Here is a 144,179-nt window from a genome sequence, read left to right as displayed (position 1 = left end):
TAATTCTTTTTACTTTAGTTTGTGTTCCCCCAACACTTCACAATACCAGCGACCGCTACTGCACAAGCCAATCTCTTTCCCTACTCTCACCCACTGGGTTAAATGGGTTATGTTCCTTGTAGGGATAGAAACCACTATTTTTGATGCTCACTCTTCCTGTGGAACCATGGCAATTAAGGCCTTCTGGGTGATTTCCCATTTGAAAGACATTCTGATATCAGCTGATTGGTTTAATGTATACGTTTATCTCACTTTCTATTGTAAACCAGTTCATACTGCATCTTCTGTTGTAATTAACTTGCTTTAAACAAGCATAATAGGAGCCCCCAGTCTTGCCATAAAATGTAGATTTTCCTAGTAATTTATGAAGGAATGTCTTCATTTTATTAAAGACACAGAGGAGAGTATTATCCCAACTCAACACCTTATTAACCTTGTGTCTTTTCCACCCTAACAGTTACTACTCCTCCCATTTCTTCATCCTCATAAGAACAACCTGGATGGTCTACATTCAGCTTCCACGGATCCTTCACAAACAAAGTCCCCTTTCCTCTCCCATTCTTCCATGTCGCCTTCACTTCCACTTGGATCCAGTTTTTAGCCTTTCTTCAAGATATGATTACATTAACACTATGTGTTATAATTATGTTCTCTATTTTTCCTTTGTTCAGTACTTATTTATAACTTCTTCCTCAAGAAAAGAGGACTGTTCGTAGAAAAGATAGGTATTATAGGGGATACTGGACCATGATTGGTTATCATACCATACTACTATTTGCTTCCCATTGGCTTATTGTTGCATAGCCTCATGTAAACAGTAGTTTTTAGGTTGAGCCTGCATTGGCTGCGCACAGGCGTAGTCTCGCTCGCGGGATTTAATGTTTTTGAGGAGCTTACACTAGCGGGCTTTAAGCCCCGCCCCTCTTTCCCATTGGCCAGCGTCACCGTTTATGCTAAACGGTAGCCAGCCATTGGGAAAGAGCACTTGATGACCGAAAGTTTTCTCTCTTTGAGCCGTCCCACTTGGACGGGCTCACTTGACTTACTCCCTTCGCAAAAGGATTCTTATCTTTATGGGGCCATGTGTTTCAAACACATGGCCTCATAAAGATAACAAACCTTTTACGACGGAGGAAAGCGGACTCTGCGTCCTTCTTTTAAGTAGTTTATAGAGAACTTGGAAATAAAAGTCTCTTTCCATTTCGTGCCGTGTTAAAGACCATCCCCTATCCAATTCACCCCCTCCCTCCTCCTCGCAAGCCAACCGTTTCCAAGCTGCAGCGGCATCACAGCTGAATGTAAACACAAGTGAGGGTTAGGGGTGTAGGCTGTGCGTGTTTGCTTTCACCAGAGAGCTGCGTGTCTGTGTCTGCGCATTCCGGACGCTTTTCATCATACACAGTAGAGGAAGTTCACTGGAGACGAGGGGAGGAAAGGAGTGAGGGGAAAAAAAACCACTTTCCATAAAGGAAAGTGGTCCATACTCGGAGCTGCCACCATAACCACCTTGGACCAGCCAATCACAGAGAAGCGGCACAAACACGTATCAAATTAGGAAAGTAAACATGGAGGGGATGTGACAGAGGAGGGGCGTGGAGCGCGAGCCTTGTGAAAACATTCTCCTGCCAAGCGAGCAGCGGCGGTTTGAAGGGAGGTGAGCACCAGCGGCTCCATGCCTGCTCCTGTCAGCCACACCGAGTTATTCTCTGCAAGTCAGATGCAATGTTTACTAGTAACACTGCAGCAGGCAAAGTCCATGCAGCTCCACATACACAACACACGCGCCACGTGATTACATCGCTGCTTTTCCACGCCGGTTACCTGTGTGGTAAACAACGCCAGCCGCCCAACCTGGGCTGTAAGTTGTGGGATCCAAGTTACACAATGTGCCAGTGTTCTCCAGGGGTTTGGGAGTTTCTCCGTTGTAGCGCATTTCAAGGATGGGGTGGATATATACACAGGTAAGCCAGGACAGGCGTCCAGTGCAATGTTTATAGCTAGAGCTCCTAATATTCAAACTAAGGATCTGAAAGAAAGCAATGGTAACAGGTACACTAGACCGAGTCTCAGGCGGCCCCAAAATTATGCGGCAGTAGAGGGCTGACTGGAAAAGCCAGCAAAAAAAAAGACAAATAATGGGCATAATCCGGCACATTCTGGGAAAGCATTATTTCACGATTTTGTCTTGTTTTAAATGGTATTTAAATTGTACATAATAAAGCAACATTGACATTCTGGGGTAGGCGCCCGCAAATAGCTCACTTTGCTCCACAGTATCACATCCCTTTCGCTGTCATGTGTGAGACGAGAACTCTGGGCCAGGTGTAAGGGAGTCAAATACCACTAAAGGATGGCACACTGCCATAAGTTGTGAGGGCTGTGGGCCCTGATGTCAAGGAGTCCAGGATCGTCTAAGTGGGCCACACTGCTGGGTTGACGAGATGGGCACACAGCTTGTACGTTGTGTGTTAATGAGGACAGGGAGCCAGCGATGTCAGAAAACGAAAGAAGGGCAAACTAACTGAATTAATGCGAGTGTGTGTTTGTGTGTGGTTGGGGGGAGCATCAAGGTTTCTAGAAGGTGCGCACTGCTGAAACACGGGAGAATGTGGGGAGGCACAACTGGTGCCTGTGTGGTGGTGTGGGCAGGAGATCCGGGAGGTCGGGGTTGGGGAGGGGGAGGTGAGGACTATGCTGAACGGGAAAGCGAGCTCCATGGTGATGACATTGTCTAAATGTAGCGCGCGCCTTATCAATCTAGACCAGTGCAGTCAATCCTTGGTGCTTCTCACACATGTGGGGGCTGGTTGCTGACCCCGTCGTAGGTAGTTTAGGCTGCCTTTAGAAACAGGTGTGGGTGGGGAGGCGGAGGGTGAAAGGAGGATGCAGCTGAAATGCGGAGCAAGTGGAGGAGGGGAGGGATGCTGTACTCAGAGAGAGAGCGCAAGAGGCTGGAGAGTGAAACAGGAGAGGACACGGTGCGAGGCGCAGCAAAGGAAACCTCCCAGTGATGGATGCGCTGGGAGAGGAAATGTTGACGCCGGGTGAGCAGTAATGTTTGGCCGGGTGAGCAGTAATGTGTAGCCAGGGACCACTCTACTCCCTAATACACAATCTACTCCCTACTACACACTCTACTCCCTGCTACACACTATCCCTACTACACATTCTACACTCTACTCCCTACTACACACTCTACTCCCTACTACACCCTACTACTCCCTAATACACTCTATTCCCTACTACACACTGAACTCCCTACTACACACTGTACTCCCTACTACACACTCTACACTCTACTCCCTACTACACACTCTACACTCTAGTCCCTACTACACTCTACACTCTACTCCTCTCTATTCCCTACTACACACTCTAATCCCTACTACACACTCTACACTCTACAACACACTCTACTCCCTACTACACACTATACTCCCTACTACACACTCTACTCCCTACTACACACTCTACACTCTACTCCCTACTACACACCCCACTCCCCACACTCTACTCCCAACTACACACTCTACTCCCTACTACACAGTCTACACTATACTACTCCCTACTACACACTCTACTCCCTACTACACACTCTACACTCTACTCCCTGCTACACTCTACACCCTACTCCCTACTACACACTCTACACCCTACACTCTACTCCCTACTATACACCCTACACCCTACTCTACCTCTATCTACCTCTACCTCTCTCTACGCGCACACATATGCACATATATATATGCATAAGCAGTTATATATATGTATGTGTGTATATATAGATATATATACATACATATATATATACATTTGCATATCTATATAAGTACAAATATAAATGCATTCATACATATATTTATACATATGCATGTTATATACATGAAAGTTTGAAAAACACTAATAAAAGCAAAGCTAAAAAGACACCTAATTACAAACAGAATTGCTTTAACTTAAATGAGGGCGAGACCTGTTGCATTTTCAATGCTTTTTTTATTGTTTATTGACTGCTGCCGTTTAATAAATGCAAAATAAGAGAAGCTTAATTTTCGCCTCCGTGCCTTTAATAAAATTAAGACTTTCCTTAATAAATAACTAGCAAAAATCTACATTACTGACTTCACTGTGACCCCACCAGTGGTTTGGGACAAGAAATCCCAGACATGCTATGAAATGTCAGGCCCAAATAACAGATACCACAAGAAAGAGAATTTTTGAATTTCCTCTTTTTGATCTAACCCTGCTAACCCGAGTGTGCCTCGAGCCCTATTAACCACAGAGTTTAATTCTTGCCCTGTTAACCAATGTGTGCCTTGAGCCTTGTTAATCTCAGAGTGTGCCTCGGGCCCTGTTAACCTAAGAGTGTGCCTCTGGCCCTGTTAACCTCGGAGTGTGCCTCGAGCCCTGTTAACCTAAGAGTGTGCCTCTGGCCCTGTTAACCTCAGAGTGTGCCTCGAGCCCTGTAAACCTAAGAGTGTGCCTCGAGCCCTGTTAACCTATGAGTGTGCCACGGGCACTGTTAACCTCATTGTGTGCCTCCGGCCCTGTTAAGAAAACAAGTTACTTACCTGTAACTTTGGTTCCCCAGTATTGGTAGCTTTCATAGATTCCCATGCTTTTGTATCATTCCCCGTCGTCGGAATGGGAGTCTCTCTAACAAAAACAACATAGCAGTAGGTACAAAAGAGAAAGAAAAAGGCCTATGCCTCATTCCCTTTTATATCATATTCGCCTCTATTTGTAAAAGAGACCAAACTTAGGCATCAGCCAATCAGAAGAACCTCACCCCTTAGAACTCTCCTGAAGGAACCTCAGAGCCTCAGATTTTCGTAGCTGGTGTGAACCAGTCACCATATCTGCTGAAGGCTGAGCTTTCCTCGGGGAGGTGGGTGGGCGCATGGGAATCTATGAAAGTTACCAATACTGGACAACCAAAGTTACAGGTAAGTAACTTGTTTTCTTGCCCCAGTATTGGAACTTTCATAGATTCGCATGCTTTTGTATCAGAGTAGCAAGCAGTTAGCAATAAAAAACACATTTTGAGGCATAAATATACCTTGTAATAGCCACCAATACATGAAGATACAAAATGTGCAAATAAGGAAGGTGGGATAGAAAGGAAAGCTCACCAATTAGTGGAAGAGGTTCCTCAGGACTGCCTGGTCCACAGCCGTGTCTTCTTGTTGCAAGGATTCCAAGCAGTAATGCTTTGTAAAGGTGTGCATGCTGCTCCAAGTCGCAGCCCTGCAAATGTCTTTGATGTGCACTCCCGCGAAGAGAGCCGTTGAAGAAGCCACTGATCTTGTGGAATGCGCTCTGACTTTGCTGGTCAGTGGTTTACCCGCTGCAGCATGGCAATTTAGAATGGCACTTGTAATCCACCTCGCAATACCCTGTTTTGATAGAGGGAGGCCCTTGCAAGGACCACCAAAAGCAATGAACAATTGGGAGGATTTACGGAATCCTTTGGTGTGATCCAAATACAATTTTAAGCACCGTTGTATATCCAGAGAATGCAGTGATCTCTCCGCTGGTGTAGTAGGTTGAGGAAAGAAAGCTTTAAAATAACCGGCTCATTTAAGTGGAAGTCCGAGGGCACCTTAGGTATGAATTTCGGGTCAGTTCTCAAGATTACTGTATTCCTTTTCAACTGGAGAAACGGCTCTTGGATTGTGAGAGCCTGCAACTCCCCAATGCGTCTTGCTGATGTGAGGGCAAGAAGGAGAGCCAATTTCCAAGAAAGGAATTTCATGTCTGACCGATGTATTGGTTTAAATGGGTCCTTCATGAGTTGAGTGAGGACCAAATTCAATTGCCAAGTAGGAGGCGGAGGCCTCACCGGGGGGTAGACACGGAACAATCCTTTGAGAAATTGTTTCACTATCCTGGAAGACCAAAGAGAAGGTCCAGACTCAGAACGTCTGTACCTAGAAATTGCTGCCAGATGAACTTTTATGGAGGAATGGGCCAGCCTCATCTTAGCCAAGGACAAAAGATACGGCAGAAGTTGATGAGGTTCTGAAGAAAAAGAGTCAACCCCTTCCTTTCTGCACCAAATACAAAATCTCTTCCACTTGAGACGGTAAGTCTTGTTCGTGGAAGGGGCTCTAGCCTGGGAGAGAACTTCTTTTATTTCATTAGAGATAGGAAGATTCATAAATTCCCGCTGCTCAGGAGCCATGCTGTCATGTGCAATGAATCTGGATCCGGATGCCAAATTTGTCCTTCGAACATTATGAGAAGGTCTGGAATGGTTCTCAAGGGAAGAGGAGGAGCCAGCGACAACAGATGGAGTTCCGTGAACCAGAACTGTCTTGGCCAAGCAGGGGCTATCAAAATCATCCTGCATGGTTCTACTTTGATCTTCCTGATGAGCTTTGGGATCAGAGGAATGGGGGGAAAGGCGTAGACAAATGTCCTTGACCAGGCCATCGTAAGAGCATTCCCCAATGATCCTCGGTGGTGAAGCCTGCTTGCATAAGACCAGCATTTCTTGTTGGTCGGTGTAGCAAATAGATCTACTGCAGGTTTGCCTCACTGTTGAAAGATCTCGTCCAGAATCCCCTGGTTCAGTTCCCATTCGTGACTAATGGAGGACAATCTGCTTAGTCTGACTGCATTCTATTTTTAAATCCCTGGTAGGTGTTCTGCCTGCAGTGATATCTCGTGAAGGATCACCCATTCCCAGATTTCCTGAGCTTCCTGAGACAACAGAAGAGACCTGGTTCCTCCTTTCTTGTTGACGTAATGCATGGCCGTGGTGTTGTCCGTCCATATGAGAACCTTTGAACCTCTTAGGCGAGGGAGAAAGGCTTGAAGAGCCAGCTTGATTGCTCTGAGCTCCAAGAGATTGATGTGGAGCCGACGGTTCTGAGGAGACCAATGTCCACTGACATGCAGGTCCTGCAGCACTGCTCCCCAACCATCCAACGACGCATCCGTCGTCACCACCTGAGGAGACGGATCGCTTACGAAGGATAGACCTTGGGACAAGTTTTCCTGCTTTGTCCACCACAAGGCCGTTTTTTTCATTGCCGAGGTGATGGTCACCTTGTCGTCGAACGACCCGTGAATCTGTTTCCATTGGATGTCCAGTTTCTCCTGAAGAGGATGCATCCTCAATCTGCAGTGTGGAATTAGAGGAATGCATGAAGAAATCACCCCCAGTAGAGATTTGTAGCGGCGTACTGAAAGACACCTTCTTCTTTGTAAGTCTAGCGCCATGGTCTGCAGCTTTTCCTGCCTCTCCAAGGTTGGGAAAGCTTTCTTGAGATCAGAGTTCAGAATGGCTCCCAGGAAGCGTGCTGTCCTGGACGGGACCAGAGACGACTTCTCCTTGTTTAAAGTGAGACCTAAATTCAGAAACAGGTTGGTACATGCGTCGACCGCATCCCTCGCGGCCTCCCTGGACGGAGCCTTCAGTAACCAATCGTCCAGGTAAGGAAAGACCTAAAAGTGATTCTTCTGTAGAAACGCTGCTACTGGTGCCAGCACCTTCGTGAATATTCTCGGGGCTGAGCGAAGACCAAAGGGTAAAACCCTGAATTGAAAGTGGCTCTTGGCTACTGTAAATCGTCGGAAACTTCTGAGTGCTGGGTGAATCGGAACATGAAAGTACGCATCTTCGAGATCGAGCGTGGCCATGATTAGACATAGTATGTCTTTAAGTGAGATCATCCGGAAAGACAGGGAGATGAGATAGGTGTTGAGCTCCCTGAGATCTAAAATGGGGCGCCATTTCTCTAGTGTCTTCCTTACCAGGAAGAACCTGGAATAGAACCCCTCTCCTCTTTGGGCGGAGGGGACCGGCTCTATAGCACCCTTGAGGAGCATTTGATGAACTTCGAGCCGCAGAAGACGCAGATGTTTTGATGGAATGGCAGCAGGGGGCTTGGATGGTGGGATTTGCGTGAATTCCAAAGTATGGCCCTTTCAAATGATGTTTAGCACCCAACGGTCTGATTTTATCTTGGATCAATTCTGAAGGTATTGTGACACCCTGGCTCCTACTGGTGATCTTTCGGAGGTGGGCACAGTAGGAAGAGCCAGGAGGCCGCTACTGTCTCTTGGACGCATGACGTCCTTGGGGAGCCTGCTTTTCTCTGTTATTAGGTCTTGAGAAACTCAAGGACTGGCCCTGCCTTTGCTGATAAGGTTGGCGGTACTGTTGCGAACCTGAGCCATATGATGAATACTTTTGCTGCTGATAAGAGCCTCTATAGTTGGTGCTTTTGCCTCTGGAACCTCTAAAAGGAGCATTACGGTACTGAAGCGTACCCAGAGATCTAGCGGTCTCATTGTCATCAATCAATTTTCCAAATAAGGCTTCTCCATCAAAAGGAAGATCCAGGATCTTATTCTGAATTTCAGGTCTAAACCAAGTCGCCTTAAGCCATCCCTGGCGACGAAGGACCTCAGCCCCAGCCAAAGAACGGAATGCTGTTGTGGCAATGTCCATTGCGCAGTCAATGATTTCCATTGAAGTTGCATCCGCTTCCTGCAAAACTTTTTTAGCCTCTGCCTTTGACTCTGGAGGAAGGTGATCCAAGTACGGCGAAATATCACACCATAGTTGGCGATCGTATCTGCCCAATATCGCCAAGGCATTTGCTGCTCGCATTAGAAGACTCGCCATTGAAGAGAATCTTTTCCCGGCGTTATCTAACCTCCTGCCCTCTTTATCTGGAGGAGTTGTCAAAGGAGCTGAGGGGTTGCGTGACTTCCTCTGTGCCGCTTGAGAAATAATCGAGTCCGGTCTCGGATGTCCTGTCAGAGACGCCGGACCATCCTCAGGCGCTTTGTATTTCTTGTCCAGGCGCGGTAGCACAGGGACCACCGTCGCTGGATTTTTCATCGCTTTAAGGCCTTCATCCCAAAGATGCTGGAAAATAGGGATAGATCTTATTGTCTTCTTATAAGGCTCTTTAAAATCATATAAGAAACATTCAGTGGCTACATAGGGCATAGATAGTTTGAATCTTCCAGCCGCTCTCTCCATTAGCTTATGAAACCCTCCTATATCAGCTGGCGGGGAGTCCACCGGATCGGACATGGAGATGCTGGGTCCGGGATGACATATTCATCCCATTCTGTATCTTGATCAGTCCTGTCATCAAATTCTGATCCTCATCCGAGGAATCATCGTTGGTGTTCAATGGAATAGAAGGCTCCTTTGGAACTGGTGTCTGTGGCCGAGAGGACTCCTGGGCCGGCAATTCTGGAGCAGCCATTGCTGGAGCCGCAGGGACAGGTATGGCTTGCGTAATCGGAACAGCAGTAGGTTGTGAACACCTGGACCTGTAATCCTGTAGCATGCTGTGAAGGTCCTGTAAGAGAGACAATGGTACAGACACCATGTCTTGTCTCGAGTACTGTTGTGGCTGGGTAGAATGATGATGATACCCACATTCCTGGTTGTACTCTCTGTCAGAATCCGTCTCTTGACGTTTAACTAGAAGCTGGGATGGACTGTTTGCATAGCCATAAGATTCCTGATCATCATCTTCTGATTCATCCTCATCCTCCTCTAAAAGTAGAGCTGGAGGCAAGGGGGTACCTCTCCAAGGAGATGTCATGTCTGGTGTAATCCTGGTCTTAGAAATTGTAATTCTTTTCTCTGACGATAAAATCGTTGACGATCCCGTCGACAATGGTGCTGATAATACTGCTGTCGTAGGCCTCGTCGACGGAACAGGCGTCGTCGACGAAAGAACACTCGACGACGAGATGGGCTTCGTCGATGCCGTCGACGATGAGACCGTCGACGCTCCTGCCGTCGTCGTCGTCAATGTTGTCGTCGTCGAAACCCTCGACGACGACACTGTCGTCGTCACTACCGTCGACGAACACTTCGTCGTCGCCATCTGTGTCGTCGTCGCTATCGTTGTCGACACCCTCGTCGACGTCGCTGTTGTCGTCGGAATCTTCGTCTACGCAGCCATAACTGCCGTCGTCGTCTACGTCTTCGTCGAGGATCCCATCGGCGTCTATTACCCCGTGGAAGAGCTCGTAGACGGTACCATTTTAAGCTTAAGCTTCAATTTCTTCGTCGACGGAGCCTCCGTCGCACTACGCCTGCATCGTCAACGACTTGGAACATCTGTCAGACTTTCCAGAAGACTGAGAAGAGGGCTTTTTGAAGGCTGGAACACTCTTCATACCCAAAGAAGGCCTGAATGGTCCTACCTTCTCCTTTTCACCATGGTGAGGAGATTCGACTGGACCTTGGCTCTCAGACTCTCTGGGGGTCTTTTTAGAGGCCTTAGAAGGATGCTCCACAGAAGAAGGGGAACCCCTACCCCTTTTTGACTGACCTTCTAGCCGATGATGCTGATGAAGAGTCCTTGTCAATGGAGACTGCGTCCTTTCTGAACTTCAACTTCTGGAGCCATGTAAGAAGCCTACCCTCACGATCCCGGAGGGTCTTGGTTGAAAAGGTGCAGCAGATCTTGCAGTCCGCAGCCTTATGATCAGGATAAAGGCAGTAGATTCAACCCTTATGCTTATCCTCCACAAATAGCCTTTTCTTGCCACAGGTGGAACATGGCTTGAAAAGGGCCTTCTTCTTTTCTTTATCTGACATCCTGGAAGGATTAGCTAACAACTTGAAGAGAAATCCTGAAGAAAAGCTTCTGAAAGAGTAGAGATTGAGCAGAGCTCAAACGAGACTCCCTAAGCACAATGTGTGGTAGAAAATCTGAGGCTCTGAGGTTCCTTCAGGAGGGTTCTAAGGGGTGAGGCTCTTCTGAGTGGCTGATGCCTAAGTTTGGTCTCTTTTACAAAAAGAGGCGGATATGATACAAAAGGGAATGAGGCTTAGGCCTTTTTCTTTCTCTTTTGTACCTATTGCTGTTATTTTTGTTACAGAGACTCCCATTCCGACGACGGGGAATGATACAAAAGCATGAGAATCTATGAAAGTTCCAATACTGGGGCAACCTAAGATTGTGCCACGGGCACTGTTAACCTCATTGTGTGCCTCGGGCCCTACTAACCTAAGAGTGTGCTTCGGCTCTGTTAACCTAAGACTGGGCCTGTTAACCTAAGAGTGTGCCTCGGGCCCTGTTAACCTAAGAGTGTGCCAGGGGCACTGTTAACTTCATTGTGTGCCTCGGGCCCTGTTAACCTCAGAGTGTGCCTCGAGCCCTGTTAACCTAAGAGTGTGCCTCGGGCTCTGTTAACCTATGAGTGTGCCACGGGCACTGTTAACCTCATTGTGTGCCTCGGGCCCTGTTAACCTAAGATTGTGCCACGGGCACTGTTAACCTCATTGTGTGCCTCGGGCCCTGCTAACCTAAGGGTGTGCCTCGGGCCCTGTTAACCTAAGAGTGTGCCACGGGCACTGTTAACCTCATTGTGTGCCTCAGGCCCTGTTAACCTAAGATTGTGCCACGGGCACTGTTAACCTCATTGTGTGCCTCGGGCCATGTTAACCTAAGAGTGTGCCTCGGGCCCTGTTAACCTAAGAGTGTGACACATTCACTGTTAACCTCATTGTGTGTCTCGGGCTCTGTTAACCTAAGATTGTGCCACGGGCACTGTTAACCTCATTGTGTGCCTCGGACCCTGTTAACCTAAGACTGTGCCTCCGGCCCTGTTAACCTAAGAGTGTGCCTCGGGCCCTGTTAACCTAAGAGTGTGCCACGGGCACTGTTAACCTCATTGTGTGCCTCAGGCCCTGTTAACCTAAGATTGTGCCATGGGCACTGTTAACCTCATTGTGTGCCACAGGCACTGTTAACCTCATTGTGTGCCTCGAGCCCTGTTAACCTAAGAGTGTGCTTCTGCCCTGTTAACCTAAGAGTGTGCTTCGGCCCTATTAACCTAAGAGCGTGCTTCGGCCCTGTTAACCTAAGACTGTGCCTCCGGCCCTGTTAACCTAAGAGTGTGCCTCGAGCCCTGTTAACCTAAGAGTGTGCCACGGGCACTGTTAACGTCAGAGTGTGCCTCGGGCCCTGTTAACCTCAGAGTGTGCCTCGAGCCCTGTTAACCGAAGAGTGTGCCTCTGGCCCTGTTAACCTCAGAGTGAGCTTCGTCCCTGTTAACCTAAGACTGTGCCTCGGGCCCTGTTAACCTATGAGTGTGCCACGGGCACTGTTAACCTCATTGTGTGCCTCGGCCCTGTTAGCCTAAGATTGTGCCATGGGCACTGTTAACCTCATTGTGTGCCTCGGGCCCTGCTAACCAAAGGGTGTGCCTCCGGCCCTATTAACCTAAGAGCGTGCTTCGGCCCTGTTAACCTAAGACTGTGCCTCCGGCCCTGTTAACCTAAGAGTGTGCCTCGAGCCCTGTTAACCTAAGAGTGTGCCACGGGCACTGTTAACGTCAGAGTGTGCCTCGGGCCCTGTTAACCTCAGAGTGTGCCTCGAGCCCTGTTAACCGAAGAGTGTGCCTCTGGCCCTGTTAACCTCAGAGTGAGCTTCGTCCCTGTTAACCCAAGACTGTGCCTCGGGCCCTGTTAACCTATGAGTGTGCCACGGGCACTGTCAACCTCATTGTGTGCCTCGGCCCTGTTAGCCTAAGATTGTGCCATGGGCACTGTTAACCTCATTGTGTGCCTCGGGCCCTGCTAACCTAAGGGTGTGCCTCGGGCCCTGTTAACCTAAGAGTGTGCCACGGGCACTGTTAACCTCATTGTGTGCCTCAGGCCCTGTTAACCTAAGATTGTGCCATGGGCACTGTTAACCTCATTGTGTGCCACAGGCACTGTTAACCTCATTGTGTGCCTCGAGCCCTGTTAACCTAAGAGTGTGCTTCTGCCCTGTTAACCTAAGAGTGTGCTTCGGCCCTATTAACCTAAGAGCGTGCTTCGGCCCTGTTAACCTAAGACTGTGCCTCCGTCCCTGTTAACCTCATTGTGTGCCTCGGGCCCTGTGAACCTAAGAGTGTGCCTCGGGCCTGTTAACCTAAGAGTGTGCCTCGGGCCCTGTTAACCTAAGAGTGTGACACATTCACTGTTAACCTCATTGTGTGTCTCGGGCTCTGTTAACCTAAGATTGTGCCACGGGCACTGTTAACCTCATTGTGTGCCTCGGACCCTGTTAACCTAAGACTGTGCCTCCGGCCCTGTTAACCTAAGAGTGTGCCTCGGGCCCTGTTAACCTAAGAGTGTGCCACGGGCACTGTTAACCTCATTGTGTGCCTCAGGCCCTGTTAACCTAAGATTGTGCCATGGGCACTGTTAACCTCATTGTGTGCCACAGGCACTGTTAACCTCATTGTGTGCCTCGAGCCCTGTTAACCTAAGAGTGTGCTTCTGCCCTGTTAACCTAAGAGTGTGCTTCGGCCCTATTAACCTAAGAGCGTGCTTCGGCCCTGTTAACCTAAGACTGTGCCTCCGGCCCTGTTAACCTAAGAGTGTGCCTCGAGCCCTGTTAACCTAAGAGTGTGCCACGGGCACTGTTAACGTCAGAGTGTGCCTCGGGCCCTGTTAACCTCAGAGTGTGCCTCGAGCCCTGTTAACCGAAGAGTGTGCCTCTGGCCCTGTTAACCTCAGAGTGAGCTTCGTCCCTGTTAACCTAAGACTGTGCCTCGGGCCCTGTTAACCTATGAGTGTGCCACGGGCACTGTTAACCTCATTGTGTGCCTCGGCCCTGTTAGCCTAAGATTGTGCCATGGGCACTGTTAACCTCATTGTGTGCCTCGGGCCCTGCTAACCTAAGGGTGTGCCTCGGGCCCTGTTAACCTAAGAGTGTGCCACGGGCACTGTTAACCTCATTGTGTGCCTCAGGCCCTGTTAACCTAAGATTGTGCCATGGGCACTGTTAACCTCATTGTGTGCCACAGGCACTGTTAACCTCATTGTGTGCCTCGAGCCCTGTTAACCTAAGAGTGTGCTTCTGCCCTGTTAACCTAAGAGTGTGCTTCGGCCCTATTAACCTAAGAGCGTGCTTCGGCCCTGTTAACCTAAGACTGTGCCTCCGTCCCTGTTAACCTCATTGTGTGCCTCGGGCCCTGTGAACCTAAGAGTGTGCCTCGGGCCTGTTAACCTAAGAGTGTGCTTCGGCCCTGTTAACCTAAGACTGTGCCTCCGGCCCTGTTAACCTAAGAGTGTGCCTCGAGCCCTGTTAACCTAAGAGTGTGCCACGGGCACTGTTAACGTCAGAGTGTGCCTCGGGCCCTGTTAACCTCAGAGTGTGCCTCGAGCCCTGTTAACCGAAGAGTGTGCCTCTGGCCCTGTTAACCTCAGAGTGAGCTTCGTCCCTGTTAACCTAAGACTGTGCCTCGGGCCCTGTTAACCTATGAGTGTGCCACGGGCACTGTTAACCTCATTGTGTGCCTCGGCCCTGTTAACCTAAGATTGTGCCACGGGCACTGTTAACCTCATTGTGTGCCTCGGGCCCTGTTAACCTAAGAGTGTGCCGAGAGCGCTGCTAACCTCAGTGTGCCAAGAGTCCTGTTAACCTCAGTGTGTGCCTTGAGCCCTGTTAACCTCAGAGTGTGCATTGAGGCCTGTTAACCTCAGAATGTGCCTCTAGCCTGCTTAATCTCAGAGTGGGCCTCTACCCTGTGTAACCTCAGAAAATGCCTTGAGCCCTGTTAACCTCAGAGTGTGCCTCGAGCACTGCTAACTCGAGTGTTCCTCTAGCCCTGTTGACCTGTGTGCCTCGAGCCCTGCTAACTCGAGTGTGCTTCTAGCCCTGTTAACCTCAGAATGTGCCTTAAGCCCCGTTAACCTCCGAGTGTGCCTCTAATCGTATTAACCTCACTACCCTCTAGGCCTGCTAACCAGTGTGTGCCTTAAGCCCTGTTAACCTCAGAGTATGCCTCAAGCCCTATTAACCTCAGAGTGTGTCCCTAGTCATGTTAACTTCAGTACCCTTTAGCCCTGATAACCCGAGTGTGCCTCTAGCCCTGTTAACCTCAATGTGCCTCGAGCCCTGTGAACCTCAGTGGGCTTCTAGCCTGCTTAACCTCAAAGTATGCCTCGAGCCCTATTAACCTCAGAGTGTGTCTTGATGTCCTGCTGACCTCAGAGTGTGCCTCGGGCCTAGTTAACCTCAGAGTGTGGTTCAAGCTCTGTTAACCTCAGAGTGTGCCTCGAGTCCTGTTAATCTAAGTGTACTTCTAACCCTGTTAACCTGAGTATGCCTGTAGCACTGTTAACCCCAGAGTGTGCCTCTAGCGCCATAACCTGAGCAGACCTAAAGGCTTGCTAAGCTCAGGATGCGATTCTAGGCTAACTTATACCCAGAGTGTGTCTCTATACCCCCTTCAGAGTTTAGCTCTATGTGAATAAACCCATAATGTGCATCCAGGCTTGTCCACTCCTGGATGTGCCTTGAACACTACTGATCCCAGAGTATCATTAAACATGATGACTTCAGAGTGTGCGCCCATCACGTCTAGCCTCATCCAATGTGCATCTAGCGTTGCTTAGACATGAAGGACCTGATCACCAATCAAAAGCAAATTATATTTTAGAAGCAAACTCTAGATTGGGCCGAAATTGGGTTACGCTGGGTGCGGAAATCGCAGTTCATTGCTACTACGAATTACCGCAGGTAAAACCTTGTGTAAATTGCAGGAGCTAACAACTATTATGAGCTGTTTGCATGAGCTGGAATGGGGAATGACAATGTGTGTGCTCTTCTTAATTTTCTGTGTAACTGAGTGCAAATTGCACACCAGCTAAGCAACCTTCGGCAGTTTGAAATTTGCAGAGGTCTCCAATTTGTACTGGGTTTTTGGCTGGTGGTCGTGAACGGGTCCAAAGTGTTCTTTCAGACCTGTTAACCCCACAAAGTGGGCCTTGAGCCCCGCAAGCCCCAGAATTGCCCACTTTGGCAGTGTCTTCCTCTTTCGGTGCACTCGCCTGGCCCTAGCTCATACTCAGGCCCGTGCTTTGCATGGGCGAGCTGAGCACAGGACGCACTTATCCAAGGGGCGCATGGAGCTCTGTGCATTAAGGTTATGCCAACAGTGCCCTTCTCATCATGCTCCAGCCTTTGTCCTTTTCTGCCTGTTCGTTTCTGTCTGATTCACCAGGTTAAAGTGTTTTTAGTCCCTCATTTGTATCTGTGGGCAATTTTTTTAACACCTACTTAGCCCACTTCCATGCCCTCCCTTCACCCTCTGACCCCTGCTGGCACACATCAACAAAACCATAATTTGCTCGAGGCAGCTGAAGTATCGGTGATTTAGGTGCGTTGGGGTAGGCCCAGGGATGTTTTTGTTCAGGTGCCAGTCCCTGCTCATCCAGGTACTGACGGTGAACCAAAAGAGTCCCCCTGCTGCCTCATTTCATCCCCTACCATCAGCAAGGGCGCCAGATTTCTCTCCCCCCACGCTCAGGTGGCTTATTTTAGCAAGGCCGGCTCTGCTTATACTGCCACTACTCCTGGAGCTTGGCTGGTGATATACATTATTGGTCTGTGCAGCCGCAGTTTTCCGCTCGTGCTGAGATATTTCACGTGGCAGGGCCATCGTATAAAGACTTCAACATTTATTTTTACAGCATGATCCAAATGGGTATATTTATAGCTCTTGGCAGCAACACCATGAAAATAGACCGACCATCTCCAGAGAAGCTATGTAAATGCTGACCTCTGGTGGATATCCGTGGTACTGCGGCAGATCACTATAAGCACGTTCTACACAGTGGCAGTCGAGGCCTGCACTTGAGTGGTAATGTTTCAATCGCTTACTGATAATTCAATTACTCTTAGTCCTTTCTTCCTTGATCCAGTCATTACTACCTACTTAGACATGCACCCTCTCTAATCCCATTTCTATTCCTGAAAACAAACTCTTCCTCCATCCATCCTTTCTTAGATAAGCAGAATAAATGCAAACATCACTCACGTAGAAGACATCCTGACCACCCTAAATCCCCCCAGTGAGCTCGGCTTGGCTAGCCAACCTTTCCTAATTACTGGAGTGTGGGAGAAAGGATTTGAAGTCATGGAATTACAAGTGAGAAATAAAACCACTTCCTTGCTCCATCCATTAACACTATGATGAATACCAAAGCCAATGGCTAACACAAGATGACAAGCAGCACATTTTCTGCTGCAAATGAAAGCAACTGGATTACAAAATATTACACCACCCATGTGGAAAACTATAAATCAAACCATACTAGTATTGGGAGAGGATGTGGCCTGCGTTCGAGTCCCGGCAACGACGCTCAACATCCTGTGATTCCGGGCAAATCACTTAATCTCCTCGTGCTTAACAAATGAATGTGTCCATCTGTAGGAAACTAGTGCCCATGCAAAGCACTCTGATACCTGATATCTTCGAGTCGATTTTGCGCTATATAAAACTCTATAAAGAAAAAAATAGTATCCCCCAGAAAACATATCACAGCCGAGAGTACACCAAGGAAAAAAATCTCTGAGCCTGTCAGTTCAGAGAAGAGGTAAAAATGGGTAAAAAGAGAGGGAGCTGCCCTTGAAGTAGACTAACACCTGTAGAAGAATGCAGGCTCCACAGCTATCACCCAGGCTAGCGGCAATTGAGGACGAGGCAAAGAGGAAGCCAGTGCTTAGCTTTAGCCGGTGCTTTCCGGTGTTCAGCACCGGCACATAATTGGTTTCCGGTACCCAATTGTCAACACCATACTTAGAACAGTCTACCATATGGTGGCGCTGCTCATCTAATTTAGAGATGAGCAGACCACCGGTTGTTTAGGAATACAATATACATTTAAATTGCTAATACCTGCCTCCCCAGCCATTCCTTTAGCTTTGTGGACCTGGAATAATCTGAACTGTTGTATTTACTTACAATAGAGATGGTTAGTAGTTGTTTTGGCAGCGATGACAAGGGAAATGGGTGTTGCAAGCTGCAGTGGCCCCCTGGTCAGAGCCCTCGCACTTAATACTTTACAAATTAAGCACTGGAGGAAGCCTGTGGCTGGAGAACGTCTATCGTGCAATCTTCCTCTTTACTAGAAACAAAACAGAGGAGTCCTAGAATCTCCTTGATTTAAAAGAAAATATATAAGCTTGGAGTTCATAATTTCCCACCAAGATATCTGAACATCTTCTGGATGTGACCCTAGATCTGGGAATGTGGATCAACCGGCCACGCTGATCTGCCATCACCTTGTGTATATTACGAGGAGCTCTTAGGGAAACCAGATGTTGCCCGGTCCATGGGAAGCTCTTGGCTGCAAGCTCGAGCTAACAGCTGATGGTTGGAGAGTCATAGCCATGACTTCAGATGGACTGCATGGCATGTTGGTTTTCGCTGGAAGAACTGGAAGGTGGAAGAAATCAGCATTTTTGGGAATTTTCTTTTCTGAGGTAAAGCTTCTGAAGTTCATATTTAGAGGATGGTAAAAATATTTTCTTAAAGTTCAAAACGTGCTCTTTTTTTTTTTAAGACGTTAGTTTTCAGTCACTTAAATTTTTATCTCATAAAATACATCATAGAAGATCATAGAAGTGAGCATCCCAGAGAAAAAAAATCCCTGAACCTGTCATTCCATTGAAGAGGCAAAATGGATCAAGAATGTGCTGCCTAAGATGCAGACCTACCCCTATCTAAGTAAAAAGTAACTGACTCTAACCTATGCTCCTGCATAGGACCACCCAGCACCGCTTCTAAATTAGGAGCTTGCTCAGCACAGAAAAAGTGCTGAAAATGGCACAAGGAACCCCTCGGCCTTAAAACTGATTATTTTTTTTACAAAAAATAATAGTGCCCCCCTGCAGAATGTGAAAATGCGCCCCAAGTCGCCAATATTTAGCAAATATTCAAAGGCTGTGGGTTGAACAGGAACACAGACAGACCCCGCAGGCCTCCTGAAAGAAACAACAGACCACACCATCCTCCATAGTGTGCCTCTCTGGCCGTAAACCTGCAACAGTTGACAGAGAAATTCACAGAGAACTTCCAAAAATGTGCAATGCAGCTCGTGGCCCTCACTAAGCTGGCAACGCCAAAAAGAAAGAAAAAACGAAATAAAGCTAAAAGACAATAGTGATAGGAATAGCTCTGGGCCCCAGGGCTAAGAACCCCCACCCCACAAAACAGGCTATAAAATGGGGCCCAGATTTACTAAGCCTTTGCGTTGTGCCTGTGTAGTGCACGGCGACACAAGGCAATTAAAAGGCTCAAGTAAGATTTACAAAGCCACGAAAGGGGAAATATGCGCCATGTGTGACTTTATAAAGACATGTAACGCAATGGAGCAGCTTGCGCTGTGTTTTACATTTCGTAGTGGTAGACATTCGGGGGGGGGGTGGAGCATAGGCGTTCCCATGCACCCTACCATGGAATTTGATGCAATCCTAGATTAACTGAAATCAGTGAACCTCGGATTTTGCAAAAATGGTACATCAAACATGGGTTAAAGAGAAGAAATGTGGCTATTTCTCCTCGTTGCTTACTATACGCATTATGCATCCTTCATCACACACAGAAAGAGGAAATTGCCTCTTTTAATTTTTTTTGTGCAGGAAGCTATTCCTTCCTGCACAAAACAATCTTGTCTGTAATGCAAACGTCCTTGCACAATGTTGCAAGGATACCTGCGCTGGCAGTAGGCAGCCTCAAGTGCGTCAGCGCAAGTAGAGAGTTGAATAGACATATCTTAGTGGATATGGCACGGTTCAGCTCTCTCCCGTTGGTGCAATGCAGCGTAGCAACTTTGCTTGCTGCCCCGTGTTGTGTGAACTTTTAGTAATGAAATAAAAGTTGGTTTTATAAAGCGCGTTATTGCCCATGGGTTTCTTGGTATTAGTCTGACAACATAGAGAATATAAGATAGAAGACAGGCCTAAAAAGGAACTTTACGTTAAAAAGCCAGGTTTTAAGGTTCTTTCTGAAGGAAGACAAGGTGGACTATTCTTTAAATGGAGAGGTAAAGCGCATTCCAGCGTTTAGGTGTTCCATGAATAAAACTTCTTCCACCCCAGCAGACTCGTTTAAATTTAGGAATCGTGAGATTGAAGGCTGATGTAAATATGCCCAGGATGTCTTCAGGTGAATCACACTTTTATCCCTCTATGAGAGACTGCATGATGGGTTTGCTTTTAGAAGTAGAAGCAGGGCCAGAGAGGGACTCTGTCAGGGGATGAGGTTCTGCCACATGGCATGTAATCAAGCACTGGAGCAGGGACGTAGACACATAGGCAATTGCCCTTGTTATATAGCAGAAATTAGCTGAATAAGCATTGACAATGCAGTGGTTTAGATATTGTTTTAGTAGTCAAATCATTTTTGAACCGTACTTCACAGGCTGCACAGGCACAGCAGACAAGCTACAAAGAACAGGTACAAGGCAAGTGCCAGCAGTGCAAGGTTCCCTCACGCATGTGCAACAGATACAGCATGTGCAGGAAAGTAAGCAACATACATGGAACAGGCAACAGCAAAGCATGCTTCCTCCTGGTCTTTTTTTCTCACACAAAAAAATGTAGCAGTGTAAACTATTACTACATACACAGAACAGTAGAAGCACAGGCAGAAGCAATGTATACTTCCTCTCTTTATATTTCTCTCTGAGAGGCACACACAGAACAGGGGCATCCTTGCAGCAAACGTGCAAGCTACCTTCGCATACACACACCAGGTGCAGCAAGGGGCGCCTGACATAAGTAGACCACTAATATCACAGGCAAGAACACTGCCTACTGACACATACAGAATAGGGGCGGCATTTGCAGCAGCAGTGCAAGCTACCCTCAAATACCCACAACAGTAGAAACACAAGCAAATGTAATGTATGGTGTCACACACACACACACACACACACACAATACAGCTTGGGGCATCTGACATACGTAGACCACTAATGCTACAGGCAATAATAATGCAAGCTTATTCATACACACAGGCATACAAATTCACACACTGACGGGGGCTGCATTTGCAGCGGCAGTCCACTTTTAACCACAAGCAAAGCAGAAATAGTCCCCAGAGTAGAGAGAGTGATGCCAGGCCACTTTGTCTACAGAAGGCTTCTCTTGCACAGCAGTTTTACAGCTTCCTCCTCTGATTCAGCTGGTGGTGGTACAGCTCCCAGGCCCAGCCAGCTTCAACCACTTTGTCTACAGAAGCTCATCTTGGCCCAGAAGCTTCCTTCTCCTCTGATTCAGCTGGTGGTGGTACAGCTCCCAGGCCCAGCCAGCTTCAACCACTTTGTCTACAGGATCTCATCTTGGCCCAGCAGCTTCCTTCTACTCTGATTCAGTTGGTGAAGGTACAGCTCCCAGGACCAGTCAGCTTCAACCGGCACCCTACCCTCAGATCAGAAATATTACCTGTGTTCATTGACTGTCAAGAAGGTGACATTCAGGCACTACAAAGGACATTTGTCAGAGGACCAGAGGACTAGAGGACGAAGGTGCAGTGCTGGTGGCTCATGGGAGTTGGAGCACGAAACAGAAGCTGCTCTACGGCCAAGCCACAGGGCTCTAGTTTGAGCCCTGTTCTTTTCAACCTATATATGGCACCACTGATGAATCTGATCGCGTCATTTAGGATCAGTTCTATTTCATACGCTGACGACACCCAACTGATTTTGGTGTTGGATAGGGAGCGGCCAGGTGCTGAGGAAGACCTTAAGGACTGCCTTGCAGCAACCTTTAAATGGATGACCAACAACCATTTAAAGTGCAACGCCGGAAAAACCGAAATTCTACCTATAGGGAATCACAATCATTTCTCCCCCACAGCATGCTGGCCTTCGGATGCTGAAGTGCCCCCTAATACAATTGCATCTGCCCGCAATTTGGGCATTAAATTTGACAACCACTTATCCTTTAAACCCCAGGCTGTAGCAGTAGCAGGCATGTGCTTTCAAATTATAAAAGCACTTAGGAAATTCTTTGATCTTCTCCCACTATCGGCGAGGAAAACAGTCGCAGTGGCCTTAATAAGTTTTAGGCTGGACTATTGTAATGGACTATACGTCGGAGCGAATAAAACCGTTCTCCACAAATTACAGATGGTCCAAAATGCGGCAGCCCGTCTTTTACTGCGTCTGCCCCGTAAGTCATCAGCCTCAGCAGCCTTAAACACTCTCCATTGGCTGCCAATAGGGAAAAGAATCTTGTTCAAACTTCTCTTAATCACCTTTAGGGCATTTCACCAACGTGGCCCAACCTATCTACGAAACGGGTTTAAAAGATACTATCCAGCGCGTTGTCTGAGATCTGCAAGCAAGAACTTACTTACTCCACCTCATTTCAAACTGGCCACAAAGGGTGGCAAATCCCTCTTTGTACTGGGAACTAAAGCCTGGAACAAACTTCCTCCTTCCTTGCGGTCTTTTTCCCAAGAAGCCCTTTTCAGGAAGGCATTGAAAACTTAGATTTTCTCTTTGCCTGACGCCATGTGTAGGACATTAGTGTAATGTGTGTGCAGAAATCAGAACATCCTTTTCCCTTTTCAACTCCTCCATCTGAGTTGTGTGAGCGCCAAGATACTCCTTGGAGTGGAAGTTGCGCAGTAGAAATGTCCCTTATATTACATTACAGATAGATGGAGCATCCTCATCGATGAGTTTACTGACCCATCTAGCACTCATACCATACACTGGAGCCACTATTGTCTCCAGTTGGCCTGCCAGCATAATAATGGAGGGACTATCTTACGACAGGAGGAGGGGTTGCACAGGCGACATGAAGTGGATGAGGAAGGATGCAGTGATTCAGCTCGTTTCTGTTTCAAAAGCCCATCCTAACCTCGCTGCAACTTCTTGCACTATCTAGTAGCATAAAACATGCTTTTCCTGTTTGTTAAAAAATATTGGCGCTCTTGTGGCCACATGAAGTGAGCGCTCGCATCTTTCAGATTCCAGGGGTTCTCACAATTCTGGCACTTCTAGTCAATAAAAAGTGAGGAGGAACTTGTGTATCAGGAGGGCCATCACTTTAGCACATGGAGTTCTTGATATCACCACAAATAAACCTTAATCTATAAATAGCTTTCAGACCGCATAACACCAAACACAAATCATTGGGCAATAGCTAACTCTAATAATGTATTTTAAATGCCATGCTCAAGAAACCCTCAACACATCTAAACCACACACTTGGAAAAACTCCACAGTACTTCCCCTTCTCTAGAAACCCTCAGCAGGTTCGAAGGTGCTAGCCAACTAAGGGCCTACCTCCCTGCTACCCTATCTGGAAAAAGTCATGGACAAGATGATAAACAAGCACCTAGCCACCTACCCCAACAACAACCACCTCCTCAACACCACTGAATCTGGATTTAGGCCCAACCACAGTACAGAGATTGCCCTTATCGTTGCCACAGACGACATCTGGATGATCACGGACTGAGGTGACATCGTGGCCCTCATCCCACTGGACCTTTCCACAGGCTTCAACACCGTTTCTCACCTCATCCTTATCCAACACCTGCCTGCAGACTGCATCAAAGGACCTGCACTTTGCTGGATTAGTTCCTTCTTGACAAGCCTCACCCAGTTGGTCAGTCTGGCCCCCTTCCCCTCGGATGCTGTCAACCTCACGTGCGTAGTACCACAGTCCCCTCAACATAGCTGTCCACATTGCTCTCTGCACTATGTTTTGAGCACTCCTCTGGCTGTCACATCACACACATAAATCACCTCCCAAACCCACAGTAACCAGTTACTAGTGTTCACAGCACTAAATCAGACTCCCTCCCACACAGATATCACAGCATTACCTGCACAAGCACCTGCCATGCTGTGTGGCAATATTCCCTATGCAGTTCAACTGGAACACTTCTGCAGTCACTAACCATATGCTCCTTCCGCATAGAAGGCCACACCAAGCAACACCCTTCTCATTCACACATTCATGCTCTTTCTTGCCTCCGAGGAAGAGACAAGTGCTTTGGGGACACAATTGTGGCAGCAAGGTGCAATTAAGTGACAATGACGTTCCTTTACATCAACCTCAATGCTTCAGCTAAATCCTGTTGAGCTTTTTTAGGACCAGAAAAAGCTCCAGAATAGGAGCCAGGAAGCCAAAGCCATCGATGGGTTGTAGTAGGTTATAAGCATCATTTCCAATTTTTCAGACCCAGAAGTATTCATAAACTTGCAAAGAAGTAAACATGACCCCGAGTCCTTCACACCTTCTTTAGCACCATTAGTGATCTCACAGACCAGATGACTGCTCTCTCTGGTATTTTGATCTCAGACTTGAAATACAGGAGGCAGGATGAGCACTCCTCATGCAACTAACGACATCCATTTCTGTAATGAATGTCATTTAGTTAGATAAAGGTGCTTCTTGGACTGCTTTGGGGCTAATAAGGTGCTGTCTCGCCTGGCTGTTAACTCTCTGAGAAGTCCCTTTGGGCACAACTTCAACCTAGCAATCTGCTCTTAACAGGCCTGTGGGACAGGTGTGGTTGCATCATTGTGATGATTTGCTTTCCCTGGTCTACGCAGGTCTAAGAAAGTTCATGCCCTCTGGTATCATTCAAACTCTAGTCATTGGAGCCTGGAACTATCTAAGACAGCTCCACGGACAGCCTAGAATCAAGGAGGAGCCTGGGACGTTCAAGCCTCACCTTAACTGAGCATGGACAGGAAATAGCTTCCTATTGAAGCTTGGACTATATACATGCCTGCTTGTATCACCTATAGAGCCATTGCAACCTCCACCCCTCACTACCTAGCAAATAAACTCAAGATATCAGATGGGTCTAGATCTTCATGAAATGCTGAAAATTTACTGCTCGAGCCTCCATCTTTCAGAAGGGAAAGACTTATGGTGCAACCTTTCTTAGCTAATTCGACTAGAATTTGGAACTCGCCACCTCCAAACTTTTGCCCAACCACTTCTTTACGGATCTTCAAAACGGACCTTAAAACTCTTCTCTTCTAAAGACACTCCTTGCCAAGCTCTCAGCCACGCATATGCCTTCGCATTTAATGGTGAGACCCTGACTGCTACATGCCTATCTTGAGAGTTATAACAAACTTTCCACATTAACTCTGTAAACATGTAATATGTATTTGTGTCAGCGGCATTCAATACCATTTCACACTCCAGGGTGATTTAACGGCTCTATGAGATAGGTATCCAGGGAATAGCCCTAAACTGGTAACAAAGACAGTATGAACAACAGGACCCAAATGGGCTCTTTTGGCACCTTTCAGTCAAAGATCCCTCCTCGTGGCAAGGGGGTCCCCCAAGGATCTTCCTTGAACCCCACTCTTTTTAACATCTATGTGGCACCCCTTGCTTGATAGTCAAGTCCTGCGGTTTTCAAATACTTTCCTATGCAGACGATATCCAACTCTTTATCTCTATTAGGCATGACTTAGAAAATGTCAAATATAGATTCTTCATCTGCATGAGAAGAAATGCCACATGAATGACCTATAATGGTCTTCAGCTAAATGGAGACAAAACAGAGATCCTGCTGTTTGGAAAAGCTCAGACATATTGGTCAGATGATAGGTGGGCCTCTGAGCTAAAGTCCTGTGTCATCTCCCATCATGAAGGCTAGAAATATAGGTGTCCTTCTTCATTAAAACCGGTCTATGAAGGATCATGTTATGTCCACATGTGGTACCTGCTTTGGCCCCATGCTCCTACTCAGGAAAGTATTTCAGTGCCTCACATTAAGATCTAGGAGAACTCTTACTCAAGTTTTAAAATAAGTTGCCTTGACTATGGAAATACCTTACTAATAGCGGCCAATGAGTCCTTTCCTTCTAAAATACAGGTTGTTCAAAATATTGCTAGAACATTAGATTTACTAAAGTTTGTGTAGAGGCTTGTGATGTGTAACCCAATTTGCAATGTGCTCATGGGCCTTTATAAACAGTAGCAAAAAGGTGCTACATTTTGCATTGCAGTATGCAAGTTCTAGCACAAATCTTTAGTAAATTCACCCCTTTGCCTTCACAAATAACAGCACAATTAGGTGAGCTTACATTGAGTTCTACAAAAAGTGCAGGCTGTAGTTTCTTCCTTTGTGTCTTCGCCCTGCTTTCCCTGTGGGTGCTATCCAGTTTCTTGGAAAAGAAGTGCAGGAAGAGCTGGGAGCTGGATAGAGAGGACGGGAAGAGAGGCAGGAAGAGAGCATGCAGGAGAGTGGAGGGTCCTAAAAAGAGTGTGCAGGAGAAAGAAAGGGGTGCACTATGGTAACACCACGTGTAGGGCAGACAGACACCTCTTCTTTGTCTTTATTTAGCATTGTTGAGATATTTGTACAGATAGTGCACAGAAAACACAGGTCACAACAAGTCATGACAGATACAGGCTTTACCAATGTCTTTCCTGAAGTCATTTATTTACAATTTGTACAAAAATTACCCTTTTTAAACAGTCCACAAAGATAACAACACAAGAGACCTCCACAGCCTTATAAAAAGTACAGGGAGAGTGCATCCAGCGAAATGTTGCAAACGAAGAGCGGTGCAAACCATGGCTCTTCAGTAAAACAGCCCCACCGTGGTCAGGCCGAGCTAGGAGATGGCTGGAGAAAATCAGAACTGCAAATGTAGACAATGAGGAGACGGGTCCACAGACAGCATGAGCAGGCATGGGTGGTCATCCCATTATTCAGACTGGGAAATACAAACTGAAGGAGACATCTTTTTAAGGGGAGGGAATATCTGGGCATACAAACAGATAGGAGTGTGTCACCGGAGCCGTGTGAAGAATTGTGTGTGTGTGGGGGAATGTTTAACACTTTGTGGGGATCGGACCTGTCCTCAAAATGACAATAAACCCTGACACAATCAATCAATCAGATGTCTTGTAAAGTGCGACAACTCACCTGAAATGGTCTCAAGTTTCACATCCCACAAACAATATTGCTGTGCGGACCACAAACACTATCGCTGTGCGGAACATCATGCTTCAGGGACTGGTGCCTGTAGTGTGTTTAGGTACTTTCGAGTGCATCAAACATCTAAAAGTGAAGTTATATTTGCCTTTGTCCACTGTATAACCACACCAGTATTAAGACAGGTGTGAAGTTAGAACAGTAAACACACATACCATTAGAGTCAATGGCTGGTTCTCATATATTTAGGTACGTCATGTGTGTATGATGTGTGTGTGTGTGCGTGTGTGTGCACACGTACGTACGTGGCTTCAGTATTTGTTTGAGTGAGGCATCTGTATTGTTGAGGAACCATCTTAGTATGGGAGGGAACAACTGTATGCAGGAACAGACATTTGTGTGTCGTGTGTGTATATGCATGTAGGTCAATCGGTAAATCTGTGAGTAGGAGGAGTGAGTGTGTGTGTCCATTTGTTGGAGTGATACATCTATATTTTGGAGGATCTATCAGGGTATGGAAGGGGACATATGAGTCGTGGGCAGCGGTATTTAGGATGAGGTGTTTGACAATCTGTGGTAGTCCATCACTGTGTCTAATGGCCCATAAGTGTGTAGACGGAGCCGTCTGTGTTTGTGAAGGGCAGTGATTAGAAGATGTGTATGTATCTAAAAGGCCCAATAGTTGTTTTCTATGTTGTGATGTAATTAATGCCTGTAAAGCATGAAGTATGTTGTGTGGCTTAGGTTTTCCATAAGCACACTGGCTGTAAGACTGACTATTTACAGGCTGCTGCAACAATATTCGTTAATGCATTTCTGTACAAACTGTGAAGACACGTCATATTTACGTAGCCTGTAGAAAATGTAAAGCCATTGTTAATAAGTGCTATTTATGAGGATATATCAGTTAACGTTAGTGTGTGATTCTTCACAAACGGTTAGAAGTTCGCTTTGATAGTCGCAACCTTTCATATTGTAGAGATGCATAGTCTGTCCTCATGTGTTGACAGGTGACTGTACGCAGATTACAGAGGCATGGATGGATAACAGCATGGACTAAATGCCTCATAAAAGGTATTTAGAAACATAATGTCAAAGCACAGTTGGCACTCAGTATATACAGATATCCATGAATGGCCACAGCTTTTCCAGATATGGTCACTGGAAATGGAAGCCATGAAAGGGAAGATATTGGCATGGACAAGCACTGGGGGCCTTGGAAGTCTGCGTGTGTTGTACTTAAGTGTAAAAAAGTGTTTCTCTTGCCCCAGGTCACAGCTGATGTACATGCCTACGATATTCCAAAGAGCTTACCACAGCCATTCTGCCACAAAAACACCTGACCCTACTTTTCTGCAATTCCTGAACGGGCAAGGCTGGTGTTGCATCGCCTGTTATTTAACAGAAATGAAATCTCTTCCAACCTTGTAGAGAGCCAGGCTTGGAAACATCAAACAGATGATAAACGCTTGGAGTGCTTTGGGCTGTCTAATGTCAGCTACATGATGTTGCTCTGGTGCTCACTGTCCTCATGAACACGACCTGATAGGGAGGTTTGGGAGTGTCTGAAATCTCAGCCATGGAAAGTGACTGACTGGAAGCTGCTATCTGCCCTGTAAAGCGGATGAGGCCTGTCTGTCTGCCTTTTGGAGAAGTGCTTTGTCAAGTAGTGCTGCAGGCTTTCTCTGTTAATACTTGTCTCTGCCCTGAAGGTCTTTGTAGATGAAAAGTAAGAGAACCCTCTCAAAGGGGACAGGAGGGGAGAGGCGCTCTCGCTCTTGGAGGGCTGCACAGAAGTTCTGTCTCCCACTGTAGTCTCACCCTGGGTGGGGCACACATGTGGAGAGTGGTCTCTCACTGTAGTGGTGTGGTAGATGCAGCGCACTCTCCACTGAGAGGGGTTGGAGTCCCCTGAGTTACTCATGTCCTATCACCCTACAGGAGGTAGCGCCTCAGACAGTTTCAGGGAAGGCGCTTCCCCTCGACTATGACCATGAGTCTGGGTTCGTCCTTCTACATCATCGCTTCCTCCTCCATTGATGAGTGCGAGCTCTCAGGCGGCCTCTCTGCCTTCTCTTCGTCCTTTTCCGCCATCCTGCTGGGTAGGTCACTGGGCACCGTCCCCAGCACTTTGGCGCTGTGCTCCTGGGCCTTGGCCCGCAGGGCGGCGATGCTGTGCTCCCTCATCTCCTCCTTGGAGATGGGAGCTGTGGTGTTGGGCGTCCTCTCCTCCTGCTCGTCTTTGTTGGGTTTGGTGAGGGAGGGGTGCTCGGTCTCGGGTTTTCTTCCCGTCTCCACTGCCGCCTCCAGAGACTTTTTGTGCATCCCTGAAAAGAATTGTTGGTATTCTGGTTTAGAAAAGCGCCTGGTCATTGGAAAGCCATCCTGAACTGAAAATAGCAAAGATAAAGAGAGGCCGGCATTAAGGGAGAGCAGAAACACTCACACAGCTGTCAGAGCGAGAGGAGAGCTGGATAGCAAGGATTCAGAGAAGGAGCAAAACAGAGAAAGGACACAGAGTAGAGGCAGTTCAAGCCTAAGCTAAACTTTGCACACAACATGGAGTCAGGGAAGGAGCAAAACACAGAAAGGACACAGAGAAGAGGCAGTTCAAGCCTAGGCTGAACTTTATACACAACATGGGAGCCAGGGAAGGAGCAAAACAGAGAAAGGACATAGAGAAGAGGCAGTTCACGCCTAGGCTGAACTTTACACACAACATGAAGTTGGGGAAGGAGCAAAATAGAGAAAGGACACTGAGAAGAGGCAGTTCAAGCCCAGGCTGAACTTTACACACAACATGGAGTCGGGAAGTAGCAAAACAGAGAAAGGGCACAGAGAAGAGGCAGTTCAAGCCTAGGCTGAACTTTACACACAACATGGAGTCAGGGAAAGAGCAAAACAGAGAAAGGGCACAGAGAAGAGGCAGGTCAAGCCTAGGCTGAACTTTACACACAACATGGAGTCAGGGAAGGAGCAAAACAGAGAAAGGGCACAGAGAAGAGGCAGTTCAAGCCTAGGCTGAACTTTACACACAACATGGAGTCAGGGAAAGAGCAAAACAGAGAAAGGGCACAGAGAAGAGGCAGGTCAAGCCTAGGCTGAACTTTACACACAACATGGAGTCAGGGAAGGAGCAAAACAGAGAAAGGGCACAGAGAAGAGGCAGTTCAAGCCTAGGCTGAACTTTACACACAACATGGAGTCAGGGAAAGAGCAAAACAGAGAAAGGGCACAGAGAAGAGGCAGGTCAAGCCTAGGCTGAACTTTACACACAACATGAAGTTGGGGAAGTAGCAAAACAGAGAAAGGGCACAGAGAAGAGGCAGTTCAAGCCTAGGCTGAACTTTACACACAACATGGAGTCAGGGAAAGAGCAAAACAGAGAAAGGGCACAGAGAAGAGGCAGGTCAAGCTTAGGCTGAACTTTACATACAACATGGAGTCAGAGAAGGAACGAAACATAGATAGGACACTAAAAGAGAGGAGAAAGTTTAAAGGTACGCTGAACTTTACGCACAGGATGGAGTCAGAGAAGGCACGAAAGAGAGAAAGGACACTGAGAGAAGAGGCAGTTCAAGACGGAGTTAAACTTTGCACACAGCATGGAGATAGAGAATGCGCGAAAGAGATAAAGGACACTGAAAGAAGAGGCAGTTGAAACCTAGGCTACACTTTGCACACCCCTTGGAGTTCAAGAAGGTGCGAAACACAGAAAGGGCAATGAGAAAATAGGCTGTTTGAAGCTAGTATAAACTTTGTACACAACATTTTACCAGAGAAGGTACGAAAAAGAGAAAGGACACTGAGAGAAGAGACAATTCAAACCTATGCTAAACTTTACACACAACATGGGGTCAGAGAAGGCGCAACATAGAGAAAGGACACACAAATGCATATCAAATTCAAACCTAGGCAAATCATCACATACAGCATGGAGTCAGAGAATGCACAAAACAGAGAAAGGACTTTGAGATAAGAGGCGCTTCCAACCTAGGCTAAACTTTACACAGCGTGGAGTGGAAAGGAATTAGAGTGCAGACATAATATACAGAACAGAGCAACATAAAGGGGTGAGAGAACTAAGGAGTGTGGACAAGAAGAGAAATACGGAAAGAAGAGATGATATGGCAGATAAATAAGAGTTCAGATAAATATAAAAGGAGACAAATACAGAAAGGGGGTAAGGGGCAATGTAAATGCAGAGATGGGTGGCAAAACCGTGGGAAAGGGCACACATATAAAGGGAAGAGTCAAAATTGGGAAAAGGGGAGAGCAGGAAAATAGAGAGAAATCTAGGTGGGCATCTGGAAAAGTGGATCATTTGGAGAGGTAGTGAGGTTTATAGTGCCGGAGCATGTGGAGAGGTGGAGCAGTCTGAAAAGATGGTGAGATTTGGAGAGGTAACAATGTTTGAAAAGGCAGGGCATGGGAGAAATCGGTTATTTGAGATGTAGACATTTAGGGAGGGAGGCTATTTGGAGTGGTAGATTAACTGGAGAGGTGAGATATTTGGAGCAGTAAGGTATTCAGTGAGAAATGACATTTGTAGAGGCAGAGCTTTGGATAAGTGGGGTGTTTTGGAATGGTAGCTATGTTTAGGGGGCTGAGGCATTTGTCAGAGGTAGGCTATCTGTGAGAGGAACATTTAGAGACGTGAGGCAATTGGAGATGTTGCTATTTAGGGAGGTGGGGCAGTTGCAGAATTAGGGTATTTGTAAAGGTGCTATTGCTTAGGGAGGTGAGGCATTTGCATAAAGTAGGCTGCTTGTAAGGTGGACATCTGGTGACATGGGACATTTGGAGGAAAGGGCTATTTGGAGAGCTGGGGTAATTGGAAAGTTGGGTTATGTAAAGGGGGATCAATTGTTGAGATAGGAAATCTGGAGAAATAGGATGTTTTGAGATGTGGGCATTTAGAGAGAAGAAGTATTTGGAGAGGTATGAGTATCTGGAATGTTGAGCTAATAGGAGGGCAAAATATTTGAATAGATGGGGTATTTAAGAAGGGTGCATGTGGAGAGGTGGATATTTTTGAGACGCTAAAAGGAGAGCAGTTTAGAGGAGAACGTGAAACATAAAGCAGTGAAGAAAAATACAGACATTTGAGAATCTACAGACAATGGAAGGAAAAAGAAAAGAAAACATCATAGATTGCAATATAGTGGGAGAAGTTTGGGGAAGGGCAAGAGAGAACTGAGAGCTAAAGAATGGTTCAGATTTAGTACGACTTCACGGGGTGGGAAATGGTAGATAGGTGAAAACAAAGGCTAAGATAGGCAAATGTGTTGAGCAAACACCACATAGATCTTGTTGTAACCTGCAGGTCACATGTTTGAATCCCCATAGCTTTGTTTCAGCCTATTTTGCTTCTTTGACCAAAGAATAAGCACTATTACATCGGGTAATAGTGACACTCATTATTACAGAGTCAAGACAAGTCAGTGTGTGGAGTGTACAACTAAGCAAAAGATGAATCTGTTTAACACTACAGATTGTACATGTATGAATATGGCATCTAGCAGAGTGCTGTACATCATCAGAGGCACGCATGAAGTCAACAACTAAAAGCAGAGGAAGCTGGGTTGTGGATGGTTAATGCAATGTGATGCAGTGATTTATGAAGAGGTGAGCTTTCAACTCTTTCTTAAATTGAAGCAGCAGTTGGTGCTATCCTGATAGACACTGGGATGTTGTACCACATCCTAGGTGCATAGATGGAAAATGTCTGCTTTTTTTCCCTTCTTTTTTACACTTCTTTGTCTGCAGTTTAATGGTGTCCTGGCTGTAGGTAAACCATTATCCACAGATAGGGTAAGCTTGTCTGAATGATAAGAACAAAAGTTACTTACCTGTAAACTGTTGTTCTCCAGTATTGGTGTCTTTCATAGATTTACATGCTTGAATATTCCCAGTCGTCGAAGTGGGAGTCCCACGGTAAATAACATAGCAATGTAGCCATAGCACAAGCATATATACATAGAGAAAGCAAAAAACTATAGAGTGTTCCTAGATAGACAACATATCACTTCTATGATATGTCTTAGTCATTATATTTTCATCCAAATTCCAGCCAATCAGGCGTCAGCACCCTCTTAGAATGTTCTCCTCAGAGGCTCAGGCCCTCAGATTTTCGTAGCACAGAGTAATATAGAGCCAGGAGATAAAGAGAGAGAGCCTCTGAGGGGAGGATGGTGGGTCGCATGTGAATCTATGATAGACAACAATACTGGAGAAGCAAAGTTTACAGGTAAGTAACTTTTGTTCTTCTCCAGTATTGGGGTGTCTTTCATAGATTCACATGCTTGAATAAGAGTAGTGAGCAGTAGAATTAGAATAATACAAGGTACTGATCAATCATCTTAATAATGATACTATAATGATAACCATAATCGTGCACAGTACAAAAGATTGAAGTATATAACAAAGAAAAAGAAAGTACCTTGTATATAGGAGGAGGATAGCAACAGAGGCTCACCTTATTTAAAAAGATTTCAAAGTACTGCTTGTCCCACAGCTGAATCAGCGTTGTCTGCAGCATCTAGACAGTAGTGCTTCGTAAAAGTGTGCCTGCTAGACCATGTTGCAGCTCTGCAAATGTGATGAAGAGGCACACCAGCAAACAGCGCCGTAGACATGGAAACTTTTCTAGTAGAATGTGCTCTGACAGATGCAGGAAGTGGCTTTCCTGCTTGTTGATGGCAAAAGGTAATAGCAGAAGATATCCAGCGTGCAATTGTCTGTTTGGTGACTGGATGTCCTTTCCGTATCATCCCATAGGCCACAAAAAGCTGGTCCAATTTACGTATGGTCGCTGTCTTTTGAAGATAGAATTTTAGACACCTTTTAATATCCAAGGAGTGGAGTGCTCTTTCTGCTGATGTCCGAGGTTTAGGAAAAAATGACTTTAAAACAACTGGTTCATTGAGGTGGTCCTTAGGGATGAAAACTGGATTGGTGCGTAATAAGACTGAGTCTTTAGTAAACTGAAGAAAAGGCGGTTTAGTAGTAAACGCCTGAATGTCACTGACTCGACGTGAGGAAGTGAGAGTCAGAAGTAGAGAAGTTTTCCAGGTAATGTATTTAAGATCAGCTTTATGAATTGGCTCAAAAGGGTGTCTCATTAGTTGTGCCAAGACAATTTTTAAACGCCAAGGAAGGTCTACGAATTGGTGGGAACATCCGAAAAAGAGCTTTAAAAAATTGTTGAATGACTCTGGAAGAGTAAAGAGAGTTGGAGCCATCCTGACGGAATCGTGAGATTGCTGCTAGAAAAACCTTTAAGGTGGCAAACGAGAGGCCTGACTTTGCCAATTGCAAAAAGAAAGGCAAAAGTTGCTCTGGAGTGGAATGTATAGGGTGCACTTGGGCACCACTGCACCATAGACAGAATCTTTTCCATTTAAGTTTGTATGTCTTCACAGTTGAAGGTGCTCTTGCCTTTGCTAGGACCTCTCTACAATCCTTAGGAATGTCCAAATTCAGAGATTCGTAGTGCTCAGGTTCCAAGCCGCCAAGCGTAGAGATGCTGGGTCGGGATGGCAAACTTGGCCATGATCCATAGTCAGGAGATTCGGAAGAGGGCGAAGGATGATCGGGTCGCAATGGGACAGAAGCAGGAGTTCAGTGATCCATACTTGTCTCGGCCATCTGGGAGCAATTAGAATAATGCGACAGGGTTCTTTCCTCATTTTTCGAAGAACTCTGGGAACAGGAGGTATTGGTGGAAAAGCATAGGCATATATTGTCGACCAATTCATCAAAAAGGCATTTCCGCATGACTCTGGTTGGGGAAGCCAACTTGCGTAGGACAGGCATTTGCGGTTCAGATGTTTTGCAAATAGATCCAGATTTGGGTGACCCCATACCCGAAAAATGTGATCCAGCGTGGGTTGATGTAACTCCCATTCGTGGTTGGTTGTAGAAGACCTGCTCAGAGAATCTGCAAGATCGTTTGAAGCTCCCAGAACATGCACTGCTGAAAGGGCGACCTGATGCTGAATAGCCCACTCGCAAATCTGTTGAGCCTAACGGGATAGTAGGATGGATCTTGTGCCCCCCTGCTTGTTTATGTAGTGCATGCACGTTGTGTTGTCCGTTCGAACCAACACCGATGCTCCCTGTATGATGGGACGGAAAGCTTTTAGTGCTTAATAAATTGCCAGTAACTCCAATAAAAAAGGGGAAAAAGAGGGACATTACAGAATTCTGGAGAATTATTAATAGACCTACATTCCAGGACGACAAAGCCCCTGAAATAGGAACAAACATCATGCCTGAAATGTGGATGACTCATTATAGGGGTCTATATAATCACGTAGTGGGAACATCTGACGACCAGGTAGGGAATGTCGACCAGGGCCAGCCCGTAGTTTTCTCAATTAAGGAAATCAAGGTCGGGATTGAGGGTCTGACTAAAAATAAAGCCCCTGGCCCAGACAGTATCCCGCCAGACTTGTTCTTAAGCTCTGTGGAATTATGGGCCCCTATAATGACTAGGGTTATAAACACAGCAATTTGCTGCGGTTTACCCCACTCCTGTTCTAAGGCTATTATTGTCCCCATTTTCTAAAAGGGCAACAGGGACGACCCCCAGTGTTACCGACCGATCTCACTGATTGATGTATCTGCCAAAATTTTGGGCAGGGGGATACTAAACCGGCTGACTGAGTGGACAGAGGCAAACAATATTATCTCAGACGCTCAGTACGGTTTTAGGATGGGCCGGTCCACGAGCGACCAATGCTTGAATCTCTATATGCTGGCAGCCAAATACACCAAGGCTAGTAATGAATCTATTTATATGGGGTTCATGGATTTGGCAGCCGCCTTTGATCATGTAAATAGGGACAAGCTTTGGGACATGATGACCAGAATGGGGATAGAGGTCGGTCTTATCAACATTTTAAGAGAGCTGCATAGTAGTACTTCAGCACAAGTTAGGTACAACATGGAGGGCGGACGCACTGACTCATTCCCCTGTAGAAGTGGGGTACGCCAAGGATGTCTCCTGGCGCCTTTTCTATTCTTACTTTACATTTATAATTTGGAGCAGTACCTTCTACAGATGGGATCTGATTGTCCACGAGTAGGGTTGCGTCATATTCCTGTGTAACTTTACGTAGATGATGCGGTCCTCCTCGCACGTACACCAAAGAGTCTACAGATTTTAATTGATGGTTTTGTATCCTTTATGGGCTCATTTGTCAGCTGGCAATAAACCCTTCACTAAATGTACCTTTACGATAGGGAGCCATAAAATAGAGAAAGTTAAATCATTTTCGTATCTAGGCTTTCTATTTGACGGGTCACTAAAATGTAATTGCTTGGTGGAGGAACGTTGCCGTAAGATGAATGTTACTAACGGCGCAATCGCAGGTTACGGGCGTAGGTTGGGGAGATGGTGCCCTGAACAGGTGCTGAACCTGTATAACTCTATGTGTTGTTCTAAAGTCATTTATGGGGCAGAGGTATGGGGCTTTGTGAATATTTGCCAACTGTAACGGGAGGAGAACAAATATTTACGATCCGTCCTGAAAGCTCCACAAAGTTTAGCTGCAGTAATTGCACACAGGGAGTTAGGGATACCCTACCTTGAAGATCGGGTGAAGGTCAGGCCAATTTTAGCTTGGCTAAAAATCTGGGTTAATCCAGAGGCGACCTTAAGCAGGGAAATCCTGAATGACTGCCTGGGTAGAGACAAATGGATGCGAATCCTGTGGCTCAGTTATGTTAAGACCGCACTTGAAACTCTGGGCTTCGGGAATCTCTTTGTTGACCCGGCAGTGATTATCCCCCAGCATAAAATGATTGTAAAAAAAGTGTTCTTGGCACACAAAGTCACACAGAGAATAGAGCTAGAAAGGGCTAAAACCACGGTGTGTGCTTATAACCTTGTTAAGATCACAGAGGGAATGGAGCCATATCTATACCTGATGCACAATGCTCAGGACAGGTTTTTAATGTGCCGTTTTAGGCTCAATTTATTACCGTATTTATTGGCATCACCACTAGGGTTTTCAACTACAATTGAGCAGAAGGGAACCTGCGGCTGCGACAATAGGTCCCCGCAGGATTCCCTTCATTTTGTATTGTTATGTTCATTTTATTCACTGCCTAGGCGTAGATTCTTGGTTGATATTTTAAAACAAGCTAATATGAAATGTGCTCAAGAGGCCTTGGTCTATCTACAACAAGCGACTGACCCTCTTACACTGTGTTGTATTATTAATTTCATCAAAGTGGCGGTTCAATTAAGGGCAATCAAAGGGGGGGATGATTGTAAGATTTTAGTGATAGGTTTTAATGTTTACAAATGTCATTTTTATATTTAGTGACTTTGATTGTATTAATACTGGGATTCATATGCTAATTTAATTATCTTTTTTTAAAAAATATTGTATGTTTGTGCTTTTAAATCATCGAATAAAGAATCCTGAATTGAACGCCAATAAATTGTTGTGCCAGGTCTCTTGCTGAAAGTTCCACTTTCCTTTTACTCTTAATCCTTGAAGATGCGCACCCCAGCCCTCTAGAGATGCATCTGTTGTGAGAGTGTAGCTTGGAGCATCCACCAGAAATGGACGGCCTGACGAGACGTTCCATTTGAGAGTCCACCATTTGAGATCTTTTCTCATCTGAGGCGTGATGCTGACTAAATCTTTGAAGGTCCCCGAAACTTGAGCCCATTGTTTGTCCAACTCCTCCTGAATAGGTCTCATTTTTAGTCAGCAGTGAGGGACAAGAGGGATGCAAGAGGATAACATTCCTAGGAAAGATTTCAACTGTCAGACAGAAGCGGACTCTTTTAACAGGCGGGAGGATGCTAATTTGTGGAGACGCCGACGTCTTTATTGTGACACAAAAACTTTTGCTAGCTTGGTGTCCAGAATGGCTCCCAAGAATATTCTGTTTTGAGCAGGGAGAAATTGAGATTTTTCCATGTTGAATGTAAGGCCCAGTGACTGAATGAGGGACTTGCAGATTGGAGTGTGTTTGGAAGCCTGCTCGAATGATCGTGCCTTTAGCAGACAGTCGTCTAGGGACGGAAAATGTTATACTCCTTGCAGGCGAAGGTAAGCTGCCAACGGTGCGAGAACCTTGGTGAACACACGGAGAGCAGAACGAAGCCTGAAAGGGAGAACTTTGAATGGAAAGTCTTTCGCGGCTACCGTGAATCTGAGAAATTTTCTGTGCCTTCGAAGAATTGAAAGATGAAAATAAGCATCTTGGAGATCCAATGTTGTCATATATTCTCCTTGAGAGAGTAACTGGAGTACCTCCTGAAGGGACAACATGCGAAACGTTTGCTTTTTTATGTATTTGTTTAGGGCACGTAGATCCAGAATAGGACGCCATTCTCCCAATTTTTTCTGAATGAGGAAAAACCTTGAATAAAAACCCATGCCTCTCTGGAGTTTTGGTACCATTTAGATTGCACCTTTTCTTAGTAGAACTGAGAGGTGGTTTAAAAGTTCTTGATGAGCAGGAGGAGGACCACTTGGTGGAGAATTGGGAGGATTTTTTCGGAATTCTAATGCATGTCCCCCGCATACAATATCCAAGACCCACTGGTCTGTAGTAATTTGTGACCATTTTGAGTAAAAGTGCGAGATTCGACCTCCAACCCGTGGACACTCGGGTGGGGCTAGAAAAGGTTGAAGATGAAAGTCATGTTTTCTTGGAAGAATCCTTTCCTCTGTAAGAGGATTTTCCTCTGTACTGCCTGTAGGATGAAGAGTGTTGTTGCCTGTACGATTGTTGAGTCTGGGAGGAGTATCGCTGTTGACCTTGTTTATATTGATTGAAAGAGCCTCGAAAAGAGGACGAGGAACCACGACCCCATGCGCCTCGAAAAGTTTGCCTTTTAAATTGGAGAGTCCCTAGAGCACTGGCCGTGTCGGTGTCTTTCTTTATTGTTTGGGGGGCATCATCTATATGTTGGCCAAACAAAGATTCCCCGTCATAAGGCATATCTAATATTTTTGTTTGAACCTCCTGACGGAAAGATGTTGCTTTGAGCCAGCCCTGCCTTCTGGGAACCGCAGCACCAGAGAAAAGGCAGAAACCAGTGGAAGAGATACCGATGCAACAGTCAATCATATCAGAAGATATCTTTTCTCACTCATGCATAATCTTTAATGCTTCTACTTTTGAATACTCCGGTATTAATTGCACTAGAGCAGAAATGTCCAACCACATTTGTCGGTCGAACCTGGTAAGTATGGCCATTGAGTTGGGTGCACAAACTGTTGTTGCTGCCTTTGTTGAGAATTTCTTGCGTATGGCATCGAGGCGCCTACCTTCACGGTCGGGTGGTGAGGATATTGGAGACAAAGGGTTTATTGATCGTTGTTGTGCCGCCTGAGTAATTATGGAATCAGGTTCTGTCTGAGAAATCAAGCATGCAGGTGTATTCTCAGGTGCCTTATACTTCTTGTCCAGCCTCGGTAGGACGGCTGGAATAGAATTAGGATTTTGCATAATTTTTAATCCTTCTTGCCAAATAAAATCAATGATGGGAATAGAGCGGACTTGTTTTTGGGGCTGCTCTTTAAAAGCATATAAGAAGCACTCTTCTTCGGTTACTGTCATGGGAAGTTGGAATCTTTTAGCTGCTCTTTCCATGAGCGCATGAAAACTGCCTATGTCAACTGGCGGGGAATATATAGGAGCTGGAGTAGGGGATGGCGTTTGAATTTGATAGTTGGCCCATTGTAAAAAGTATGGATCTATCATCCAGCTCACCCTCCTCTCTCTCACCATCATCATCATCATTGTCATCATCGTTGTCTTCAATTAAAACTTGAGGGGTCTGTTGTTGAGACCTTGTTGCAGAATCGAAAGGTGCCACCAATGAGTCTTTAGAGGCTTGACTAGGTGGTTGAGGTGCTGGAGAGGCCTGTACTGATCTCAGAAAACGGCGATTATAATCATCCAGCATATACTGTAGATTAGAGATAAGAGTCAGGGGAATCTGTGTCATGAGAGGTTCAGGCTAAGGGTGTGTCCCACAAGTAGAGTAATCTTCATCCTCTTCCCCTTCTTCTTCCTGTAGGTCTTCTTCATCTGAGTCCAGACATTTTATCAGTAATTCCGAAGGACTTCGAGCTGCCCTGAATCGACCGTCATCATCAGAATCTTCATCATCTGAAGAAAATAATACTGCTGGAGGCTGAGAAGGTGTTTGAATCGGCATTAAATCTTCTAAAGACAAATGGCGCCGTTGAAGAAGAGAACTTGATGACTTCAGGGGAACTAAAGCCAACGTTGACGCAGCCACCGTCGTCGAAGCCTCCGCCGATGATGCCACCGCCGACGAGGCAACCGTCGACAGTGGCCGCCGTCGACGAGGTCACCGACGACGAGGCCACCCAGACGAGGCCACGACGACGAGGCCACCACGGTCGACGAAGCCACCGCCGACGAGGCCGCCGTTGACGACAAGGTAAACGTCGACTGAGCCTTTTTCTTCTTCTGCTTGGATGGTATCGTCGACGATGTCAAAGGTATATTCGACAAGATAGGCCTCACCTTCACTGATACCACCGTCGACGGCGAAAATGTCGACGTCGTCGACATAGACTCGACGATGGCAGCTCTCGTTGACGGGGGAAGCGATGATGGAAATTATTTGACTTTCTTTAGAAGAGAAAGCTGGTACCAGGCAATCTTTGATTTTTTGGCTATGTGTTGCTTTATGGTGAGGTTGGTGTCTACGGTGAATCCAAGTGACTTGGAATTCAGTGAAAAGTAGAGTTTGAAGGCATCAAGATTCATGTCATTGTCTCAGGTTTTTACAGTATATTGTTTATTGTTCTTGGCTAATAATTAAAATTCTGTCTTGGTTGTCTTGAGCTTCAGGTTGGTGCTGGACATCCAAGTATGGATGATATGCAAGCAGTATGTGAGTCACTGAGTGTCTCAATCAATCAATCGGTCCATTAATCAGTATTTTATAGAGTGCAGAAAATCACCTGTGAGGTTCTCGAAGCGCTTGATCTGTTCACTGCTGCGAGGAAGTTGTTTATTCAAACAGCCAGGTCTTAAGATCTCTTCTGAATTGCTGGAGTGACGGTGCAGTCCTGACGTGCAGGGGGAGATTGTTCCAAGCCTTGGCTACCAAGTGCGAGAAGGAGTGTCCTCCGGTGTTGGCTCAGAGGGTTCGTGGGGTGTTTGCAATGGAGAGGGAGGCTGAACAGAGATGTCTGATGGTTAGTGGAAGGTTTGTTAATGTCAGCTGATCGTTCGTTTTGCAGGGCCTTGTAGGAATGGGTCAGCAACTTGAACTGGCATCTCTTCTGTATCATGCGCCAGTTTAGTGTATTGGGAGTCAGTGTTAGAAGCAGAGGAGACCTTAAAGTATAGTTGTGTATCATCAACATATTTGTGAGTCTTGACGCTGTTATGATTGAGTAGAGCACCAAGCGGCTCAGTGTATGAGTTAAAGATGACAGGAGACAGTATGGACTCCTGGGGGACTCCATTAGTGATAGGGATCTTTTGTGATCTTAAGGTGCCCATGCGAACAAACTGGTGTTGGTTGAAAAGGTAGGAGGAGAATCTGTGAAGGACACAGATTGGGGAACACAAAGAATAGGGTGATGAGAGAAATATATAGATAGGGACCTTCGTGTGAGGTCAGTATGCAGAACCTATTGAAAAGGAATGCAACAACACTGCCAACTGGGATCTCATGATGGACCAAGGTCTAGACGGTACCAGGTCTAGAGATGGACAGGAGGTGAAAAGTGACACTGGATAAAGCAAATGATGAGCAAACATCCAAAGTACTCTGGGCTTTGCTGAGATGTCCTCTTACTGCCCTTGTTCTATGAGAAATAGTTATGCACCTAAGGAAATGGACAAAATCAACAGAAAGCACCCAGATAAAGCTACCCTTGAGTAATCCTAATAAACACATGGCAACAAAACAAGAACCAGTAATAACAACAGGATAGTGGGCAAATGAACCAGCCAACACCCAGAAATAAGAGGTACTAAAACCAGCAAACACCTTTAGGGAAGATACAAAGCCTAAGTAAGTACTAATGAAAACACCAACACCATCATATATCGCGGGATAAGAAAACAAGAACCAGTAAGAACTGCGAGGATAGGGACTAAAACACAGTAAGCACTGACACTGTAGCATGGCAAGCACCATGTAATGCCGCGAGAGAAAAATAAACTCCAGCAAGCAACTCCATTGAAGAAAGGGAAGCAAATACAACATCACAGGAAATAACGGAGGCAGTATCAAACAGCCACGAGGCACAGACACAAGGACCACTGAGGTCTCCCAGGAAACTGCTACAAGTATTAGTAAGCATCTCTAAGTTAGAATGGCAATAGCTTAAACTTTTGTAAATAACTTTTGTGAAGATTATGTTCAGTGTATTTTATTGTGACGAAAATCCAAGAACAGAAGTGAAATATTAACATCTTTTTGTGACATTTGTAATAAAGCTTGGAACATTGGGAGAAAATATTTGAACCAGTTATTGTTGAATGGTTGCACAGATTGATACTGTGGTGGTGCTGAGTGATGTTGTGGTGGCGAAGAGTGATGCCGTGACGTTCAGTGATGCTGTGGTAGCGCATAGTGAGGTTGTGGTGCCCCTGAGTGATGTTGTGGTACCCCTGAGTGATGCAGTGGTTGTGCGATAGATAGATAGACAGAGTGAGGGCGATAGATAGCTAGAGGGAGGGCGAAAGATAGCTAGAGGGAGGGCGAAAGATAGCTAGAGGGAGGGCGATAGATAGAGTTAGAGCAATAGATAGCTAGAGGGAGGGCGATAGATAGCTAGAGGGAGGGCGAAAGATAGATAGAGTGAGGGCGAAAGATAGATAGAGTGAGGGCAAAAGATAGATAGATACAGTGAGGGCGAAAGATAGATAGATAGAGTGAGGGTGAAAGATAGGTAGATAGAGTGAGGGTGATAGATAGCGTGAAGGCGATAGCTAGATAGAGTGAGGGCGGTAGAGTGGTAGAGTGACGGCGGAAGAGTGGTAGAGTGAGGGCGGTAGAGTGGTAGAGTGAGGGCAGTAGAGTGAGGGCGTGAGGGTGGTATAGTGAGGGCGGTAAAGTGGCCGAGTGAGGGCGGTAGAGTGAGGGCGGTAGAGTGGTAGAGTGAGGGCATGAGGGTGGCAGAGTGGTAGAGTGAGGGCGCTATAGTGAGGGCATGAGGGCAGTAGAGTGGTAGAGGGCAGTAGAGTGGTAGAGTGAGGGCGGTAGAGTGAGGGCGGTACAGTGGTAGAGTGAGGGCAGTAGAGTGAGGTCGTGAGGGCAGTAGAGTGGTAGAGTGAGGGCAGTAGAGTGAGGGAATGAGGGCGGTAGAATGTTAGAGTGAGGGCGGTAGAGTGGTAGAGTGAGGGCGGTAGAGTGGTAGAGTGAGGGAGGTAGAGTGAGGGCAGTAGAGTGGTAGAGAGGGCGGTAGAGCGAGGGCGGTAGAGTGGCAGAGTGAGGGCAGTAGAGTGGTAGAGTGAGGGCAGTAGAGTGAGGGCGGTAGAGTGAGGGCGGTAGAGTGAGGGCGGTAGCGTGAGGGTGGTAGAGTGGTAGAGTGAGGGCGGTAGAGTGGTAGAGTGAGGGCAGTAGAGTGAGGGCAGTAGAGTTTGCGCGGTAGAGTGAGGGCGGTAGCGTGAGGGTAGTAGAGGGGTAGAGTGAGGGCGGTAGAGTGGTAGAGTGAGGGCGGTAGAGTGGTAGAGTGAGGGCGGTAGAGTGGTATAGCGAGGGCGGTAGAGTGGTAGAATGAGCGCGTGAGGGCGGTAGAGTGGTAGAGTGAGGGCGATAGAGTGAAGGCGGTAGAGTCAGGGAGGTAGATTTAGGGCGGTAGAGTGGTAGAGTGAGGGTGGTAGAGTGGGGGCGGTAGAGTGGTAGAGTGAGGGTGGTAGAGTGAGGGCGGTAGAGTGATGTAAACCTTAAACCATTCAGTCTCTTGCAATAAGCTAGTCATCCAGTTTGCCAAGTCATTCCTCTACATCCCAATGCATAAAGGCATGTTCCCCCTCTCGACCAAAAACTCCAATAGGTAACTTCATGATGGTGTACTTTTTACCAGAGGTTCTATTTGAGATGAGTGCATATGTTGGGTAGCAAGTGCTCTTTATTGCAAGTCCCCATAGCTAAAACATAGTCTGGGGAGGCAGGTATTAGTAATTTTGAATGCATACTGGATTCATAAACTGCCAATTTGCTTATCTATCAGCACCGGAAACCAATTAAGCACCGGCCCTCTTGCCACAGAACTCGGGCTCCACCCCCTGGCCGGGCAGACATGGGCTGGAACGGTCAGCAGTGGCTTGTCTCCCATCCAAAGAAGCCCTGGCCTGCCCGCTGGGGCTGGGCGGGGCAGCTCCAAAGCTGCTGTGCATGTGCTGGTGTCTGTCGAGTGACATAGTGGCCATAAAACGATGGACTGAAATGCGGCCTGCAGCGTTTGCCTGTAGCGGAGACGCTGGCATTGCACCCATCCCCGCTGTGCATGAATCCGAGCTGGAAAGAGGCCGAGGGCGCGTGTTGATGCTGTCAGTATCCTTATGTGCAGGCATAACGGAGATGAGAGGTGGCATAAGGGAAAGAGGGGCATAACGAAATGGAGGGCACGCAAAACGGGAAGGATGAGAGAAGGGCTGAGCGAGACAGAGGGGAACAGAAAGAGACATGGGAGGGGGAGACACATCTGGAAAGATGAGGGGGAGGGGAGGGTTAGAGAGATGCGTGCGAGAAAAGATGACGGGAAACAGGGGGAAAGAGGGAGGATGGTAGAAAGGAGGAGTCGAGGGAGACATGAGCGCCTGGAGAGGGGCAGCGAGGCAGACATGCACGAGGGGCACGGGAAGAGGAGACGAGGGGTCAGAGAGAAGTTAAAAGTAAAATTAGAGATAGGGTGAGATGGGAAGAGAGGGCGAGGGTGGGAAGAGAGGGTGAGTGGGGGTAGGGCGAAGGAGACGCTGAGATGAGGGGGCACAGATTGGGTGAGAGATATCAGTAGAGTCAGAGAGAGAGAGAGACAACGAAGGACACAGTAAAGTGGTTGGACAGACCACAAAGGGGCGGAGAGATGGAAAGCGAGGAGGGGAGACATTTTTTTTTATTTTATTGAATGCATTTCTATATAGGGTGGACTTTACCCATAGGTGTCTGAGCGCATCACCGTAGAACCTAGTAGGTTACATGAGGCGACTAGAGCGGGAGAGAGACCGATGAGGGGACACAAACTAAAGGAGACAAAAAAGTAGGTGGACGGTGGAAGAAGAGACACGGTTTAAGAGGGGCAAAGACAGACAGCCACAGGGGGAAGGGGTGATGGAGACATGGAAAGGGGGCGAGTGATTAAGGGACACAGTGTTGGAATGCGGCCTGCAGCGTTTGCCAGTAGCGGAGACGCTGACATTGCACCCATCCCCGCTGTGCATGAATCCGAGCTGGAAAGAGGCCGAGGGCGCGTGTTGATGCTGTCAGTATCCTCACGTACAGGCATAACGGAGAAGAGAGGTGGCATAAGGGAAAGAGGGGCATAACGAAATGGAGGGCGCGCAAAACAGGAAGGATGAGAGAACGGCTGAGTGAGACAGAGGGCAACAGAAGAAGACATGGGAGGGGGAGACACATCTGGAAAGATGAGGGGGCGGGGGGGTTAGAGAGATGCGTGCAAGAAAAGATGACGGGAAACAGAGGGAAAGAGGGAGGATGGTAGAAAGGAGGAGTCGAGGGAGACATGAGTGCCTGAAGAGGGGCGGCGAGGCAGACATGCACGGGGGGCACGGGAAGAGGAGACGAGGGGTCAGAGAAAAGTTAAAAGTAAAATTAGAGATAGGGTGAGGGTGGGAAGAGAGGGTGAGTGGGGGAGAGGCGAATGAGACGCTGAGATGAGGGGGCACAGATTGAGAGAAAGAGAGACAACAAAGGACACAGTAAAGTGGCCGCGAAATGAAATTAAAAGCGGCCGGGAAATGCAAGCGGCCGGGAAATGCGCATTCCTTTCTACTGTGAAGCAGGGATGTAAGGGATGTAATTAGGGGGGAGGAGAAGTGAGGCCGAGCGGGAGGGAAGCGCTGGCTCTCGGCATTGCGTGGGCGGGGCGCGGGTCGCTTTGAAGTGAAGCTCTCGGAGGCAGGTGGGTGGGAGCAAATGGCAAGCGCGTGCACAAGCACATGCACTCGACGTAATCCGCCTGGTGGTTTCAGAGCTTGGTGTGCCCTCTATACTCTCATCCATTTATCGCTTGCGCGATTAATAGGACGAGACCTAAAAACACAACCTCCGGCAATGTAACTAGTTTGAAGACACTGTACCCAACCTGCATCACAAGTAAAGAACATTACCTCTATCAACAGTTCAGGGATGACAAGCATGCTTCATCATGCTTCCACCGGAAAAGGTGCAAGTTTCAGTATGCACCAAAAGCTCTAACAAATGTCCCCAGGCCAAAAAAAGCAAGCTCCCAGACACAAGACACAGACCGGAAGTTCCAACACACAATAACAATGAAAACAAACACTGCAACAAATATTATCATAGCAAAATACGGGCTACACCAACACTAAATCAGTGAAGAGCTTCCTCCCTCACCCGCAAGCACCATATGGAAGAATACAAACGCCATAAAAACACAACCCAAGTGAAAAGACAACAAGCTTCAGAAAACATTACATGTAAGAGACACAGGATTCGGAAATTATCCAATTCTAGCCAACAACCACAGTGAAGAACACAAGCTGCAGCTAGCACTTATAAAGGGGAACAGAATTTAATAAACACCTGTTGGGAAAACAGAAGCTCAGCAAGTACCCCAGTGAAAAAGTACAACTTCGAGAAAACACAAGCGGAAATAGCCACTTCCCCCACAATAGTGCAAGCAGACACAAAAAACAGAACTCAGTCTGCAGAAAATACCCTTGAGAAAAACCTGTGAGCTCCAGATCGCAACTTTATTTTTTTTAAATCAAGCTCCAGCATAAAAACACAGAGGAAACCACAAGCCGCATGACATACCCACAGAAGAGGACACAAGCCCCAGAAAAAATCCTACCTGGAAAAAAGGTTCAACATGTGAAATCTCCACAAAAGAGCACATTCTCCTGATATTACTGATGGAAGATAAACGCACCCCAGTAGCACCTCCACTGAAAAATACTATCTCTAGCGAGCACCCCAACAAAACATACCACCAACTCTTAAAATAACATCACCGGTGAAATGTAAGTAACGCATTTGCCCTTGTGTGGCTGTGAATTAATTAGAAAACATAAAGGAGAAAGAAAGGCCCTAAGTGGTGTCTTGTCAGGAGCGAAGGGAAGACTGATAGTGCAGAGTGAGAGTGGTAAAAGGTGGTGGGAGGGGGAGTAAGCAGAAAGAAAGACTGAAAGGAACGAAGGAAGATAAACTGAGGGGAGACACAGAGGAAGGAAGATCTGAAAGTGGGATGTGAAAGACATTATGTTGGTTAAAGTTGCACAGAGAGGCAGACCAAAGAGACAGGAATGAGAGAAAATGTGGGCAATAAGGAGACAGACTCAAAAGGATGTATGTGATGATGGCGTATGTAATTATGGGGACATAATGCTGAATGTTCTTTTTATTGTTTGCGCAAAAATATAACTTTTATCATTCTGTTTTTATTAATATTTGCAGTTTACTATAAACCATTTGTGGTTTGTTTCAAAGGGGACCAATTAAATGAATAACTGAAAGCACCAGCAAACACTCCAGGCAAGAGAACAAGCTCGAGAAAGCAACACTAGAGAAGAACACAAGTGGCAACAAACAACCCGGAGAAAACATGTGCTCAAGCATGCTCCCCCAGAGAAGAACATAAACAGCAGCAAACATACCTGGGAAAAACATTAGCTCTGCATACACCCCCAGAGAAGAACACAAACTGCAGCAAACATACCTGGGAGAAACATTAACTCCAACATACACCCCATGAGAAGAACACTAACTGCAGCAAACATACCTGGGAGCAACATTATCTCCAGCACACACCCCAGAGAAGAACACAAGCTGCAGCAAACAAACCTTGGAAAAAACAGCACCAGCACAAACACCCAGAGAAGAACATAAGCTGCAGCAAACATCCCTGGGAAAAAACTTAAGCTCCAGCATAAACACCACAGAAAAGACCATAAGCTGCAGCAAACATACCTGGGAGAAATTAGCTCCAGAATACACCCCCAGAGAAGAGCACAGGCTACAGCAAACATACCTGGGAAAACATTAGCTCCAGCATACACCCCAGAAAAGAGCACAATCTGCAGCAAACATACCTGAGAGAAACATTAGCTCCAGCATACACCCAAGAAAAGAACACAAGCTGCGTCAAACATACCTGAGAGAAACATTATCTCCAGCATACACCCCGGAGAAAAGGACAGGCTGCAGCAAACCTACCTGGGAGAAACATTAGCTCCAGCATACACCCCCAGGGAAGAACACAAGCTGCAGCAAACATTCCAGGGAGAGAAACAGCTCCAGCATACAGCCCAAGAGAACACCACAAGCTGCAGCAAACATGCCTGGGAGAAACATTATCTCCACCATACACCCACAGAGAAGAGCACACGCTGCAGCAAACATGCCGGGGAGAAACATTAGATCCAAAATACACCCCCAGAGATGAACAAAAGCTGCAAACATACCTGAGAGAAACATTAGCTCCAGCATACATCCCCAGAGGAGAATACAAGCTGAAGCAAACATACCTGGGCAAAACATTAGCTCCAGTCTAAACCCCAGAGAAGAACACAAGCTATAGCCCCATCCCTCTATCCTCCACCACCACACCCTGGGAAAATCATAAGCTCCTGAAAACCTACAGGGGGGGGACATAAGCTATAGCTAAGACGCCTAAAGAAGAACAGAGACTCTACCAAATTTCCCATAGGAAAAATATACGCTCAACATATCCATGGAGAAAGCATATGTTCCAGCAAGCATCCTCAGAAATGAACATACGCTCCAGCAGACAAAGCTGATGGTGAACATAAGCTCCAGCAATAATCTTCAGAAAAGAACACAAGCAGGTCCAGACCGAACATCAAAATCAGCCCAGAAAAAAATGTCTAACCGGTACCACACTGTAGGAGGCCACAATTCGAAAGGTGGCATGCTTGTGTCATGGCAATCTATCCACCAGCCTCTATCATACAACGTGCCAGAGTTGCAGAATAGTCAGTTAAAGCTCTGAACACAAACTCCAGAATACATCCCAGGGAAAACACAAGCTCCAGCAAATATCCCTAGGAAAAAAAACATAAGTTCCAGCAATCAATGGGAAGAGTAGAACCATAACCATGAAAACACAATCTTCAGAAAATATCCCCAAAGAAAAAGCACATATTTAAGGAAACACCCCAGGGAAACCCGCCAGCTCCAGGAAACCATAAATAAAAGCACCAGCTAGCATCCACTGGCATGAATAGAATACACATTAGTAACACCACAGGGTGAACACAAGCTCAAAAAATCACCGCTGGAGAAGAACACAAAGTGTTGCAAGCTCCCACTAGGATGAGAAAAATGTACATCAAACATCCTGGGGAAATAACACAAGCTTTAGCAAAAACCCCATAGAGAAACTGAGGATCAGGCAACCTCAACCAGGGAAGAATACATGATTTTGCAGGAACCCCTAGTCCTAGTAAGAATAGAAGCTCCAACATGTACGAAAGAATACAACCTCTAGCAAGATTTACCTTGGAAGATTTAGGCTACAAGAATCACCCCAGGAAAGTTAAACCTTCACAAACAGACACACCCAGAAAAGAGACGTATAAGCTTCCAGGGGAGAGGAAACACCGCTGACAGCACCAGTCAGAAAACATGTAAAATCAAGTAAGAATACATGCTCCAGTTAACTCGCCGTAGTGGAAAAGTTCAAACAAACAACCCCAAGAGAGATCTGAATACCAACTCCAGGAAACACTCATGTGACGACACACACCTTTCAGCAAAAAAAAAATGTAAGGAAGAATGAAAAATTCCAGCAATCGTTGTAATGAATCCCAGAAATATGGGCTAGAAGGACAACTATCCGGCTTTTAGGGAAATTAGCCGAGAAAGGATATTGAGTCCTACAGTGCACGTTTGACTCGATGTATAAGAAGTACATAGTACAACGCAACTCTTTAATTTGACCGCTAGGTGGCGCTCGTGTTCCGCCATTAGAACCTAGAAGAGCAAATGGCAAGTTGTTCGAGTGCAAAACAGGTTCAGGGTGGATGCACAGCTATTTACCAGAAGTTTTGTCCAGGTTAGGTTCTCCGTGGGTGGCGTTAATACCTCTAAAAACGCCTATGAATGACCATAAGATATGTGATGCCAGTGGGTCACTGCATAGGCAGACAGAATCTATGGCACCTTATTTTTTCAGTGTTATTCCCTGATGAAGGGCTTAATGTGTAGCCCGAAATGCATTGGATTGTATATTCCATAACGATGCCTCTATGAAGAAAAGTATATGACAATTAATATACTGCTACCAAGATATATGAAAAAAATGAATATTGCTAAATAAACAAATAAAACCATAAAGTGAATTAACTGAGTGGAATCCCCTTCTGTGAAGAGGAGTGAATAGTGTTCCCAAGGGGATGGTCCCAGTGACCCACTGGCATCACATATCTTATGGTCATTCATAGGCGTTTTTAGAGGTATTAACGCCACCCACGGAGAACCTAACCTGGACAAAACTTCTGGTAAATAGCTGTGCATCCACCCTGAACCTGTTTTGTACGCAATTTTCTAACCTCACTAGGACGGATAGCACGCATAAACCTTAAAGAAAATGAGCAACTACGAAGAGATATCTAGAAGCACTGAGGCAAGGGCCTCGACCTTTGCATTTAAACCGGAAGAGGCAGACAGAATCTATGGCACCTTATTTTTTCAGTGTTATTCCCTGATGAAGGGCTTAATGTGTAGCCCGAAATGCATTGGATTGTATATTCCATAACGATGCCTCTATGAAGAAAAGTATATGACAATTAATATACTGCTACCAAGATATATGAAAAAAATGAATATTGCTAAATAAACAAATAAAATCATAAAGTGAATTAACTGAGTGGAATCCCCTTCTGTGAAGAGGAGTGAATAGTGTTCCCAAGGGGATGGTCCCAGTGACCCACTGGCATCACATATCTTAAAGTTGTTCGAGTGACCATCTACGGTGAGAAGGGTGCGAGCCCTAGCTTAACCTGCCTGGGGCTGACCCTTAAATCAGATTTCTCACTGGTGGTTGGCTCGGTGTTATGGCTTGGTCAGGATTGCAACTGTAAGAACCGCATATCGTGAAATGTCTGCGGAGTTCATGAGAGCGCGTCCGGTCTTCGAGGTCCTTTGTCACTGCAGCAAACATGAAAAGCGCCAAATCCTAAAAAGAAACGGTTAGTGAAGACTCTTACCGAGTAGCCAGGGGGCGCAGGACTCCATGATGCCGTCCTTGGCGGACTTGAGGATGGAGTCCGGCAGCGGGATGGAGTGGCGCACCATCGCCCCGTACAGGCCGTACTCTGCCATGACGCTACTCCGGCCCCAGCACTTTTCCCGCTTCCTCCACTTGGCACGGCGGTTCTGGAACCAGACCTGTAGGAACAGCAAAAGAGGAGCGGGTTACACCAGGGAGGAAGAGGAGGGGTGCCCGAACGCGTGGCAGGGAGATCCGAATGGATGAAAAGGAGACACGATGAGTGCAGGAGTCTGAAAGGGGCGGAGAGCGATGAGGGCTGGGGAGGCAGGAGCTGTGAGGTCCCTTATTATTATTATTTTATTATTATTGCATATGTTACGCGCAACAGCTACCCACAAAGGGTTTCCCGGCGCGAGATTTGTGAGGATGTATGAATGAGGTGGATAGAGACGAGTGCCTAGATGTTAAATAGCCAGGTTTTTAAGACTTTACGGAATTTAAAATAGTTATCTTCGTTGCGTACTGAGAAAGGCAAGGAGTTCCATAGCACGGGCCCTTGGTAGCAAAAAAGATTTGCCTCCCATGCGGAATAACTTAATTTTGGGGATAACAAACTTTCTTAGTGTAGAGGAACGGAGGGATCGAGGTGGAAGATATGGGCGGGCAAGCGAAAGAAGATATTTCGGGGCTTTGGCAGAATTAATTTTGTGCATAAAACAGAGTGCTTTAAATTTGATTCGGTTTTCAACCTTCAGCAAATGAAGGTCCCGAAGATATTGGTTAGTAGAGGTGTATCTAGGAATATTGCATATCAGTCTGGTCGCTGAATTTTGAATTACCTGTAGTTTACGGGTGGTTGCTTTATTTGAGCCTAAATAAAGGACATTCCCGTGGTCAATCCTTGAGGTGATCAAGGCATTGACTATGGTTTTCTTTGCTAGCTCGGGCAACATCCAGCATATCTTTTTCAGCCATTTTAAAATGGCAAAGCACGTAGTTGCCGTTTTTTCAGCTTGCTTGTGCATCTTAAGAGAGTCATCAATGATGACACCTAGATTGCGCGCTTGTGGGACTGGGACAGGAAGCATGCCCATCTCATTTGGCCAATGTTGGGGGTCCCACAGGTTTTTGCCTAATATATTAACTTCTGTTTTTCCCCAGTTTCATTGGAGAAAGTTGTCCTGCATCCAACCTGCTATTTTAATTAAACCTAGTTTCAGTGTGGAGGGGGCATCCATGTTCTCAGATGTAAGGGAGAAAATCAACTGCGAATCATCCGTGTATGAATACATTGATAGACCAGCTTCTTCCACCACCTTAGCCAAAGGGCTCATACACAAATTAAACAGTAGAGGACTCAGTATAGAACCCTGTGGTACACCATGTTCAAAGACATAAGTGTCTGAGCATGCTGTATGAGAAAAGACCTGAAACGTCCTTCTAGTCAAAAAGGAGACGAGCCACTCTAATGCTGAACCACAAATGCCTAGAGAGCAAAGCGTATTGAGTAAAACAGTATGTGATACAGAATCAAAGGCGGCACTTAAATCCAACAATATAAGGGCCACAGTCTCTCCCTTGTCCAAAAGGCAACAAATGTTTTCCGTGACTCCTAATAGAGTGGTTTCCGTCGAGAAGCCAACTCTAAACCCAGATTGACAGTGATATGAAGAAGAGACGACATGGCGCAGAGGTAGAGAGAGAAGGGGCCCAGATTGGAGGCACCCTGGACAAAGAGTAATCATTTGGAGAGAGAAAGGAGAGATGAGGGATTTTGGGAAGAATGATGACATGCATGCAGCATCAGAATGGATGGGTAAATGAGTACTCGAATGATCCCGAGTAACACGGGGAGCCACAATGCCACAATGCCTAGTGCTTACTAAGGTCCTGCAAAGGGACAGCACCTCTCCTCTTCCAAGAACCTGCAAGGGTGAGATCCCACCTCTCGGGTAGAGCACCCTTCTCAAACTTGGAAGGTTTTTTAGGGTGCAGGCAGGGTGCCACCTAAGGTTACCCCCCTTTACTCTCTTGTAGGGAAAGACTTGCTTTTCATCCCCTCTAGGCATCCGTAATCCGTCTTCGAAGAGCAGCTGGTGTCGGTGTTACACCACCCAGACCAGAACACAGAACACTGATCATTGGACCCGGACAACCCATAATATCTAATGTCAAAACGTGGGGTAGACTGAGGACACTGAACAGGAAGGCGCTGAGGGAGGAAATTCTAAAGGCACTGATGTCACCCCAGGCACCTTAGCCACGTTTCTATCATATGTAACAATAGGCCAATCAGATATTCAGGAACTAGACCCTTCCAACTACCGTAACGACGTCACCACTAGTTCATTTTCGTTTATGAGTAGGAGCACTGCAACAGGACTCTGACAGGCCTTGACACATAAGACTGTCAGACATTACTGTGCATCACATCTAGAACGCCAACTGACAGCCCAAGACTCCATTATTGAGCTTTTTCATCTGCACTTAGTGTCCACCGGCCATGTACATGAAGCTCTTCCCCATTCATGTGCCTTCTTTACGGCCAACACAAGTAGGACCACTCGAACACTTGATCCCATCTCAAGAATCTTCACTGGATCCCTATTCTGGTGCACAGCAGTCTCAAATACGTTTAATCAATTACAAGACGAGCCCTCCCTGCAAAACTCACTTCCTAGCTGAATAAGGTCTCGCTCTATGGCCTACCACTGGGCTGCACCACATGCAGCACAATCTTACTGAACATGGAGATACTGAGAACAAAGTAAGAATAAAATGAGAAAATACGCTTCCACCTACTGTATCCCTGACATATGGAACCACCTGTCTCTGTACCTGAAAATGGTCTCCATGCTTCTGTCCATCAGGGAAGATATAGAAACCTCCCGCTTCTCTCAGTACCTCTACTAACCTGCAGTGCTTCCTCCAAGTTCCAGCCATCCTTTTGCTTCTTCTCCTGGCTCTAGTTGCCTGTGTGAAGATGTGAGCACCTTCTACCTGTATACTTGTCCATGGGGGTTATTTATTTAGCATTTCATTTGGAGGAAAAGGTACTCCCCCCGCCAGTGAAACACAGTACCCCTGCCACCAAACTGATGGAGCGTCTGCAGGGCCGGCTATAGCGCTGATGGCGCCTGGTGCAACAGTCTATTTTGGCACCGCTCCTCCCATGAATACCTCCTCGGATTCCCTCACTACCACCCGGCAAAAGTGCTACTCATCTCTCCATAGCCCTTCTCTGAAATATATTTCATTATTTTTAATGCGCTGGTAAAGGCTAGCTTTACTAATCCACACAGCTATCCACATAAAATACAGATCTGTTCTTTGCAGCAGGCATAATAATCCTCTGGGCTACTTTATGGTGAGTCAAAAAACACTGCCTCTTGAAAAAACTCTAGCAGGAACATTAATCACAAGAGTTATCTTGACATTTTTATTGCTGCATGAAAGCAGGTCCCACAAGTAACTCTGCAGCAGGTGCTTTCTAATCGTAAGATATTGCTAAACATAGCGCCCCCTCCAGGTCATCACTCAATGTGGCTGCACCAGTCGCACCACCCTAAAGCTGGCCCTGAGTATCTGCTCTATTCAGTCAGGTGTACCATCATGCTTTTGCTAGTGGAGCACACACTGGCTCCGCTGGCAGAGACCTTACACCGACAGCCCCATGGAGATCGGACTGTCAGTCGAAGTACCTCAGACCCTCTGTCCCGTTTAGATCAGAGGTCATTGACATTTTTTCCCTGTCAAAGACCACCAGGAAAAGTCTGGCAGTCCTGAACAGAACATTTTTTTTTAAAAATATTCCACTAGCACCCAGAGAGAAAAGTTTGAGGGTGTCCAGGTTATCAATTTTTTGTTTTTGAAAACAACCCCCCACTTTGGTACCAGTTTGTAGACTCCGGCATGGCATTCACGTTATCTCTGGCTTATTTACAGATTTACAATGCTGCCTTAGAACATTTTACATGCCATCCAGATGTTACATACTAATACCAGGTTAGATCAGGGTACCTTCTGTGCTATGTTGTACTTCTTTTAACTCATCTCATTTAGTAGATGTTACCCCCTGAGTAATTATAATTGCCCTCTTTAAGCTCATAAAAATCTTTGATTCCATCATACTTCAGAATTACAAAAAAATACTTCATTAGTGGTTTCCTAATTTCTTATATATTCTAAAACACATGTACAGTTAATTTACAGGTATTTAAATGTTTTTATGTTTGTTGCGCAGCTCTGGGGAGCCAGTCAGCCGCCCGAGTTTCCAAGTGGGCGGAAGACCTTGACTGGTGTATGTTTAGAGAGAAATCAGTGTACGTGGCCAGAGGTTGCCCAAAGAAATGGGGGGCATGGAATAGCCACCGAGGTGAGATCTGTGAACCACTGATGCCACTGCTGGAATTGGAAACGCAAGAATCCCCAGGATCCTAGTATTAAACATTGTTGCATGTGATCCTATATCTGTCCAAGAGAACCCATGTGATGCAGACTGTATGATTTCACCTGATGCCCTGGTTGTTTATTTGATGCAATTTTTTTGTAAGTATTTCCTTTATTATTCTTTAATAAAAAAGAGTTAAAACATTTTTTTTGTTATGTTATGAAAAATGACACCCTACAGCCTTTCCTTTCACAGTCCATGTAACTCAGCTCGATTGTCACATCATGCCTCAAAAAATATAAAAATGTGACCCTACCTGCAGGTCTAGTAACTTGAATAATCTACTCGACCTAATTGTAATGTACTTGACCCATAAACTGGTGTCAGATGTCATCCTAGGCAAGTATTTTATTTTGCAGAGCCACTTTTTTCTTCATTAGCACATAATAAATCATCTTCCTATATGTGAGTTCAACATTCCTGCAGTACAAAAAACTATTTGGTTTGATTTAATGGACCGCATGCATAATAAGAATGTAGCCCACATATAGGGAACCCATGACCCCTGATTTGCCTATTAGTTCAATAATAGCAATGCCTTCAGGGCAGGGATGTTTTTCAATTCATCCTGAAAAACTCACTTTTAATAAATATATTACTAAAGCATGAGGTGGTAGTGCACTGTCATTTACAGACAGCATATTTTCAGGTGAAATGGACAAAAATGTTCCCACACTAACATGCAGTTTTACTTATAAAACTACATAGAGTAAAAACAATAATCTCTGGAAATTGGGTTTCAGCAAACATATTTTCATTTGCTCATCACCAAGTAAAGTGTTCTGATTTGTTTTCATCCTATTAAAAATTATTTTTTCATCACAAGACAAGGGCTTTCATAACTACTGAACTGTATTTTGAAATGTTTGTACAGTTTACGTTTTAGCTATTTAAATGTGTGTTAGAATAAGACATGAAAGCCTTTCATTTCACACTTTTTGTACAGTGCATATGTCAGACAGCTCGATTTACAAAAACCTCAAACTTTGCAGGTAGAGAAAGAAAAGTAACTGTAGATGTAAAATGACTTTTGACCTCTGTCTCTGAACACAGAATACATGTGACAAGATAAAAACAAGATTTAAACGTATCTGTAATGCTCTTTCCCTTTGAGAGTTAATAGAACACTAGTTGGTTGTCAGCTCGCCAGAAGAGGTGAGTGGGTCCAAAACATAGCTCGCCCTGAAAAAAATCTGACTCACCATAGTGAGTGGTAGATTTGTCCAGGCCTGCACATAGTTCACTTTGAAAATTCCTCTCACTTTGCAGTCAGAGAATGAAGAGTAAACATCAACCCTCATGTTATGAAAAAAATGTAGCAATTCGTCAGAAGAAACAGCCTGTCATTTGACCACTGTCTTTGAAGCACAGCAAATGTGACAAGATGAATGCAAAATGTGAAGGCACCTTTATTTATTGCTCTTTCTTGACCCACTACAAATCGTCTGGGGGCCCACCAGTGGATCGTGACCCACAGTTTGACTGGATTTTTTTTCTCGTAAATTCTGCAAATTATTCATCAAGTTATGGAACATGTTGCAAATGTGTCAAATCCATAATTATGCGTCAAATGCCATGGCAGCAAAAAAGCATAATTCTATTGGCCCTGTCATAACATAACAGTTTGCAATTTGCAGTAGACATAGCATATTATCGAATAACACAGCCAATAAACTGCACCTTATGAGTAGGCGGAGCCACTGTCCTGTCGATAAGGAGGTGCAGCTCTCCTAAGGAAGCCAGAATCTCATCCCGCTAGGAGTGTAATAGTTTGCATGATTTGGCAATTAGGGCTAAGTAACTACATTGAAATTTTTGCATACATTTTTGGGGAAACCTTCTGAACAGTTTGCCCAAAATGAAATGTATACTCTGTTGCTTACTGTAGCTCTACCGAAAGTAGGTAAAAGCGCTACAGGAAAACATATACAAATTGATAAATAACTGCTGTATAGGCGCTTGTATCCATAGGGAAAGAGTGAGGCAGACTCACGCTTTTCAGTTACTTTCACATTGACTCCGTTTAAGAATTAATTGGTATCTGATAATTCCTGCATCTTTTGTCATAGTAGCGTACATGTGTTGTGCCGAAGACAAACACCAGGTGACAATCTTACAAAAGAAATAAGCAACAGTACGGTAAGCAGCAGTGACACACAAATTCCTTTCTGTCTGTTAAAGGGACTTGTTCAGAGATCAGTTATTCTACCTCTGACATTCATACATACTGTGCAGAGTAGGGTAGCCACATATATAGTCTTGGGTCAAAGCGGGCACACACCAAACGAGAGAGCACGAAGTACAGCACCTGAGAAACTAGATGGTTCAGGTCGAGCTTGAAGACTGTAGTACATAGTTCTGTAGTACCAGAGACAGAGCAGTCATGCAGGGTGGACAGTCTGCAGTACAAGGGAGAGGAGGTCTGAAGTAAAGAAGGAACAAGATAGATAGTACAGATGAGAGATCTAGAGCACAAGAGGTAGAGACCACAAAGTAGAGCGGAGAAGGGGTGCATAGTACCGGCCAGATAGTGCCTAAAGATCTCTAGCACGGGAGGAAGCAGGTTGTACAATATTAGCTAGCGAGTATCTCTGAGCAGAGGCAACAGACGTTCTATAGCACTGGTGAAAGTGGGTCTGGAATAGGAATTAAGAAACCTTATGAACAGTTCCTATGGAATCTACTAAGTTGGCTATTGCATAGGACAGAGAGGAGGAACAATTGTTACTTACCTGTAAACAGGTGGTTCTCCAGTATTGGTGTCTTTCATAGATTCATATGCTTGAATATTCCCCGTCGTCGGAGTGGGAGTCCCACGGTAAATAAAATAGCAATAATATACTCATAATATGTATATGTAAAAACATAACACATGAAATACCATTAGAAAAAAGGCAGAAAAAGCCTAGACATAATTCCACATAGGAATACCTGAAGAGAGAAAAGACACTAGTAGTCTATTCCTGTCATTATGTTGGTCCAAACTGTAGCCAATCAGGCACCAGCAGCCCTCCAGAACCTTCTCCTCAGAGCTCAGTACCTCAGATTTTCGCAGCACAAGAGTGACCACAGAGTCTATGAGGAGAAGAGAGCCTCTGAGGGGAGGTGGGCGGGTCGCATGTGAATCTATGAAAGACACCAATACTGGAGAACCACCTGTTTGCAGGTAAGTAACAATTGTTCTTCTCCAGTATTAGGGTGTCTTTCATAGATTCAAATGCTTGAATATAGAATAGAAAGCAGTAATAATGAACCGACTTATAAGACCAAAGTATATATATATATACATATTTAGTCATGCAAGTCATACAGTAACATGGTAAACCATAATGGAGGAGGGAAGACAGAGGCTCACCTTATTGAAAAATATTGCGAAGCACAGCCTGTCCCACTGCAGTATCTGCTTCATTGATGGCACCCAGGCAGTAGTGTTTTGTAAACGTGTGCCTGCTGGACCACGTGGCTGCTCTGCAGATCTGAGAAGTGTGGCTCAATGGTTAGAGCAGGCAGACCTCGATGCAGATCTCTGGCCAGGGACCAGGGTTCAATTCCCGCCTCAGCGGGTTTCAGGCTCATTAATTCCCCTGACCGGATATTCTCACCTCAGTGCCTATTCTGATCATGGGTCCCACGCTGCAACTCTGGGCAATAGCTTGCTTAGTCTCCACAACGGCCCCCACAACGCGAGGGATGCCTGGTGTGCACCATGGGGGTGCCCAGGAGTGGACACTTCACAGGGAAAGCCAGGAAGGGTTCCCTTGCGGTATTCGTACAAGCGCCGGGAAACCCACTGCGGGTAGCTGTGCGCTATACAAGTACAAAAACATTTACATCTGATGCAGCGGCACACCGGCGAACAGGGCAGTTGAAGACGACATCGTCCTGGTGAAATGGGCCCTCACTGAAGACTGTAGAGGCTTGCCTGCCATTTGATGGCAGAAAGTGATGGCCGAGGAAACCCAACGAGCAATAGTAGGTTTGGTAACTGGACGCCCTTTTTGGAAGCGTCCATAAGCTATGAACAGTTGGTCAGCTTTACGAAAATGAGCTGTTCTGCTGATGTAAAATTTTAAGCACCTTTTAATGTCCAAGGAGTGCAAGCGCTGCTCCGCTGGAGACTGCGGGTTAGCAAAGAAAGTCTTTAGGAAAACAGGTTAGTTGATGTGGAAATCCGAAGGCACCTTAGGCAGGAAGGTGGGATTAGTGCGAAGCACTACACAGTCCAGCTGGAATTGAAGAAAAAGAGGATTTATATTGAAGGCATGAATATCACTTACGCGACGTGAAGATGTCAACGCAAGGGAAAGAGCAACCTTCCAAGTAAGAAACTTCAAGTCTGCCTTGTGTATAGGTACAATCCTTTGAAAAATTGATGTATTATCCTAGAAGAACAAAGTGAAGTGGAGCCATCCTGGCGGAAGCGGGAAATTGCCGCCAGAAAAACTTTCAAAGTTGAGTGAGACAGTCCGGATTGAGCCAGTTGCAGAAAGAACGGGAGGAGTTGCGCAGGCGTAGAACTAATGGAATGGACATCAGCCACTGCGCACCAATGGCAGAACCTCTTCCATTTAAGTTTGTAGGTTTTAACAGTTGACGGAGCTCTGGCCTGAGCGAGAATGTCTCTGCAGTCTGGCGGGATGGTTAAATGGGCAAATTCAAAGTGCTCAGATTCCAGGCTTACAAACTCAGAGAAGAGGGGTCCGGGTGGCAAATCTGACCCTTGTCCATCGTGAGGAGGTCCATCCGAGAATGAAGAAGGATGGGCTCGCACTGGGATAGAAGGAGCAGCTCCGAGAACCATGCCTGTCGAGGCCATCTTGGAGCGATCAGAAGAATGTAGCAAGGCTGCCTCCGCATCTTCCACAATCTCGAGGCACCAGAGGGATCGGAGGAAAAGCGTAAGCAAACAGATTGCACCAATTGATCAAAAGGGCATTGCCCTGTGACCCTCGGTGGGGATGCCAGCTTGCGTAAGATTGGCATTTCCGGTTCTCTGGTGTGGCAAATAGATCCATCGACGGACGACCCCATCGCCGAAAAATCAACTTGAGTGTTGGTCGATGTAACTCACATTCGTGGGTCGATGACGTGGACCTGCTGAGGGAATCCGCTAGGATGTTGGAGACACCTGGTAGATGAACTGCGGTGAGAGTGATGTGGTGACTCAGAGCCCAGTCCCAGATCGATTGCGCCAGTTGAGACAAGAGTGGAGACTTTGTTCCGCCCTGCTTGTTTATATAATGCATGCTGGTTGTGCTGTCCGTTTGAATAAGGACTGACTCTCCTTGAATCACTGGATGGAATGACTTGAGCGCTAGAAAAATGGCCATCACCTTCAGCCTGTTGATGTGCCAGGCTCTCTGAGGCAGAGTCCACTTGCCCTTTATGGACAGACCTTGAAGATGTGCCCCCCATCCTTCCAACGAGGCGTCCGTCGTTAGAGTAAGTTCCGGAGTGATGTAGAGGAACGAAGTCCCTGCCGACAGATTGAATGGCTGCGCCCACCATTTGAGAGCCGCCCTCATGCGAGCTGTGACACAGACCATGTCGTTGAAGGAACCGGTGATCTAACGCCATTGTCCATCCAGTTCTTCTTGAATGGGGCGTGTCCGTAGTCTGCAATTTGGGATCAGTGCAATGCACGATGATGCCATCCCTAGAAATGACTTTAATATTCGGACTGAAACGGACTGTTTTGTCCGTAGAAGAGACACCAATTGACGTATCTTTTGTTGACGCTCCTGAGACACAAAAGCTTTTGCAAGAGTTGTATCCAACGTGGCCCCTAGAAAATTCTTGCAGAGAGCTGGATGTAACTGGGACTTTTCGGTGTTGATGGAAAGTCCGAGGGAGCGAAAGACCTCCTGACAAAGGCATGTGTCCCGAAGCAACGGCGTGCAAGACTGAATTTAGGAGACAGTCGTCCAGGTATGGAAAGATTTGGACACCCTGGAGACGCAGATAAGCGACCACAGGAGCTAACACCTTTGTAAAGACGCGAGGTGCGGACCGCAGGCCGAAAGGCAGCACTTTGAACTGGAAGTCCTTCCTTCCCATGCGGAATCGCAAGTACTTCCGATGTCGCGGAAGAATAGGGACATGGAAGTAGGCGTCTTGGAGGTCGATGGTTGGTTGCCATGAAATCTCCCATTAAGAGCAAGCGTAAGATCTCCAACAGCGTTAGCATGCGGAAAGACTGGCACTTGAGATACTTGTTGAGTGCTTGCAAGTCCAATATCGGTCGCCAATCTCCGTTCTTCTTGATGATAAGGAAAAAACGGGAATAAAATCCCTTCCCCCTTTGAGACTCGGGCACCACCTCGACTGCCCCCTTCTGTATCATAAGGCGAACTTGATGGAAAAGTTCTTTGATGTGGGCTGGAGGTGGGCCGGAAGGTGGAGTAGGAGGAGGAAGTTCGATGAACTCTAAAGCATGGCCCTTCTCTACAATGTCCAGAACCCAACGGTCCGAAGTGATGGAGGACCATTGAGAACAAAACTGGGAGATTCGACCTCCAACTCTTTGGGGTAAAGGCAAGTCATTGTCTCTTGGGAGCAGATCCTCTGTAGGAAGATTTCCCCCAATAGGTCTTAGAAGACTGCTGACGGGAAGACTGTTGCTGGTTATTGGAGCAGCGTTGGTTGCCTTGGTTGTAGGAACGATATTGATTGCTTCCTCCTCGAAAATTTGAAGAGGTGCCGCGTCCACGTGCACCACGAAAGGGCTGCTTCTGAAATTGTAAATTTCCTAAAGAGCGGGCAGTGTCGGAATCTTTTTTGATCAACTGTAATGGCTCATCGACATGAGCCCCAAAAAGTGACTCGCCATCATACGGCATATCCAGTATTTTTGCCTGCACCTCTTGCCGAAAGGATGTGGAGCGTAACCAGCCCTGCCTGCGTAGAACAGCCACTCCAGAGAGCTGTTGGAAACATGTACAGGCAATATCGACGGCACAGTCAATAATCTCCTCCGATGTTCTCTCACCTTCTTGGAGAAGTTGCAAAGCTTCCGCCTTTGAAGCGTCAGGAACTAAAGCCACCCAAGCTGTCATGTCTGCCCACATCTGGCGGTCGTACCGCCCCAAAATAGCCAAAGTATTGGCCGCTCTCACTGTGGTGGAGGCCATCGCTGAAAATGTTCGGCCTATAGCATCCAGACGACGACCGTCACGATCTGGTGTGGCAGTCACAGTAAACGCAGGATTCCGAGAACGGCGCTGAGCTGCCTGCGTAACCACCGAATCTGGTTTTGGCTGTCCAATAAGGCACGCTGGACTGCCAACAGGCGCCTTATATTTCTTCTCTAACCGGGCATCTGTGCCGGCAGCGAATTTGGGGTCTGCATCAACTTCACCCCTTCAGCCCAGATAAAGTCAATAATAGGTACAGTATGGACTTGCTTAAATGGTTGGTTTTTTAAATAATTCTCCCTCTGGACTCTTGGCAACTTAAAACGTTGAGCCGCCCTATCCATCAGCTGATGGAAACTTGCAATATCCACAGGAGGAGAATCACCTGGTGTTACTGGAGAGGGAGATGGTGTCTGAACTTGATAATTATCCCACTCCGCCATATCCTGAGCATCATCATCTCGAACCTCACCATCTTTGCGGTCCGGAGTAATGTCACCTTCGTCGTCGTCATACACAGTCGTGTGTATCCGAACTGATGTTTGTATCTGAGGAGCAGAGGTTGGTAGAGGCAGCAGAGGAGCTGCAGCAGGCATTGCAACAGGCGTTCAAACAGAAGGAACCGTAGGTACCTGTGGAGAAGGCGGGAAACGCCTATTATAATCGTCCAACATATGCTGGAGATTAGGGATAAGCGACAAAGGCACTGTTGCAGTAGGAACTTGAACAGTCGTTTCCTCTTGTTGGAAATATTGGTCCTCATCATCATTGCTATAGTCCTGGCACTTGATGACCAAATCAGATGGACTGCGTGCCGCCCTAAAAGACTCGTGCACATCTTCCTCCGAGTCCTGATCCGAATCCATGGCAAACAAGGGCGAGGGAGGTTGTGGGTCACTGGAGATGGAAATTTGGTCAATAGGCACTTTGCGGCGTTGGTGAAGCGTGTCGACGGTGGCAGACCCAGTGGACGAGAGTGGCAGCAAAGGCAGAGAAGTCGTCGGTGGAACTGAAGACGACGACAGAGTTGCTGGAACCACACTAGAAGAATCCATCGTTGATGATGCCGTCATTGATGGCAATGGAGCCGTCGACGAGAAAGATTACTTCTTTTTCGTCGACGGAGCAACCGTTGACGGGGCGGCCGTCGACGGGGCAGTCGTTGATGGGGCGGCCGTCGACGGAGCTGTCGTCGACGGAGTTGTTCTTTTAACACTCTACGTCGATGAAGATTTGGTTGTCGACGGTGGAGGCTTCTTCGACGACGAAGCAATAGGAATAACAGATGGTACAGTCTTGAAACTGAGAGTTACCTTCGTCGACGACGATGATGTCGACGAAACAGTCGTCGACGATCCTGATGCAGACGTCGTTGTCACTGTCGTCGTCGACGAGCCGAAGACAGCAGATTTCGTCATCGGGACGGCCGTCGACGCTCCCGTCGACGATGAAACATGTTTTTTAACAGAAACATCAGTGAAAGATGCAGCAGACGCCTGAGAGCCAGGTCTCGTGGGTGTGAACATAGCAGGTAGAGGTGAAGACACCGCAGGGGCCAGAGAGAGTGACATCTTCTTCTTCTTAAGGAATGGAGAAGGCAACTCCTGCACACTACCCTGTTTAGAAGCTGCTTGGGAACGACCAGAAGTGAGACTTTCGGCATCAGAAAGTATATTATCCTTGTCCTTAAGTCTCTGAAGCTAAAGTAGAAGACGGACTTCCCTATCTTTTAGAGTCTTGGTGGAAAAAGTTCGACAGAACTTACATTTACCAACATCATGGTCGGGGTAAAGACAGTAAATACACTTACTGTGAGTATCTTCTGAATAAAGGCGCATCTTTCCACAAGAAGAGCAAGGTCTAAAGAGAGACTTCTTACTTGAAGACATGCTGAGAACACAGGAAAACGTGAAGTAGAAGAGAAAACTGCGCAGAGCTCAGGGAGACTCCCTTACACACGACGTGCGGTAGAAAATCTGAGGTACTGAGCTCTGAGGAGAAGGTTCTGGAGGGCTGCTGGCGCCTGATTGGCTACAGTTTGGACCAACATAATGACAGGAATAGACTACAAGGGTCTTTTCTCTCTTCATGTATTCCTATGTGGAATTATGTCTAGGCTTTTTCTGCCTTTTTTCTAATGGTATTTCATGTGTAATGTTTTTACATATACATATTAGGAGTATATTATTGCTATTTTATTTACCGTGGGACTCCCACTCCGACGAAGGGGAATATTCAAGCATGTGAATCTATGAAAGACACCCTAATACTGGAGAAACTATGTTACAGGGTAGAGAAGATCTATGGTACAGGAGGGAGACGTCAACAACCCAAGGGAGGTTCTACCAATAGTATAGGAGAGAAGAGGGTGTGAATGTACTGTGAATGAGCGGTGTGGGCTATGGCACGTGAGATAGAGGACTAGAGTTCGAGACGGAGAGGGTTCACAGTACAGTCCAGAGGGGCAGACACTGCAGAAATGATTACAGTGCCTAGCAGAGAGGGAATTGATTCTATTATAGAGGTGAGATGGGTGGGTACGAGTGAGTAGAGGTTACGTAGCGCAGGAGAGAAACAGCCTACAGTACAGGATGGTGGAGGGGATAACTTAGTACAAGTGAGAAAAGTCTAAGGTACGTGATAAATATGGTCTACTGTACAGGAGAAGGGGACCGTCAGTACAAGAGAGGTGCTTTAGTACAGACTAATGGGCACAGTACAAGAGAAAGTGGGTCTATAGTATATCTGAGTAGATCTGCAGCACTGGCAAGACTGGTTTAGAGCCTGTGGGGGGTGTAGAGCCCAAGAGAGTACTGCCTAAACTACTGGACAGAGGACTGTGTAGCACTGAAACTAGTGGGTGTTTAGTAAGAAATGAGTGGGATCTGTAGTTCAGAAGAGAGAGGGAATTGTGTGCTACTCTATAGTACATGAGAGGGGCCGTATATGTAACAAGAGAGAGTGCGGTTATCACTGGTGCAAGGGGATGTAGAGTAAGGGAGAGAGGAGAGTATACTGTAGACGAGATGGAATAGAGTACATGAGGAAGAGTTTTAGTAGCGGCACTGTCCAGTATAGGACAGGGATCTTCCATAGTACACGAGAGAGGAGTCTGTAGCACAGAAAGAATGGCAATATACAGAGGGAGCGATGCGGCATATAGAATAGAGGGACTATGGGACAGGGGTCAAGCAAAGAAAAGGGATGTTTATTGTATGTACAAAGGAGACAGAGTATACTACGTGGAAGTATGTTATAGTAGAGGGCAGGGGATAAGATACACAAGAAAAGTTGTAATGGTAAAGGAAATGTGGTTGCTTAATGTACAGTAGGCAGATGTCTATAGTATAAAAGAGGTTCTATAGCACATATAAAGATGTGTATAATGGAGAAATATAGTGTAGGAAAGAGAAGTGTTTTACAGGAGAAAGGTTAGAGTACAGTAGAGATGGGGTCTGTAGTTCAAGAATGATGCATTATATTGCAGGACATAATTGATTTACAGTACAAAAGGTTGTTCTTTAATATGGAAGGAAAGTGTGTGTTACAGTTGTAAGGAGGATTATAGTTAAGGCTTCCAGTTTTCCATTTTTACAGATAAATACAGACAGAAAACAATATGTTTTCTATCTGTTTTTATTTTTAAAAGTGGAAAAACACAGAAAATTGGGCTTCTTGTGAGTGACTCTCCATGCTGCCCTTCATGAATTTTAGGCCAACAGCTAAGCAGGTAGAAAACATGGAGAGTTAAAAAACAGGATGAGATTTCCTTAAATACCGGCATTAGTTAGCAAATATTTTTAATATACTGCTATATATACATGTGGATGTAGTGTTGCGTATATTAGGCAGCTTAATTTGATAAAACTTGACAGGTATCAAAGTATGAGTGCATGTTTATCAGTTAAAGAATGTGGAAATATACAATTGTACAACTCTGTTTAGTCTCAAAACACAAAATATGGATAAATACCATTAAGATGGCCAGAAAATAAATATGGATAAACACGCATGGAAATGTTAAAAAAATAAACACCATAAAACTGAACCGTAATTATAGTACATAGGGATGGGCATGGTAGAAAGGAGTGGGTGGTAGTACCAGAGAGCTGGTTGACGGTGTAGGCAGAAAAAAGAGGTTATAGCCCAAAAGAAAAGGGCTATATTACACTAGAGAATGGGTCGAAGGTATATTAGAGTTAGCAAATAACAGAGAGAGTGGACATGGTAGGAAAGAGGGGAGGTATAAAAGAGAGGGGAACTGTTCAGAAGACTTGGTGTTGGTACAGAAGTGAGGCTCTAACTACAGGAGAGAGGAGACTTAGAGAAAGTGTTAGAGTAGGAGAGAGGGGGTTAGCACAAGAGAGAGGGTGTACTGTTTTACAAGACTGAATGTGTTAATAGTATAGGGAAAAGGTATATCACACCAAAAAGAAGGCACATTAGAACACTTGGGAGGTATAAAAGTGGGGGAATGAGTATAAGTACAGGGAAAGAAGAGAGGAGGGACAGTACAGAAGTGAGATGTTTAACACAGGAGATAGAGTGTTTGTTTACGACATATGGTGTTAGTACAGGAGAGAGGAGGGACACTGCAGGACAGATGTGGTATCAGTACACGAGAAAAGGTGTTGTATGGACATATGATATTAGTACTGGAAATTGTGTTAGCGGGAGACAGTAGGCACACTACAGGAGAGATGGGGTATTAGTACAGGAGAGAGGGTACTGTTATTAAATATATGGTGCTAATACAAGAGTGAGTGTTAGCAAGCGTAAGAGGAGGGAGGTACAGTAGAGATGGAGGGTATTGATACAGAAGAGAAGGTGTAAGTGTAGAAGAGAGGGTGTTAGTACAGGAGAGGGAGTTGGTACAGGAGAGGGTGTTCGCACGGAGAGAGAAGGTAGGTGCAGTACAGTAGTGTAATGCTCATGCGTCCCTGATCATTTCCTCATCCTTCCCAGTGATTACCCTTCACCCTTTGAGAGATACTGACATCTCCCTAGCAAGTGGCAATCTGATGACCCGAACCCCCCTTACCTTAGCAGTTCTCGTGCCCCCTGTCGGTGCGGGGTACCTTGCAATAACAATCACTGACAGCCTCTCTCCTCAAAGGCACGCACTTGTGTTACACCGAAATCACCCTGGCACTTTCTGCCTATTGCTCTCCCCCTGTTGTTTTTCCCATATAGATCACCCCCAACTGTTCTCCTCGTTCACTCTTCTCCGGCGTGCTCTTCACTCTTCTCCGGCGTGCTCTTCATCTCCTTATGTTGCTGTCCGTTGTTGCTCTCCTTTTGTTACTCTAGCCTTGTTGCCACCCCCCTGCAGCTTTTTCCTGATTGTTCTAACCTGTTTCTCTTCCATGGAGCTCTCCCCCATGAATGATCTCCCCTTTCTCTCCTATCATTACTTAATTTGTAAAGAAATAAGTGACGGGCCCCAAGGTTTGCCTAGAAGTCTGTGGCCGGCACATCTTTATCATCCTTCTTTCTTCCCCCCCTGTGTGTTTTTCTTTTTTGCTTTGGATCAAAATCTGAATAGGAAAAATAGGTGCTGGGCTCCAGAAATGAAAATGAGTGTGGGTGGGCCCCACCTGCAACCACTGGCTTAAATTAAGCACGGTACCCTCTTGCTTTTAATATGTTGCTTTCCTCTGTTGCTCTCCTTGTGTTGCTCTTGTCTTGATGTTTTCCTCTAAGGTTCTCCATGTGTTGCTTTCCTCCTCTTGCTCTTCTCCTATTCATTTCCTCTGTTGTACCCCCTTGTTACGCTTCCCTTTTCCTTCCACCTTTGATGCTCTCCTCCTGTTGCCACCATTTATTGCTCTACCTCCCTTACTGCTTCTGTCGCAAAGCCATTCTCTTCCCTATTGTTCTAAACGTATCATCTCCTATTCCCCAATTGTTTGCTACACTGGGGCTCTCTCCTTGGCTTGTAGTTCTCTTCCTTTCTTGATCTCCCTCATGGAAGTTCCCTTGTTGCTCCTCTTGATTCTCTCCCCTTGGGTCTCTAACTCTCTTTTTGCTCTTCTACCCACCCACAGCCTCTGACTCCTGGCTCCTCTCTCGGGAAAGCCCGTTCTCGTGTTCTTCCCACTGTTGAAATCCCCTAGTTACTCCTCATTTCTCTCCTCTTGTTTCTCCCCTTGTGTGTCGCTCTTAAATCCTCCCACTCGCCACTGACTCCTCTCTTGGTTCCCACCATCTCCCATCTCGGAGATGCCCGTTCTCGAGCTCCTCTTGCTTCTCTCCCCTTGTTGCTCCTCCCCTTTTGTTCGTGTTGTGTCTCTCCTGCACCCAATGGTTTTAAGTAAAATCATGGCGCATGTGTTGAGGCGGGGCCTCTGAGGTAAGTCACAGATATATCCAGTCCTGAGGCTGACTGGGGCCCCGGAGGGCCCTCCCTCCCCTGCACTGCAGGGGCCTACGCTACGTCACGCTTCTGCCAAACACCCCCACCCTACTCCCCAGTTGACGACGTCCCGCTCCCCTCCCGCGGAGAAGCCTTTGCTTTGATGAGAGATTGCCTGGCCTCCTCGCTGCAGCCGCCAAAGGAAGCGCGTCCCCCGGGGGCCTCCGGAGCCTGATTGAAAAATAAGTTAATTTTCGGCTGAATCGATGAGGTTGAGGCACTTGAAATATCTCGGGAAATTAAAGCAGCCACTCCCGGGGGGGCGCCACCATTGACCTGCGCTAATTAATACCGCGCCGCTGTCCACGGGCTCGCGACACCTCTTCCCCGGGGACCCTGAAAACGCTTCACATTTAACTAATTATGGGCAGTGCTGGAAGGGAGGGGCGCGTGCACCCGCAGGTGGCGTGCTTTCACGCCCCTCCGCCGCGTGCCGCGTGGGCGGGGGTGCGGGCTCCGTGCCTGACAGATGCATCCCGGGGTCACTGTGCAATCTTCTCAGGCGCCATCGCCTGATTAGGTCGTTAGCACATTAAAAAAAAATAAAAAATTGCTTTTGGTCTGGCGCGGGTATGATGAGTGCGACTAGGCCCCGGTGTCGGCCATCCATCTTTTTTACTCGGCAGAGGGTCGTATTTCAATCTGAGCAGCGCCGGTTGAGGCGCCCTCGACACCTGCTGCCGGCGTCGCGGCGCTGCAGGTTAACCCCTGGGCTGTGGGCACGGAATATACACATTTACAATTTATCTGCGTCCATCACTCCTCGATTATTTGTTTTTAGCACTATTCCACACCATGCACTAAAGGACCTCCCTACCCACAGGGCCATCATTCCGCGCTTCTTTATTTTTATCACTATTTTTCACCACTCGCTCAGAGGACCGACCCGTGGCTAAATGCAAAACAAAAAGGGCGAAAGAAAAACTAAAACAGGAAAAATGCCACCAGAGAGGAATAATAAAAAAAAATGGTCAAAAAACGTCCATTTTATCAGAGGACTGCAAAATGTCAATATGATTTTTAATCATTTGATCGCAAAGTAATTATTCACACACATATATATAATTACTAAGTGATCAATTACGATTTTTTTTATATATAGAGCTAAATATCCTATAAGATCTATAAAGCTTTTTTCAGAGACATTTTTATCTTTGGAACAAGAATACACTGCATAGCATTGTAATAAAAACGTTCACATTTTGCCCCCATTTCCGGGTTCATTCAGTTCTCGCAACATACTCTCGACCAATCCTTTAGTAAAATAAAAAACGAATGATGTTGGTCAAAAACGAACTAAAGGAAACAAAAAATAACCGACATGCCACGAAAACAAATCGAAATTTCACAAAATAAATACATTTCTGCCAAAAACGCACTAGAGTGATGAAAACTGACACAAACTAACCAACAAGACACAATGAAATAACCACTTTGCGATAAAAATATACCGACATTAAAGAAAAACGAACCACTCTATGCCCAAATCAAACCAATCAGCTGTAAACGAACCAATTCTTGTGAAACACTAACCAGCATATTGTTAAAATAAGTCGATATTTTGTTTTAAAAAAGCGACCGATATTTGCCAACTTTGAATACGTGGTCAAATGACCGTGCAGAAATGAACAAACGACATGGAATAGGATAGTGTCATCGACATGTAATATAAACAAGGGGCCCCTCTGTTATACAATGAATCGATGTGGTAAAACGAATCTTTAGTGCAAGAGTAAAACCGTGTTGAAATGTGATTGAAATAACTCGGGTTGTATAATAGACTGTCTCTAAAAAACACACCCTGATGCAAGTACGCCAGGGCTTCTGCGGAACGCAGCTCGGATTCGCAGGGTTCCCTGCCAATCAACTCATAACTCTGCCCTGGGTTGTGGCCAAGCAAGCCGATGATCACACAACGCATCAGTATGACTTGTGTGACGAGGCGGCGGCGCCTTTGTCCGCACCCTCAGACACGGGATTCGCTCGTTTGTTTTCTGAACGGGGAAGTCAGAGGCAGTGATTAATGCAAAGTTTTGAGCGCGCTTTGTATTCCACAGTTCTAGCGATGCACACAAATGCAACACAAAAACGTAGCAGCGTGGGGTGGCAGAGGGGAGCACAGCGCTCTCGATTTTCCTAAATTCATGCGTGAGTAATTCGTCCACTCCAGGTTTTTCTTAGCATTCTGGGATAGGTAGTACAGTTTTTATAATGGGCCCACAAGAACTACAAACCTCAGAATGCAAGGAAAAAAATGCCCTGCAAGAGTTACTCACACATAACTGGGACTCGTCACAGCTCTGACAGTTTAGCCTACCGCTTCCCAAGTGGTCTTTGCTACTGGTGCCAAACGTAGGTAGACATGGGCGCTGCAGCCTCCCCCCCAAAAATAGTCATGTTGGAGTTCGGATGGTGAATGAGCAATAAAGATGCCTTTAAATTCTTATCTTGCCACGTCGGTGTGTGTTCAGCTACAGAGTTCTAATGTCAGACTGTCTTCTGACAATTTTTTGCATATTGTTTTAACATGGAAATTGGTGTTTTCTTTCTCTAACTGCAGAGTGAGAGAGTTTTGTAAAATGAACTTCGTGACAGTCTTGGTGGTGTGAAAGGAAAGGCTGCGGAATGCCATTCTTTAACACACAGCAAAGTGTAAATACCTGTAAATGAACTAACTGTGCATATATTTCAAAATACATGTCAGCAATTAGGAAGACACAAAGGAAGTGCTTTTCGATATTCTTGAAGTGTGATGAAAACAAAAATGTAATATGATCAAATCAAATATTTTCCGAAACAGGATTTCAACAAACTATTGTTTTGCGAGATATAGTTTTATCCTTAAAACGGTATGCCTTTCTAAATTTAGTGGCATTTCAATGGACAACATGCTGTCTGTAAATGACAGTGTACGACCCTGCCATGCTTTAGTAACAGGGAAGGGGATGTGGCATTACGACCAGAGCCTGCCGACTTAGGGACTGGAGAATCAGGGCTGAATCTCGACGTTAACTCAACATCCTGTTATTTTGGGGGTAATCACTTATTCTACCGTGATTACGAAAGCAAAAAAAAAAGTGAATACGACCTTTTGCAATGTATCTGGTGCTCAAATAAAGCACTCCAATACCTTTGGGTCAAGTTTGCGCTCTATAACAATGCAAAAAATACAATAAAAAAATGAAATATATTTGAGACTGTGTGCTCCACAATGCACCACCAGTTATATACTACACCCATACCACTATTTTGCCAAATGTGTGTGGATTATTTGCAACACTTGTTCTTTTTGCAGGAGTGGCTCCTCCGTAATGGCAGAGGAGTGTCATCCCACTGGTCAGTCAGGCAGCAAAAAATAAAATGATATTAAACTATATTATAGTTTTATTTTCCACTGACTGACTGAGCCAGGTAGTCTAGGGCAGGGCCGAACGATAGCAGGGAGGAGGAGCGATGGGCACTGCAAAGTGCGCATGTTGGTTTTCCCGGCAGTATTAGGGCGGCCAAACAGACACGCGCACTTAGGTTTCTCCAACCCAGCTGTGTTGACAGCCAGGTTGGACAAAAGCTGCAGGTTCCCTGTGCCTGAGTCAGGGGCGTAACACAGGCCCACGCAGCCCCCGCAGTGCGGGGGGCCTCAACGCTCCGGGGGGCCCCAATCTCACTCCCAGCGGAGGAAGACTGCTGCAAGCAAGGCAGCAAGCCTAGATTGTACGGTGCGCACACGCCATGGAACGGTGACAGCCTCTGTAGGAATGTTAAGTTGCAGGGGTGTGGTGACACGGGACCCCATGGGGGGGCCCCATGCTCCAGAGGCCCCCTCACGGGCCCCCACGCTCCAGCCTCACTCTCGGCAGAGCCAGGTCTGTGGAATGCGTGCGCACACCACGGACGGTGACGTGGTGGCTTCTCTATTTCACTATTAGTTATGGGGGTGTAGGCACAGGCACCCGCAGGGGGCCCCCACGATCCAGAGGCCCCCTCACTGGTCTCAGTAGAGGCAGGTGCAGGCAGACCTATGAGCAGTGAGCACACACCACGTACGTGGTTGAAATGGTTTGTGGGCATGGCGGCGCGCAGTTGTTGTCTATGGGTCTGCGCGCCGCGGTGCCGCGTTCTTCGGGGTGGGGGCGGGGCTGGTGGCGAATGCGTGCAGTTTTTTCATGCGCATTGTGGGGTGCGCATGACTTTGGTACAGACTTCGAGGAGGGGTGCGGCCGCCGTTGTTGTGTCATGCTAGAGCAGGGATTGTTGGCCTCTGCCTGGCCCTGCCCTGGCGGCTGGCCTCACCTGGCAAGGCCCCGGTGTCTCCCTGTCTTCTGCTGCCCGCAGCCCGCCCCGCTCTCCTTCGGAGCTGCAGGCCAGCCCAGGCCTGGGGAGGTGAGGAGTGATGAGTGTGTGTGTTGGTTGTCCTGCTCGTGTTAATACAGGAACATGTTTTGTGCGACATTTGCTTCCACACGCGAAACTGTAAAATTGGATTCATGGCATCTTCATGGTTTGCGATTTGCTGGATCGTTCTAATGGATTGGGAGTTGGTATGGTTTTCAATGTTTCCCTGTGAGTGTTGCATCAAAACAGGGTGTTTTGGACGTGTTGTGGTCTCTGGCTGCGCTAGTGGAGGGATGTGTTCTGGGTGATGCATGTTCTGATGGTGACGGTGAACCATGGAGTGCATGTTTGATGACGTTTTGAGCTGACACACAGTCTGTGTGTGATGGAGCGAACCGGGAGGTGAGAGCACTGACTACATTTGGAGCACTGTTTTGGATTCGTAGGAAAGATGAGCTGATCGCATGCATTGTGCTGCAAGTTGTTTTCCATCTGCTTCTTTTTTGGGCCTCTCCTGCAGATACTTCTAGTGGCGGCGATGAAGAGGCAGGCTCACAGGCTTCTTAGCGGGCAGCGAGGTGTACTTTGTTTCTCTATTCCGACTTCTGATGTTGTAGCTTTTGCATTCAGGCGGAGCTTTGCCTGCATGGTCTATATTGCAGTCATGTGTAGTCCAGTCAGGGTGCGCCGGGGGAAACTAGAATGTACAGCATGGGCCTATGGAGAGAAGCAGTGAGGTGCTTTGTATGCGTGGACCAGGAACAGGGGTGAACAAAAAGTCATGTAATCCTTATGGCACCATGAACAAGGCAGAGATGGTTCCAAATTAGTAAAACGGTGCCACATCGGTCTGAAAGGAAATTGGTGGCATGGGCAGTGTCTGTCCATCTTTGTAGGAGGAGGGATGCTTCCAAGTACTGTGCAGATGTGGCCTCCTGGGTGAGGAGATGAGTGGGAGAGCAGTCACAATTGACAGTCTTGAGCGGAGTTTGCATTGTCCTGGGGGGTCCCATTTTGGCCTACTCCTGCCATGGTGAATGAGGTCAGCATTTTGAGAGGAGATTCCGGCCTTCAACATCTCATGCTCGGGAGGGCTGTCAGAGAAAGAGGTGGACATGTCGGACCAGCCCTGGATGGGTGGAGGGGTGGATGAGTGAGTGAGGGATGGATGGATGAATGAAGGGGTGGATGATGGGCAAGTGGGTGGATGGATGAGTGAGGTGATGGATTGATGAGTTGATGTGTGAAGGGGTGAGTGGATGGATAGATGAGTGAAAGGGTGGATGTGGGGATCGATTAGTGAGCTGAGGGGAGGGTGGATGGACAGAGGAATGGATGGATGAGTGAAGGAGTGAAGGGATAGATGGATGAGAGGGGGATGGATGAGTGATGGGGTCAATGGATGGATTCATGAGTGGATGGGTGGGTGGATGGGCGGAGGGAGGGATGGCTGGGTGGAGGGGGTCGATGGGGAGAGAGAGGGAGGATGGATGGATGACTGGGGGGTGAATTGGTGGAGTGATGAGGGACTGGGAGGATATGAGAGTGGGTGGGGGGTGGCTGGATGGGTGAGGGGGTGAATGGCTGGATGGATGAGGGGGTGAATGGCTGGATGGATAAGTGGATGGATGGGTGGAAGAGTAGATGGATGGGTGTAGAGATGGATGGGGTGAAAGGGTGGATTAATGGATGGTGAATGGATGGGTGAGGGGGTGGATGAATGAAATGGTGGATGGAGGGATGCATGATGGATGGGTTTGTGGATGGTTGAGTATGTTTGGATGTGGATGAGCTTACTTGTATGCTGTTGCACGGCCTCCTCTGATGTGTCTGTGGAGCGTGCCTTTTGTCCCGAGGTTGCGTCCTGAGTTTTGGCCTCCTGTCCTGAATTTTGACCCGTGGTGGGGCAAGGTGGTGGGCTGGGACACCGGGGAGGGCCCCCTCGTTGTGCTTTGCAGGGGGGCCCCCTCAAGTTTCGTTACGCCACTGGCCTGAGTGAGCATTAGACCAGCCCGCTCAGGCCAATCCCCAGGTTGCTCTCATGCTTGGTATAACTTGAGAGCAGTGTCTGGATTGGGTGGGGAGCCTGTGCTTTGAGTCAGCCTCAGCAGCAAGACAGGTACTTTTTTTTATTTTCATTATTATTCACCTAATCCACCATCCCCCTCTCCACTTCATTTTTGTGGAAGCCACAACTGTCTTTATGTGACCTGGATTGTTCACAATCCCTATCAATTCAGTAATGTAACACTGATGTCCGCAACCCCACTCTGAAAATTGTTCGAGCACTCCTATGGGAAGATGGAGAGCAACAGAACGTGGGAGTCTCTTCATAAACAGAAAGGTATCAGTGAGCTTTGACGCCTCCTACGGGCTTGGGATGGAAACGCAGCATTTTGACCTGCTGTCTTACAGGAGACACACACAATTCCTCCAGCAGGAGGTGCTGTGGAGAATAAAGCAACTGCACTGTGCGAGACCGAGATCACTCTGTTGCGTTCCATCTCTTTGCCATCTGGAGCGCCTGTACAATTCCAGCACTGTGCACTCCCTTATCTCTCCAGAAAGGGGTGCTGTAGGAACTGGCAAAGCAGCACTGTCAAAGAAGAGCACTCCCCTGCCACAGCTGTCAACAGTCGAGAACTCCAGTTGAAGATCAAGTGAAATGCCAGATCTGTCCAGCAGGAGGTGCTACAGAGAACGGAGCAGCGGCATAGGCTATTTTCATATCGTGTGCAGAGGTGCTGCTCGCATGAGCATTACATGAACAGAACCTTCATCCGCTTTTGCTTCATGAAATTGAGGCGCCACCCAGAGGGCTTCAACAGCAAACCCTTCACAGACACATGGCATGGGTGATATCCCACAGGGAAATGTCTCGTATTAATGCCTGGTATCTGCCTGACAATAACTGATAAAGGGCTTTGGATACAGACATAAGATTGTATGTGCTTGTGTGGTGTATTTTTTAGAAAAGCATTTCATAAGCCCTGGCATCCGTCCAGCCAAATACCAACTGTTAAAAGAGCAGTCATGACATCACAACTGTGTGCTGATCACAAGCAAGGCCTCGGTTCACAAAGAACAAAGTCACTGTAAGGGACTGGAAATACATCTACTCCAATCATAGACTTGCAACCTTTTGGGTAGTTACAAAAGAAAACAAGCATTGGCATAGTCAACAGCTTAGGTTTAGTGTGCTAATGCTTGAAGCATTAGAGCACCTGACAGAAGGCAGCCAGCAGCAGCAGGCAGAGAGAACTATTGCTATAATGTAGTCATTCATATATGTTAATGCAAGCACTCAAGTGGATCCAGAGGGATACACCCGGACCGCTAATAATAGTAGGTGAGAGAGGAATACTCTATGGGGCTGAGCCAAGACATCACAGACGAAGTCTCAAACCAATAGGTGAAAGAGGCTGCTCAAAGAAAGTCAGCCCCAGATCTGGACAGTTCTGAAAAAGAGCATTTTAGTGATTTGCACCAGTGTGCCATCATCGACGGAAAGAGTGCATGATGGACTGTTCCCATCCATCCAGACTCAAGCTGGCTACCATTTTGGCAGTGACATAGTGACACAGTTCAGTGCTGTCAACGACCTAGACATGAACTGCTAGGCGCACCAGTTGGTCATCTTAGGATATAAGTGGCATTTCAATGAGACTGTGCTGACTGTGGGCGGTACACTGCTACAGATGGGGTAAGTGACAGCCATTCTAGATGCGGAGAAAACACCTCCAGAACAAGTTCAACATCCAAACTAGAGGTATTCCCTCCCAGAAGCCAGCGGTGGATTACTTCCTGTGATCTCTGTAGGGTGTCTTCTGCTCTTACCCTTTCCTTTCCCTTATCATCAGGAAGAGTGTCTAAAATATCCCACACTCCTTCCGTGCCGAGCTTGCATTCCCGCCCACTGATTCACCACACACTTGGCTGCCCAGGACTCACTTTTTTGTTTAAAAAAAACAAACGTTTTTTCCCCAACTGGAGTGAGTGTATGCATTTCAAGCATTAGCCATTCACAACAGGATCGCCTGTAATTCGGGTCCCCAACTGCCTCGAACTGTGGTAATTGTAGACTTTTCAACCCCAAACGTAGTTGGGGTCGTGAGTTGGAGAAAGCAACCACTGCCGATGCCCGCCCTGCCCCTTCTACCCTTGGAAGAACCCTTATATTATCCAGGCAGAATATGGACTGCAAGAATGAACAACTGATTTCGTGGGGTCTGTGCAGAAATAGATTTAAGATGGAACCTATGCTTAAGAAAGGAACAGAACTATAGGGGCGGCACCAACGGTTGCAGGTAGTGCCAGCAGTGGGCAGAAGCTGGTACAGAAAATGTTTGGGCCCTGGTACTTTTTTCGCAAACTAAGCAATGATTATGCCATCATTGCAATAGATTAAAATGCTGATTTCCCCAGTCGTGGACGGGAGAGTGGTGTTACCTTTGGGGAGAAAATCGCTGTTCTGCAGGTCTGAAGGAGTGGGAAATGCTAAGAGTCTGTTCTGAGGTGGTGGTTTCACCATTGCACACGTTCCCACAGCCAGGCGTGTTGGAGGCAGTGGCTGGCTGATAATGCTGTAGCGCATTTAATGTTGCGAATCGCTGTCAGTAAGAATGCACAGTCACACTATGTGCTTTGAGATGGTGGACAAGTCAACAATAACTCCATTCTCCATTCCAACAAATATTATATTTATTACATTTTGTAATAAGTTGAGAACTTAAACCACAAATAACTTTGAATTTGTTCCTGTGCTATTGAGGGAGGGATGCTCTCAGCATCCTGGCCTATACTCATCTTCTTTCTCCTTATAATAATAATAATAATAATAATAATGACATTTGTAGAGCGCATGGAAAAATACGCCATCTCGGCGTGTCCCCGCGCTAAAAAAGAGAGGCATAAACTCATAAGGGGGGGAGTGGACCGAGCGAGGCAAAAAAGGGCAGTGGTGGGCTATAAGGAAAAAAGAAAAGTTTTGAGTTTTCGTCGGAAAATATTTTCTGAAGGCTCTAGGCGGAGATGGATTGGAAGTTTGTTCCATGCTGTGGCTGCCGTCACTCTGAAGGACCGGCCTCCCATTTTTTCTCTCCTGTAGCGGTGGGTCACAAGGGTGCCCGTATCGCTAGATCTTAGTGATCTGCGTGGTTCGTATCTGGTAACCAGACCTGACAGATATCCAGGGGCTTTGTTCCAGATAATCTGATGGCATATGAGGAGTGCTTTGTATTTTATTCTTTTAATCACTGGGAGCCAGTGGAGGGCATCCAGGGTGGCTTTAGAGTTAGCCCTTCGTGGGAGTCTAAGCACTAGGCGAGCTGCAGCATTTTGCAGTACCTGCAGTCGTCCTATGCTTTTACTAGAAGCTCCCAAGAGCAGGACATTTCCGTAATCGAGGCGTGAAGTGATTAGTGCCTGGGTCATAGTGCGCCTGGCCTCTAAAGGAAGGAGATCTAAGGTTTTATTGAGAGTTTTTAGGACTCCAAAGCATTTGCCTACTAGACGGTTGATGTGTGTCTCATAGGAGAGTGTGGGATCCATCCATATCCCTAAGTTTTTTGCTTCAGTGCATGGTGTTGGCATGTCGCCTAGGCAGTTTGGCCACCAATCGCATGTCCAGTGTCTTTGATCACCGCCTACCACCAAGACTTCCGTCTTGGATCCGTTCAATTTAAGGCAGTGCGTATCCATCCAAGTGGCCAGTGCTTGCATACAGGCTCGGAAATTATTAGCCTCAGCAGCCGGAGTTTGAGTGAGGGTGAGTAGGAGCTGAGTATCGTCGGCGTAGGATACGATCTCTACGCCGAACGATTAAACCAGCTCCGCCAGGGGTGCCATGTATAGATTAAAAAGGGTAGGACTTAGAGCAGAGCCCTGTGGTACTCCCTGTTCCAATACCCACTCCTCAGACCGAAATGAGCCCCGTTGAACCTGAAAGCTTCTGCCTGTTAGAAACGATTTCAGCCAACCGAGTGCTCTATCGGTCACACCTCCTCTGTTCAGACACTGTAGCAAGGTGATGTGTGCTACAGTGTCGAACGCTGCGCTTAGATCTAGCATGACCAGTGCCATGGTTAGTCCAGCGTCCGCTCCTTGACGGAGAGTTTCGGTGGCTCTTAATAAGGCCGTCTCAGTAGAGAAGCCTTTCCGGAAGCCCGATTGGGAGGGGTGTAAAAGATTATTCTGCTCCGCAAAAGTCATCAGTTGCACATTTGCAATTTTCTCAGCAATTTTGGCGGTATAGGGTAGCAGAGAGATTGGTCGTAGGTTCTCTAGGACATCATGGTTTACATTAGGTTTTTTCCTAATGGGTAGTACAATTGCATTTTTCCATTTCCTAGGCAGGGTCTGAGATTCGAAAGATGTAGTAAGGACATGGCGGATGTATGGTTCTAAAGTGGCTATACTTGCGGCCAGAACCCTTGGAGGAGCGGGGTCAAGAGGGGAACCTGATTTTATGCTAGAGCATATGGTAACAAGTTCTTTACTTTGCGGGACAGTAAAGCATTCTAGCTTCGGTTTTAACATTGTCATCGCTGGTTCCTTCATTTCTATGAAGGTTTCTCCAGCCTCAGGATGAGTGGAAAAGGAGCTATATATCTTCTTGACTTTGTTGGCAAAATATGCTGCCACCTTGTTACATTCCATCACGGAATCAGTTTCTGGAGAGTTGGAAAGCGAGACAGCTGAGATTTCTTTGTAAATTTTAAAGAGTTCCCTGGATGTGCATTCTGCCTCACTAATTCTTTTTCCGTAGAAGGCTGCTTTAGTAGCTCTGACCTGTTTTTGATATCTTCTCTGGGCTGTTTTGTATTGAAGCTTAGTTAGATCCTTCCTGTCCTTGCGCCAGAGTCTTTCAAGCTTTTTGCACTCAGATCTGATCGATTGCAGGTTATTATTGTACCAAGGTGCCGTTTTCCTGACTCTATTACCTTTTTTTGCTGTGGATAGAGGAGCTACCCTATTCAAGGCATCAAGAATTCGGGTATCTAAATTTTGGTTGGCGCTTTCACTATCTGTGCCTCCCGGCATCCCACCTAGACTTAGCATCTCGTTAAAGATGGGTTGTGAGAATTTTTTCCATCTGCGATGAGGGTAGCTATTATTGCCACTCAGAAGGGGGGCAGACTTATATGCCGTGTTAATCACAAAAGGGACTAAAAAATGGTCAGTCCAGGGTAGTGGGTTAGGAGTGTTAGTAGTAATGCCTTCCCAGTTGGCGAACACCGGATCCAGTAGATGGCCATGGATATGAGTTGGTGTTAGGTTTTTTAGAGCCATGTTCATATTTGATAATTCCTGCTTGAGGTCAGTGACCTCCTTTAGCTGGGTCTTCTCGAAATGGATATTTAGATCCCCCATGAGGAGAAATAGCCCCAAGAACATTTTTCTGGCCTGTACAGCCATCATACCAGCCCATCTCAGGATTCTACAGTCTGCACTGTGAAGGTGGTCGTGGTGATTGCCTTCTATGGTGGTGAGTGGCGTGGTGAAGGAGAAAGTAATGACCATGATGGTTTTTAGTGGTGGTGCAACTATGACCGTGCCAGCCATGGTTGTTGTGGTGGTGACTGGGATGGTGAGTCTCACAGTTGTTGTGGTAAAAATGATAGTGAGGACTAGGGCCACAGTGGTTGTTTTGAAGACTATGATGGTGAAGACCCAAGTTTGTTGTGGTGGTTGAGACTGTGAAAGCATGCCTGTTGTTTTGGTGGCTCTGAAGATGGTAAGGTTGTTGCGGCGACTAGAATAGTGAGGATGGTGGCCGCCATGGCTGTTGTGTTGATGTCTGTGAAGGGGAGGACGGTTACAACATAGCTGTTGTGTTGGTATCTATGATAATGATGTAACCCATGATTGCAGTGGTTGCTGTGACAGTGAGAAGGTTGACAACATGACTTTTCTGTAGATGACTTTGAAGGCGAGGACGGTGAGATCCAGGGCTGTGGTGGTCATTGTGAAGATGTTTACCATAATGGTTGTTTAATGAGGGACTATGATGTTGAGGACCACAAGAGTAATGGTTAATGTGATAACTGTGATGGTGAGGATGGTGGCTGCCATGCATAATGTGTTGGTGGAAGTGAAGGTGAGGACGGTGCCAGCATGGGTATTGCGGTGGGGATTCTGATAGTGAGGGCCGTCAGACCCACTGTTGTTGTCTTATGTGTGATGGTGAGGATGGTGCCAGCAAAAGTTATTATAGTAGTGGCAGTTATGGTTGCTGTGTAGGTGCTGATGATGATGAGGCCAGGGTGACGGAAGGTTGGTGTGCTGGGACAGTGAGGACAGTGACCACAATTGTTGCCGTATTGGTGGCTGTCATGGAGAGTATGGTGAGGCCCGTGGTGATTGTGGTGACCATGAGGGTGAGGGCGTTGAGACCCAGGGCGGTTGCAATGACCGTGAGGATAGTAACAGTGACAGTCGTTGTAGAGGTGACAAAGAGGACGCTAACAATCCTCATCGTTGCTGTATGGGTAAACATGTTGCACATTAATTGCACAAAAACAGTTGTGGTGATGATAAGAGATGATGGGAAAGGTGACAGAAATAACCGCGGGGGGTAAAGGTGGCATCATGAATGGCCTCCTACCTGTATCCTGTCCTCTGGAAGCTCAGTTTTCATGGCGAGCATCTCCCTAGCGTACACATCAGGGTAATGCGCATCGTTGAAGGCCTTCTCCAGCTCCTCCAGTTGGTACGAGGTGAAGATGGTTCTGAGGACACCAAAATTAATTACTGAAAACATAAGCCTTTTGGAAACACAAACAGATCTTCTAACAATCAATACACACAAGACTACACAAACATCCCGGAGGAAGCAAATACAGCCTGTAGGACCCACTTTGAATCACAGACAAGAGCCTCATGAGGGGGCTCCAGACACTGAGTAAGGAAATGTGAAATACACACTCAAGAGAGCAAAGCAGAGAGTCGATAGACTGGGAAAGGAAATCCATCAACCCCAGCGGTTAATGAGCAAAATAGGTCGAATAGTTCGTTACTGGTAACGTAACCTGCTGTGGGTCACTCTCTCCCCTCTCTACGATTGGCGATTTCGCTGGATTCCAGCACTTCCTCTCTCTTTTCTACCCTTTTTCTCTCTCGCGCATTGCCTCACACTTTACTATCCTTCTTCTCTTACTTTCTTCCTCACTTCCTATTTATCTCTATCCGTCGATTCTGTCTCAAATACCTTTGCTTCTAATATTTCCTTTTCTATCTTCCTGCTGGACGCGGACACACACGGGTACAGTGGGGCCTAAGAAAAGTACCCTAGGGCCATCCTCTGACGATGCCATCATGCTAGGTATAATTGTGCACACAAGACTGAGAACTAGTTAGCTGTTACATCAGGATACATTACACGAGAATGGAAGGGAAACGGGTACAATAGGTCATGCAGCTACAGGATGCCAAAGTAAAGATAACAAGCACTGTCAAAGCAAATAGTTTTCGCTTTGTGGCCTTTTGGATTTACCAATGTTTTATAGCCACACTGCACAGCATCTCTGAGGCTGTACAACTTGTCTATAGTTTTTTTTTAAAAGCCTTTGACCTGGGTGCTTTAAAAAAAACTTTGTAATTATTGATCCGAATTGGATTAGTAACAAAAATAAAATACAATTTGCAATATCCTTTTTTTTTTAAAGCGAGGCATGGGGTAGGGAGGGTCGGGGGAGGAAGAACCCGGGTGACGAGGGAAGACAGAAGCAACATGGGGAGGACACGCAATATGGTAAGAGGGAGGTGTAAGCAACAACGGGGGCAGGTGGATGTTGAAAGAAACATGGAAGACATAGGTGGGGAAAGAAACAGCTAGGAGAGAAAAGGGTAGCACAGGTGAGGGAAGGAACATGGGGGACATGGGGAGGAATATTCGAGGGAGCACAAAAGGGAGGAGAATGGGGAGAATCACTCAGGCCACAGAGAGTGCTGGGGGAGAGAAGTGCATGAGGGAAACAGCTTGTATTCACATGTATTCTCATGGAGTGCTTAACACAAAAGAACAAAGTAGTGCTTGAAAACCAAGCAGTGGAAGCAGAGATACCTACCAAAGAGATGATAAGGAGGCAATGCGCCATGGGAGGGACAAATACGATTTGACAAGCTGGGACACGTATAAGAAGCAGGCAAATGAAAGTGACAGGAAAATAAGCCAATAGTAAGCAATGGGCAGGTTCTGAGCCCCTCTATATTCTTGGTAAGCCACCATAAGCCTCCACTGTCTAGTAGGCTCATCCTAAAAACAGGACACACTAATGGACTGTGTCAAAAAGTAGATAACAATAAGGCATGCTGATGAAATATATTCACGCGCTAACTTCATTAGGTTACTTTGAATAAGTCGATGACACATGGAACAAAAGTGAACAGTGACAGCGTATGTAATGAGCAGATAACAATAGGGTACACTGGTGGAATAAGCCAATGAGCAACTACAGATGGACCCACAGAGGGAACATGTCAATAAATAGAATCTAATGGGGTCTGTGCCATGGCAGGCCAAGAAAAGAATGAAATAGGGCACACAAAAGAAGTATGCCAGTGTCTGTGTTTGAGAAGGGTGCGATAGGTCACAGTGACAACGTATGTCAATACCAGGCATCACTGATGGAGCTTGCCTTCGAGTAAACTACAGATCACAGTGGTGGAGTATGCCAGTAAATAGATCTCTGCCCGATTATGCCATGAGTAGAGCACACAGGTACACTAACAAAGTACGCCAATGACTGCCTATGTCAGGTGTAATAGGACACACAATATTTTGGTCTTTTATGAACTTTAAACAGCAAATTAGAGTGGAAGAACGGGGTCAAAATGACACTCTCTCTTTGACGTTTATACATCTTTGGTGACTTTTTTTCGATGAGCAGATTCATATAAAGAAGAAAAAGTGCACAACAAATTGTTGCATTTCTTGTAGATTAACAATGGATGAGGTAGGTTTTTGTTTGAGAGTTCTAGTTTAATGGAAGTCATTAAAGATGAATATATAGTGGGCCCGTATGTGTCAGTGTCTGTTGAATAATATCCTAAAACCACAGGATCTTTGGTTTTCTATTTATTTGAATGCAAAACCGTGAGGGATTAGTCTATCTACACACATCATGGGAAGGAATATATAAGTTTCAACTAGGGACAGTGGAAATTAATTACTACACCTGAATATGTACTGAGCCAGATATCTTAAAATAGTGTGACCTGGCTTTGAGTGTAAAATTGATACCAAATGAAACCAGACGCAAGCAAGGGACATGTGGAATACTGCGTGATACTTCCACATGTAGTTTATGTGAAAATGCACACTTTATGCAACTTACCCGTGGACTTAACTGTGGCCTGGCATCGCTGCCTCACTTTTGCACCATAGCGCAATGCTTACGAACAGTTTTTTTAGCATGAGCATGGCGTTTGACATCATCAGCCTATGACTCTTATTAAATGTGATGGTGCATAATTTTTTTCCCATTTGAGCAAGCCATCGCTTGTATTTTAATGCAGTGCTGTGTTGTGTCAATTTAGATAATTCTGGTCCTAGAGTGTACAACACTTAGGGGCTCATTACGATGTTGTGACTTTCGCCATTAACGAGTGAAACCCCCTGCCATATTACAATGGTGGGGGGGGGGGGGTTCTGGGCGGACGCAAAGTGCGTCCGCCGCTAGGCAATCGTTACGATTGCCAGCCGGGCAGAATGGTGCACTAATATGGTGGCGGTTGGATACCAGGCAACGCCATCCATATTAGCATGGGAGAATGCACAGGCCTTTCCATGGCGGCGATGCTGCCATGGTAAGGCTGGTGGGAATTGCTTTGGGGCCATTGCGGGCCCCCGAGGGAGGGGGAGGCTGCACTTGGGGGGTACCTGTGGTACCTCCCCACATTGCCATGCTCAAGGTGGCAGGCACCGTGCAGTGCCTGCCACGTTGTGCATGGCAATGCACGACGTGCCTCTTTGGCATTGCGACGGGTGCTGCTTCCAGCAGCACCCGCCACAATGGCAAAGATACGGACTGCGACCACCGTGGTGGCGCTTGCATCCTAATTGGGGATGTGGGACCGCCGCACTACTGGCGGCCAGTCCCAACACCGCTAGGAGCCCTTAGTATCTATGTACACTGCTGTCTGTTGGTGCCAAATGCTTGCTCCTAGTAGCTGTAGAGTGCTAGGGTTACCAACCATTTAATAACAGATGTGCATAGCTTCCTTCCTTCTCGCTGTGGCTGCCACACAATAATCTTGTTGTTCATTGAGAGAGCATGCCAAGCTCTAGGGTACAAAGGGGTGTGTGCAAATGAGCAGTTAATAGTGCAGCAGAAGGAGTATGGAACGAAATCTGATACAATAGGGCACGCTATGCCAAACAACAGGACACAAGAGTCTGCACAATATATAAATGAGCAGGGTACACCAGGATACACTGAGAGGACCAGAGAGCAGACACAACAGGCACACTCAGCGACTAATGGGCCTCATTAGGATGGCGGACAGACCTGTGTCCGTCCGCCACCCCGAGGTGGAGGGACCATCCGCAGGGGCAGCGGCGGTCCCTCCAGTGCAATTAGGATGTGACCGCCACCCTGGCGGTCACATCCTGGATCTTTAACCTTGCGGCGGGTGCTGCTTGAAGCAGCACCCGCCGCAAGGTTAAAAAAGCATGTTTTAGATTTACATGCACAAAGCGGCAGGCACCGCGCAGTGCCTGCCGCTTTGTGCATGTAAATGCAGGGGGGTACCATAGGTACCCCCCATGTGCACCACCCACCCCCCCTTCACCCTGGGGGCCAACAACGGGCCCCCAAAGAAAAGACCGTATGCCTTTTCGTGGCGGCATTGTCGCAGCGGAAAGGCATGTCCCAATGCAAATCCTAATATGGCTGGCGGTGTCTGATTATCTGTCTACTTCCCCTACTCCAAACCCCCTCCCCTGAATCTCTCACCTTGCCTTCTTTTCCCCTTACGTATTTTTGCTTATTGTTTATCTCGACCTTACAAGTAACTATGTTGCCATGCTCTAAGAACTGTGTAACCTTTGTAACGATTTAACGATTTAACCTGTAACTATGATCCGATGCTCATGTAAAGCGCTCTGATACCTCCGGGTCTAGCCAGCGCTATATAAAACTTTTAAAATAAATAAATAAAAATAAAATATTAGAGCTTTTCCGCCGCGGTCTGCGGCGGAAAAGCGGCGGACGGTCTTCCCGTACGCCGATGACTCCCCAGCCATCCTAATCTGGCGGGGGGTCTTTAGAATCACCGCAGCGGTGAATCCGCATCCTCCAGGCCGGCGGTGGCTTCCGCCGGCCCGGAGGATGCAGATTCACCGTTATCCTAATCGGCCCCAAGATTAGGGCATACTGAGTATGCAGGAACAATACAGACTTAATTCTTGGAATGACTGTCACATGCCCCTATACCTTCAGTGAGGTCACAATATAGGCCAGCATCACTACTCTAAAAGGTGTTGGAGCACCACTGGAAGAAACTGGCTGCTCATCTAGAGCAGGGGTATGTGAAGAGGCAGGTTGGTCATCCATAGTAGGGGTATGTGAGGAGGCTCACCTTATTGTCCATAATAGGGCTATGTGAACAGGCTGGAATGTCCACATATCCGGAGTTAGTAAAGCGGGGGGCTAAATAGCCATAGTGGTAATAGGTGAAGAGGCTGGTTGGGCGTCCAGAGTAAGGCTATGTGAAGAAGCTGGGTAGCCATAATAGCAGGTGTGTGAAGAGGCTGAGTTGTGGTCCACAGTGGAGTGTGTGAAAAGACAGGGTGGTGGCATGTAGCAGGGTTGTGGGAAAAGGCTGGCTGGCCGTCTGTATCAGTGGTGTGTGTGAAGAAGATGGTTGGTCGTCCATAGCAGGGGTGTGTGAGAACGCTGACTGGTCGTCCATAGCAGGGGTATGTGAAGATGCTAGCTGGCCATCCATAGCAGGTGTGTGTGAAGATGCTGGCTGGTCATCTAAAGTAGAGTTGGGTGACGAAGCAGGCTGGTCATCCATGGCAGGGGTATTTGAAGAGGCTGGCTGGTCGTCTGTAACAGGGGTAGGTGAAGAGGGAGGCTGGTAAACCCCAGAACAGGTATGTGAAGAGGCTGGCTGGTCATCTGAAGCATGGGTGGTGAAGACGCTGGCTTGTCGTACATAGCAGGGTTGTGTAAAGAGGCTGGGTGGTCAGCAATAGCTGGGGTATGTGAAGAGGCTAGCTGGTCGTCCATTGAAGGGGTTGTGAAGATGCTGACTGGTAGGCCTAAGCTGGGGTTCGTGAAGAGGCTGGCTGTTCATCCGTGTCAGGGTGTGTGTAGAGGCTAGCTTGTTGTACATTGCTGGTCATCCGTAGCAGGGGTGCAAGAAGACGATGGTTGGTCCGCGATAACTGGGGTGTGCAAAGAGGCTTGTTAGTCATCCATAGAAGAGGTATGTGAAGATGATAGCTGGTCCACCATAGCAGGGGTGCTTGAGGAAGCTGGCTGGTTGACAGTAGCTCGGGTATATGAAGAACCTGGCTGAACTTCTATAGCAGGGGTATGTGAAGAGGTTGGCTGGTCGCCCATAGCATGGGTCAAATGTGTGGTCGTCCATGGTGGTGGAGTGTGAAACTCCTACCTGGTCTCTAATATACAACATCAGAACATCAACGTTAGGGAATCTCTTTCTTGTTTCTATCAAATTAACTCTGTATTCATTTATTTTAATCTTATATAATGGACTTAAAGTCCCAGCCTTACAAATGCTTTTCCCTTCTTTCTCCAAAACAAAATAACCCAATAACCAGAATTGTGGGTTTTCAGGTGGACTCCGAGATACATGGTTTAAATTGCAGGAGAACTGAAAAGGGAAGAATAGAGGCTTGCGCAGGGGTGGGGAGTGGAGAGGCCAACCTTTAAAGGAGTGTAGATCTTGTGGTTGAAACAAGAGAGATTCTTTGGCAGAGCAGTGGAGACCTGCAGATGAAGTGGATAAGACGTGTGCCTCAAGTCTGCAGAGGTAGCACAAAACTGTTGGCAAGAGAGGAACATACATCCGGATAGGACCGACTGGTGGAGAGGTTGCAGAGACTTGTGGATACAGCAACAGAGTTCTTACAGGGAGAGATTCAAATACTTCTGAATAGAGCAAGGCAGACTTGTGGGCTGATCACACAGATTTGTGGATAAACCAGTGAGAGTCGCAGGTCTATCATAGAGGCTTGGGGGTAGATCAGGGAGACGTGTGGGTTGAGCATGTAGATGTGTGGGTCAATATTGGAGACTTGTGGACCGAACATGGACCAACCATGGAGATAATGCAAGTACAGTAGGGAGACTACGGCTAAAACATGTTAATCAAGTTAATGAAAATTGGAGGCTAGTGGGTAGAATGATAGACCTTCTGTGATCTGAGGGTACGGCAAGAGCCTTGAAGTTAAAGGGGAGCTTGTTGGTAGGAAAAGGGAGTTTCTGGATAGAGCAAGTCATTTCTGGCAAGAGATGGGAAATAACAGAGTCTGTCTATTGTGTGTAGCACCACAATATCCATCACAATAACAATGAATGTTTGAGTTTCTAAGAGCGATATGGCTGTTCTAGAGCATAGCACGCTTATATCCCTGCTGAGAAGGAACAGTATGTGGATCAGCATTCCCATTTTGTGATGAATTCTCTTTTGTTAAGGCGATTCAAGACAAAAATCCTTCAAACACATACTGATAACAGTAAGTATGTAAGAAAAAGATAATACTCATTTACAGTAGAGGAGAGTAAAAAGCAGTGCTGCATTCTGTAAGGTTTTGAAGTTCACAACTCCACGTTTGTTAGTTTAAGTCTGCGTGATCTCTCCAGTAAACAAACAGTGTTCTAAAGTACGGCTGAAGCTTTAATGAGCCTAGAGAAAACATCTCCAGACCTGCCAACACACAAGGTCCCAAGTGCCACATGATATTGGTTCTGCTCAACCAGTCCCCCGGCAAGAAGCAGATGTCAAACAGTGGTAGATACAATGAGCTGGAAAATTGGTGTGGGCGGAATGTTTCATTTCGCCCACGGAACTGGGAGAATTTTGGTCACTCCTCATTGCTCTTTAACTTCCTGTGAGGCTGCATAGAATGCGAGCGAGATTTGATGTCCCCTAGCGTGATTTTTTAACACGAGTGGTCAATGTCAGAGGGCTGCCACTTGAGTAGATTTACGAACGCTCAAGTAGGCTTTCTGTTGCAGTGGCAGCAAAATCAACTAAAATAGCTGCACAATCTTGCGCAACTCATGGTGCAGTTTGTACTGGTGCTTTATTTTAGTGGGAGCTGCCTATAATCCGCCCATTGGCAGAACTCCACAGATTCTCGCTAAATTTTTATTTATCTCCGAGAAATTCTGTGGAGTGAAACTCAGCAAGTTCTGCCCACCCCTACTAGTAAACCCTATGCAGTGTGCATTTCCAGGTCATGGTTGAAGGTAGGCACTTCTGATGCTCATGAGGGGTTTGCAAACTCCCCAGGACATTAGCAGAAGCCTCTGAAGCTGTTGTTTTGGGGAGGGATGAGAGTAAGTTCCCGGCACCAAGATCCGGCCCACGTCTCGTAAATTCATAGGGAATACGATCACCCCCTCCCCATATGCCCCACCTCTTTAAGCTCCCCCACATTCTCACACATGGTGAAAGTTATCTGAAAGCTGGCAAGCCTACATTGGTTTATTTATGCATTTTATATAGCGTGGACAATACCCAAAGGTGGAAGAGCACTTTACAATAGAAATAGATCTTTACATAACGTACAAATTAACATAATCCGAAGATATTTATACAATACGTTATATAATCAGATCATTACATAAGGCACAAATTACATTATCTGAAGATGTAGGTACTTTAAAAAGCCACAAACATTGCAGTATTGACAGGGTCACTGGACATACGTGGCAGGTGAGAGACAAATTATGCAGATGGGTTGAGTAAATTATCCGGCAAGAAAAGCCAAATTGTGCAGTGTAATGCAGCACATTTTTTGATAGTATTACTTCATTATTTTGTCATTGTTACACAAGTTAACACTGTATGGGCATTGGTTGCATCTCATTAGTACCAGTTTAATACCCAAAAATAGCAATTGGCAAAAGAAAGGTGACCTGTAAATCTTTGTAAAGGAACTTTGAATACACAGCAAAATATGTGCTGCATTTTTAGTAACTTTTGAACCGTTTGAGGTAGAAATAATTTTTTTAGGTTAAAATCTTCAGATTATGCTGCAGATGATGGATCATGTGACAAATGCAGCAAATCCCTACTCATGGTAAAAGCGCAGCAGACACACAATTACATATTTCCAATGGCCCTGAGTATAGTGTATGTTGCATCAGTCATAAAATGTGCGTAACAGAATGCTGACTTGTGCCACGTTCAAGATAGAGTCCATTAAAATGGAGGTAGGGAAGTAAATCCCAAGGCACCAATCAGTGTTGAGACTAAACTAGAGAGGTCGCACTGGGGAGGAGTGCTCAGCTAAAATGTCTTTGACGGAGAAGAGCTTTCACCTCTGAATTAAAGATAACCAAAGTGGTGTGCACAGGTTCGGAGATAAGGAGTTCCATAGTATGGTCACACTTCTTGAGCAGGATTGAGCCATAAGTCATTCCCCTTTAAAGGACATGTATTCTGGCAGCAGTGTTTCAGCATTTTGCAATGGTTTAGTGCCCCCAGCCAGGTAGCATGGATCAGATGCGTTTGGAGCCTTATGAGTGGTACAAGCCATCGTGTATAAGACCTGGGTTTCTATGGGCAGCCAGTAGAGTATAATCAGCATCAGTGAAATTTAGTATTTCCTTTCGGCCCCACAGACAAAATATTCTGCTGACTGTAGGACTGATTTAAGAGAAGTAAGAGGAGTTTTAAGGGGACCATCAGAGAGAGTTAAGTAGTAGATTCTAGAAAGCAGCAGTGAGTGAACAAGAGTTTTCAGATCTTTCTCTTAAATGTAGCAGTGAATTTCGAAAGAGAAGAGACAATGTATATCACGCAATTCTGGCAATGGTGTTGATTTGCGATTAAGTTATAAGTTGAGCCTTTTATCTAGGATGACTCCTGATTTGGCACTGTGTCACGAAGCAGAGCTCCCTGACTTAGATGAACTCCCTGATTCGGACGGACGGGGTGTCCTTGCTAATGCTTCTTCCTTTCCACCCCGTCCGCAGGATCCTTTGGACGTTTCCTGGATTTCCACGGCTCTGCCTCAGGGACGTGTACCTCTGTATCCAGCCTCTGTGACGCTAGGGGCATGTCCGACAGCACTCGCCCAATCAGGTCAGACGACGTCACCCGATACTGACCAACCGGAGGAGTTGGGGGCGTTTAAGGAAGCTCCGTTCTGGACTGCCGGCGCGAAACCTTCTGAACACCAGCTGGAGCACGAGGAGGATGCCACGGAGGAAGACGGAGCCGCTGTCGTGGAACCGCTGCTAGGACCCCTGAAGCCGAGTGACGACAAGCCAGGAGGCCAACGATACCACGAGCCGCCCCGCCACACTTCCAGGGGAGAAGTGTGGCTCCACAAGGTACGGGGTCGTTTTCAAGGGTTGTTCAAATCACGGGGTGGGACGGGGTAGTCTGAGGGTGGTCACTATCATCGTATCTTGCCGGCCGCCTACACTCCCTGACTGATTTTTGGTGGTAGCACCCTGGTGAACCCTCACTACCCTACCCTCCTCTCACAAGTTGTATATGTCGAGCCCAGCCCCTAACGTGGCTATTTTTCTTTCCTTTTCTCCGAGTGATCTCCAGCCCTGTGGTCAGCTCCCGCTTCCTCAAGACTGGAACCGAAGACCCGGAACCTTCCCCAAAGGAGAGGATCCTCGTGTATTGTTTGCTTCCCAGGAGACTGTACTTTAAAGCCTTGAACTTATCTCGGTGTTGTCAAACCGAATAAAAATAGTTAAAGACATACTCCAACTCGTGACGATTCTCATTCTCCCGACCCCGTTCCCCACAAGTGGTGCCGTGACCCGGATCAACCAGTGAACCACGCCATCCGATACAGAATGGAGAATCTTTTGACCCAAATGGAAGCAGACCGGACTGCGTTTTCCCAAGCTATCCAAACACAGTCCGATAACATTCTAAAATTGGCGGAAGGACAAACACAATTGATGACTGTAATAGGACAGGGAAGGGCTACAGCTCCACCTCCGGGTACTGTCGTTCCATTACAGAAATTTAGCACAGGTGAAGACCCCCTTGCTTTCTTTTTGAACTTTGAAAGAGCGGCGAGAGCTAGTTCCTGGCCAGGTGATAGGTGGCCCTTCTATTTGGCGCCGTTGCTGACTGGTGAGGCCCAGGCAGCGTATCAGACAGTAAACCGGGATGGAACAACTGCATATGCGGTTGTGAAACAATACATCCTCGATAGGTTGGGGGTAGACGAAGAAACCCATCGATTACGGTTTCGGCAAGAGAAGGGGTCACCCGGGGATCTGCCCAAAACCCTATTTTTCAAACTAAAGGAGTCTGCCGACCTGTGGTTAAAACCAAATGAAGGGAACATCGACGCCATTATGAATAAAGTATATCTCGAACAGTTCATCGAGTCCCTTCCTTATAGTACCCAAAGGTGGCTTAAACAACATGCGGGGTTAACCTTGGAGCATGCTATCGAAATGGCTACCTGTTATGCCCGGGCTCAGGGTAAGCCGTACATGAAGGAGCCCGAAAAAAACACTAAAATCATTTCACCTGTCAAAACTGAGAAACGGTTCCAAAAACCCATCCCCGAACCTCCGAAAGTCCGGTTCCAACGACCTGAACTTCCCAATTCAGGGCCTCAATGTTATGACTGTGGCGAATGGGGACATATTGCTCGATTTTGTCGGAAGAAAAAAGACAGAGAAGACGAACCTATGGACGTGAGCTATGCCCCAAGGTCTATCCTATATGCACAAGAAACCGGAACCACCTTCTATGTACGTGTCTATTTAAACGGTACTAGTATACGAGCATTACTAGATTCCGGGTGCAAACATTCAGTAATAAGGGAAGAGCTGGTAGACCGCAACTCTCACATTCCAGGGAAACGGGTTAGTATCCGTTGTGTCCATGGGGACGTCAAGGAATATCCTGTAGCTAAAATCACACTTTATACCCCTTCAGGGAAGAATATGGAAGTTGTTGTGGGAGTTATGGCTGGTTTACCTGAGCCCATAATCATAGGGACTGATAATCCTTCATTTAGTACTTTGCTATTGGAGACCCTACAGCACCTATCTCTTCCCCATGACACCTTGTTGGCCGCAGAACCATGGGCCCGGGATACTCATTTCAGGACTGCCCAATTGAATGACGCAAGTCTCGCCAACGCATGGCAGGTGGCACGAAGCGGACAGGATCCGACCACTAGGGCTTATCCCACTTTTCTCGAAAAAAATGGTTTACTGTATAGACTTGCCAAGGCTGACGCTGAACCCCAGTTGCTGGTCCCAAATGACTTCCGTGAACAGATATTGTTCTTTGGTCATGCCCATTTGCTAGCTGGCCATTCCGGGGTAGAAAAAACGAGTCAATCTATATTGCGACATTTTTTTTGGCCGGGTATTTATGCCCAGGTTCAGAAATACTGTCAGGAGTGTAGAATATGCCAGAAACGGAATCCCTACACTCCGCCTCCTGCCCCGTTAGTACCCATGCCTATTATAGGGGTCCCGTTTGACCGTATCGGAATGGGCCTAATCGGGCCTTTACCCAAATCATCCCGAGGGCATCAATATGCCTTGGTTTTGGTTGATTATGCTACGCGGTATCCCGAGGCCTTTCCTCTCAAATCAGCCACTTCAGTAGCAATAGCCCAGAGGCTTGTTGAAGTCTTCTCACGCATGGGCTTCCCAAAAGAGATCGTTACCGATCAGGGCACCCCTTTTGTGTCCCGTTTGATGCAACAAGTATGCAAACAGCTCAATATCAAACACATCAAAACCTCTGTATATCACCCCCAAACAGATGGTTTGGTTGAGCGTTACAACGGCTCCCTTAAGTTGACACTAAAAAAACTATTGTCGGGTGATGGAAAGAACTGGGATCAGTTATTACCCTTGGCCCTCTTTGTACTTCGTAGTCAGAAACAATCCAGTTTAGGGACCTCCCCATTTGAGTTGTTGTTTGGGAGACCCCCTAGAACGCTCCTCGAGATCACGAAGGATAGTTGGGAAACTGAAGGAGCACAAGAAGCTGAAGCCCTGTTGGATTATACTAGACAACTTCAGAGCAGGCTACATAAACTCAGAACCCTTGCTCACGAACACTTAGCGGTAGCACAAAATAAACAGAAAACCTTGTATGACCGCGGTACAAAGTGGAGGGTGTTGGACGTAGATGACTGGGTTCTGATTCTGTTACCCTCTTCTACGCATAAAATGAGGAAGGAGTGGCAGGGACCTTATAAAATCCTGAAGAAAATAGGACGTACCACGTATCTGGTCCAGTTAGGAAGAGGCAAAACCCAAATGTATCATATTAACATCCTAAAAAAATGGTTAGGTCCGCCCCCCCAGTCAGTCAATGTAGTGTCTCCTGTACTCAATACAGAGCATACTGTCGATGTTGCCCCTGTGAATCCTGACTTGTCATCGACCCAGCAACAAGAAGTCAGAAAACTACTCTTATCACATTCAGTAGTCTTCTCGGATCAACCGGGTCGTACTCACTTAGCGGAACACAGCATACCTACCCTCCCAAACACAGTGGTGAAACAGAAGCCCTACCGCATACCTGAGGCAAGACGCTCGGCTTTCCAAGCCGAGGTAGACAACATGCTGAAGGCTGGGATCATAGTTCCTTCCCACAGCAACTGGTGCTCGCCGGTGGTGTTAGTACCGAAACCTGACGGTAGCATCCGTTTTTGCATCGACTTTAGGGCCGTTAACCGGGTGTCCAAACAGGATGCATACCCTCTACCTAGGGTCGATGAATTATTGGAACGCCTTGGGGAGGCTCGGTACATCACCACCATAGATCTCACCAAGGGATACTGGCAGATTCCCCTTGCTCCCAAAGATATGGAAAAGACAGCATTTTCAACACCATCTGGTCATTACCACTTTACGGTACTCCCCTTTGGTTTACATGGGGCGCCAGCTACATTTCAAAGAGTTATGGATACACTGCTGGCACCTCACCTACAATACGCGTCTGCTTACCTGGACGATATTGTGGTGTTTAGCAAAACCTGGGATGACCATTTGCTTCACCTCGAAAACATACTGACCAGTCTAAGGGAGGCCAGTCTCCACATCAATGCGAAGAAGTCCCGGTTTGCTTTCCAGCAGGTGAAATACCTTGGGTATCTTTTGGGCGATGGACAAATTAAGCCCCAGATTGAGAAACTGGAAGCGATCAAAGCTCTGCCTTACCCGTCTTCAAAGAAAGAACTCAGGGCCTTCTTGGGATTGGTGGGTTATTACCGCCGGTTCATTGCTCAGTTTGCTAGCATGGCCGCTCCTCTCACAGACCTCCTTGGGAAAAATACCAAGTCTGCTGCACTCCCCACACCCTCTCTAGCACAGTCTTCGGCTTTCCAAGCCTTGAAGGACGCTTTAACTTCCTCGTCTGTCCTCATTTCCCCTGACTTCCTTAAACCCTTCATCCTCCAGACAGACGCTTCTGGGGTTGGCATTGGTGCGGTCCTTTCCCAGGAGGATGAGGCTGGGGCTGAAAGACCCGTGCTCTTTATCAGCCGCAAGCTGTTTCCTAGGGAGCAGGCGTATTCAACGATTGAGAAGGAGTGTTTGGCTGTCCGTTGGGGTGTCGAGAAACTGAGGTACTATCTTGAGGGGAGGCCATTTGTGTTGTACACGGACCATGCTCCTTTGACTTGGCTTCAGCGTAACAGGGGAAACAATGATCGCATTCTGCGTTGGTTTTTGGCCCTGCAGCCCTTCCAGATCGAGGTCCGTCATCGAAAGGGTTCCTTGCAGGGGAATGTTGACTTTCTGTCCCGCTATCCGATTTCCCCCGATCGGGTCAATCCTGGGGGTGGGATGTGTCACGAAGCAGAGCTCCCTGACTTAGATGAACTCCCTGATTCGGACGGACGGGTGTCCTTGCTAATGCTTCTTCCTTTCCACCCCGTCCGCAGGATCCTTTGGACGTTTCCTGGATTTCCACGGCTCTGCCTCAGGGACGTGTACCTCTGTATCCAGCCTCTGTGACGCTAGGGGCATGTCCGACAGCACTCGCCCAATCAGGTCAGACGACGTCACCCGATACTGACCAACCGGAGGAGTTGGGGGCGTTTAAGGAAGCTCCGTTCTGGACTGCCGGCGCGAAACCTTCTGAACGCCAGCTGGAGCACGAGGAGGACGCCACGGAGGAAGACGGAGCCGCTGTCGTGGAACCGCTGCTAGGACCCCTGAAGCCGAGTGACGACAAGCCAGGAGGCCAACGATACCACGAGCCGCCCCGCCACACTTCCAGGGGAGAAGTGTGGCTCCACAAGGTACGGGGTCGTTTTCAAGGGTTGTTCAAATCACGGGGTGGGACAGGGTAGTCTGAGGGTGGTCACTATCGTCGTATCTTGCCGGCCGCCTACACTCCCTGACTGATAGGTTTGGTGGTAGCACCCTGGTGAACCCTCACTACCCTACCCTCCTCTCACAAGTTGTATATGTCGAGCCCAGCCCCTAACGTGGCTATTTTTCTTTCCTTTTCTCCGAGTGATCTCCAGCCCTGTGGTCAGCTCCCGCTTCCTCAAGACTGGAACCGAAGACCCGGAACCTTCCCCAAAGGAGAGGACCCTCGTGTATTGTTTGCTTCCCAGAAGACTGTACTTTAAAGCCTTGAACTTATCTCGGTGTTGTCAAACCGAATAAAAATAGTTAAAGACATACTCCAACTCATGACGATTCTCATTCTCCCGACGCCGTTACCCACACACTGTTAATAAGGGTGGGTTTGCTGTTAGGGAGTCCGAGTGTGTCCATACAGGATCGTACAGGAATTGGTGATTTCTATGTTATGTTATGTTAATTGGATTTGTTGAGCGCAGCGGTTACCCTGGGCTGTCCTGGCGCTATGTACTGCCTGTTCGTCAACAGAGTGAAGGTCACTGAGTAAACAGCCAGGTCTTCAGTCCCTTTCTAAAAGAGAGGAGATCTGTAGCATTCCTATAGTGGAATGGCAGGTCACTCCAAGCCTGGGATGTACATGTAATAAAACTCCTGCCTCCCCAACTGGTCTTTTTAAAAGTGGGGATTTGAGGATAGGATATGCAGAGAAATTCAGTTACGGGTGGGTTCCGTACATGATGTGAAGTCATCAAGTCTTGAACTGTGATAAGGTTGTGGGCAAGATGTCATCTGGAAAGTGCAATTGGGTGTCATCCACATATTGATAAAACAAGATCCGTGATTTTTTTTAGTAAGACTCCAAGAGATTCAGTATAAAGGTTGAATAAGGTCAGAGTGAGGATAGAATCCTGAGGGACCCCTTGATCTAAGGCCATCAGTTTTGACAAACATTCATCAGTTCCTTTCCTTTGCAACCTGCCCATGAAGAATGATTCAAACACTCTAAGAACTACACCATAAATATGCATTCGATTTTTCAGTGTGTCAAGGAGTGTACAGTGGTTTACAGTTTCAAAAGCTATTGAAAGGTCAAGTGTGTGGAAAGGTCTTTGGCAATGTTACCCAAAATATTGTCAAAAAAGTGGTTTGGAAGTTTGGGCTGCATGACTGTGTTAAGTTATGTTATGTTCATTGGATTTGTTGAGCGCAGCGGTTACCCTGGGGGGTCCTGGCGCTATGTACTGCCTGTTCGTCAACGGAGTGAAGGTCAATGAGTAAACAGCCAGGTCTTCAGTCCCTTTCTAAAAGAGAGGAGATCTGTAGCATTCCTCTTCCTCCCTAATTATGTCAAATAGCTTCCCAGGGTTCTTGAATTTAAACATAGTAGTCAGATTAGGATGATCATCTCGACCCAAAAACGATTTTACTTTGGATTCAAACAGCTGTGCAAATTCTTCCGCTTTCATGCATGGTAATCAGACATGGAAGGGCTGTTAACAGGTTTGATCAGATCGGAGAGTTAAGTCGGTTTTTGAAAGAGTGAAGAAGGGATCTAAAGTGATTTGATTTCTCATAGAAAGAAATGCCATTTGTATAGTGATCATGCATTTTGGAGACATGTGAGGGTAGTGGTGGAGAGGGATTGTCTCTCTTCTCCAGAATTATTAGGGCGCTTATTTTCTCATTTAGAGCGTTTGTGAATAGGGTGCTGGTGGTTTAGGACTTTTCTTTTTGCTCTGGAGTGGAGCTCTGTCATCCAGCAGATCTGAAGACACGTCAAAACAGTTGGCAGTCGAGTCATTGATATCTGTGATGCCCCTGATGGGCGGTAGCACCATCTGTTGTTAAGTATGTTGATGATAATGTTCATGGTGTCAGGAAACCAGGCTACTGCTCTTATAGGTTGGCACAGGGTCACAGAATACGAAACCAACAGAGAGAAAGGAATAAGAAAATGATTGGATCAGTCTTCCGGTATTGGTTCATCCACTGAGAGCAGGTCTTCTTTGGAGGGCATTAAGTCAAGCATGAATGGCCTTGTGTGTATTGGTCTAAGGTTATGTTGGATCAGATCATTTCCAGACAGAAAAGAAGCAGAGTGGTTAACTGCTGAGTCTTCTGTGATGCTCCAATGAATATTAAAGTCTCCCAGAAAGATCACTTAGCATTGATTGGTTATTTGCGCAATCCATGTATTCCCCAATAAAAGCTGTATTACTACCCAGTTGGTGATAAATGGCATTTGAAAGGGTAACTGTGCTGTACGTCTAGATACAGAGTTAGGCACTGAAATGCCAAAAATAGGCAATTGGGTATCTTTCTGCATTATAAGGAGATTGAAGATAGCTGAGTTGCCTCTTCCGACTCTCCCTACACAGTCTTTTCTGATGATGAATTAGTGTGGAAGAAGTAGAAGGTCCATTACGTTATGGGATATAGCATTAAACCTGATTTCTGTAAGGACTAATAGGCCACGGTTATATTGTATGACATTGTCTGCAATGTCCATACGGCAGTTTGGGGGCAGCATAGGTCAAGATGACGGCGCCCAACTCTTGACAAATGTGTGAGTAAAGAGGAGACCCCCCCTTTCTGATCGCTGAAGCCCTTAGTTTATAAAACCTGGGGTAATGTCATAATAGATGTCCCATTGGTATGAGAACACGGGGTCTGATTACGATCTTGGCGGACAGTCCGCCAACTTACAATTCCATAATATCCTATGGAACTTGTAATACAGCGGACAGGATATCCATCATATTTGTGATGGCGTATTCCATCCGCCACAATCGTAATCAAGCCCAATGTCTCAATTTATCTGCATGTAATGCTTCGTTAATATAGCTCAAGAGTCTTTTACCCTGACAAATACCTTTTGATCAATTTACTGCACTAAGTATAGATCAAAACATGTTGGTATTATTTAGTGGTCAAGTGAACCATTACATTCTACCTTTAGACCTCAACTTCGATTTTAACCTATATGAGGGGTACCCTAAAATAAAGGAACATTATTTGGGTATACCCCTAGTTATTTTTAATCTAGACCAACAAATGTGTCCTGTAAACTAATATCTAAGAACTCCCAAATGTATTTGGTTAAGTAAGCTGGAGTGGCATCGTCCTACTCCAGTGTGAGAGGCTGCCTAGGATGAAGCATGCCATGATAGATTATGGGTGAGACAACCTCTCAAATATCTCTTTCTGACCTAGTAGGCTATTACTTTCACATTAAGGACAAGAGTGACTTATTTTATATTATACTCAAGTACCTTAGGTGTAATAATTGGAGTGAGGGGTGTTAAGAGTTTTAATCACGCTAGGAATAATGTTCCTGTTATTCCGTATCTGCTTTGAGTGGAACAGATATTTTTACCTAATCAAATAGTCTGTATTCAGTATTGATTTGGGTTGTCTGGAGTAGTGTGAGTAGAGGAGCCTGAGGATATCAAGATATTGTCACCTTGTAAATAAGTTGACAATGTCAGCCTGGGAGAGACGGGGTAGAAACCTCTTGGAACGATGTAGATAACTGCTTCCTGTATGTCACGACTAGGAATGCTGGGACTTCAGATCGGGAAGTGGAAAGCCTTAAACAGCAGAGCTTCTCCATGGGCATGCCAAAACAAGTTAAAGAAGTCTGTGTGCAATCCTGGGAATGGTGGTCTGTCCCGCTCCTCCTGCGAGCTGCCTGCTTCCTTACAGGAATCAGGTAAGTCATTTGGTGGCACTACCTAAAGTGGTGTCATAAGTGACCATCTGCCCTATGGTTAAAATTTACCATTTCCATAATCCGCCACTCCGTTCTAATCAAGTCATATATAGAATCAAGTACAAACATAGAGACAGGTGCCTGCTTGCCCACATCTCTACAACAAATTACTCAAAATCATCTGAAGACCCATGCACTTTGGAGCTCCAAGGCAAGAATACAACCCACGTGTTCTAGCTCTATCTCTGATAGGGACGTGGGATACATCTAGCGAATTACCTCCAACCTCTACCCAACTTTAAAGCTCTGAGGCCATCATCAGGAGTCAGACAGAGCAGTATCTTGGGAGTGGATCTTGAGGAGAGGGAAGGGACAATACCCTTCCCGACTCAGGGATGTATTGGGTATGAAATACAACTGTTAAAACACAGTGTTTTTACCATTTTCCACCTACCTACTGATAATGGTCTGATGTGTGCTGTAAAGAGCCCGGAGTCAGGCAAATGTATTCAAGAAAAGACCTAGTAATTACAGGGGCTGCTTGCTTTCCTTAATTCTGGACCCAGGCACTAATAACAGCAAGTAACTGAGTGGCATGATCAGGTACAAGGGTAATTGGATGCCCTCCCACCCATGCAATAGAAAGATTAAAGAGACCAGAAGTGTAGGCCAGTGGAAGAAAGAAGTATGACATGGGATCAAATCTATACCACCTTGGTATTCAGAAACACTTTGGCCATCGGCACTTCATAAGTCCTGCACTGCGTGCTACACAAATGAAATAAACATACAGTGCCAGTAATTAATTCTGTCTGTTTGACTAATAATAATTAAAGTTTCTGTCAACCAAAGGAGTGAAAGGGAAAATTAACACCTAAAGAGAAGAGGACCTATAGCTATTTCTCGCCCCTCACAATTGTGCACAATTTATTGAGGTCACAAAATGGGTTACTGCTCCATATTAAAGGCATTAGGAGGGGCCTGTATGCATAAGGACCTAATGTTACCAAACAGCCCATTCATCAGGTACCATACATTCCAATCTGGGGCTTTCTTTTAACAACCTAATGCACTATGGAAGTGATAGTCTCTGCTTGTGTATAGACCAGGAAAGTTATGGGTAAAATAAGGAGTTTGTAGGTAGAATCAGGGTGCTGGTGGGAGGAGCTGGGAAATTTGTGGGTAAAGCAAGGAGTTTTAGGTAGACCTGGGTGCTGGTGGGTAGCACAGGGAGTTTGTGGTGGGGAGGGTGGGTGCTTCTGGGTAAAGCAGTGAGTGTGTCAGTTGAGTAGGGATACTGATTGGTGGAGCAGGGAGATACTAGGTAGAGTGGGGGTGCTTGGGACCACACCAAGGAGTTTGGGGTTACAGTGGGGGAGCTGCTGTGTAGAACAAGGAGTGTTAAGATACAGTGGGTGCAGCTAGGTACAGCATGGAGGTTGCAAGTAGAGTGAGGGGCTGCAGGGTTCCTGTGGGAAGACCAGGAAGCAAATGGCGGAGTTGAAATGATTTGTGGGGAAAGCCCAAAAGATTTTCAGGCAGAGCAGGGAAACCATCCTGGGAAGGTCACAAGTCGAGGGTACACGCGGTTAGACAGCATCCACCCACGATTTTCAAATAGTCCGTCCAGCCTGATACAATTCAATTCAATGTTATTCATTATGATTTGGAATTCCAAAGAATTCCACATAAAAATACATCTCGAAAAACACATTACATTCCAAAAACAAAAGAATTGCCAATCTAATTTTGTCTATCATTTCGTCTAAAAACACAGATAAGCAAATCAGTAACAGCCCGTTCTAGAGGTTTTTCAGTGCCAGAAGGGGTGAGCCTTGAGTAGTCAGATTGCCATACATGAATTTCTTACACACACTTATAATCTACTTCTATCATAAAACATTCAAAATTAAAACTTATTGTAAAGTACAGAAGTTTACAATAGCTTAGCAGCAAGACAAGGGTTTAAGGTGCTTGAGATCCTAATGGATGAGTAACTAGCAGCAGAGAAAGTCCAGCCTGATACGTTGGGACCCACTAAAATATGCTGAATGTGTCCAGGTGTAGGTTTCAGATGTCGGGACACTTTCAGCAGCGCCTGCACCTTGTTTGCTTATGTTCCGAGCAGCAGTAGGGGGCTTTCTTCTTTTAAATTCCAACTGGCCCAAAACAAAGGTTGAAGTTAAGAGACCATCAGGCCTCCTTTTGTTTGAGTATACTGACTGGGAGCCTTACACTTAAATGAAATGAATGTGAAACAAAGGTGCATAGTTTATCACTTCACTGGTATCTAAGAGAGGCATCCTTTTGACTTTGTCCAGTCCCTATGTGTAAGACCTATGTTATGTTATGTTAATCTTTATTTGTATAGCACACGTACACCAGGTTGGTTTCTTGGCCCTGACGTATGCAAATGTCAGATGTGTTGGTCTGTCCCAGTATTTACTCAAATATTTTAAACACCACTATTTTGTTTTATTTATTTTATAGGGCTACTCATCCCAATGTAGGGTGTCTGAGCACATTACATCACACATAAACATTATACACTGAGTAAACACTATACACTGACAATAAATCATACTGTGTAAATCAATGTACAGGACATGTTACATAAGACAGTGAGGGTTACAAGATGTAGGAGTCATGTCCTTCATAGCTCACTGTTCTATATTAGAAGGACTGCAATTTATGAACTGTAAGTAACAAAAAGATCTTTGTGTTCAAAGCAGTAACTCCCCCGTCTACATAAAATAAAAATCTATCATCTGCATGTTACATGATGTTCTTTGCAGGAGACACAATAACCCACTGTACTACTTTAATTAATAACTGGAGCTAGGTAAAACACAGATCTCTTCAGTAAATGCGTTAACCTACAGAGATATATTTCCATTATTATTATTCTCTGAGATTTACTGGGCACACAAAGATCTCGCAGCATGTCCCTTTACCTCATAAGCTATTTAAAATGTACCCTTAACCAATCAAGCAGAACCGATTTACTTCCACATTTCTCTTTGCTGCCAAATGTCTTTTTGGTAGAGCTTAAACTTTTTTTTCTAAATTGAGGATTAGATTTTGTGTTGGGGTTGCGTCACTTTTTTTTGGCACAACCCAAACGCAAAATCTCACTTGTTAAACCTTGTAATGTGCTCAAATGTACTCATGATGGAACTGCTAAACATATGACTGAGATTTTAAGATCTGATGTCACTTCCTGTGAGGTTATGGGTTGGAATGCCACTTCCTGTGATAACTCCCCATTATGTCACTTGCATACTGCCTACCTTGTTAGTCTCCCCACTTTGTTTTTCAGACTTGTGCTGGCCCCGGGTTTGACTTTAGGGTCACACACAACCTCTGCCCCGGTTTCTAGCCTACAGATTACGCACTGATTTGATTCTGGAGAGTCTCTAATTCCTGCCTTCGAAATAGCACAAAAAAGGATTTGGATAAAGGCATTACAGAAAAATCTCTGTAGACAAATACTCTGCAAAGAAGCTACAGAAAAATGGAATTGTAAATCCTTGGGGGATTTAAAATGCACGTAAATGCAGTTAGTAGCGGAACTGGCGCGGACATTAATCCCCGCGTCGTTCACGCATTGAACGTGCAAGACTACCGGGCACAGGAGAGAGGCTCGGCCACCCGGGGTTCACAGGGAGAGGCTCACAGTGCTCCGGGGCTCATTGTTGAGGCTCTCAGCTACTACAGGCCTCAGAATAAAGGCTCATCATTGCCCTACCGAGCACGAGGGAAGGCTCTCTGCCTCCACAGGGCTCAGTCGGAGCTGCTTGCCGCCATCAGGGCTCAGAGGGAGAGACTCACGTCCCTCCTACACTAATGGGGAAAGGCTCACACCCTTTCAGGGCTCAATGGGAAGAGACTCCTTGCCCCAATGTGACTCAGTGGGAGAGGCTCACATCCCGCCTACACTAATGAGGAAAGCCCCATACCCTTTCAGGGCTCAATGGGACAAGACTCCTTGCCCCTCAATGATGTTCAGTGGGAGAGGCTCACAACCTGCCTACACTAATGGGGAAAGGCTCACACCCGTTCAGGACTCAATGGGATGAGACTCCTTGACCCCAATGATGCTCAGTGGGAGAGGCTCACATCCTGCCTACACTAATGAGAAAAGCCCCACACCCTTTCAGGGCTCAATGGGGAAAGACTCCTTGCCCCTCAATGATGCTTAGTGGGTGAGGCTCACAACCCGCCTACACTAATGGGGAAAGGCTCACACCCTTTCAGGACTCAATGGGATGAGACTCCTTGACCTCAATGATGCTCAGTGGGAGCGGCTCACATCCCACCTACACTAATGAGGAAAGCCCAAACCCTTTCAGGGCTCAATGGGACGAGACTCCTTGCCCCCAATGTGGCAATCAAGAGTGCTTCAACTCTGAGTCACCACAATCTCTACTTTTCTGTGACACAACTTCCAGCAACTTAATCATATACATCTATCCTCAATCTCTTACTTCTTTCAACACTCTGTTGGAAATAGGATTCTGTGGCCCTTTCAAAGCAAGCACGCCCTTAGTTTCCAGCCCTACCAAAAATCTTCAAAAACATTCCTTCTGAAAACGTGTGCTGGATCGGGATCCAGCAACAACCTGAACAAATCCCTGGATCAACAATGCTTCTCATTAGAGCCGAAGACCTCAAACATCAGATCACCACCCTAATAACTATAGAGCAATTTTAAATGGCATATTCCTGGATGAGCTGAATGTGAGAGGGCTCTCTGTCAAACTGACTGACTTCATTGAGGAAAATAACCTCATCTCAGGTCAACAAATGGGTTTCTCACCTGACAGAGGCAAAGAATTTGCCTGATTTCTCTCTAGGACGAACTATGACTTACTGTACACTAAACAGCATAGACGTTCACCTGCTTCTGGGCTTACTTAAAGCCTTCAACACAGACCACCATCAATCAATGCTACTCAGTGGAAAGTCTTGGCGTTTTTGGAAATGTCCTAAAATGATTTTTCTCCTATCTCAAAGACTGACAATGCAGGGTGCCATAAGCTGTTCACATCTTTTCCCCACAGCCACACCGTAGGATCCTGCAGGGATCAATCATCTTCTCTTTTATACAATGTTCACCTGATGCTTTTACTGACCCAATCATATCCTTCCATCTTATAAGCAACAGTTATACTGAGCTGCACAAATCATTTTAAAAATTAACAATTACAAGGATCGTCCCTTCTTGAGAATTGGTAACTGCCTCCATGCCGCTGTCTTCTTTCTGGATGGGAACTAACCAACTTCAACTCAAAAGCACTAAAACTGAGATCATGACAGGTGAACAACCTCCAGCCTACAGCTATGTGGTCAAACTTACCAAGCCCATAAGCAACATCAGGAGAAGAGAGAAACCTTAACATGACAATTAATTTAAACTCCTCATTGATCCCACATGCCACTGGAATCACAAAGAGCACCTTCTACACAATGAGACCGCTGAGGCCTATCCTCCCCTACCTCGAATACCATCACACGTTACAAGTCATTCTCGCCCGTCTTATTTTTTTAGATCAACCAAGCCATTAATCCATATCTTGGTGTCCCATGCTTTCCAATAAGAAAACTACAATGGATTCAGAACACTGCTACAAGACTGCTAATTCCCCTACATTCAAGGGAGAATATGAAAACAGCCTTGCAAGCTCTCCACTGGCTACCCATAGCCAGATGATCAATGTTCTGAATCATTCGCTTCACAGAGCTGCCCCTGTAAAAACACACGTTTACTACAATCACAGTATAGCACCAACGCAAATACATTAATGTACATGCACTCAACATCTCAACTCAGCATAATACCGAGCTGGATAAGCATGAGTTGTGGATTTGCACGCTTCATTCAAAGACTGCTAGTCCATCATGCGTAGCACAACTGAAGCTCGCCCTATACACAAAGCACAAGAGAACCGTGCATAGCTGGAGCAACAGAGCAGGCTTTCCTCACAAGCAATGCACAGGTGCAGTTTGGCACAGGCAGGTGTAGTGTAAGTTTCTATCATGGACAAATTAGGCACACTACAGACAGAAAGGGGACACGCCCTCATCACACACATAGCAAACCTAGGTTAAGGCAATGCAGGATGGTGGCATTAAGTCTAAAATTCCAAGGTAGGATTTAACAAAACAGCTTTGATCGCTAGATCTGTAAATCTATGTGGGGTTAACTCAGCATAGCGTATAACAGTCCACAAAGTCCAAGTTCACACACACACTTGTATTCAGTCCCATCAAAGAATGGAAGGCTGGAGTTTTTTAGCTGACAAGAAAATGTGTAAATGGTTACTGCTCTTAAAATAAAAACGACCATTAGGATCAGGCTTACTTGTGTTTACAGGCTTAAACATTGTAAAGGTATTCGTTGCTGTCTAAACGTTGCTATTGCCTGTATAGATGGCCAGTATACTGAATGAAAGCACAGTAGGCTGGGCCTGTGTGTTGAGATAAGTGAAACACCATTCCCGCACTCCATACATCTGCCCCAATGAAGAAACCCTCCCCATCAGAATACTACAGCTTATATCTACGCTATAAAGCAGCCTGGATTCGAGGTCATTGAACAGGAATACCACAGACATCTACAGTGCAAGCTTTTCTCACGAACACCCACAGGAAATGCTGCATCAGAGAAAAATGACTTCGCACAGTGAACCGGCACAACACTAATGTTAGCAATGCACATTTCACGATGAAACATAGAATTAGTACTACATGAGCAGACATGCAGAAACAGGTAATGCCTCTCTCACTCACACACACACACTTACTCTCACACACAAAGCTAAAGCACTGAACGCTTAGTTTGATCTTTTTTTGGATCAGCCTTTCCATTGCCGCTGTTCCTCTTCTTTTCCTGCATAGCTTTGATTAATGCCACTTGGCCTTGTGCAGTAGGTGAGCCCCTCTGTCCTACTGGTCCCGCCTACCTCCTAACATTAACTGATACCTACAACTCCTCTTAATCGCTCCTTTCAGGCAATCCAGGTAACAGGTGGAGAGGTTAATGCTTTCTTGCTGTGGCACCATTCCTGTTTGGGGCTGCAGGGGTATAGGAAGAGCCTTAGTCCAAAACCCCTGCCTTACTCCATACTGCCACCATGCCTCACCTTCACCACTTTAAATCTAAGCACCATATCCTTCCGCAGCACTACTACCACACACTTCTGGTTTCATTACTGTGGTGCATGTGGAGCTCATTTGGAATACGCCTCTGCCACCTCTGGGTGGACCAACAGTCCCTCTTCTGTGGTATCTCCAATGTGCCCTGGGTTGCACCATTACTGCTCCTGGATAGCCCCACAGATCTACTACTGTGGTGTCTCTAGTTATCCATGGGATGTTTGGCCTGGATACCCACTTCTGTGGTGTCTGTTGTCATGCCAAAACCTCTGCCTTACTCTTCCCCTCCCCTCCTCACTAGCTTTTCAGCGCCTCCAATGGGGCGGGGAGGCCACATGTGTATCCCCTTTTTGAAGCGTATCTGTGTCTCACATGTCAGCACCTCTGTCATTCCTGGCCAGACTGTATTTAGTAATCCTGTGGTGGCTTAACAGAGTCTCTTCAGTGGTTAGGATTTTTGATGCAACTGAGTTGTCTCCATGTACTTAGGGGCACAAACAATAAAAGTCAGTGACAAGTTCCCTACCTAGGGACTGTTCATACTAAATTTGGTAAGCCCCTGCATGCCTGGTGGTATTTATTTTCACACTTCCTGCTACACCCCAGGAATATGCACAGCAAAATTAGGCTCCTCTAGATCCCACCACATTGTTCAAAATTGACACATCTAACCTAACACGTTCTATACAGGTCAAAGTATAAACAACACCACTCCAAAGGGCCTCCATGAACGTGATCCAAATCAGGGCACTTCATGGCCTTGCCCAGGGTATGAAGTGGTATATAAATAGTGTACCCAGAAAGTGCTTCAGGCCTTGCAAGGAGTATGGAAAGTGCTATTTAAATATGAATACAATACACGCAGGAAGTGACTCGGGCTTAATTCACAAACAGAAGAGGTGCAGCAGTGTCAAAGGAAGTTTACTTAACACCCATGTACACTCACAGTACAGGAAGGAGCAATTAGGTTTTCCCTCACACACAGCTACCGCCACATTAGCAGTGCGAGATTCCCTTTCACCCATAGCACAGTTGTTCCATAGGCAATACCAGCTCATGGTTCTGTCATTCACGCACATACTGGAATAGCTTTGCAAGATTCCCTCTTCCACATAGGGAAATCCCAGATCAGCAGGTTAGGCTATAGAACTTCACATCAAAACGTGCACTGGGTCAACTGTGGGAACCCCAAGGGTTCTGCATGATTGTATACCAAAAAATCAAACACCATAAGGCCACCCTGCAGGAAAATCAATAGATTAATGCTAACTACTAATATATTGTCAAGGTAAGTTTACTTAGCTAAGTATAGATTTACTGTTCCTATTGTCATCTCTAGACACTGCACATGTATCAGCAGTCCAACCTTGGGTGCAGAAGAAATCAATACGCTAAACAGACACTAATGTCTTTTACACCCACACTGGGCACGAGGGACTGGAGGGTGCATCATTTGGTAGCCCTCCAACGCATGTACAATATGAATGCATGTGCCACGTAAGAGCAAGAGTAACACTTTAACTGGTTACGGGGCAGCACATTAATTAGTCAATCCAGTGACCCCCTCCCCCCAGCTTCCTTCCCTTGACTGAGGCTCACATGATGCCTTTCAGCCTCTACATTGAGAACCTGGGAATGGCAGTCAGAACTTTCTCTTAATATTCCTTTCTCCTCTCCTATTAGCATTCATCTGCTGCCTTGTCTTCATGTCCAAGACCCATCCCTGGCCAGGTCACATGTGGTAATCTAGGCCTCTGGGGTGCTTAAGGAGACTTGCATCTAGCAGCTTTCCTCCTCCAGGATCTCGTAATGCAGTGTAGTGCTGCGCCATACACCCTAGCCCCACTTACCTGCCTCCTATCCTGGCATGTAAGAACAAGAAAGGGTTTAGCCTCTAATCAGTAATGCCGGATCAATGTATCATTAACCAACAACAAACTGCCAATACTGATATCCATTCAAACTTCACAATTATACCAACAGCCAGACGACCTAAACACTCTGGTAGGAAAAAGTCGAATTTTATTTTTCTTTATCACATATTTTTTTCTTTCTTATTTGTTATCTTTGTGTTGAAAAACAATAGTTTTTTCAAAAATGTCAAAAATACAAATGAAATGCGATTATGGACGTACAATGAAGACACAACAACACAACACAAAAGGACACACAAATGAAATACAAATGAAATATAAATCTCAATGCAATACACCAATAATATGTACAGCTCTTGTTCTATACACATTTTGATCTTCACGTTCTTAGATAGACAGTACCTCTGATTCTTTTTGATTATATACATAACATTTTTGTTTTATAATTCAGAGGCCAGATCTAAATGGTGGACCTACTAAGCTCACTTAATATTTTCAAATATATATACACCTAGTCAATAGTGAGCACCCATCTTAGGGGACACCTATTTGGTTAGAAATGCAAACAGTTGACGCGTTTCGAACCCTTAGGACATGAATGTCGGGTTCTCCTCAGGACGTAGAACATCAAGTTCATTCTTGTCTTAAACAAACGCCAATCTCCTTATTCACCAGCCGGTGACACAAGTCGTCAAAAGCAACTTGTGTGACTTGTAAGTAGTGTGCCTTCTTACTTCATTTATATATCTCGGGGGCTAATTTTCGAAAATATTTGCTTATTCTATTCTTTCTTCGAGTCCTCAGCATACAGAATGAAGCAGTGCCTTAGCCCGTGCAATCACTTCCGGTGCATTGGCATGGCTGACATATGGGGAGAAAAGTGCACATTGTGCATGACACGCGGATGCCAGGGTCACAGTGTGGCATGGTGATGTGATGTCACTGATGAAGTTATTTGTGATTTAATCTGCCAGGTCATGAGGAGGGCTTCTAGTTGGGAAGCTATCGATGCGTAGCTCATTCTATCTGAGAAATTTCAAAAGGTTTTAGGCAGCAACCAAAATGTTCCATTAACGGAGGGATTTCAGAGTAATTTTGGTGTTCAGTATTACAATGTTAGTAATCTTTCTACATACCCATTAGTTCCTTAGGAGAAAGTTTTTAGTGAATTTAATGTTTTTTTTAATGACATACGTAGTCATGTAACCGGAATTTACTTGTATCCAACTGAGCACGGGTTCTAGCCATATCCAGCGTGACACTCTTTACCCAGTTACCCTTACGCAATATCCACTGGCCCCAGTCTGCACTCATGCTGATTGAGTGCAGAGCATGATGTGCAGCAATGTCTATCCAGCACAGGGCATAGCCTTCAGTCATACTCTGCGATCACCAACTATACAATTAATTCCATGGGTGCTGCGTTGTAAACATGCCTTGGCCAAAGGAAATGGGCGCTCCCAAAAATCTTGAGTTCACCCATCGATGTTTGGAGTATGCCCTCCATTTCCTCTTGTAATGGTGGAATCCGAGCAACTACCATGCGAGATGGAGAAGTCACACAATGGCAGCTGTAGAAAAATGATTAGTTACAAACAGAAAATCTGATCAAAAGTTCAGATCAAACATTTGAAATCTTGGGGACTTTTCAAGCCCATAGAACTACACATTAAAATCACACAGAACTCGTTGGAGTCTGCATGCATGCCAAATATATTGGCATTAGATTATTTTTCATCTATAATCACAATTACAACTTCTCAAAGGGAAATAATATAACAAATGTATGTGTTGCGACCCAAATAAGCACTTCCAACAATTTTAAAGGGTAGAACTAAATTTGATACATTTTTATTTGAAGAGCGTTGTGCAGGTTTCCCACAAAGGGACTATAGCTAGCAAAAAAAAATGTTTTCCTAATCGAAATCCGAGATACTCACAAATGCGATATTGTGAGCTCTGGTATATTATAGAGTTGGCAATATCACTTTTGTGGTTATGGCTGTGAATATCAGTCGATTAGAAAATGATCTTTTCAAGCACCAATAATTTTGGCCCGCGTTTGAAGGATCCGAACGAAATTCGTCAGGTGAGTACATGAATGCAACTTTTATCTTGTACGGTTGTGTGCAGCTTAATAAAGGAGACACAATATAATGGGACACTCAAAACTTGTGCTTGCCATTCAAACTCACATACAACAGATGTGGCAACTGAAACCCACAAAATACTTGACGAATAGCCACTAACGTTATCATGCAGAGGGCACTATTTTTTGGATGGTTTGTGATTGTGCTTCAATCTGTCAAGCAGCTTTTAAAATATACTCAATAGAATATTACAACCTGGTGGTTTTCTTACTGGATAGTTGGATTTATGAATGGGTTAAAAAATCAAATATGTTAATCTAAAATCAAAACTGTTTTAGTAAGATAGTTTTTGCCCGTGGGCCTGGCTTAAGACATTGCTGTGAAAAAAGTTTTGCTGGTATGGTCGAAGGTCTCATGCCCACCGGACTCTGCTGTGCCTTTTAGCTTTCTCTGTGCGACGAAAGTCCATACCCTATGCCCAGAACTTTCTCTGCATAGTATTTGGCCATTCTTTCTGGGCTGTTAAGGTCGTAGGAGTAGGTACATTGCACAACTGAAGGTCAAGACCTTTGTCCAGATACCAGTGGACATGACCAAATGCAGTGCCCACCATACTCTGGAGACAGAATAAATAGCCTCAGACCATGGTCTAACATCACGCCCTAAGCTTGCTGAGCACAGCACAAGGCTATACCCAGTGGGCTCTTACGTTGCCAAGAGTGAGTACCATCTGTGCATGCCACAGTATATAGTTAGGTCCCTTTAACATCTTAAAGGGGCGTTAGGCTGGCTACTGCGATCAGAAAGTAATGTAAATGATAAAATGAAACAATACCCTAAAACGCTCTATAATACCTAGTTATGGTTGGCTATCTAATCCCAACATCAACCCAATGTACTTCTCATGACCACTCACATGACAACAAATGGCATCATCAAGCATGCAATTTGAGTACCAAGACGTCTCACATTACATGGTGCTAAAGGCTTCTGCAGGATCACTCACAGGTAATACTCCGATATATGTTAAAGGCAGCAGTAACATTGCAATGCCACTGTCAACGTTTAGATGTTCTGGCTGATGATCTCTATAATATAACATAACTGAGTGGGGCTGCAGTTAAACCAAGCAATGGATATCTTTAATCATAATAAATGCACTTTTAAGGATTTGTGTATATTGAAGAGTTTATCAGTGCTCTACATATACTTTTACAACCTAACTCCCCAGAGGAGGTGACGTTTTTGATGGCCTGTAGTGTTAGCACCTCTAACCACTGAATCAGGCTGCACTAAACATTCCCAAAAATTTGTTTTAGCTACTTTTTCTAGTAAAGTTTTATGAATAAGGTGAAGACGATCTTTTTTGTGGCTGGGAAACTTTAAAACTGGTGAACAAAAGTTCACCAGATTTGGAAGGTACAACACATCTGTCTTCATTCGATGCCTTTAAAATACTTTGCAATGTGAGGTTTAGAAATTAAAAAACATTTGACATAAATAACACCATAGAGCATCTATACAAAACAGCAAATATCTCGAAGCGTTTTTTAAGAGTGAATAAAACAAGACCACACATTTCAATTAAGGAAATATGATGTAGATCGTTATGAAAATCTACTTAAAAACGTTCACTGATTGGCATTAGAGCAGCACAAGGCACACGATTTACCAGCTAAGCAACCATAAACCCTCCTCCCCATATTTGGCTTTCCCACACCCTTGTGACGGCAGCAGCACACCTCCTTTCATCTGCACTCTATGCTCTTCATGTTGCATGGGCAAGTTTGACATAAACTCAGCTTGTGTTGTGCAGAGACCATGAGAAGGGCAAATGCAATGAGTAGGACTGTGTGATTTCTGGAAAGGCTGATTAGTTCATAAAGTTCTAAAAAAGCGTGCCATATATTTTTTTAGCTCAAGAAAATAGCGGAGGATTTAGAACAAATCATGAAATTGTAGGACTAACTGGAAATCATTTAGCTATTCGCGGACTTTGGACGAAAGCAGAGAGCTTGGGATAGAATGTATAAATCTGGGGCAAATCAGGAAAGTGAAGGATAAACTGTAAATTACGGGTAGGACAGGTGTGTCTGGAAGTCAGAGTAGCATAAGCTACTCTGGAATAACATGAGTTAGGACAGGTGACGTTTGAAATGACCAGTGAGTGTAGAATGTGTAAGGTTAGGTTGGAATAAGATGGATGGATTTTTAGCAGGATGGGTGATTTTACGACTCACTGGCTGAGTAGAGGTGTGAGAGACACTGGAAGATCGAGCCTGGCTCTGGGTCAGCTCGAGGTCCTGCTGGAACCCCGAGCCCATAATGAGCCAAGCTTTCAGGTCTGCGTAACTCACCCTACCCATGATGTGGCGTTACAGTCAGAGCTGCTGACTGTGGAACCAGGTTCGATTATTGGCATCAGCTCAACAATCTTTGATTCTGGGCAAATCACTTAATCACCTCATGCTTATGAACAATGCCTGTGACCTTGTATAATGTACCTGGTGCTCATGTGAAGTGCTAGAATACCTTCAGTTCAGTGTGTGCTATGTTTTGAAAAATGCACTAAGAGGTATAAACAAAAGCTTTGAATAAGGAAAGACAAATAGTTACCCATTTACTGGCTCACATTGAGCACTGCCCATTTAGTGATCGACTTGTACAAAGTGAAACCAGAGCCAGAGAACCTGGGTAAATTGCACCTTCCTCACTTAAATTGTGTCATATTAGGCAAATATTTTATTTCACCAAAACTGTTTTTTTCTTCGTTGTCGTGCATGAAAGCACTTTCAGTTATCTGAGTTCAGAATATCAGATGTACAAAACTATCACTTTAAGTAAGTACTTCTCAGTGCAGTGCTATTGGGTGCCCTATTAATGTCAAAGCATCCACATGTTAAAAAAATATACTTTTGTGAACTTTGAAGAGACTTCATCATATTTTACGTGATGTTTGTTTTATGATTTTTACATAGCAAATATGTTCAGGGCATTGTTCTGTAGGCTCTAAGATCCGATTCAGACCCTTGGCTCGACTCTGGCTTGACTCGCCCTGTTAATTTGTTGGCTTACACACCTCTATGGCGGAGTTTGGGTTAGTATGGGAAGGTTTAGCATAATCAGTGCATGGAATTGGATGGGTGGGTTTGTAGTAAGGAGGGTTAGTTTGAAATACAGGTTGGTTGTTTTAATTTCAGGGAGTGTGGGATAAAAATGGCTCAAGTCTGGATTTGGTGTGCATGAGCTTCGAAATGGTTAAGGGAGTTTGGAGTAAAATGGCTGTTTTCAAACAACTTGGACGAATCTGAGGTAGGATCGGAGAGTTAGGATTTGGTTGGGCGTGTTTTGGATTAAGGTGGGGATGAATGGATACATTTACTACTTGGTGTAGGTGCATAGTAAAAGTTGGAGGATTTTGGAATACAATTATTTTGTTTCAGATATCATTTTGATTTAGGTTAGGAAGGGAAAGTGGTTTGGTATAGTGTGGCTGTATTTGGGATTGGGAAAGTAATTTTGGGATAAGAAAGGTGAGTTGGGGCACGGTGAATGAGTTTGATGGCGGATGCGTTTTCTTAGGATTTGACAGGTGGTTTTGGGATAGAATGTGTTAGTTTGATAGAGGATGGGCAAGTCTGGGATAGAATGGGAGGTATGGGAATAAACAGGTGAGTAGGATAGGTGATTTCAAGAGACAATGAGAATAGGACGGGAGAGATGAGTAATGTGGGTTGGAGACGTTACTTTAGGAAAGGATGAGTCCTTTGAATAGTGGCTGATCGAGCTGTGGTTGGGTTTCAATGGAAGGGGATCTTACCTGTGACGCCTCTTTTTCCGTTTCTTGCTTTGATTTAAGGAGGATTTTGACATTTTTCTGTCGCTGGAAGAAACATCCTCTGAATCTGGAGGGATTAGAAGAGGCAGATATTGTTTGTGAAACTGAAGATCTATTACATGAGACATTTAGCATTACTCACTCCTTTACCCATACTTCCCAGAGAATGAATCCTGCCAACCTAACACCACCAACATGCCTTTCGCCAGTGTAGAGGGCAAGGTGGCACTAAATAAAGAAGCCACAACAAACTCAGTGTCCAAGACGACACAAAGCACAAGTGCATCTAAGGTCCTCCTTTATTACCCCCTGACGCCGCTTTCAGGGTCAGGATGCGTGGATGCATGTGCTACATGTGTCATATGACACAACACATCACACAACTAAAAATGTGCTTTTACAGCTTCTAATTTTTTCAGACTTTTTTATGGATTGTAATTAAAGTTGTTTTCAAAGCCGCCATTGTGGTTTACAATGTGCGGTAACATACAGATGTATTCATGCACACTTCTAATAAATTCCAGCGGTGCAATAAATAAAGTGTCAATAATCACTCCAGAATAGTCAATGACTCTTCAGAAGGGGCAGTTGCTGCTCTTCCTCTTGTTTGAGTGGCATGTGTTGATTAATGAACTGCTTGGCTCTCACAGAGACACTGTGATGTCACAACTCAGCTGTAATAACTGATTACACATCAGCAGTGATGTCACATCATGCAGGTGACTAGTGGTACCAGATCTAGACTAATAATGAGATATGAGAGATTGTTTTATATAAGGGCTTCAGGCTGTGTGTTCTCCAATAACGCTATACACGTATGTGAGGTGGGCGTCTTACGCCCGAGTAACTGGTTATGTCAAAAGGGGAAACAGCCTTTACAATGAGGTTTTTACCTCGTTGTGCCTTTAGCCCACATTTTTTAGCACGCATATTTTTATAACGTGCATGCCTTTACAACGCATGCCTTTACCACAGATTTAAGGTAAGTTAGGTAGTGTGGGGGGTCTCCCCACACAAATACATTGTTTTTATAAATAAAAACAATGAGTGGTAATGGCATGTGTTGCAAAAGCATGTTCGTGGTAAAAACATGCATGGTAAAAAATGCATGGTAAAGGCATACAATATCTTTACCTACATTATACCGTCGTACAACCTGTCAAAAGTATTTGTCAATGCCATCTATTGTTGCCTGAATGAATTTTCTGGTGTTGCTGTCAACCTTTCTTATCAGTGGGTGCCTGTTGTTGTCATACATCTTTATTGAGATTCCCATTACTATAACAGTGGTAGATTAAACAATACATATTCAAATTGCCACACAGGGCGAGGCACCCAACAAGATAGAATGCAAACCCATAATCCATCTGTAGACTAGGTCTCAATGGAGGACGCGCATAAAATGAGCAGAAATATCAAGAACAGCTGAATATAAATCCCCAAGAACATACACAGGAAATAGGCAAGTAGGCAATAAATACTACTTAACAGCTTAAAAGGGGGGGGGAGACAACACAATCATCAAGAAGGGGGAAAAGGAAACACGATGGTAACACGAGGGAAACACACTCCCTCAATGAGGGGAAAGAGGGGAGGGGAACACCTACACAGGAGGAAATAAAATAAGATGGCCTTCTGTCCCAATGATCTGCCCCTACAGGAGGAAAATCAAGGCACAGGGATCGAAGTTTGGGGAACCTCAGAAAGAAGGTGCCTGGGAATGAAACATAGGAGTTTGCATGGAACATGAAGCATAACAAGGTATACAGTAGACACCTTAAGTGTATGGGTGTGTTAGTCTCTTCAATTTTTAAGAAAAGTGCCCCACACCTCTTAAAAATATCTGCAATTTCTCATTTAGCTTATAAATAAGGTGCCCAAACATGCCATGACGTACAAGTTATCCAACCAAGTCTGTAATGTGCGAATTAAAGTTGATATCTAGAGTCACAGAATTGCTCATTTAGCCACCACTAGGGCAGTGGCGAGCCATCGATGAACATGTTAAGTCACAGAAGGGAAGTAAGAAGTATAATGCAGGAGCTCTAGCCGGCATTCAAAATCCTGTCTACACCGAGATCTTTCCTCATATGGTCCCAAACATATGACCAAAAGGCTCCCAGCCGGTCACATTCCCATAAAATATGGATTACATCGCAGTCTGTTAAGCCACATCTCCATCACAGTGAATCCACACTAAGACTGGCATTGTGTAACATTGCTGGTGACCAGTACCAGAGGTGGAAGATCTTAACAAAACTATACTTAAAGCGCTCTTCCCACAATCCTTTATCATAGTCTGCCAGTAGAGTAACCCAGTTATTGTCAAAGAATTGATTGTAGCTCCATAGTTGAGAGGATGGAATCGCGAATTCCCATCTCAAATCGGGGAAGGATTTGCGTGAGTCGTTAGAGACAAGGTCTTCAATGTGGTGAACACCATAAGTAATCCAAGTGGACCAGTGAACTTCCTCCCCACTGACCGCGATGGCAGCCCTGCGCTGAAGTGGGGCTTTAGAAAGAATACAACTTAGGACTTCAACCAGCCTATGAGCCTTATGCCACGCAAATTGGGAATTATGAATAATCGGGTTCAGGAGAGGAGTAATCAAAGGCCTTGAAGTGTGGTAAATGGCGCTGTCCCCAGACATCTGCAATATGTTACGCTCCAGCGACACCCATAAGGATATAGACCTGGAAGTAGGCAGTCAGTGTACATAGTGGGCCTGTTGTTGTGCCAACAAATATCCCTCCAGGTGTGAGAGATGTAAGCCACCCTTTCCCTGATGAGGAGGAGTGGAGCTTATCCCCCTTGATTCTCAGTCTATCCGAACCCCAAATGAATCGGGAGATGGATCACTGGATGCTCTGCAGGCGGTAGACCAATATAATGAGGACCAGCATTCCAAAGATGTAATTGCATTTGTGAAGGTCATTCATCTTGATGATCTGAACCCTACTCCACAGGAACAGGTTGAGGGCAGACCACCTGTTAAAATAGTGCTCCATCCAATCCACAATGGGTTGCACATTGTCTGGAACCATGCTTCCGGACCCCGACTAGTATGCACCTTTGGGACTGAAGCCACTTGAATGGTAGAGGTTCTCATGGTGAAAGGCATGGCCTCACATTTCGACCAGTTCATCTTATAGACAGAACACTGGGGAAAATAGTCCAGTTGAGAAATCAGAGCAGCAGCTGAGGCCGAGGGGTTTAATAATGTCAAGAGAATGTTATCTGTGTAGTAAAAGGCCGTAACCTCACCCGCTATTGTGTAAATACCCTTGATGTTTTCAGTAGATCAAATTGCATTCACAAGAGGCTACAGAGCCAACAGGAACAACGAAGACAAGAGACACCACTGTCTGTTGCTGCAGTGGATGTCAAAGTATGGGGAGGAGAAACCCCCACATGTGACAGATGCAGTGGGATCACAGTACATGCCCCTGGTTAGTGTGAGAAAGTCGTGACCTGTGCCCATCCTCTCCATAGTCCCAAAGAGGTAACCCCAATCGACATGGTCGTAAGCCTTTTCAGCATCTAATGAGACCTTCTCTTCCACCTCGTTTATCACCTGCCAAATAATATGAGAGAGAGTACGCAAATGATAGGTCACGGTGCGTCTGGAGACAAAGCCTACCTGACAGAAGTGAATAACAGTCATGATAAGGTTATTCCAATGCACTGCCAAAATCTTCACCAAATCTTAACATCTGCATTTGTCAAAGAAATTGGGCAACACCTTGAGCGTTCAAGGGGGTCATTCCTCGGTTTCTGAAGCACCAATATTCGTGCCCTGAGGAACTCAGCAGAGAGGTGCCCGTGTTCTAGGGCCCCCTGATAAACCGAGACTAAGATGGGGATGGTCTGGGCTTTGGTAGCTTTATAAAATTCATTTGAAAGGTCTTCCTCACCAGGAGCCTTCCCAAAGGGCATGACATAAATTGCCGAGGCCATTTCCTCCAGCATCACTGCTTTCTCCAGATGAGCAGATTGGATGGGTATCAGCTACGGTAGCTGTAGAGTGTTAAAAAAAGGGGATTTTATGTCTGGGGCCTTGGGCGTTCCAGCCGTATATAGGCATAAAACAAATTATGCTTGCATTGAGTGATTGTTACTAATAAGAATAGGAGCACTAGAGTGACTGCATTTAGACAACACAGTCTACCCCTAAATCCCTTTTCAGCCGTGCTCTGTCCTGCTTCTGTGCATGCTCCCTCCCTTTCTCTGTCCATGCAAAACCTGTCACGAATTCTCTTCCTGCAGACTGAAAGTACTCCGCAGAGCAAGTCCGTTTATCTGTGTCCATGTAGTGCCAGTCACAGGCTCCACGTTCCTGGAGCATTCCTGTTCCTGGAGACTGCCTGTGCTCCTGCAGAGCCAGTCTATCTCTGTCCATGCAGTCTTAGGCTCCGTCTTCCTGCAGCATTTCTGTTCCTGCATGTAACACAAGCTGCAGTGAGGCCTGGGTAGAGACGTGGCATCAGCACAGAACCGCACAGCGCACAGAAGTACTCGGGTGAGGCAAAGACCTCAAGTGGCCATTCACCTCTTTATTTATATCCTCCAGCCGCGCTCGGCTAGAGGGTGAGGTGCACCCTGGCCAGGAAGAGAGGGAGGGGGGTGGGGGTGGGTTGATTAGGGTATGGTGTCCGGGTGGCTCAATTCATCCCTCACCCATTTTACTCTTAGTTCCAGTATAGAACCTGCACACAAAGTTATTAAGTCTCTGGATAGGTTGAGTATTTGAGTGTAGATTGTAATGCTGGCTCTTGGAACTATTAGCCGGTTCATCTAAGCTCGCTTCGCTGTGGGGGCCTGTTGTTAAACTCTCACACCTGTCTGGTTCCAGAGATTTGCCGGCCCCCAACTGCTGGTTGTGGGGCTATCCTTTATGGTTATGTCGCCTTCCTCTTGGTCCTCTCCTGCATTCTCCTTATTTCTCTCTGGGGAATCTACCTTCTTAAACTACGATATTTTCTGAATCACCGTCTCCACACCCCAGCAGGTGGTTACATCGTGCCCGCCCCAGTTATAGCCTATGCTCCTGGGTTTGTAAGGTGTCAGGGGTACTTTAGGAGCGCATGACTTCCAGGTCCCACACAGCGGTGGGACACTTTCCTCTTAAAGTTTGCCCGTGTGTCGTTCAGCACCTGCCTGTTTTGGGCACCGTCTGAATCATACGGAGACCACACAGGGTTTACAGGTATCATGTTCCACCTGTACCCTTTTAGTTTGAGTTAACAGAGAGGACAGCAGGTTATGTAATGAGGAGTGCCTCAGTATTCCGGCATGAACCAGTGTAAGTATGTTCATATTGGGCAATTGACATCGCCATTGGCCTGCGGCCACTGCGGTGTGCTCCTTCGAAGTTTTATGCCCAGGTGTTGGAGGAAAGCCTAGAATTCGAGCCCATGAAATGGTGGGCCATTATCTGTCCTGATGTCTTCCAGGAGGCTGAACATGGCCAAGACCTAATGCAGTGCTGGGGAGATGTTGTAGAATACAGTTTATTCAATGAGTACCACTATGGGATAATTAGAATGACTATCGACTTGTAGCATGGTGGTTTTCCCATCTGTGGTGCTGCCAAAATCAAGCCTGACCTTCCACAGGGTGTTGCATGGAGCTGATCGAGCTGGGGTCTCCGGGCTGCCGGTGACTTACCATGCTTCACACTATCGCACAAGGTCATCAACTAAGGCTTCCAACACAGGGAACCATACCTTCGCTTGTAGCCGGTTCTTCGTCTTGGTGGTCCCCTGGTGACATCCATGAGCAAACTCTGCCACCCGCCTTGTCAGACTTGCGAGAATGACTATGCGGTGCCCTCTTAGCACAAGACTGTCCGGGGCAGAACTCAGCTCATGCCTGACTTTCCAAAAATGCGTAAGATGTTCTTTGTCAGAGTCAGTCCTTCAGAAACATATTCCAGGACCCCTATTGTAATATCACTATGACCTTCATAAGCACAGTATCCTTAGCAGTCACCTGGCCGACCTCTGTAAAGCTCAAAGTCCTCAGGCATGCTCCCCAACTCACTAAGCATATGTATTCCTTCATCCAGCTTGCATAGTGCTCTGGTCTGCTGTCTGCCTGGAGGGATGTTGGGATAAAAAGATGGCTGGGTTCCCAGAGCCTTGTCGGTATATCACCTCAAACTGGAGCGCTAAATCCTGGAAGGAGGATGGGGTGCTGTGCCCTTGAAGAGTGGGACTAGTGGCTGATGGTCAGCGAGTACACAGAAGGGCCGTCCACACAAATGAAGGTGGAAATGTCCACAGGCCCACTTGATGGCAAGAGTGTCTACCTTAATTTGGATGTATCTGAATTCTGTCGGGAAGAGAGCTCTGCTTGTAAAGACCGGAGGTTCCCATCGTCCTGGATTGACCTATTGTGACAGCACTGCCCAAAGCGCCACCGGGCTGGTATCCACTATGATCTCTGTCCTTTTCTTGGAGTCAAAATAGGACATTGTTGCTTTGCTAAGGAGCGCCAACTTGACACACTGGAACGCGTCCACTTCCTGGGGGCCCGAGGTCCACCTGGCATCAGCCTTTGTCAGTGCCCTGAGTGGTTCTGTAATAGTCACCGGGTTGGGGATAAACCAGCCGCAATAGGTGGCCATCCCCAAAAAGCAGTGAACTTCTGTGGCATTACACGTTGCTGGGGCATGTTGGATTGCTTGCGACTTCTTTGAGTCAACCTAGATGCACTGCTATGTGACAATGTATCTGAATAACTTGATGCTTATCTCAAAGAAGGAAAACAAGGAAGGCTTGGGTCTATACACTACCTAGCTTAGACCACTCAAATTGTAACAACAAAACATATATTGGCAAGGTAGTTTAGTTATAACGACAAAGTCTGGTCCCACTTACCCAATTGATCTAAGCAGACACACTTTTCATTTAGTATTTTTTACTCTTTTTCTTTTTTCACAAAATTCATTTGTATATGTCAAAAGAAAGATACGGTTTCAATAACAAAAGTTCACATGAAATTACACTTTCCACAACATAAAATGGACAATCACTGTGAATAAAACATATTTACATTTACACAATATATACACATTATATACATGAGACACAGACAAAAATGCCTATTATCAATCAATGTTTAAGGCACCAGTCCTAATATACAACCTATAAACAACCTATAAACAACAAGAGGTGCTAGATGTTTTTGCTAGCCTGCTTGTTTGTTTGTGCTGGAACAATAGCAAATAATAGGGTCACAAAACAGGTGGAATAAAGTCCATAATCACTATCCTGATATGCCCTTCCTGAATCTTGTTCCAGTAATATGTCAACATAGGTTGTATATTAGGACTGGTGCCTTAAACATTGATTGATAATAGGCATTTTTGTCTGTGTCTCATGTATATAATGTGTATATATTGTGTAAATGTAAATATACTTTATTCACAGTGATTGTCCATTTTATGTTGTGGAAAGTGTAATTTCATGTGAACTTTTGTTATTGAAACCGTATCTTTCTTTTGACATATACAAATGAATTTTGTGAAAAAAGAAAAAGAGTAAAAAATACTAAATGAAAAGTGTGTCTGCTTAGATCAATTGGGTAAGTGGGACCAGACTTTGTCGTTATAACTAACTTACCTTGCCAATATATGTTTTGTTGTTACTATCTCAAAGAAGGAGCACCTCAAGGTGAAGAGTGAGGCCGTGATCACATAGTTGCTTCAGAGTGGCTCTGAGCTGTTGATATAGTTTTTCAGCTGTAGTGGAGTATTTCAGAATATCATCATTGACGTTCATTACCCCTTTCAGACAGGAGAACACCTCCCTGATGGCATTTTGGAACACCTCAGCTGGCGATGATATCCCAAAGCTTAGGCGCTTGTACTTCCGCAGGCCTAGGTGTGTGAAGAATGTTGGGATGTACCTGCTGCTTTGATCTAGCTGTAGGTACCAAGCATGGAGGCTGAGCTTTGAAAACCACCGGGTTCTGAGGTCCACGACAATATCGTCCATCTCTGGCGTGATGTGTCTCTCCCATCTAATGGCTTTGTTCGGAAGGAGCATATCAATGCACAGGCATATTTTGCCTGGCCTCTTGGTTTTTTCTGCAACGAACAACAGAACAGCCATGGCGTGGGCCTGGAGACCGTCTAAATTACACCCAAGTTCTACAACTTGACTCATTCCTGCTCGACCAGTGTCTGTAGGTGAAAGGGAACACGCTGGTATCGTAGTGCCACTTGTTTGACTGTTTTGTCTACGTAGAGCTCAATCGGATCAAAGGGGCTTGGAGGCATCCTAGCCCCTGGAAGAGGCTGGTAAATTGGCTTAACAGGTCATCAATCTGGAAGGCCTCAAGATTCTTAGCAAAGGATACAAGGGCGAGGTCCTCCGCTGTATGTCACCCAATGAGAGTTTCAACTTATTTTTGAAGAGGTGGAACATAGCTGGAATCTCCTGGGTATTGGACTGTACCGGTATGCTCATTTTCCCTTTTCAACAGTCAGGACAACTGCCCTCCATAGGTATAGATCTTGGTCGTTGATGGTGAGAGAACTGGCAGAGGGCGGAGGCGTTGATATTTGTGGAAGCTCATCATGTTAACAGACGGCCCTGTGTTAATGAGTGCCTTGATGGTTGTGGTAGCCACCTCGACCACACACATGAATGTGGGTCTCCTGTGTCGTTTGAGGTGTTCAGTGAATGAAATGAGGACTACATCTTTGTCTTCGGAGGGTGTATTGAGTGTCACACTGCGATGTGGTGTGTGAGGCCGTGCTCTGGTTTTCTAGGTCTGCCAGCGAGAATAGATGAATGGCCTCTACTGCAGGCATTCTAGCACATGCCCTACAACCCTCCTGCCAAGGTAAAGGGGAGTTGTTTGACAACTTTTAAGCCAGCTTCCTCGAATTGGCTACCACCTGTACTGCTGATGACCAGCCAAAAGAGATTCGAGCAAAGATCATCTGAGGATGCCGGTCAAAGACCCTCTGTGGTCTGATCTTGAGATAACCTAACATCAGTGTCGATGACATCCTTATCCTGGCATGGTCGCACGACCGATCAGCGGTGTGGGCAGCAGAGATGGACAACGGCCTGACACATGGTACTAGCAGCTGCAAGTCGCCTTTTTAAAGTAGAAATAATAGAAGCAGTATCCACCAGAATGAAAGGCATCCGCCCCAAGTTTCCCGCACCCATGCTGGCCGTTGCACACTGCAGGAACTGCGGGCAGGAGGAACATCCCCTAGAAAACTACCCAGCCCAAGGAAAAATGTGCTCTAACGGTGGGAGGCCCACTTTGACAAGGTATACTGTGCCTTGCCCTGACCAGCACCATCGCTGGTCACTGACTCCAGAGCATCGACTGTGGAGGAATCCCTGTTTGAAGGGCAGAAACTGTTGCATGCTGGATATTGTCACAGCACTTTCTCATTGACCACCAGTTTTACCAGCCTCAATCTCAGTACGGTTCAATGTCCACAGATCACTGTTTGTGACCCTCAACCACTATCACCAGCAACCACCAAACATTCTCGACACCATTCCACGTCTAGTTCTGACCACCAACCATTCTCAACACCATTCTATGTCCCCGGCTTGGAACACCACCCATTCTCAACACCATTCTATGTCCCCGGTTTAGAACACCAACCATTCTCAGCCAAATACTATGTCCCCCATATCAGATCGCCAACCATTCTACGTCTCCAGCTCACCACCAACCATTTCAAACACCATTCTATGTCCCCAGCTCAGACAACCAACCATTCTCGGGACCACTCTATTTCTCCAGCTCAGACAACCAACCATTCTCAACACCTTTCTATATCCCATTCACTGCCTCTGACCAGGTCAGCCTTATCATCTTAATATTGCCCCGTTTACCAGCTTGTTCATAATTAATTTGAAATGAATTCAACATCTACAAATCATCACCTCTGCCCATCATTTTCACCATGATACAGCTACATATCCCACCTCTAACCATCAATATTTTGACCATGACTCTATTTCCATACCACATACTCTGACTATGAATCATTTTCACCACAATTCTATGTCCGAATGCTAAACTTCTGACCATCTGTCATTTTCACCACCACCTTATGTCTCCATGTCTGCTCTCTGAAGATAAATCATCCACACAGCACTCTATATGGCTGTCTGATGAGAAGTAAACCACCAAAATATCATAGTACAAAAATAATTTGATAAAAACATCGACAACAAAAATATCAACTTAACATACTAAAATTATGAAGTACAAAAATATTTTGGTAAAAATACTGCACTCCATAACCACAAAAATATGGTGATAAGTATGTATTTAATTGCATTTAACATTATTTTTATTTTAAATTAAAGTTATATCATGGTTCTTAAATTAATATAAGGTATATAATAAAAAAAGATTACTTTTTTTAACTTTTTCAAATAGTTATAAGTGCCCAAGACATTTATGATTAAACACTAAATATTAATTTCAACCTATAAATTACAGTAAATGTATTAAACACTTAAAACAATTATTAAATTAAAATACTTATCTGTACCCTATACTAAATAATAAAACATCACATACATTTATAATTATGAATTAATTGTCATACAATTTTAACATATATTTTAAACGCATTCAACTATTAGAAATAATATTTCAACAAAAATAATAAACTGAAGATTTAGAAAATGATTTTTTTTAAATAAAGCAATTTAAATAAATATGCTTAAATATCTCAAACAAAAAAGCCAGGACAACTTAACAAGCATCAAACTAATTATAATCAAAAATCATTTAAAAAACAATCCAAATACACAAAAGTAACTAAAAACCTGTAAAAATAGAAGGAAATGCACTAGGGGTTGAAATCTACAATTATAACTTCAATCGAACAAACACTGGGTAAAGTGCATACAGAGGGGATGTTGTTGGGCAGATTTACAATTCTAACGCCAGTCTAACAAACACTGGGACAAGTGCATAAATTGACCGATCAGGTCCAAACTCCAATCCAACCAATATGGAAAGTTCATACAGTGGGAGGGTCAGATTTATTATTCTAACTCCATTCTAACAAACACTGGGGAAGGTGCATATATTTGGGATTCAGATTCACTATTCTACCTCCCTTCTAACAAACACTGTAGAAAGTACATACACAGGAGTGTTGATTTACTTTTCTAACTCCACTCTATCAAACATTAGGCAGACTACATATATTAGGTATTCAAATGCCATCCTTACAGGGTTCTACATTCTTCAATCTAACAGGACCTCTGGTAGACCGGGTGGTGGTGTTGCCGCCATTATTCGCTCCAAACTACATTTCACCTCCCTTACTACTACTCCCATATTACATTCTGACTTACTAACTTTAAAATTCATGTCTCCTAAAATTTCCTTCACCTGTGTTTTAGTCTACCGCCCCCCGCTAATATGCCCTCTTTTTCCTCCTTATTTGGTGATCTTATTTCTCAGTTGGCCATCAACTCAGCCAGGATTTTGATCATAGGCGATTTTAATTACTGGCCACTAGATCCCCAAGAAACTGCCTCATCAACCGAATTCACAAATCTATTACTTGGTCTTAATTTTTTCCAACATATCTCCACTGCTACCCATAACAAGGGTCATATCCTTGATCAGCTATGGACAACCAATTTGGATATTTCTTCCCCCCTTGTCTACCCTTGCACTTGGTCTGACCACTTTTTCATTTCTTTTTCGTTGCAACTATCGCTACCCACCCGCCCTCCACTAGTATCAAATTTCTCGGCACATAATTGGAAACACGCTGAAATCTCCCTTTTTCATTCAACCCTCGCCACTACTCTCCCCAGCGACCACTCTGACCTGAATCTTCAAACCTCCATAGTGGATCAATAGTTGTCACAAGCCAGCGATGTGGTTGCTCCGGTGAAAACCATTAAATCCAAACGCCCACACGACGCCCAGCGCTGGTTCACCGAACAACTCAAGGCAGACAAGCTATCTCTTAGACAAGCCGAGCGCCGCTGGAGGCGCAATTATGACCCCTCATCTAAAATCAACTTCACTGACCTACTAAAATCTTATAAAAAATCAATTATCTCGGCCAAATCTTCTTACTATTCTCAAAAAATCCTCAGTTCTGCATCAAAAACTAAGGAGATCTTTTCTATTGTTGCCGAACTTTCCCTCCCTGACCGTGTCACGGCTCAGCCCCAACCCTCGCAGGCTTTGTGTGACTCCCTCAACTCATTCTTCATAGATAAGATTTCCATTATCAAAAACAATATCCCCCCCTTCCCTTTCCCATGTCAGTGTCCTCCCTCCCCCGAATCCTTGCAGTTTGTACGAATTTCCCTCCATTTCCCTAGATGTATTCTTCTCTCTTCTACAGGCAGTCAGTTCTGGCTCCCCCCATGACTGCTGCCCTCCCCAAATTCTAAGAGACGCTTTCATGGCTTGCCCAAGCCCTCCCCTCGACCTGCTCAATCGCTCCCTCGCCACAGGCTCTGTCCCCGATGCTTTCAAAAAAGCAGTGGTAGTACCCATCCTAAAAAAACCTGTATCTGACCCCACTGTTTTGGGGAATTATCGACCCATCTCCCTTCTCCCCTACTTGGGCAAGGTACTGGAGACCTATGTCACCCGCTGCCTTAGCGCCTTCATTGAGGGATCCCATTTCCTAGATGATCAGCAGGCAGGCTTCAGACCGGCCCATTCTATGGAGGCAGTGGTGGTAGCGGTCATGGACACATTGAGACAGGGGGCGGATAAGAACTTGGCCCAGGCCCTGGTGTTGTTAGATCTCTCGGCCGCTTTCGACACGGTCGATCATGACATCTTGATCGACCGTGTTAGAAATGCGGGCGTCCAGGGCCCTGCCCTGTCATGGATTGGGTCTTTCCTCCAACACCACTCCCAATCGGTCCAGCTGTCCTCTTTTTCTGCCCCCCAAATCTCACTTTCCTGTGGTGTCCCCCTAGGTTCTGCTTTGTCCCCTCTCCTCTTCAACTTATATATGCAGCCTCTTCTTGTCTCTCTTCGTCACTCCTCTGTTACTATTTTTAACTACGCAGATGATCTGCAACTAATCTTTCCCATTGACTCTTCCCCTCTTTCTTGCTCTAACTTTCAAACTATAATGCTCACCATCTATGAGTGGATGAACTTCAGCCAGCTGAAGCTCAACCCCAGCAAGACCGAGCTGGTTCTGATAGGTGGGTCCTCGAACCCCTGGAGTTCCAACTTTTGGCCCTCGGCCCTTGGTCCCGCCCCCTGCCCCGTCAATACTGTGAAAAGCCTCGGCGTCATCATCTCCTGTGACCTTTCGATGAGGCCCCAAATCAATGCGGTTACCTCGGCCTGCTTCTATCATCTCCGTAGAATTGGGAAAATCCGCAGGTATCTATCCCCGGAGGCTCTCATTCTAGTTATTATGGCCCTGGTCACCTCATGTATCGATTACGCCAACTGTCTGTACGTGGGGATCCCTGCATATCACCTTCACCGGCTCCAGCTGTATTTTCAAAATGGGTTGCACCGTCTTTAAATCTCTGTCCACTCCCGCTCCTGCGTTTATCTCTCTCAGTCTCCACCCCCATGTCCCGTCACAACACCTTAGGTCCTCTGCCCAAAACCTCTTGATCACCCCTAGGTTTAAACGTAAGAAACACGGTGGCGCTTGCTTTTCCTTTCTTGCCCCTTCTACTTGGAACTCTCTTCCCCTCTCCATTCGCCTTGCTCCTGACTATATCACTTTCCGAAAACTTCTGAAGATACACCTGTTCCGTCTTGCTTACGACTAGCCTCTTTCACCCCAGAGTCCCCCCACTTGTCTTTGAGCGCCATGAAACCAATTGGTGAACGTGTGCAGTAACAAGCATTTTTAACATAACATGCAATACAAACGAATAAAATACATCAAGATTAATCACGATTTCATGAATGTACACAATTGTAAAATCTTTAATCTAGTAAAGATTAAATAAAATAGAAAATATATCTGAATTCCATATTATTTTCTGTCATATATAAATAATAATTAAAATAATATCCCTCAACCAACCACTCCCAACTTGACATAAAAACCTAACAAGAAAAGTAACAAAATCGTTTATGATAAAAAACATTATAGCTTTTTTATTTATATTTTAAGTATTTTTTAACAAAAAATCTTTTTTCTCCTTTCCCCATATACGCCATATATAAAAACAATAAAAATATTTTAAAAATTAAACATTAAAATGTGGAAATATTAAAAATGTAACCATAATGTATTTACCTTTACAAATAACAATACCTATCCAATACACCATAGATAAAAATTCCTAAAATTATAGTTTACAAAAACATATGCAAACATTTTTATAAATTAGACAGTTAAACATATAGATAAAAAAATTGCATTACTAATACATTCAACTATTTTATCAATTGAAACATATTTTAATCAAGCACTACCCACCCAATGCCCTAATAAAACCCACACTCAGAAATTTTTATTGATTAAATAATATAAAACATTATTAAACATGTAAGTAAATAAATGATTAAAATAATAATTAATTAACATTAATGTTTTGTTTTAAATTACACTAGTCAACCAAATTCCAAAAACCCACAATCTGACATTAAAATTGAATAATTAAAAAATGTTTTAAACATGTAAACTAATGAATAGCAAATAAGAAAGTATCAAATCAATCAATTTTAATTTATATATATATATAATTTTTTAACTACCCATCTATGTTAGTTAAAATAATTACAAATAAATTTCATAAGAAGTAATGAAATAAAAGCATAACAGTACAATAAAACAACATAGTAAAAAACAATATTATGTTAAATTATATTTTAAACATCAATTTTTTTAATTGGTAAATAATACAAACGTATCTTCACTATTTCTGTCCACGATATTTTTGTATCCAAGAAAGGGCCGGACTGACCATAGCGGGCACCGGGCAATCCCCCGGTGCGCCACACGGGTGGGGGCGGGTTTGGGCCCCTGGGGGCCGTTTTTGTTACAGGGCAGTTTTTGCAGCATAGCTGCAAAATCGGCCCTGTACCAAAATCAGCCGAAAACTGGCCCCGGTAAAGAGCTCGGCAGCCCCCCCCCCCCCCCTCCATCGAGTGGGAAGGGGGGGGGGGCGGCCGAGCACTTTGCCGGGGCCAGTTGTGGTTCCCAGTCCGGTCCTGAGCCAAGATAGTTGGTCTCAGTGCTTAATTTGAGCAGGTGGTTTCCAGGGCTCGGCACTGGCCCTCCTTTATTGTCAACAGAGGCTATGTATGGGGCGCTGTTTGTCTTATTGTTCTGAAGAGCACAACAGCTGTTGTTTAATAATTAAATATACATTAAGATTACTAATACCTGCCACCCAAAGCTACAAGAATAGTTTGGGTGGCAGGTATTATTAGTCATGTCTAAATTGTCACCCTCGTCAGAATGTAACGGCTCGCAGTGACTGTACTGTCATTGGCAGTGCTAATGGGAGAAATGGGTGGTGCATGCCGCAGTGGCCTTCAGACAAGTGCCTGGCACTTCTTTCTTTTCAAATTAAGCACCGGTTGGAATACAATATTGTGGTCAAACAATATTTTTGAATCGAAAAATGGAGGAAACCTTGTTTCCTTCCTTCTACCCCAACTCTGAGCAGCAATAATAATCCACATTTGTAAACGCACAATCGCCCGTAAGGGTCTATAGGCGCTGGGGGCCGTCGGGAAGATTAAGCAAGCTATTGCCCAGAGTCACATGGTGCTGGGCTAATCTGCTGCTGGGGATCGAACCGTGATCCTCAGATTCCGGAGTCAGTCGCCCTAGCCTCGGCGCCACACCTCTCTCTTCAACTTTATATGTACCCATAACCCCATCTTACCATCAGTAACTGTGACCGCCATTTATTGACCCCATTTCCCTGCTATGACCAAAGTTTTCACCACCACTCTATGCCCCCCAAACACCGCCTCTGACCATGTATATTTCCACCATCATTCTATGTCCCCATTCTCTGCCTCTGACCATCAAGTACATCACTAATCTATGTCCTATACCCCACCTCTGACCATCAATATTTCTACCACCAATCTGTCTCCTTAAAACTTCCTGCTCTGTCTATCAAATTCACTACCATTATGTCACACTGCCTATCAATCATCCTCACCAGTATTGTGCTTCCCCATAGCCCTCCTCCAACCATCAATCATTCTCGCCACGATTCTGTGGCCCATATCACACCTCTGATGCTCAATTATTCTATGTCCCCATGTTATCTCCTCACCCATCATTCTCATTGCTTTCTTTGTCCTCACACTCCACCTCTGACCTCATTCATTCTCGCCACCTTTCTATGTCCCCATATTACCTCTTCTGACCATCAATCATTCTCATCAATTTCATTCGTCCTCCTTCCCCCCCTCTGACCGCTGTCTTTATATATTCTCATTCCACATCTGTGAGAATTAATTTTCACCACCATTCAATGTCCTCATTTCACTGCTCTGGACATCTGTTTCACCACCGTTATATGTCTCCATACCCCCTCATCTGACCATTTCTATTTCATCATACCTCACTGTTGACCCTCAATCATGTTCGCCGCCATTCTGTGCCCTATTCCAATGCCTCATTCCACTGTTCTCACCAGTCATCATATGTCCACAAATCAGGCTCCTCTATCAATCACTTTGTCTGCCTTTATTGCCCACGTGGAACCATCTACCATTTTAATCACTCTCTATATCTTCATACCCCCACCTCTCAACAGCTATCATTCTCACCACCAGATCGTTTTCATCAACTTTCTATGTTCCAGTGGTGCACCTCTGACCATCAATCATTCCCACCACCATACTTTTACCCTCATTCAATCGCCTCTGATCAGCAATTTCCACCAAGACTCTGTTACCTCAAACTCCTACATTGACCCATAAATTTTGAAATAATCCCTTAAATAGAAGTGAGGCAGTGTCTGTTGACAAACTTCTAAGTATTAATATGTTTTATGCTGATCTTCCCCTCCCCGAAAGGAGTTACTGTACTGGCGTGCATCATTGGCCAACAAACCTTATCCCATAACCAAAGACTGACCACGGACCTGAGGAATTATCACCCCTGGAAGAGGATAAAAGTAAATAATACCTGTGGTAACAGGTGCATAGATTCAGTTCTTAGAAAATGTTAAATGTTAAATGTACTGGATTTCTAAAGTGCATGGCTGCCCGTGAGCGTCCCAGCGCTGAATGAGTACAGATGGAATCGTAAGGGGTTATCACGGGAACAGCCAGATTTTCAGAGATTTTCGGAAAGCCGAAAGATTCGGCTGTGCACGAATGTCAGGGGGAAGGGAGTTCCATAGTTTGGAGGCGTTGTATGAGAAACGCCGGCCTCCTGATCGTGCTTTCTTGATCTTGGGTAGCAGAGTTAAGTGTGCATTGGAGGAACGGAGAGGTCTAGAAGTAGTTTAAGGACTCACCAGACGAGAAAAGACGAGGAGAACAAGCAGGACGAAGAGAGACTAAGAGAGAACGAAACAGAGATATAGAGGAACTTCAATAATCAACAAAGCAAACGTAAGGGGGAAGAGGAAATGACTAAACAGAAATAAGCAAAGAAGAAAGACAAACGAAGGGGAGGAAGTCAAAAAGAATATTAAAAATGGGAAGTCAAAAACAGAATATAGAGAAAAAAGAAAAAGCAAACAGTGTAAGTTGTCAATATGAAGGAAAGAAAAAGATTTTTTTTAAAAGGAAGAGAGAAAGGGAGGGAGGGAAGGAAGGAAACACAGAAGATATGCCGAAAATAACTGAACAATAAACCAAAATAAAGCGGAGTAATTGCACAATAGTTGCGTAAAAAAGTAAAAGCAGACAAAAAATGAGAAATATCCAAATCGAAAAAGGAGAAAGGAAAAAATTAGGAAAGAGAGTGGGCAAGATAGCAATTAAAAAACAAGCGGAACAAAGACCGAATGAAAGAAATGGACTACAGCTGAGTACATACAAAAGGTAGAAAGAACCAAGGAACGAAATTTAGAAACATCTGGAAAAATACATGGGTAAAAAAAGATTTAAGTATAGAGCAGAAGAGGAAAGGAAAAAAAAAGAACATCTCTAAGATACTAATTGAAAAAGAAGGAAGAGGGAGATAAATTAAGGAAGAAAGAAATCTATAAAGAAACTAACAAAGAACAAAATGGAAGAAGAAATTAAGGAAAAAGAAAGAACAAAAGGAATATTCGAAAGAAAACGAAATGAATAAAAACACAAATGAAAGAAGCAGGTTAATATACAAAAGAATATCAATGAGAGAAACAAAAACAAAAATTCAAGAGAAAATAAATAAGATGAGCAAAGACGGAGAAGACACAAAATATGTTGCGACAAATGGAAAAAAATGTGAACGACATCGTGTTACGTACAGTACATTGAATGAACGAATGAATTTTAAAAAATGTCATATGAGGAAAATCACAATGGGAGGAAGCTAAAACATGACATGCCGATGGTGTGTTGGGGGAATAATCTAATCTGGGATGAAGTCGTCCGAAAATGACTCAAGAAAGGGGGATTAATGAAAATTACGTGTGCTATTTTATCTCCCAACAACATAGAAATCCTCATTCTCTCCAAAAGGCAGCCAAGTTACGGAAAGGAAAAGCTGTCAGCCGGTCTGTGGTTACCAGTGTCACTTTGAGGCCATGTTCAAGAACTCGGACAGGTGCCTAAGAGAGGTCGGATCCTGTCAAACTATACAGTCCGGGTCCTGTGCTCATAGAGAAGGGGTGCGGGTGCCCCCAGTGCCTCGTGCTTCTTGTGAGCAAGAAACACAGGGCTCTGTAAAAAGACAGGCAGTGCCCTGTGAGAAACAAGGAAGGGGCGGAGCTCGCGGGACTGAAAGGCGGGTTTAGAGACAGGAAACACACACCTTGTTTCTGTTTCTCCGGTGTGTACGTGTTGAACTCTTCCTCCCCCCGGAGGAGCGGGGGGCCGGGGCTAAGCACGAGCAGGGTGGGAAACGAAGGAATCATCATGGGGATAAAGGGGAGGGGGTCAGCCACGAAACGTTCAGGAGAGGAGGTAAATGCTGAAAGCCAAGAGGGTTGAAGGCTGCCCATGGATATAGAATTGGAGGTGACGAGGGTGGAGGTTGGCTCTAGAGATAGGGAGGAGAGTGGTTCAAGAGAAAAATAGTAGATCATGTCTAGAGAGGGGAGCGCCGAAGCTGAAAAGGGGTAGTGGCTGCTAGGGAAATGAGGAAGCGGCTGGAGACAGGATAGAGAGGGGTTGAAGAGGGAGAGGTGAGGGTGAAGAGGGGTAGAGGCTGCTAAAGACAGAAAAAGAGAGGAGAGTTGGAAGGGGGATCCTGCTGAGAGAGGTGTGAGGGTGGAAGTCTGACCATAATGCAATATATATTTCGAGGGGGAGGTGAAGACAGTGAGAGAGGCAGAAAGCCAGAGGGTAAGAGGTAGTTACCACCACCTTTACAAGACAAAAATACCGGCCATTTGTTGAAGTATTGGGGAGTCTGGAAAGGCCCTGACATGATACAATAGGACTTAAAAAAAAAATCTTATCTATTTATTTTCAACGTGACGGTTCTGCCTTTCTTTACTCTACTTATTAGTCAGGGGTGATTGACACACACAGCTCTAGAACAGTGTAAAAGTGCTTGTTATTTACATTTGCTGTTTGAAGTATGTACAGATAAGGGCTACAAAAACCGGCTTGAGGTGATTCGCCCAGGTGGCAACCTTAGTCATAGGGGATACATACAGGCAGGCGGCAGTGGAGAGGAAGAGAAGGGCTGGTGCCTGGAGATAAATGCGTGGATGGACGATGTCTGGGGATACAGAGAGGGGTGGAGAGACGGGAAGCGAGACAGAGAGAGGAGACTGAAGGGAGCGAGAGAGAGAGCTGAGACTGGAAAGGGGAGAGTGGCAATCCATGTAGAGAGCGAGTTAAAGAGGAAGATACAGTATGGAGAGTAAATAAGCATATAAGACAGAGGGAGAGATACATGGTGGCCTGGGGAGAGGGAGTGGAAACGTAGAGAGGAGGGCGGGGGGCGAAGAGAGAGTTGGGAATGAGGTAAAAGGACTAAAGTTAGGAGGACAGTCTGAAAACGAAACAGGGTGACGAGATAGATGGGATAGAATCCTTCTTTTGTGGTTTCCATTTTCTACCGACGACTCCGAGTCCCTGCCCAGAGCTCCCATCTCTGGGGCCTGCGGATCCGACCTTGACAGCCCGCCTTTTAAACGAGCGTTCATTCGTTGAAAGCAGTCGCTGGCGTTTTATATTCCACATACATCGTAGGAATACTTCGAATGTTCCCCGTTAGTCGAAAAACCCCTTCTTTACGCATAACTCAACGAATGAGTGCCCGCAAATAATTATTCGATTTACCTGGAATGGCAAATAATTTGTTTTTTCTCCACAGTTAACGCAATGTAGGAAAGATGCTTCTTTTCGGAAAGGGCAGCGCTTCCTTTCCCCTCCCCTCCAACTGCCAACTCCCTCTCCCCACAAGTTCGGCTCTCTTTGACAAGGAAAAGGCAAAATCGAATAAAAACGGGGAATTCGCTGGCGAAAGACTTTCTTTTGGATTCGAAAGATTAAAAAAGGAAGCGACAGACACGCATTCCAGGGCTTCTTAAAGCGCACGAGACAGCAGGTGCAGCCGGGTCTCTCCCGGGCCGCCTCGCGCGCGAGCTCCTCTCACTGACAGGAGCCGGGGCGACGGATGCACCTCACAGCATGCAAAGCAGGTGCGAATCCGAGCTTTGGACGAAAACATTGCTAAAATACGAGCCCTCCTTTCCCTCAGCATCTGGGTCCTGCCTGTGGTGGGAAGAGCCCCCGGGGGCTGCAGGGCCAGCCTGTGAGGATCAGCCAAACTATATATCCGTCTTCCAAGGTGCATCGCGTATACGGTTATTATAATCGTCGTCACTAATAATAATAACCACTATTATAAATATAATTGTATGACTATTTTTCATTATGCCGCCTCAGTCGGCTTCGCACATCTTTCCATATTATTATTTGTAATACAAGCGTCGTCATATTATTTGTATTAAACAGATACTATCATATTTATAATTACTATATTTTTTCACGCACAACCCTCTGCCACCTTTTTACTTCATACAACGTCTCGCCAGACTCTCGGCCCTCCTCTGCCTTTCACAATAGGATAGAGTCCCTCAGTCATAATAATATTAGTGAGCTGCCTTTCACAATATGACAAGGTGCTTCAGTGATAATATTAGTGAGCTGCCTTTCACAATATGACAAGGTGCTTCAGTGATAATAATAGTGAGCTGCCTTTCACAATGTGACAAGGTGCTTCAGTGATAATAATAGTGAGCTGCCTTTCACAATATGACAAGCTGCTTCAGTGATAATAATAGTGAGCTGCCTTTCACAATATGACAAGCTGCTTCAGTGATAATAATAGTGAGCTGCCTTTCACAATATGACAAGCTGCTTCAGTGATAATAATAGTGAGCTGCCTTTCACAATATGACAAGCTGCTTCAGTGATAATAATAGTGAGCCACCCTTCACAATAAGGCAGGCTCTCTCATTGCCTTTCACAATGTGACAGGCTCCCACAATAAATAGGGATCTGCCTTTCACAATATGACAGGGTCCCTCAGCAACAATTGTGATCTGCCTTCTACATCATGACAGGCTCCCTCAATAACAATAATAGTGTTCTGCCATTCACAATGTGAGAGATTCCCTCAATATTACTCCTTCAATATTAATACTACTTTATATTTCACAACATTACAGACCATCCATACCAATATTGCACCGAATCATAAAATAATTCTGGCTTTCGCAGTGTGCCTGAACCCTCAATAACGAGTGTTTTGCCTTTAACAATAAGATAGACTCCCTCAAAAACAGTGAGTATAATGGTGATCCCCACTATTACTAATTAGGGCGGTTGTGTTATAAAAGCCGAGCACTATTGCTGTGTGTGTGGCCAGGCGCTGTAAATTCTGGGGTCCATGTTGCGGGTGTAGTTGGGGCCTGCGTGCATTTGCAGAGTACATGAGAGGTGCACTGTGGATTCTGGGGACTTGATATATTTGTGAGGGGCTTGTACTACATATTCTGAGCGGGTGGCCACGTGTTGTTTGCTCTGATGGTGTTCTATAGATTTTGGGGAGGGAGTTACTGTATGTGCGGGTGCAAGAGACAGGCACTGTGAATTCTTGGAGTGTGGCCTCGTGTCGTTTGCACGGAGCATGATCTATAAATGCGAGAGGAAGGGGGTTACTGGATGTGTGGGGTGCACTGTAAATTGTGCTGGTAGTGTGGCCGCATATATTATTTTGCACGGAGAGTGCGCTACAAATGGGAGAGGGGTGTATTAGGTGCTTGAAATGGAAATACGAAGGTGTAGTTACTTATTTTTCCCAGAGTACATGTTTGCTACAGAAAAAAAAACTTTACTCCCCCATTAAAAGTATTGCATCCGTGGTAAGAAGTAGAGGTGTTCTTCCTTTCGATTTAAAGAAGTGTAGGTACTGGGTACCTGCCCATTTAAAGCACTGAGTACATTCTGTAAGAGTGTTGTTTACAGGAAGGGTGTTCTATAAATTCGGGGGGAGAAGTTACTGTATAAAATGGGTGCGAGGTGGTGTACTGTAAATTCCGGGCGTGTGGTCTCGTGTGATTTGCACAAAGGGTATGCTATACATTTGGGGGGAGGAGTTAATATATATTCGGAGTGCTCCTGTCGCACTGTAAATTCTGGGCGTGCAGTCTCGTGTGGTTTACAGGGGGGGGGGGTGCTATATATTCGTAGGGAGAAGTGACTACATGCGGGTGCAAGGGGGTGTACTTTAAATTCTATGAGTGTGGCCTCGTGTAGTCTGCACGGAGGGGGTGTTAGAAATTTGGGGGGGAGAGGAGTATATGCGGAATGCAAGGGGGCGCACTGTAATCCAGGGAGTGCGGCCGCGCGTGTCGTTTGCACGGGAGGGTGTTCTATAAATTCGAGGGGGTGGTGACTTTAATGAAGGGTGTGCACTGTAAATTCTTCGCGTGTCCGTGTGGTTTGCACGCAGGGGTTCTGTACATTTCGGCGGCAAGGAGTTCCGGTATATAGATTTCTGGGGCTACCGCAGGATTGGTCCCCACCACTCCTTCAGTCAGACGTTACCTGAGCTGCCAGTCTCCCTGCTGTCTCTTTGTCCAGGGCCTCTCCCCAGGGTGGGCAGGTGAACACTCTGGGGGTCCTGCAGCACCTCCAAGAAGCCGGGCTGGCTGTAGAAGGCAGGGATGCCCCCGGGCCCCAGCAGTCCCATGCCCATGCCCGCCGGGCTCAGCACGCTGCGGGCCGCCAGCAGGTGCGCCCCGGGGCTCAGAGCGTCCAGGCCGGGCCTGGGCGGCGCCGGGGGGTCCTTGTTCAAGCCCAGGATTTCCTGGATGCCGAAGCTGGTGCAGCGGGGCGGGTGGGGCACGGCTGGGGGCGTCCGGGCCTTGGTCAAGGGCTCCGGCAGCAGCTGCCCCTCTTTGCCCGTCATTCTACAGTTGGGTGGGTGCGTCCTGTGCCACCTGCGCCTCTCGCTCCACACGGGTCCTGGCCTCCTCTCTACTGTGCCGCCTGCCCCTCCTGAAGTATGTCCCAGGTGTCCCCTCAGCATCAATGCTCAAGAGCCCCCAACAAAACCCCCTTTTATCCAGAGAAGCCACCCGAACGGGGTCAGAGCTGGCAGCCAATCAGCAGCCCCCGAGCGATTAGGGATGCCAAAAAGCATGAATCCATCAGTGCAGTCATCGGAGGGATGGCATCGAGGCGGGGAGGAGCGGAGGGCGGGAGCATGGACGGCGAGAAGGGACATCATAGGGAGGAGAAAGGGAGAGGTGGAAGCGAAGGGAGGGAGGTCGGGGGACAGGGAGAGAGAGGGACCGGACTAGGAAGGCGGGGCCTGCATCAGCCACACACCAGAGCTCGCCAACAGCTTCCCGCTGGCCTTCCACAGGTGGGCACTGGCAGGGAAACAAGGCAGTTGGTGCAGCACCAATGCCGGGATCGGCACCCCGGAGGTGGCTGCAAATAGCGCCTGGGTACCAGGGTGGAACTACAGCGCTGCGAACTTCCAACGCTCTCCTCCTCGGGCCCCATCTCACTGGGATACCTACGGGACCCTGTGCTGACACTAAGCAGATGTTACTGACCAGGTGACGCACTCAGGGAATAGGAGAGGCGCCCAGAAGCACCAAAGCTCCCTGCCAATGTCACAGGTGTACGAGCAGGTTCGGAGGCAATCAGGCGGTGCCCGGTGGGCTGGTCTGACAGAGCAGTGCGTGGGACGTCTTTTAGAGGCTTTTGGGCCTGTTCTATGGTCAGGTGGGCTGTTTTTTGCATTTTTTTTACTTACTATAGACACTGCCTGCAGCAAACCAAAGTCAACGCAGTCTTCCGTACCTTGCAAAATATCCACACGTTCTAAACTGCCGAGATTTGAAAAAGTGGGCCGCTTTCTTAGCTATCTGGTGCGCTAATGGGGACCACTTTTGTTTTGATGCCATGGCCTATTTTTTGTTCCAGTCTGACCCTGTCTACAAGTGCACGAGAAGACCTACATAGCGCTCACCAGCGAACTGCATCGTCACTAGGCGCTTCCAGGCAGAGAAAGTGCTGGTACCACCACTACAGGAAGGTGTCTTTTCATTTTTCGAAAAGTCTGGCTATTTGCCTCGGCGCATGGGGAGGCGGTTTAATTGTAATATTACTGCCGAACTTCAGCGTCCCCTCCTTCAGGCCGTACCACGTTCAGGAGTCGCGTGGTTGACGCACTGACACAGGGCGATATAGTCTGACGTTAATCCCGATCTCTGCTTTTCATTTTCAGCTAATCAAATAGAAGTACAACCCCCAGCGTTTGAATCGGGCTTTCATAAATTCTGGCACTTGGTGCAAACCCCGGTTGGCACACCGGTCTAAATTATGAGTTACGCGTGAAAAACTACCCGCTACCACCCCCCACTCCCCCCCCCCCCCCCGTACATTTCAGCAGCTCAAACGTATCGAGATTTACCAGACACGAAAAAGCAATGTCACTCAGGAACTTGCAGATTTTAATGACGTAAACACCAAAATCGGCATGGAGTCTATTATGTTCACAGGGAAGTTTACAGTTGGTGTTATTCATAGCGGTCGCCGGAGTGGCAGCACCTATGGGGTTCGACAAGTAACGCACCAACACCATGGCGCTCGTAATCCAGTCCCAAGTACTTCTTTAGTATTCTCACAGTGTTCTTTTTAAAAATATTATTGGGAGTTTTATGTAGCGCGAACTCGACCCGTATGCATCAGAGCACTTACATGAGCACCTGTTGCCTCGCAAACTGATACATTCAATTCAATATAACTTTATTCCGTCCAAATAAAAAAATGAACCATAAAAGTACATAAACATATTGCACGTAGCCACAATCACACACGAAGATTTAAAAACAATCTTACATTAAAAACAGTAAAAAGGATACAAGTGCATAAACAACTTCAAAAGTTTCTCAATACATCAAACAACCATGTTTAGGATGAGCAACAAGTTGCGAGTCATAGTCACATTTCTGTGCTCCATTACACTCGTGTAGGGTGTGGCTGAGGTTTAAAAAACTAAACAGGGGAATGGAAAGGGAAAAAAACCTTAAATCGGGTCCGCTATGTGCTCCTACTATCGCCTAAAATTGAACCAAATAATTTCAACAAAGTCTGTATGCTAAAACATGCTGCACATAAAATTCTAACGGGTTAATACAACATGGTTGGTCTAGCCCTAATAGCTGCTTTCAAAAAGGTGCAGATGCTAAAAACAGTTTTGGTTGAACTTAGGGACTGTACATGAAGAAGAGCTGGGCTACAACGTCAGAAACCTAGCTTTCGTAACAAAGGAATCAAAAAGTGCTTTAGTGCTGGGCTGTGCAATTTGCAAAAAACTTAAAGTGCAGTAATGATTGTGGGGATTGATTGTTACAGGGGCAGGTGAAAACTTTGTTCTCCTCTGAAAAAAGTTGGGACCAATGGATTAACACTGCTCTGAAGCGAAAGAGAATGACAGGTCCCATCTTGACAAATCCAGAAATAAATATGAAGGGACTTCATCAATATGTAAAAGACTATAATTAAGCGACACCGAAAGTTTGGATAGCTCTTTTTCCAGCTGAGTATTTGCACAGTAGTTCTTAAATAGTGTTTTCACATCCATCTTGGCATTTTTGGGAATACAGCTGTGTTCGGTAAACCAACAGGATATGCCAAGGGATCCAAAAGTAACTCATATATAATTCAACCAAAGTATGAAATAAGCCTTGTCTAGCATCGGGCAATCAGATATAATGTCCTTACGTAGCTCACCAGATGGGTTCGACTAGATACTAACCCATAATAAAAGTGGTGTCAGCTGAATCTTATCTTCTAAGAATCCCTGATTTAACTCATAGTGGGTAATAAGACTAGAGGTGGATGGTGGTAAACTCAAAAAATGTAATTTCGTTTTTAAGTTCAAATTGTGCATAAAAGAAGCAAAACGGCCCACCTGATGACTCAATTCATTTTGAGAGGACTAACAATACCGCATTATCAGCTTACAGTAAATCAGGAATTGGGGAACCTGCAATTCTGGGTATGTCTGGGTGGGACGTGGATAATGGGCTATTAAGCCATTGATGTCTAAAATAAATAATAAAGGTGCCAATATACACCCCTGCCTCCCACCACTCTTCAATAGGAAAGCAGAGGAAAGCTCCCCATAGGAATTTAAATGGACCTTAGCTGAAAGGTCTGAGGGCAGGCAGTACAAAAAATTCACCAGAGAAGAGTCCACGCCTTGATCCAGAAACATTAACTTAAGTTTGTTTCTGTTCACTTCAACAAAGGCAGTGGATAAGTACATTAAATCTAAGTAAATCGGGGAGTGCTTGGCCTTAGTATATTTGGAAATGATCAGAGCCAGGTTCAAACATTGTTCGTTGGTTTCTAGTTTTGTCTGGCAACCAAATTGAAAGGGGGAGAATATATCCTTATCAGCTGCCAATTCAACCAAACGGTCAGAGTTGACTCTTCCAATGATGTTAATAGTGCTATTAATGCGTGAAATAGGTCAATAGCACTTGGGTGACATATGATACCCCTTTTTAGGTCTCGCCTGTCAATGCGCATGCGCATTGAGCTTGCAAGACTATAGGGGCTTAAACAGACTTCAACCAACTTGCGATTCCATGGCGATTTCTTGAGGTGCCCGTGAAATTTAAGCTAGATGCGCAAGCGCATTGACATTAAAAGCGAGTGCACATGAAAGCGACAAGGCTCCCTCCCACGGCTATCCCCAGCGTGCGCTGTGCCTCAGGCATTTCTCCTTCCCTAATTTATTCACTGCCCACGGCTTTCACTTTGACGGGCGCCAGGCCATCTCTCCCCTCCTTGCCGCCTCTCCCCTTTCTCTCCAGCACGCTCATACAGCCTAAAAAAAAATATATAACACATGCAAACGACTTTAAACACAAATCACCCAGCCTCTCTCCCATTCAGCAGCATACATTTGATACATTCAGACTCTAGGCTCGATGCTTGCATCATAAGGTAACAACTTCGAGTCACAGGAGGGATGGCTAGCTTTAATTAAAAAATACTTGTGTACAAATAAAATTAAACACACAGACTCACTCCCATTTATCATGCCTACTCTTTCACCCCCTCCCTCTACAGCGTGCTAGGGACCCCCTCCCTCTACAGCGTGCTAGGAATCCACTATGGCCACAGCCTCACCTTACACTTATAACACGATTAACACACACAAATATAACATTCAGCTGCATACTAAACGCAAAAACTCTCCAGCATGCGCGCCTCACTCTCCAATTCATTTCACATAAACACACTCACCACAGACTTTGGGTAACTTCGGACGCACACTCAGCTCATACCATTTCGCCACACCTCCATCTACATTTCGGTCACAAATTATATTCACAACATGCCTTTCAAACATACAGCCTAAACAAAAAAAATAAGACGTGCAAACGACTTTAAACCCAAATCACCCAGCCTCTCTCCCATTCAGCAGCATACATCAGCTCATACCATTTCACCACACCTCTATCTACATGTAGGACTTTAAACACAAATCACCCAGCCTCTCTCCCATTCAGTAGCATACATCAGCTCATACCAATTCGCCACACCTCTATCTACATTTCCGACTTTAAACACAATTCCCCCAGCCTCTCTCCCATTCAGCAGCATACATCAGCTCATACCATTTCGCCACACCTCTATCTACATTTCGGACTTTAAACACAAATCACCCAGCCTCTCTCCCATTCAGCAGCATACATCAGATCATACCATTTCGCCACACCTCTATCTACATTTCGGTCACAAATTAGATTCACTACATGCCTTTTAAACATACAGCCTAAACAAAGAAAATAAGACGTGCAAACAAATTTAAACACAAGCCTTACCTTACACTTAAAACACGATTAAAACACACACACAAATCTAACATTCAGCTG

General features: G+C 45.7%; 1 protein-coding gene across 2 annotated transcripts; it reads right to left on the bottom strand.

The window, feature by feature from the left end:
* Positions 1-26,081: 26,081 nt before the first annotated feature.
* On the bottom strand, positions 26,082-139,286 carry VSX2 (visual system homeobox 2). 2 transcript variants are annotated; one of them, XM_086936608.1, is made up of 5 exons: positions 138,817-139,286; positions 115,635-115,719; positions 82,049-82,172; positions 51,109-51,289; positions 26,082-29,090 (listed from the first exon to the last, which is right to left on the bottom strand). In XM_086936608.1, exons 1-5 carry the CDS (start codon positions 139,178-139,180, stop codon positions 28,714-28,716), a joined length of 1,131 nt encoding a protein of 376 aa, XP_086792734.1. In that variant the 5' UTR covers positions 139,181-139,286; the 3' UTR covers positions 26,082-28,713. The 2 variants fall into 2 exon arrangements, with proteins under 2 accessions (XP_086792734.1, XP_086792735.1); XM_086936609.1 differs by having other exon boundaries at positions 26,082-29,027.
* Positions 139,287-144,179: the final 4,893 nt, after the last annotated feature.

The sequence above is a fragment of the Lissotriton vulgaris genome, chromosome 9, assembly GCF_964263255.1.
Source record: "Lissotriton vulgaris chromosome 9, aLisVul1.2, whole genome shotgun sequence".
NCBI lineage: Eukaryota > Metazoa > Chordata > Amphibia > Caudata > Salamandridae > Lissotriton > Lissotriton vulgaris.
The sequence above is the reverse complement of the archived record's forward strand: the minus strand, read 5'-3'. Positions and strand labels throughout refer to the sequence as shown.

What these genes read in the sequence shown, in the direction of transcription:
- VSX2 (XM_086936608.1), bottom strand. Translation starts at nt 139,180, where the DNA reads ATGACGGGCAAAGAGGGGCAGCTGCTGCCGGAGCCCTTGACCAAGGCC. An exon ending in CAGGGAGACTGGCAGCTCAG is followed by an intron (nt 115,720 to 138,816) that starts GTAACGTCTGAC and finishes TAATCCCTCCAG; the next exon opens with ATTCAGAGGATGTTTCTTCC. An exon ending in CGGAAAAAGAGGCGTCACAG is followed by an intron (nt 82,173 to 115,634) that starts GTAAGATCCCCT and finishes TGGTGTCCTCAG; the next exon opens with AACCATCTTCACCTCGTACC.